The sequence below is a fragment of the Oreochromis aureus genome, linkage group 1 (genome assembly GCF_013358895.1).
Source record: "Oreochromis aureus strain Israel breed Guangdong linkage group 1, ZZ_aureus, whole genome shotgun sequence".
Lineage (NCBI taxonomy): Eukaryota > Metazoa > Chordata > Actinopteri > Cichliformes > Cichlidae > Oreochromis > Oreochromis aureus.
The window spans coordinates 13,490,800-13,618,604 of NC_052942.1; the positions used below are offsets into that span (position 1 = coordinate 13,490,800).

Consider the following 127,805-nt stretch of genomic DNA (forward strand, 5'->3'; position numbering starts at 1 on the left):
TTCCCAGGCGAATTATGACGTGGGGGATCGAGAGCTACTCGCTATCAAGCTGGCCTTAGAGGAGTGGCGTCACTGGTTGGAGGGGAGCGAGCACCCGGTACTGATCTGGATGGACCACAAGAACTTAGCATACCTTCAAGTGGCCAAATGCCTCAATGCCCGGCAAGCTAGGTGGGCTTTGTTTTTCACCTGTTTCAACCTCACTATCACCTACAGACCGGGCTCACGCAACACTAAACCAGACATCCTCTCATGGCAATTCTCACCAGTGGAGGATGCAGAGGAAAAGGACAAAACCATCCTTCCCGCCTCTGGTGTAGTGACCTGGAAGACTGAGAAATTAATCAGAGAAGCCCAACAGCAGGAACCTTACTCTTGTTTGGGCCCGGAGGGCTGGCAATATGTACCTACTGCGGTACATGGTAAGGTCATCCACTGGGCACACACTGCACAGTTTTCCTGCCATCCAGGTAAGAATCGCACTATAAAATTCCTACAACATCTGTTTTGGTGGCCTCCCTTGCCAAGGATGTCCAGGAGTATGTGGCTGACTGCCCTATTTGTGTTCAAAACAAGGGTCTGAGCTCTCCACCTTTGTGCCGTGGATTTCGTTACTGGACCTCCGTCATCCTCAGGAAATACCACCATCCTCACCATCATTGACCGCTTCTCCAAGGCAGCTCATTTTGTGGCGTTGGCTAAACTCCCGTCTGCCTTCGAGACTGCTGAACTCCTCACACAACATGTCTTCTGCTTGCATGACATACCGCAAAACATTGTCTTGGATCGGGGCCCCCAGTTCACCTCCCAGGTATGGAGGGAGTTTTGTTCTGAGCTGGGGGCCTGAGTCAGTTTGTCGTCTGGTTTTCACCCTCAGACTAATGGCCAAGCAGAGAGAGCTAACCAGGACCTGGAAAGCCATACTGTGATGCGTTGCCTCCTCCAACCAGTCCTCCTGGAGTGAGCAGTTAGCCTGGGTGGAGTATGCCCACAACGCTAGCACCTCAACAGTAGGAGTGACCCCCTCTGAGGCATTGCTGGGATACCAATTCCCGCACTTTTCCGTCACAGAGTGTGAGTTGGCGGTCACGTAAGTGCAACATCACATTCGTCACTGCTGGCGAGCATGGCAGGCTACTAGGGCAGCCTTGCTCAGGATGCAAAATAAAAGACTGGCTGCCCGTCATCGTGCTCCGGCCCCTGTCTACCGAGTCGGCCAACAGGTATGGCTCTTGTCTAAACACATTCCACTGAGGACAGAATCTAAAAAGCTTGCTCCAAGTTCATCGGTCGTTTTCCCATTCAAGCTGTTCTCAACCCTGTGACTGTTTGTTTGACCCTCTCTTGCAATATTCAAATTCACAATGTGTTTCACGTCTCTCAGGTGAAACAGTTTTGGAGCAGCCCGTTGTACGTACATCATGTTTCAATTCAATTCAGTTTATTTATATAGCGCCTAATCACAACAACAGTCATCTCAAGGCACTTTATATTGTAAGGTAGACCCTACAATAATACATACAGAAAAACCCAATAATCATATGACCCCCTATGAGCAAGCACTTTGGCGACAGTGAGAAGGAAAAACTCCCTTTTAACAGGAAGAAACCGCTGGCAGAACCAGGCTGATGGGTCTGTCTAGCACAGGCCCACCGCTGGAACGAGACAATTTAACTACACAGCAAAGCAAGACACGAGTAGGCAAAGTTCTTTATGTTTCTCATGCATGAGGGAGACCTGACCTCCGTCAGACTCTCATCTGCTCCTTCGTAACACTGCTCTTTACTGAGGTTACATGAATATGCATAAATTCATTAACATATGATGTTTCACATAGGTATACATGTGGACAAAGAATACCTTGTCTGTGTGTGTGTGTGTGTCTGTGTGTGTGTGTGTGTGTGTGTGTGTGTGTGTGTGTGTGTGTGTATGGGGTCAAGATGTGACCCCGTGAAGACTCCCCAAAGCTGGTGCCAGGAGTCTAGCGGTCCATCTGAACAAAGGCTCTTACACTCAAACAGATATACGTATGTTTGCTATACCATATATCAGCATGAGAAGATACGACCTCTCCTAGGAGGTGTGTGATCTATGCCAGAACACTCTGAAGCGAAGTGAACGCACTCCCCTCTTCATGCTATACAGAGTTGTTACAGACCACTAAGGATCAGACCTCTATCATTATGCAATCGATTATAAAACTCTAAGCACATATGAGTAAATATTTCTAAGCATAAATGACAATCCAATAATATAAACCTGACACAGGCTCAGGGAGGGGTGGTCATCTGCAGTGACCGGTTAGGCTGGGAGAATCATCGTACATCGTAAGAAATCAAAATTACAAAATAACTCAAAATGCTGTGTCACAGACAAAAAAGTGATCTGGACTTATTAATTCTTGAAAAACTGTAATATATTTAATGTTATTTACATGGTAAAACATGAAATCACCCACTTCTAACTGATACCCTTTAGAGGCAGTTCTATCCCATGTTTCACAGTAATTACACTTTTTTGTAGCCGTTTAGGCTCAGAGCCTCTTTTGGATCCTGTATCGTTGTTCTATCGAGATCTGGTTTTCTTGCTCAGGCCCATCAACAGGCACTGATGTAGGATCTGACATCCCAGCTGGGAATTAATGTCTATCTGGGAAAATCAACTCTTAAAGTATGTTTAATAATTGTTTGTTTATACCATACAGGTCTGCTGTTGAGGCTGAAACATTACATGCCTTATTTCACTTCAGCCACATGATGACAGCAAAAAAGCCCATACATAAATGCAAAGAGCTCAGCCATAGCTGTTCTGATGTCATTTTTCAGTTTAATGTAGTATCTTGGTCACATTTTTAATTTGTTTTCCATAAAATAAAATTATACTGGCACAAATTACATTACGGTAACTCTGTCCATCACAAGCTGTTTAATCTTGTCATGTGACCTGGCGTAGATAGAGATTGAAGTCCCCACCCATCCACATCACAGCTAAGAGACAGTAAAAGGTCTCAATATCCAGCCTTACGTGAGTAAAAATGATCAGAGTGCTAAAACAGAGCTTTTCTCTATTTCCAATTAGTGACAAATTTTTATTCATAAAAAAATATGTCAAAATATGTTTGATCAGTATATAAATGAGAAATGTAGTTTGAATAGTAGACATGACTGTTGTAATGTCTGAGTGTTTGAGGGTGTGTGTGCGTGTGTGTGTATGAGCACATGTGCCAGCTTCAGCCTTGGCAGTTTTGTGTGTTTCTGGAGAAATGCAGGAAGATAAGAACTGTGTCGCCATCCCATCATACAAATAATCCTAAATCAGAAAAATAGCATAAGTATTGCAATTGTTAAACACAGAACCATGGTTTATATGTGGTTTTGCTGATGGTTAACACAGTTGCACAATCAGGGGGAACCGCAGCCCAAACTGTGAACCTGTGAATAGATTTTGGAATTTTTGGCTTTTCATCTGCTCATTTTTGCCGTGTTAAATGGTTAATTCAGAAGGATTTGATTAACACCATATTTCTGAATGCTCAGCTGCTTTCCTGTAGGGTGATTTTCATCAACTCGGAACTCCGGGATAAGTGCTTTTTTAGATCTAGTTGTGTTTATTATGGCATTATTTTTATGAATACATATATATATATATTATTAGAAAGTGGGTCTGTTTGCCATACCTTTGTTACAGTGGTGGTGGAGATGCACACACACATGCACAGTGATGTTTTATGCCTTCTCCAGAACATAGTCTATACTCTGACCACAAGTTTGCATCATGGTGCTGATCCAGAATCCTTACCTTATTGTTTATTCCTAGTGCTATAATAATAAAGTAATAAGAACAAAAAAATAAAGTAATAAATTATTGGGAAGCACTAATGCAGCAAAGTGTTCGCAGGTTTCCTCTGTGGTGGCCATCTTGTTTTCCCTGCCTCGGTTGCAGCTCTTTTATAGGCCAGTCTGAATTGAGAAGGCGTGGCCTCAGAGTATTTAAAGCTGGCAGCTGCGTAACATAAATATAAATTTGTATAAAATGTATTTATGATTAGTCAGTTTGTTTGACTATCCACTCTGTGCAAGGCAGAAAGGCTATTAAATGTTTAAAGTGCAGAGATAGAATAACTTTACTGCTGTAAAATCAGCATTTTGTCATATTTGAAATATAAATCTAATATAATGTGTTTCTTCACGTATTTTCTTTTAAAATACAGTCTGTGTCTTTTTGCATAATATTATGTATATGATAATAATCCATAATTATGTGGATATACATATCAAATATCCGTTTTTAGTGAACTATACATCTACACAATCTTATTGTTTAGAATAAATCTGCAGCAAAAGTTGCCATGATGGTAACAGTGGTACCCAGGGTAAGTAGTAAGCCACCTTTGTACACCTGAATACCAATTTTAAACCTCAAGTCTCCTCATTAATCCTTAAATCCTATTTCACAGTAAAAGTCTGTCATATCAAAGCACATTCAACATAGACTTGAAATTTATTAAGGGGAAAATCGTGTGGATAGTGCTTTTCATCTGGCTTATTGTTCAGTACGTGAAATCTAAATAATCTGTTTGAGGTGTTTTGTAATTAGTAATTTTGTATCATAATATACACAGTCATTTAAGAACTTTCAAAGGACACACATGATTTTTTTTAAAGCAATGTTTTAATAAATTAAATTAAATTAAATTAAATTAAACTTTGGAGGTTTTAGCTCTTTATACATTAAAGTTACAGTAGGATAAAAATAATTATCAGGAAAAATGTCCTTCGTTTGTTAAATTAATCCCATCCGATACCACATGAGAAATATAAATATATAATTTTCTGTTGTAACCTTCAAACTGAATGGTATTGTAACAACACTCATTTTTCACTTTTTCACAAAACTAAAGCATCACTACTTCCACGTCTAATCCGGTCTTTAAGTCTGACGTCATTAGTTGTGTCTGGGCCCAAACTCCGCTGCAGATCCCAAAGTCAAACGATCACTGCGGCATCACTGAGAGTTGAAAAAGTGTCTAAATTCTTTCATCTCTAATAAAATGATCAGTGTGGCTGCTCTACCAGGTGTAACAATTAAGTTTAACATCCAGGCATCCATGAAAAAAAAGAATTTATGAAATTTAACGGAGTTAGAAGTTAGCAGGGAGTTAGCTCGCTGGTTTCCGTCTAAATATAATATACCATGTTCTTCTGACTGAGGGATTTCTGAAACAAACTGTCTGTTTCTAACTGTGCTGATGCTAGCATGACTAAAGGTAGCCAAGCAGCAGTAAATATGTGAAGCAAGGCAGAAGGATACACTCATAAAATGAACAGGATCATAAGAATATGAGACCACGAGCACTGCAAATGTAAAATGTGTTGACATAAAATGGCATGTTATTTGAAATCTATATGAAACAATGACACAACTATTTTTTTTCTATTTTTCCAATTTATTTTTTTCCCAATTGTCCAAATTAGTCTGTGATTGGCCTTAGTGTCCCAGAAATCATATTTATATACAACTAAATATGACTCAGCAAATATGTTTTAAATGGATGATTCCTCATCCATTTAAATATTTGCCGAGTCCTAAATTTGATGCCAGTGAGCTTATCAGCGGTTGATGTTAAAAAAAAGTCCCCAAATCCCCCATGAGCAAGCACTTGGCGACAGTGGAGAGGAAAAACTCCCTCTTAATAGGGAGAAACCTCTGACAGAACCGGGCTCAGGAAGGGGTGGCCTTCTGTCTCGACCGAGTGGGATTCAAATGTTCACTGACAATTTAGTTGTATATAAATATGATTTTTAGGACATGATGTTGAGACCAATTAGGTGAAAAGGCGACGCAGCCAGTTCCGCTTCTTCTTCTTTTTCTTACTTGGCGGTATCTCTGGCAGGCTCTTAACTTCAGTTTCGAGGTCAGCCACCTTGGCAGTAAGCATTTTCTGTTTTTCTTGCAGTCTTTGCAAAGATTCCTGTACAGACAATGCAGGCGAGTCCTCTTTTCCTATCTTCTTCTCTCCTCCAGTGCCTTTTTCTTTCAGAGGCTCAGATTTTTGCATTTCATTTGCATCGATGGAATTTTGTTCGTTTTGCTCCTTTGGGATTTTAAGGGAGGAAGCTTTGGCTTCTTCCAGCTCTCGCTCAAGAGTCTCTACCTTCGAATCATTGGAGCAGAGCTGGGATTTGAGGTCACTGATTTCTGTTTTGCGTGCCTCCTGCTCCTGCCTATGTTTAATGGCCTGTTCTTTGAGCTGATTTTGAGCTGCTAGGAGCTGTTTCTGGAGCATCTCTATCTGCTCTTGTTGAATCCTACATTGGACCTCAAATTCAGCCTCCTTAGAGGACTTCAGGCCTACAGAGTCAGTGTGTGAAGCCTCTTTGGTTTGAGTGGTAGACTCACACACTGCTCTGTGGCAGGGTGGCTGATTTGGTCCTGCAGGGTAAGCATCACCTCATCAAGTTTGACAATTGCTTCATTGTCATTTGTGAGAGCCTCTGTCTCTGTCTTATTGCTAGAAGCCTCCTCCAGCTGCTCTACGAGGTCTTTAATTGTTTCCTCATGATGTCTTTTGTTGTCATGCATTTGTGCATGAAGGTTGTTCACCTGAAACTGGTAATAAGAGGCCATCTTGTTAGCAGCTACCATTTTCCAATAAAGGGCGTTCTGATAGTTTTGGGAGACTTGCAGTTGCTGTCTGAGAGCAGCAATCTCGTGCCATGGATTAAAGTGGACTCTTTCCTGATGGGGTGTAAATGTGGGATTGGGCTGATGTTGCCAAGTCCCTCTGTTAGGCCCAGGGTTCTGTCCGCTGGGGTTATTCACATTTCCCTCTCTCTTCATCTTCATATCCTCCTTTGCTTCTGAAAGAGTGAGGGATTCAGGGTTTTGCCTTTCAGAAGATGCTTCAGTGTTTTCTGGTATTTCTGGCATTTCTTTATTACTCGGGTTTGTTCCATCAACCATGTTGTTTTGAGCTTCTAGAAGAGCCCGAGCATATGCCGAGTAATTGGTCTTCTTGGTTCCTCGGCCACTCTTTTCTCTTTTTGCTTTTTGGTTTTCTTTGGTTTCACAACCATTTCCTTTTGAGCTTGTGCCACAGAAGACTTTCCAGGATTTGGTCTTCCGGCGTTTTCAAGCTCATTTTTTGGTCTTTGCAAGATAGTTATTTTTGGTGTGACGACCATTTCTGTTTGAGCTTGTGCCACAGCAGACTTTCCAGGATTTGGTCTTTCAGCATTTTCAAGCTCATTTTTTGGTCTTTGCAAGATAGTTATTTTTGGTGTGACGACCATTTCTGTTTGAGCTTGTGCCACAGCAGACTTTCCAGGATTTGGTCTTCCGCGTTTTCAAGCTCATTTTTGGTCTTTGCAAGATAGTTATTTTTGGTGTGACGACCATTTCTGTTTGAGCTTGTGCCACAGCAGACTTTCCAGGATTTGGTCTTCCGGCGTTTTCAAGCTCATTTTTTGGTCTTTGCAAGATAGTTATTTTTGGTGTGACGACCATTTCTGTTTGAGCTTGTGCCACAGCAGACTTTCCAGGATTTGGTCTTCCGGCATTTTCAAGCTCATTTTTTGGTCTTTGCAAGATAGTTATTTTTGGTGTGACGACCATTTCTGTTTGAGCTTGTGCCACAGCAGACTTTCCAGGATTTGGTCTTCCGGCGTTTTCAAGCTCATTTTTGGTCTTTGCAAGATAGTTATTTTTGGTGTGACGACCATTTCTGTTTGAGCTTGTGCCACAGCAGACTTTCCAGGATTTGGTCTTCCGGCATTTTCAAGCTCATTTTTTGGTCTTTGCAAGATAGTTATTTTTGGTGTGACAACCATTTCTGTTTGAGCTTGTGCCACAGGAGACTTTCCAGGATTTGGTCTTTCAGCTTTTTCAAGCTCATTTTTTGGCCTTTGCAAGATAGTTATTTTTGGTGTGACGACCATTTTTGTTTTTGCTTCTGCCATTTTAGATGTTTCAGCGTTTGCGTCTGCGTTTCTCTGCGTCTGCCTTGTCTTTGTTTTAACAACCAGGTTGTTTTGTGTTTCTCCCATCTGAGATTAACTAAAGTTGGTTGAGTTTCACCCCTATTTAAGGGATTTGCCAGTAGAATGTGCACTGTGACATCACCACCTGTTTCTTTGAAGTGCTGTTCCTTTGAAGTTCCATGATTGGAACAATTCAAAATAAAATGCCCACAAACCTACTGTAAAGGAAAGGCTTTTATTTTGTAGCACCTACTGAAATAACACTGTAGAAACTACTGTACAGGAATTGCAGTAAAAATAAAACAAAAGAAAATATAAGTGTTAAAAAAACCTAACCAAAGTAGAAGACGACTGTTCAGTTGAAAAGTATTCGACATTTTAGAGATTCTCACGCATGAAAACTTCTTTCATAATTTAACTAGGACAGGTGGAAAACTTTTATATTTAGTGAAATATATTTATTAACACTATCCAATAAGAGTTACTGAATGTCTGTAGGCAGTGAGATCTTGGTGGTTGCCGAGGCGACAAAATGTCATCTATGTTTTGTTTTAAATTCATTTTCATTGCTAAATCTAAGAATTAACCGACTACAGAGAGAGACGTTAATAGAGGTTTATTAACTCTTACCATCATATCCACTGTGGAAAAATCTGTCATATTTAGCATAATATATTAGTCATTTGAACAATCCAAGTATGCAAAGTAAAATTCACAGGAGAGCTTATGAGACCACAAACACTGTTGAGGTCCAGTTCAGAGACACAGGTTTTTTGGAGGTGAAGCCTAGAGGCCAGCTGGCAGCTACAGATTTGCCTAGATTTTAGATTTACATCTGCTTTTTTTAAACATTATGAGTAAACTAATGCAGGTATGAGAATCAGGCATAGGCTGTGTTGAAAGGTGTCTATTAAAACTGTATTAAATGTATATGTATTACATTTTTAAAAATAAGAATACACATTTTATGCCACAAACCTGAGTTGTCATATACATCTGTGAGTTTTATGTGCACAACAGTATGCACATGTTGTCTGTGCATGTGCACGCATGAAGAATTTGACATTGCAGCATCTATGAAAGTGTTCATTGTGTAGAACTCACAACCCAAACCTCTACTAGAAAACTGTCTAAAAGACTAGTTTTAGTATTTAAACTATCGTTTGTAGTTTTTCTGAGCAAAATTCCCAACTGTTAAGATCTCATTGATATTTGTTGATGCTGTCTCCACTGAGTAAGCAGCAGCACCCTCTGATGTTTGTGTGCAGAAGTGGAAAAGGTTACAGCACCTGGTATTGCATAAACAGATTGTTTTGATTTTGTGCATGACTGATGATTATTTTACATTTTTGTATTTTTAATGATAACTTTATTAGGTTTTCAGTGTCCCTTATTGCAGAATAAAGGTCTCTTATGAAAGTTTGTTTGGGTTTTGGGGGTTTCATCTTTAGCTCCATTCTAAGAAAATGAGCAGCTTCAAGTCTTCTCAATGTAGGACACATACAGTATGTCATGCTGAAATATAGAGCACTTACAGTAGAACCCAGTACAAGCAAACTACAAACATTTGCATTCCCTGCGAAAATGCTGTGTTAACGCTGTACGGTTGAAACTGTCTGCTGAAAACAGCTGAAAAAGCTGAAAATAGCAGAAAATAGCTGAAGAAGCTGAAGTCAGTATCTGAAAAGTTGTTGAAATTGTAATACCTTTGCAGACGCATAACAACTTATCAAAAATGTAATAACTTTGTAGAAATGAAATTTCTAAGAAGAAACAAAATAACTTTGCAGAAACATAGTGACTTGGCAGAAATAGTACAACATAGCAGAAGTAATGTAATACAGCAGCATGTTAATATTTAGCACAAACATAACAACTTGGAAGAAATGGTGTAAGAGTATAACTTAATATAAAGTAGTATAATAGCATAACTTAGTAGAAATGCAACATAATAGCAGAAATACTATAATTTAGGAGAAAAGTAATAACTTAAGCAGAAATATTAGAAAAGCAAAATGGCCAGCTGAAAAAAAGCTGAACAAGGTAAAGTTCCCTCAGAACTACTTGTTGTTCAACTGTGAAAAATTGAACTGGTAAAAAGTTTTAAAAAGCAAGAAAGAACAGCCAGCAGATACACACAATTAGAAATATGGACACATGTGCACACACACTTATGCACCCAGACACACACATACACACACACACACACACACTGAGCGGCAGAGGTGGAAAGAGTACTCAAAATTTGTACTCAACTACAAGTACTGTTACATTGGTTAAATTGTACTCAATTACAAGTAAAAGTACTGGTGTTAAAAAAATACTTGAGTAAAAGTACAAAGTACTCTTCTCAAAAACTACTCAGAGTATTCATTACTTTTTAACCGATGGGTGTTTTATTGTGTTGTCAATAGCAAGTTTAAACTGACAGAGAGGGAGAGCGAGAGACAGATTTTGTGTTATAACCTTCACGTTAGGGACGCACAGTGTGAGCACTCAGGTCGCATCAGAGCATCGGGCCGTATAGTGTGAGACCCTGCATCGTGACCTACGAACCTCTAACCCCTGCGAGTCAGTTGTACAGTTTGAGCAGGAGCTGAATAACGTGACTGAAAAAATTGCACAGTGTATGCCCAGCTTAAGGGGTCACCTGGTCCAGCCCTAACTATATGCTTTAGCAAAAATGAAAGTTTTAAGACTAATCTTAAAAGTAGAGATAGTGTCTGTCTCCTGAATCCAAACTGGAAGCTGGTTCCACAGAAGAGGGGCCTAAAAACTGAAGGCTCTGCCTCCCATTCTACTTTTAAATACTCTAGGAACGACAAGTAAGCCTGCAGTGCGAGAGCAAAGTGCTCTAATGGGGTGATATGGTACTACAAGGTCATTAAGATAAGATGGGGCCTGATTATTTAAGACCTTGTATGTGAGGAGCAGGATTTTGAATTCAATTCTGGATTTAACAGGAAACCAATGAAGGGAAGCCAATACAGGAGAAATATGCTCTCTCTTTCTAGTCCCTGTCAGGACTCTTGCTGCAGCATTTTGGATAAACTGAAGGCTTTTCAGGGAGTTTTTAGGACATCCTGATAATACTGAATTACAGTAGTCCAGCCTTGAGGTAATAAATGCATGAATTAGTTTTTCAGCGTCACTCTGAGACAGAATATTTCTAATTTTAGAGATGTTGCACAAATGGAAGAAAGCAGTCTTACATATTTGTTTAATAAGTGCATTGAAGGACATGTCCTGGTCAAAAATGACTCCAAGGTTCCTCACAGCGTTACTGGAGGCCAAGGTAATGCCATCCAGAGTAAGAATCTGCTTAGATACCATATTTCTAAGATTTTTAGGGCCGAGTCCAATAACCTCAGTTTGATCTAAATTAGAAGCAGAAAATTAGAGGCCATCCAGGTCTTCATGTCTTTAAGACATTCCTGCAGTTTAACTAATTGGTGGGTGTTATGTGGCTGCATGGATAGATAAAGCTGGGTGTCATCTGCATTGCAGTGAAAATGCATGCTATGCCTTCTGATGATACTGCCTAAGGAAAGCATGTATAATGTAAACAGGATTCAAGATCATGCCTTGTGGTTTCTTTTTCACTAAATATGAGAAATATTATGAGATATTGCTCTTAAATATAACTAACTAAAGCTTTCAAATGTAGTTGTATTTGTCTCGGAGATGTACCAGAGTAGAACTTTAAAAAGTGATGTGAAATGGAAGTAATACTTGGCACTGTATTTGATTAAACTGAGTTAAAGTCAACCATCCAAATGTAATATATTTAATGTTGGCTCTATTTATATTGTAAAACATGAAATACCTACTTCTACGTTATACCCTCTATAGGCAGTTCTATCCTGTGTTTCACAGTAATTACAGTTTTGTAGCTGGCTAGGCTCGGAGCCTTTTGGATCCTGTATCATTCCTCTATCGAGATCTGCTTTTCTTGCTCAGGCCCATAGTGTTTGTCATCTGGCTTATTGTTCAGTACGTGAAATCTAAATAATCTGTTCGAGGTGTTTTGTAATTAGTAATTTTGTATCATAATATACACAGTCATTTAAGAACTTTCAAAGGACACACATGATTTTTTTAAAGCAATGTTTTAATAAATTATTAAATTAGTTTTAGTGTTCATGCCATGCTAGTTTGCCATGAACTCTAAAACTGTAGATACACGAGTACTGGGAGTTGCCCCAGTTGTCATGAATCCGTAGTGTCACGTACTTCACCACACTGATGTTAGATTGCTGTGAGACAAGAAAGATAAATAACAGTTAGTTGAATAAAACATCTGTGACGGTTAAAAGGGTGACAAGATGGTAAATTTAGAGATATTGTCATTACTACAAGAGGATATAGGGGATAATCTACAATTATTATTTTCTAAAAAGTTTGTGAAAAAAAGTGGATGTGCATGTGAACAATGGCACAGTGGACTCACAGCTATTTTAAATGTTTGAAGCGGCCCTCCCTTTGGGTCATATTGGAAGGTACCCAGATAAATGACTGGATCCTCAGTATGTCGATTTCCCTGAGACACAAAGAGATGCATATCAAGTTTTCCTATAACATACTGTATATGTATGCAAAAGGTCAATCATGTGGTACTGAGGAATCTGTGACTTACAAATACTGAAAACGTCCTGGGCGCACTTGACACGGTCAGATCTGGAGATAGCATCTGTGGTATGTGCCCCAGTGACACGTGGCTGATGGTGATGTATTGGGCCAGTTCAATTGAAACCTGTCCCTGGCTACCACCAAACGCCCAGCACTGACCCGGAAGCATTGGTGCCCGGCCCTAAAGAGGGGAAATAAAAGGAAAATAGAGTTGAGTAAAGGGCAAAGCGGTCGGACTGTTATATGATGAGATATTTGCTTTGTGGAATACGTGTCTTTACCTCAAGAAGGATTCTTGGGCTTATGCGTGGTCGCTGGTTGGGACAAATCAACGTGAAACCAAAGATTCGTAGCAACGGTTTGTCAGGGGGATAGCTTTCTGACGTCTTATCGTCAATGATTCTAGCTCCTATAGATAAAAAAACAGTGAGAAAGAAATTCCGAAACAACCACATATTTTTTTTGGACCTAACTGGCAGTTTGAGTTTCTGACTTACCGAGTGACTCCAGGGCAAAATTTGGCAACCTGTCTGCAACCGGAACTACAAAGTCGAATTTCTCTTTCAGACTGGCCAGTTCACTTTGAAGCTCCTCCAGTTGTTTCCAAGCCTCCTTGGAGCTTGTAGTGAATATCTATAATTGCAAAAATAATTTGTTTATGTTTAATGTAAACACCTTTACGATATTACTTTCTGTTCAGGATTGTTTTCCTTTTTTTGTTCTTATAAACTGCATAAGTGTGCCATACCTTTGTCATGATGACAGAGGGGATGCCGGTGAAAATTGCCAGACTGAAGACTAGACCTGGTGGATGAAGAGAAATCATGTGGTGAGATGTTAATTCAAAAGAAAATCACATATTGGTACTGGAGAGGATGCAATGGTTTGTGGAAAGGGATCATTTACCAAAAGAGAAGACCAGAAGGATGAGGAGAAATGTTTTTCTTTTTGTTGAGCCAAATCCAGGCTCCGCGTCACTTGTACAAATGTCATGTTCCAAGTCATGTTCCAAGTCAAGTTCCTCGCCGTTTCGGAAATGAAATCGACGCCTTTTGAAAACTCTGAATGAAATAAAACCAAATGAGAACAAAAGTATGTTTGAGAACTGCTGACTGTTTTATGAAAGCATACATGACATGGGTGTATACACATGTTTGACAGCAAAAAAAAATATGCATACAAACACCTACTGATGCAGTGTCTCCTTATAGGAGATGACTGGTTCGTTGGTACTATTATAATAGCCAGTAGATTGTAACCGACTGCTTTTTCTCAGCATAGCTGTGAAAGACAAATATGGGAAGGATTGTTTTTTAAATACAAATATAAAACATATATTCTGCAACAAAATCTTGCAGACCTTGTTGCCTTCTTTGGGAAATCATATTTTAAAGATTTGGTACTTACTTTCGCCAAATAATCAGAAAAATCAGTAAATAAACTCAGATAAACGGGAGTCGTTGCAGTGAATGCTGTCCTATCGAGACCTCTTGCTGCTAAATTAATCTTGCAGATTCGAATATTTGACGTCATACGAAATTTTTGCTCTTTCCACCTTATGACGTACACGTATTCCAAGCGCATGCGCACAGATGGTAAACAACGCTAACTGAAGGTACAGTATCTGAGTTGGGTTGAAATGCTCTTCAGATGTTCCAGCTTTAATCTTTCTTGTGTTGACGTGATTCGACACTACTTACCATTAAGCTGCGTACACACTGGAAGCTATTTGGTCCTCGTGCATCGCTACGCAGCTGCCAGCCGGTCCCATGCGGATGTCCGAGGCTCCGGTTGCCTAGGTGACCATTTGTTTACGAGCAGGTCAGAGGAAAAAAGTTGGAATAAATTGCGATGAGCTGTGAAATCAATCTAGTTTCTTCTTTTTTCCATGTTTGTCGGTAATGCAGAACCCTTATGAGGCAGATCTCTTTTGTTTGTGTCCATGATTTATACGTCACACATTTTTAAAGGCTCGTGGAGTCTGATAACAACTCCAACAACCAGGGTGCTAATTCCTCTCGCATTGCTCAACTGCAGCAATACAGTGGTTTGCATATTGTCATGGGGTGTGTGAATGGGGCTTAGGCGAATGAGAATTGACATCAGCCACAAAGAAATGCTTGCTCTTCCATGCATATGTTCTCTGAGATTGAGGGTTTTAGCACATGGCATAATGTGCAATTATGAGTCCCATTGGGATTTTACTCAGTCTCATCCACTTTACTGTTTGCAGCGTATGATATGCAGCAGACATGCTCATAAAATCCCACAGAGTAGTAGGACTTTAGACATAAAGTATGCTGTTCGTCTTTAGAATGAGAAAAAAAAATATTAAGACTCTGATGTTCAGGATTAATGAGCTTTAATTATTTTATGAGATATATATTATTCTATTTGGTTGAGTAAGCAACCTACATTGACAGAAAGATAAATTGTTCGAGCTATATGATTGTAATAAAGGAAAATAGCCGCTGGGTGGTGCAATTGTACCTTTTTCTCTCTATTCTCAAAGGCTGCTGATTCCCCCCTCTTTGGTTGGAATACTCAGATCTGTGGCTGCTGACATGCCTCAGTGTGAACCTGAAAATGTGTGTTTATTGAAACATATCCAAACGTGCACAGTATTTTTTCACACACATACTTTTGTGCTTGTGTCTTTCTTTCTTTGTTGCATCCCAAAAATGGCCAACCCTGAATTTAAATCTGAGTGTTGTTGCTGACCATGGGATAATCTATTATCTTCTTGTAAAAGGACAACGTATTACCAGGTGGATTATATACGCTAATCAGAGTGAATTCAGATCCTTCTATCTTTCCCCCAAATTGCGACACCCTCCCCCCTTACATTTTGATTTATGCAATGAGAAGAATATTCTAGTGAAACCCATCTTTTGCAGGTTTTTATGTTCTGTGTCATCTAGATGTGCCTCTTGTAAATATACATTATCTGCCTTCTCTTTTTTCGTGTTTGATAATATCTTGAAGCATTTCATAGGGTTGAGTATTCCACTGACATCGAAGGAGATAATTTTTATAATTTTTGTACCATATCTAGCAACAAGCAATAAGTCTGCTACATTGAGCCTGGAAAAGAGGCCTTAAAAACTAAAAGAAAGTAACTTTGTGATATGAACCAAAAACTCTTCTGGGGAACATATATTTGCAAAACAGTGGTTTCCAAAGTAAGGGTGTTTATGAACGGTGTCTTTAGCTTGCCAGATTAAATATCTGGCTTTGGGGGGGGAGGTCCCGTTTTGCAGAGGAAGGGCCCTCCATGGTGTTTTAGTCCATTGAAAACAATTGTTCATGCCATTAGGAAAAGAAAAGGTCCTCAGTTGTAAGGTTTTATTTACTCAAAAAGGAAGCAAAGAGAAAAATATTTTCACTTTTATATGGGATGCTCAAATGCAATCAGACATGTAGGAGGGGGAGGTAAATCAGGGTGGATAACAGTACCGTACCTTTTGTTTATAACTACTTTTTATTATTATTTTGGTTCTTACTGAGGAGATTTCCTTCTGTAAATCTTGACCGGGAGTCCTCGGTCCTTCAAATCTTTTGTTCCCTCCTCCCTCCTCGTAGAATACCCTGAGCCTGGCTGGGTACGGTGTCTGGAAGCGGATTTTCCTCTCCCTCAGTGCCCGCTGCACTTCTTTGTATTCTTTTCGTTTATTCAGCACAGCTGTGGGATAGTCAAGATCAAAAATATATTCAGATCATTCACCATTATGGCTTTCTTTATCCATGCTTTGTGTAGAATATTCTCTTTTGTTTTGTAGTGGTGAAATTTGATCACTATCGATCTGGGTGTCTCAGCAGAAGCAGACTTGGGGGCGAGTGCTCTGTGTGCCCTTTCAATGTGCAGCTCAATGGCCGGTGGAATGTCCGAGTTTTCTCTAAGGAGTTTAGCCCTGTCTAGCACTGTCTTGCATTAGGTGGAACCCAGGGCCAACCACACCAGCATATGTTCTCACAAGGGGTCTGAGGATCTCATCTCGGTACCTAATGGCAGTCAGGCTACCTCTGGCAAGCATATGTAGGGCTGTGCAGCACCCCAAAGAAATGCCACCCCACACCGTTACTGACCCACTGCCAAACCAGTTATGCTGAAGGATGTTGCAGGCAGCAGAATGTTCTCCACGGCATCTCCAGACTCTGTCACATGTGCTAAGTGTGAACCTGCTTTCTTCTGTGAAGAGCAAAGGGCGGTAGTGGTGAATGCCAAACGTCCTGCACGGTGTTGGGCTGTAAGCACAACCCCCACCTGTGGACCTCGGGCCCTCGTGCCACCCTCATGGAGTCTGTTTCTGACCGTTTGAGCAGACACATGCACATTTGTGGCCTGCTGGAGGTCATTTTGCAGGGCTCTGGCAGTGCATCTCCTGGTTCTCTTTGCACAAAGGCGGAAGTAGCGGTCCTGCTGCTGTGTTGTTGCCCTCCTACGGCTTCCTCCACGTCTCCTGATGTACTGGCCTGTCTCCTGGTAGCGCCTCTGGGCACTACACTGGCAGACACAGCAAACCTTTTTGCCACAGCTCGCATTGATGTGCCATCTTGGATGAGCTGCACTACCTGAGCCACTTGTGTGGGTTGTAGACTGGATGGTCAGGTAATAGTCATCAAATGCTAATAATCAAAATAATGTTTTGACACATAAAATTGTTTTTTTGTTTGTTTGTTTGTTTTTGTTTTTTTTAAAGAAGAGCAACAGCAACGTTCATAATAATGACAAGAATAAAAGAGTTTCTGTTATTTTCCACATTTTCCTTCACCAGACCAGACCACAGTACTGCAGGATTAACCTGAGTGTCCCAGTCCTGGACAGGTTTTTTAATAATGAGGACACTAGGCCTGATTTTCTCCTGAGCAGGGAGTCTCTGAAAGTGGTGCTGAACAGACTTAACCAGAATCGGACACATGGTTGGGGTGCCACAATTGAGGTCCTTGTTTCTTTTCTGGCTGGCAAGTGGAGCATCCTGCAGCGTAGTTTCTAGAGCGTTTGCAATACCTCGTTCCACTGTTCACTTTATCGTCCACAGGGTCACAGAGGAGGTGGTGGCTATTCGACATCAGGTCATCTACCTCCCTTTTTGAAAGCTGCTGGTGCAATTGACAGCTGCCATGTCCGCATCAAGCCTCCCAGCGGCCCTGATGGTTAGTACTATCGGAACAGGAAATTGTCCCCCTCCATACTCCTGTAGGGGCTTTTGTGACCATCAGGGCCGCTTCATCGATACACATGTGGGCTGGCCTGGGTCAGTGCATGACGCCAGGGTGCTCCACAACAGCCCACGGTACCAGCAGGCCATTTACCCTCCTCCAGTGCATTTCATCCTCACAGATGGAGGGTACCCATGTCTCCAACATCCACTCCCCCTCATCGCTCCCTACAAGAGGTCAGTTCAAGGTGTGGGAGCCCGGCGCTTCAACTCTCAATATTTCAGGGAACGCTTTATTATAGAGCGTGCTTTTTGAAATGATGAAGACGAGGTTTTGGGCCATTTTTCTTCAAGCGCTGGAGGTGCACCACACCTTTGTTCCTCATATAAGTCATTAGAATATAGTGCCATTGTTTTATGAATAATTATAATGACATAATGGGAACTTTAGTGTATGTACCTGTATAAACACCTTATTTAAAAAACAAAGCATCTGTTTCAGGTTATAACAGCAGGTGTGCAAGATGGCGCCGGTGTGTGTGGCTTGCCGTCTGTCACTGCCAGTGTTATGTTTGTTTGTTTTGATTTTATTGACTATTGTAATAAATGCCAACTCTCTCTTGGTGTATGATCGCCTAACCCTATTGGATCTCCGACCTTCTGCCAAAGGCTGGGCAAAGTGGAACCAAGCTGGACATAAAACTTTGCCCCCGCTAATATCGGAGATCCCGGCTCACCTGTGCCGTGTTCCAGATCCACCACTCCGGCATAAGTGCCGTCGCCGGGGTCGCCGGGCTGGCTTCCTGGTGAAGCTGAAAGCTTCTTTAAGGTATTCTCTTAAGCCCTTATCCAGAAAACAAGGAGCGGTGCCAAACCTCCATTTCTCTCGGCGATCGTTGGATCCTGTCTGTGCCTGGCTGGTACCTGTCCTCGGCCTGGATGGGACGTCCCAGTCCCGAAAACCCTGCTCTCCTCGTCCCCGCCGGCGTGGTGTGAATCTGCGGAACCTGCGGCCTCTGTGTCGGGCTTCTAGGACGGCTAGCCACAGGGATCCGCCGCTCACCGCCAGGATTGGCCTGGTAAATGCTAGGTCCCTAGTGAATAAAACGTTTATTCTGAAGGATTTTTTCTAAAACTATCATTGGTGCTCCTCACGCTCAGCAGGATTTACAGTTAAGCTCCTCTAAGGAGCCATAATGCCTTTTCACATTGTAAAGTCACACATACATACAAGTACAATAAGTTAACCTGAATATCTTTTTTTTATCTTCATTTTTTTAGTTGCTTCTACTTGGCTTGCTCTATCATCATAATTTCAGGATGTATTTTGCATCATATAACACGAGGCTGTTCAATTGGGCTAAAACCTCATCTTCACAGCTTTGACTGGCAGCTGCAGTCACGGAGAAACTTGCTTATCTCTGTTCGGGAATGGCAGATAGAGCGGGACTCCACTATTTACTCCACTGCCAGACCTAAAGAAGAGTTGGCAGTTTTGGCACGCGACGCTGAGAAGGCATTGGACCAGATCGAATGGCCCTATTTGTTTGAAATATTAGAAAGATTGAAATTGGGTTAAAAAATGTATTTCAATGGTGAAGTTGCTTTATGTCAATGCTCGCGTTCTTACCAACCAGATTCCATCACCATCCTTTGGCTTATATAGAGGGACAAAACAGGGATGCCCCCCTCTGCCTGTTGATATTTGCCTTGGCAATAGAGCCCCTTGCTGAAAGCATACGCAAAAAGATCCAACTATTTCTGGTTATAATACTGATACAACTAATAATAAAATCTCACTCAATGCAGATGATGTGTTATTATATATCACCCAACCGGGAAAGACTATTCCTGCCATAATAGACAAAATTAAGTGATTTGGGTCTTTCTCTGGATACAGGATCAATCTGAATAAAAGTGAACCAATACCCATACATGTGAGTAACCCATCATGGCTGCAAAACCTCCCATTCAGTATGGCTTATGAGAAGCTCACTTATCTGGGCATTCAGGTTACAAAAAGCTATTCCTCTCCATTCAAATCTAACTTTTCTCCCTTAATATCTGAGCTTCAGTCAAGTAAACAGTTCTGGAATACGCTTCCTAAATCACTCATTGGTAGAGTTAATCATATAAAGATGATCATTTTGCCTAAGTGGTTGTACTTATTTCAAAATCTCCCTGTGTTCCTTCCTAAAACATTTTTTCAAAACCTAAATTCACTCATCTTACCTTTTTTATGGGGCAATAAAACACATGGAATTGCTGGGAAACATCTTTGCAAGTCTAAAACAGAGGGAGGGTTAGCGCTTCCGAATTTCTTGTTCTATTACTGGGCTGTGCGTATAAAATTCATGACATACTGGTTAGCTGACAACGGCAACCCCCTCACATGGTTGCAACTGGAGCTGGAAGCTTGTCAGCCTTACTGTATAGGAGCTATACTGCTGTCTCCCCTGCCCATTGATAAGTCTATATATGACGGCAATTTGGTAATACATAGCACCACACGCATTCTTAAGCAGATCAAGCTACACTTTAATTTGAAGTCTCTATCCCCTATTACACCCATTGTAGGGAATCCATGTTTTAAAGCGTCTATTCTAGACAATACATTTAGACTTTGGAAACAGGTAGGACTTTGCACAATCAGTAATCTATACTGGGAGGGTGTCTTTGCCTCTTTCAAGCAGTTACAAGAGATATACAAGCTACCAGGGAGAGACTTTTTTAGATACCTGCAGATAAGAGACTATGTCAGGAAATACGTACGGGCTTTGAGAGTCTCAACATCTCCGGTCTCGACAAGTGTCTCCAACTTTCCCCTTGTAGTGAGAAATTTTTCTTCCGCACCTATCAGAATCTAATGTCAATAAGCCATGTGAGCTCATCCTTTATCAAATCTAAATGGGAAGAAGAATTAGGTATCACAATCACAGAGATCAATGGGAAGAAGGTTTGCAGAATATCCATAAATGCTCCTATAATGCAAGACACTGCTTGATTCAGTTTCAAACTTTACATGCTCTACACTTTTCAAGAGAAAGGTTCAATAAAATATACCCTGAGGTCTCTCCTATCTGTGAGAAATGCTCCCTAGCTGAAGATACGTTAAGCCCCAGTTTTGTTTTTTGTCCCAAGGCAAAAAAAATATTGGGCCGACATCTTTGATTTAATCTCTCAAATTCTTCATATGCAGTTGAACCCTGATCCACTAATAATTATTCTGGGCATATTTGATGATACTGTGGGAATGGAAAGTGCAAAGCCATGTTTTATATCCTATTGTTTTGTTATTGCAAAGAAACTTATTCTCACTCATTGGAAGAAGAGAGATGCACCCCCCTTAAAGCTCTGGCTTAATGAGCTGGAAAATACACTACATCTGGAGCGAATACCATATTCTTTTTGTGATAGACTCTTCTTTCAGTAAAATTTGGGCACCTCTCTCTACATTTCTTCAGCTATAACAAGCAGTTATAGTTTCTTGGCTTCTCGTTATGACAAGCTAGCTGGACAGCTGGGACTGGGGTTGTGGGCGTGTGGGAGGGTATTGTACCATGTTATCTAATGTTTTGTTATGCTATGTGATCTTAATGTACAAAAACAGAGCAACTATCTGATGCTGTAAATTCCATTATCATACAAACATGTGAATTGCTCAATAAATATATGTTGAAATAAAATACAAACAAACATAAAATAAGTAAGATAATTCACTATATACACGGAGTTTATCTGGACGTAGTGTTTTCAGTGTCATCCAAGTGACTCTAGAGGATGAAAACCTGTTGGAGTGTGTGCTAATGTCTATAGCAGGGGTGTCCAAACTACGGCCCGCGGTCCATTTTTAATTGGCCCGCACTTCAACTTTTGCTTGAGTGTATTGCACTTCTTAGTTTTAACACCAGGGCAAGCTACTGTTGATCAAGGCAGTTGCTCCACCAAAAAGGACAATCCTAGAAGAAATTTACCCCAAGTTACTGAACATGGCAGAACCAAAGAAGCGAAAGGTAGAAAGTGAGTGCAGAAAATTTCAGACACGGTGGGAGAGTGAATATTTCTTCAAAGAATTCAAGGGGAAGTGTCTGTTTTATCTGCACTGAAACTGTGGCAGTTATGAAAGAGTATAATGTACGACGTCATTATGAAACCAAACATCAGGTCTATGCATCCTACACTGGTGCTGAGCGAGAGCAGAAAGTAAAGTAAACAGTAGCTGTCCTGCAGGGTCAGCAACACTATTTTTTTTGTGCTCAAAAAGTCCAGGAAAAGGCTACAATAGCCAGCTATGAGGTGGCCCAACTCCTCGCAAGACGTGGAGTTACAGAGGAGCTGCTCGATCTTAAGAGTCTAAAAGGCACAACAACGGGTATGGATACTTTTGAAGCTGTGTCAGACTCAACTGACAAAATGGGACAAGCTGTGTGAAGATACAACAGACGGGGCTCCAGCTATGGCGGGTGCACACAAAGGAATGGTGTCTATGATGTGCGCTGAGGTGAAAGAGGCTGGAGGTGAGGCTGTTAAAATGCACCGTACTGTTCACCAAGAAGCCCTTTGTGCCAAGACAGTCAATCTTGGAGATGTAATGAACACTATTGTAAAAACTGTCAACATAATTCGAGCAAGAGGACTGTACCACAGAGAATTTCAGGCTTTCCTTTCGGACGTGGATGCCGAATATGGGGATCTACTCTACCACTCGGAGGCGCGCTGGCTAAGCCGCGGCGCCGTGCTGAAGCGTCTTTACTCCCTGAGATCAGAAATTGACCATTTTTGAAAGAGAAGGACCGACCTCTTCATGAGCTGAATGACCCTCTATGGTTGGCAGACCTTGCATTTTTAGTTGATCTTACTGATCATTTAACCACCCCGAACAAGAGCCTACAAGGGAAAGAGCAGCTTGTACCACAACTTTATGCGCACATGAAAGCATTTTGTGTGAAGGTCAATCTCTTTAAGACACAACTGCGCAACTTCAACGTTGTGCACTTCCCCACACTGTCCAAGATCAGAACTGCTTATCCACAGGCCAACCTTTCTGCTAAAAAATTGGAAATATGTGTCTGTGATTACATGTCTCGAAACAGAATTCAGACAGCGCTTCCAGGATTTTTCTGCCAGTTCTACAGGAGCTTGGAAAAGGAAAAGTGTCCTCTGATGAGACGCCACGTGAAAAAAATGATCAGTCTATTTGGCTCAGATTTGCTCCTTGGTCAAATGACATTTGTCCGGATTTTTGGCACAAGTGGTGTCAGATCATATGCTGAAAAACTAAATTCAGTGGTCGGGCTCAAGTCAGGCCCGAGGCCCTTTGCAGCATGTTCTCCTACTCGCTCGCTCTGCTGTCCTGTCTCCTCTTCACTGCACTAACTACTAAAGACCCAAAAATAATAATAAAGAAAAAACCTTTTCATAGTAGCTCAAAAACAAAAAAGAGGGAGGCGCCATCTACTGGCACTATTCTGCAATTGCACTTTGTAAGATAACTGCCTCTCTTATGTATCATGTGGCCTGAGAATGCCTCGGGATCATCTAGGAGGAGCTGAGAAGCAGTGATGGGGAGAAGGATGTGTGGGATATCCTGCTTAGTCTGCCTCCAGCACAACCAAACTGTGTGTAAGAGGGAGATGATGGATGTTTAGAAGTTATTATGTAGATGTTCAGATAAGATGTCCACTAAACCAGACTCCAGATGTTCGGATTAGCCATTTCTACTCTGGCACAGCAACAGCCAAAACATTTCTGTGATAATTTTGTCAGACCAGTCAGACCAGGAACAGGACCTGAATCAAAGAAGAGTCTATAATTAAACGGACATACGCAGAGTAGGTGTTGGTTTCGTCATAACCCGTGCCGTCCACATTTAGGGCGATTTGCTCTCCTTTACTACGACAGTAGTTTGGACTCACTGTGTCCATGGATATTTCCAGCTCCACCTGTATAAGGAGCCATACATAAATGATAAACAAATACAAAGACCAGATTCTGGCTTTGTCCAAACTTTCAGCTGCACATTTCAACATTTCTTAAAACTTATAATACAAAAAATATATCAATTAACTTGAGAATGTAGTGATATCCAATACTTTAATATTTTCTCCTGTTCACACATCTCCCCTGAAACTGAAACACATTTTCAACAAAACACAAAATACATCAACATCAGGTTTCTGGTTACACTTTGCTGCTTGGGTTTGATCTTAGCCGCCAAGTGTGTGACAATTTTATGACTGTCAAACTGTGTTATGTTTGGCATTTTTCACAGATTCAACGAAAGAAATGAGAAGAAATAAATATGTTAAATCAAAGATATAATTTAGAAGAGGTTCTTTCCTCGAGTTTGACACATTTTTATGCTTGAATGATTCCTAGGTGAATGTTAAGTGGTCAAAAAAGAAAAGAAATTTTCTGAACATGGTCAGGTAGAAGGACTGGACTCTGAAATGAGTGGAAAGGTAGCCAGTGTCCAAAGAAAAACTCTGAAAGAGCTTCAGAGAGCCAGGAGAGCTGTTGCTCAAGACGACTTGGAAAAACAATCCAACAAACTGGGACTCCTTGGAGACAAACTGTAAGAAGGAGTTTTGTAAAGTACTGTACATACTGAGTTTTTTCCAGATAATATTTTTGACCAAGCATGTGTTGGCATTCTGTCGATCTGATCTCATATTTACTAACTTTTACTACAAATAACCTTACGTGTTACAAATGTCCTCTGACAACAGGCTCATCTCTGTGCTTGTCCTGTCAGACCTCAGTGCACTATTCAATACTGCTGCAGTACGTCATTACATTTTTGTGAAGTCCTTATTTTACATTATAAAGTGCTTAGAGCCAACTGTTGTTGGGGTTTGGTGCTATATACTATATAAATGAACCTGAATTGAAGTAAAATATCAAGATTCAGTCTTTCCACAGTTTCAGATAAACTGTTTTGTGCAATCAATGACTTTGCACCAAACAAATAATATTCCATCCATCCTCTTCCACTTATCCAACTCATTTTCTCTGCTTTGTCTAACCTCTGCAGAGCCTCTGTCAAGAAAAACATATCTAAGCATAGAAGATGTAAGATATACACTTCATAACACGGCACTGGACAAACCTTGGCTCAGTTGATTTCCTCTGTGCAGTGCAAAAAAGCATCAGTCAGCAGGTCAGGGTGGTGAGATGAACTCGTGCCGTTTGTGACTCTGGTAGTTCTTCTGAGGAAACACCACCATCTCTCCACACCGTCACCATCCATGAGCACAAACTGCTGCTCTGCCAGCATGTAGAAAATCACATATCACACACACACAGGTGAAAAATATGACAGCTATGAAACATTATAGCTCAAGTTTGGATCATTTAGATCTAGAACAGATCAAACTGACTTTTCATTTCAGCAATCCAGTGAACAGACAGGCAATGATACCATACAGACTCTCAGAGTTACAAGAGAAAATTATGCTGTGATTGTGCATTTTAACTTAGTCAAAAAAAATACCTTTGTAATTGTTTAACTTAAAGAAATGATGCAAGTTAAGACGCAAATAAGATATTTAATAATCAAAGGTTGCTTTCAAATCTTACCTTGAATCATGAACTGCACTCGGTTTATCAGACTCTTCTAGGAGGCTACGCTGACATCCAATCACACAGCTTTAAAACCTCAACCTGAAACTGAATGTTTTGTAATTTCTATACAAAACTTAACACAAGTATGAAAAATTGGGTTTTTCATAGTTTTTTTCAAACCATGAAACTGTTTAAACGTGTCGTGACAAGGGTAGACACGCTGGGCTCTCCAAATCATGGACAAACAGTATCCCGCATTCTTTATTTTTAGTTCACAAACACTTCTTATACCGACTAACTACTCCTGAAACTTTGGAGGTTTTAGCTCTTTATACATTAAAGTTACAGTAGGATAAAAATAATTATCAGGAAAAATGTCCTTCGTTTGTTAAATTAATCCCATCCGATACCACATGAGAAATATAAATATATAATTTTCTGTTGTAACCTTCAAACTGAATGGTATTGTAACAACACTCATTTTTCACTTTTTCACAAAACTAAAGCATCACTACTTCCACGTCTAATCCGGTCTTTAAGTCTGACGTCATTAGTTGTGTCTGGGCCCAAACTCTGCTGCAGATCCCAAAGTCGAACGATCACTGCGGCATCACTGAGAGTTGAAAAAGTGTCTAAATTCTTTCATCTCTAATAAAATGATCAGTGTGGCTGCTCTACCAGGTGTAACAATTAAGTTTAACATCCAGGCATCCATGAAAAAAAAAGAATTTATGAAATTTAACGGAGTTAGAAGTTAGCAGGAGTTAGCTCGCTGGTTTCCGTCTAAATATAATATACCATGTTCTTCTGACTGAGGGATTTCTGAAACAAACTGTCTGTTTCTAACTGTGCTGATGCTAGCATGACTAAAGGTAGCCAAGCAGCAGTAAATATGTGAAGCAAGGCAGAAGGATACACTCATAAAATGAACAGGATCATAAGAATATGAGACCACGAGCACTGCAAATGTAAAATATGTTGACATAAAATGGCATGTTATTTGAAATCTATATGAAACAATGACACAACTATTTTTTTTTCTATTTTTCCAATTTATTTTTTTCCCAATTGTCCAAATTAGTCTGTGATTGGCCTTAGTGTCCCAGAAATCATATTTATATATTAACTAAATATGACTCAGCAAATATGTTTTAAATGGATGATTCCTCATCCATTTAAATATTTGCCGAGTCCTAAATTTGATGCCAGTGAGCTTATCAGCGGTTGATGTTAAAAAAAGTCCCCAAATCCCCCATGAGCAAGCACTTGGCGACAGTGGAGAGGAAAAACTCCCTCTTAATAGGGAGAAACCTCTGACAGAACCGGGCTCAGGAAGGGGTGGCCTTCTGTCTCGACCGAGTGGGATTCAAATGTTCACTGACAATTTAGTTGTATATAAATATGATTTTTAGGACATGATGTTGAGACCAATTAGGTGAAAAGGCGACGCAGCCAGTTCCGCTTCTTCTTCTTTTTCTTACTTGGCGGTATCTCTGGCAGGCTCTTAACTTCAGTTTCGAGGTCAGCCACCTTGGCAGTAAGCATTTTCTGTTTTTCTTGCAGTCTTTGCAAAGATTCCTGTACAGACAATGCAGGCGAGTCCTCTTTTCCTATCTTCTTCTCTCCTCCAGTGCCTTTTTCTTTCAGAGGCTCAGATTTTTGCATTTCATTTGCATCGATGGAATTTTGTTCGTTTTGCTCCTTTGGGATTTTAAGGGAGGAAGCTTTGGCTTCTTCCAGCTCTCGCTCAAGAGTCTCTACCTTCGAATCATTGGAGCAGAGCTGGGATTTGAGGTCACTGATTTCTGTTTTGCGTGCCTCCTGCTCCTGCCTATGTTTAATGGCCTGTTCTTTGAGCTGATTTTGAGCTGCTAGGAGCTGTTTCTGGAGCATCTCTATCTGCTCTTGTTGAATCCTACATTGGACCTCAAATTCAGCCTCCTTAGAGGACTTCAGGCCTACAGAGTCAGTGTGTGAAGCCTCTTTGGTTTGAGTGGTAGACTCCACACACTGCTCTGTGGCAGGGTGGCTGATTTGGTCCTGCAGGGTAAGCATCACCTCATCAAGTTTGACAAATGCTTCATTGTCATTTGTGAGAGCCTCTGTCTCTGTCTTATTGCTAGAAGCCTCCTCCAGCTGCTCTACGAGGTCTTTAATTGTTTCCTCATGATGTCTTTTGTTGTCATGCATTTGTGCATGAAGGTTGTTCACCTGAAACTGGTAATAAGAGGCCCTCTTGTTAGCAGCTACCATTTTCCAATAAAGGGCATTCTGATAGTTTTGGGAGACTTGCAGTTGCTGTCTGAGAGCAGCAATCTCGTGCCACGGATTAAAGTGGACTCTTTCCTGATAGGGTGTAAATGTGGGATTGGGCTGATGTTGCCAAGTCCCTCTGTTAGGCCCAGGGTTCTGTCCGCTGGGGTTATTCACATTTCCCTCTCTCTTCATCTTCATATCCTCCTTTGCTTCTGAAAGAGTGAGGGATTCAGGGTTTTGCCTTTCAGAAGATGCTTCAGTGTTTTCTGGTATTTCTGGCATTTCTTTATTACTCGGGTTTGTTCCATCAGCCATGTTGTTTTGAGCTTCTAGAAGAGCCCGAGCATATGCCCGAGTAATTGGTCTTCTTGGTTCCTCGGCCACTCTTTTCTCTTTTTGCTTTTTGGTTTTCTTTGGTTTCACAACCATTTCCTTTTGAGCTTGTGCCACAGAAGACTTTCCAGGATTTGGTCTTCCGGCGTTTTCAAGCTCATTTTTTGGTCTTTGCAAGATAGTTATTTTTGGTGTGACGACCATTTCTGTTTGAGCTTGTGCCACAGCAGACTTTCCAGGATTTGGTCTTCCGGCGTTTTCAAGCTCATTTTTTGGTCTTTGCAAGATAGTTATTTTTGGTGTGACGACCATTTCTGTTTGAGCTTGTGCCACAGCAGACTTTCCAGGATTTGGTCTTTCAGCTTTTTCAAGCTCATTTTTTGGTCTTTGCAAGATAGTTATTTTTGGTGTGACGACCATTTCTGTTTGAGCTTGTGCCACAGCAGACTTTCCAGGATTTGGTCTTCCGGCGTTTTCAAGCTCATTTTTTGGTCTTTGCAAGATAGTTATTTTTGGTGTGACGACCATTTCTGTTTGAGCTTGTGCCACAGGAGACTTTCCAGGATTTGGTCTTCTGGCTTCATCAAGCTCATTTTTTGGCCTTTGCAAGATAGTTATTTTTGGTGTGACGACCATTTTTGTTTTTGCTTCTGCCATTTTAGATGTTTCAGCGTTTGCGTCTGCGTTTCTCTGCGTCTGCCTTGTCTTTGTTTTAACAACCAGGTTGTTTTGTGTTTCTCCCATCTGAGATTAACTAAAGTTGGTTGAGTTTCACCCCTATTTAAGGGATTTGCCAGTAGAATGTGCACTGTGACATCACCACCTGTTTCTTTGAAGTGCTGTTCCTTTGAAGTTCCATGATTGGAACAATTCAAAATAAAATGCCCACAAACCTACTGTAAAGGAAAGGCTTTTATTTTGTAGCACCTACTGAAATAACACTGTAGAAACTACTGTACAGGAATTGCAGTAAAAAATAAAACAAAAGAAAATATAAGTGTTAAAAAAAACCTAACCAAAGCAGAAGACGACTGTTCAGTTGAAAAGTATTCGACATTTTAGAGATTCTCACGCATGAAAACTTCTTTCATAATTTAACTAGGACAGGTGGAAAACTTTTATATTTAGTGAAATATATTTATTAACACTATCCAATAAGAGTTACTGAATGTCTGTAGGCAGTGAGATCTTGGTGGTTGCCGAGGCGACAAAATGTCATCTATGTTTTGTTTTAAATTCATTTTCATTGCTAAATCTAAGAATTAACCGACTACAGAGAGAGATGTTAATAGAGGTTTATTAACTCTTACCATCATATCCACTGTGGAAAAATCTGTCATATTTAGCATAATATATTAGTCATTTGAACAATCCAAGTATGCAAAGTAAAATTCACAGGAGAGCTTATGAGACCACAAACACTGTTGAGGTCCAGTTCAGAGACACAGGTTTTTTGGAGGTGAAGCCTAGAGGACAGCTGGCAGCTACAGATTTGCCTAGATTTTAGATTTACATCTGCTTTTTTTAAACATTATGAGTAAACTAATGCAGGTATGAGAATCAGGCATAGGCTGTGTTGAAAGGTGTCTATTAAAACTGTATTAAATGTATATGTATTACATTTTTAAAAATAAGAATACACATTTTATGCCACAAACCTGAGTTGTCATATACATCTGTGAGTTTTATGTGCACAACAGTATGCACATGTTGTCTGTGCATGTGCACGCATGAAGAATTTGACATTGCAGCATCTATGAAAGTGTTCATTATGTAGAACTCACAACCCAAACCTCTACTAGAAAACTGTGTAAAAGACTAGTTTTAGTATTCAAAACTATCATTTGTAGTTTTTCTGAGCAAAATCCCCAACTGTTAAGATCTCATTGATATTTGTTGATGCTGTCTCCACTGAGTAAGCAGCAGCGCCCTCTGATGTTTGTGTGCAGAAGTAGAAAAGGTTACAGCATAAACAGATTGTTTTGATTTTGTGCATGACTGATGATTATTTTACATTTTTGTATTTTTAATGATATCTTTATTAGGTTTTCAGCGTCCCTTATTGCAGAATAAAGATCTCTTATGAAAGTTTGTTTGGGTTTTGGGGGTTTCATCTTTAGCTCCATTCTAAGAAAATGAGCCGCTTCAAGTCTTCTCAATGTAGGACACATACAGTATGTCATGCTGAAATATAGAGCACTTACAGTAGAACCCAGTACAAGCAAACTACAAACATTTGCATTCCCTGCGAAAATGCTGTGTTAACGCTGTACGGTTGAAACTGTCTGCTGAAAACAGCTGAAAAAGCTGAAAATAGCTGAAGAAGCTGAAGTCAGTATCTGAAAAGTTGTTGAAATTGTAATACCTTTGCAGACGCATAACAACTTATCAAAAATGTAATAACTTTGTAGAAATGAAATTTCTAAGAAGAAACAAAATAACTTTGCAGAAATACTAAAACAAAGGAGAACTTAGGAGAAATATAGTGACTTGGCAGAAATAGTACAACATAGCAGAAGTAATACAGCAGCATGTTAATATTTAGCACAAACATAACAACTTGGAAGAAATGGTGTAAGAGTATAACTTAATATAAAGTAGTATAATAGCATAACTTAGTAGAAATGCAACATAATAGCAGAAATACTATAATTTAGGAGAAAAGTAATAACTTAAGCAGAAATATTAGAGAAGCAAAATGGCCAGCTGATAAAAGCTGAAGCTTCTTCAAAACTACTTGTTGTTCAACTGTGAAAAATTGGCAGAAACATTGTTAGACTTCTTGCTTTTCTAATGTTTACAAATATGGACACACACACACACACACACACAGAAACACCAGTGACACATAACCCATGTCCAGAAAACAATGTGTACAAACATGGATGCAAACATAAACACAAACATACACACACACAAGGGCACACAGAGACACACAGAGCATGGAGTGTCCTGTGTGTTACTATGCCAGTCAGTCAGTCTGTAACAATCCAACAATGAGATGCTGCCCCCAAAAGAATAAAAATTTTCTCTTTCTCTCTCTCTCTCTCTCTCTCTCTCTCTCTCTCTCTCTCTCTCTCTCTCACACACACACACACAGAGCACAGGGGTTGTTAATGATATTGCCTGTATGTTTCTAGGTCAGTCAAACAGCCTTGACCTGCTCAGTTTTAATCCGCCAATCAGAGAGGCTGTGTACCTTTCCTACCGAAACTGCTGCAGCCCTTCCACACACACACAGAGACACGCAGAGACACAGACTTTCTGCAGTGTAATTCTGACATTGAGGATTCTCCTCAAACAAACAAATATTATCAGATTGCAGAAATACTATGATTTAGCAGAAATACTATATTTACAGCGTGGCAGCACATGTGTCCATATTTCTAGGATGAAGAGAAATCATGTGGTGAGATGTTAATTCAAAAGAAAATCACATATTGGTACTGGAGAGGATGCAATGGTTTGTGGAAAGGGATCATTTACCAAAAGAGAAGAGCAGAAGGATGAGGAGAAATGTTTTTCTTTTTGTTGAGCCAAATCCAGGCTCCACGTCACTTGTACAAATGTCATGTTCCAAGTCATGTTCCAAGTGAAGTTCCTCGCCGTTTCGGAAATGAAATCGACGCCTTTTGAAAACTCTGAATGAAATAAAACCAAATGAGAACAAAAGTATGTTTGAGAACTGCTGACTGTTTTATGAAAGCATACATGACATGGGTGTATACACATGTTTGACAGCAAAAAAAAATATGCATACAAACACTTACCGATGCAGTGTCTCCTTATAGGAGATGACTGGTTCGTTGGTACTATTATAATAGCCAGTAGACTGTAACCGACTGCTTTTTCTCAGCATAGCTGTGAAAGACAAATATGGGAAGGATTGTTTTTTTAAATACAAATATAAAACATATATTCTGCAACAAAATCTTACAAACCTTGTTGCCTTCTTTGGGAAATCATATTTTAAAGATTTGGTACTTACTTTCGCCAAATAATCAGAAAAATCAGTAAATAAACTCAGATAAACGGGAGTCGTTGCAGTGAATGCTGTCCTATCGAGACCTCTTGCTGCTAAGTTAATCTTGCAGATTCGAATAATGCAGAACCTTTATGAGGCAGATCTCTTTTGTGTCCATGATTTATACGTTACACATTTTTAAATGCTCGTGGAGTCTGATAACAACTCCAACAACCAGAGTGCTAATTCCTCTCACATTGCTCAACTGCAGCAATACAGTGGTTTGCATATTGTCATGGGGTGTGTGAATGAGAATTGATATCAGCCACAAAGAAATGCTTGCTCTTCTATGCATATGTTCTCTGAGACTGAGGGTTTTAGTTGCAATGTAAATGCAATTAGCAGTCTGGTATACTTGACATAATGTGCAAGTATGAGTCAAATTGGGATTTTACTCAGTCTTATCCACTTTACTGTTTGCAGCATATGATGTGCAGCAGACATGCTCATAAAATCCCACAGAGTAGGACTTTAGACATAAAGTATGCTGTTCGTCTTTAGGAGGAGAAAAAAGATTAAGACTCTGACTGTCAGGATTAATGAGCTTTAATTACTTTATGAGATATATAATATTCTATTTGGTTGAGTAAGCAACCTACATTGAGAGAAAGATAAATTGTTCGGTCTTTATTACATTAAAGGAAAATAGCCGCTGGTAGTGCAATTGTACCTTTTTCTCTTTATTCTCAAAGGCTGTCGATTTGGTTGGAATACTCAGATCTGTGGCTGCTGACATGCCTCAGTGTGAGTGCACTCTTAGCACTCTGTTTGTTAAGCACCATTTAATTATTTATATTTATTTTTTCCAACTTCCTTTTATTAAATCATACATTTCATAAGTCTGACATTCTCTGAGATTAGTGGCTCCAGTATGTTGCTCTTACCAACCAAACACAGCAAGGTCAGACTGTGAACAAGCTCTGAGTGAGGCCTGTTATCAGAATCACTGTTCCGTTTCTGATTCATTATACTGGTTAACTAAAACATATTTATTTTTATTTATTTTGTTTATTCAACATGTCAGTATTGAGCAACTAAGCATACCTAACTCTCATTAAAACCAAATATAAGTTATGCTAACTGGTACATATTCATGTTTAATATGTTGTGTTATATTTTGATTTGTTTTGTGAAAAATATGATTTATGAAATGCTGAGCGGGTCACTTCAAGTATGTGTCATATTTTTGTGACACTGTTGAGCGAATGTGATTAAATAATAATGATATCTTGATCAAAGTATGATATAAGCACAGTGTGCAGGGCTGCTCCATGCCAAATGGGGAAGGTGGTGACATATTATTAATTGTTATGTTCATATCAGGGTTTTAGCTGTTAATTTAATTATAATCTCAGCTGTGGGTTAATGTTTATCTGGGAAAATCTGTGAGAGGTTGAAAATGGATATACACTTAAACAATGTTTTGTTTTGTTTTTGTGTACCACACAGGTCTGCTGTTGAGACTGAAACATTACATGCCTTATTACACTTGTGCCACATGATGGCAGCAAAAACTCACCAGTTGCATAGTGAGCAGCAAGTGCCTGCTGAGCAAAGAGAAAAACTCACTAACAGTGTTTATTTACATGAACATTTCTTAGACAGCATTTTGATATGAAACAGTAGTGTTAAACATAGGTATTACTAACAACACTGTTAAAGGTTGGCTTGTGTTTAGTTTATACAACAAGAGAAACTAAAATTTAAAAAGAATTTAATTTTTGAAAAATACATTTCTTCTGCTCCTTTTAAAAAATCTATTTCCAGTGGATACACCAGGTGTTTGTGTGTATAAATGCCTTCTGTAGGCTGTGGCAGCGTTGTTTGCATGTTTCTTTTGTTATTTTCTCACTATATACTGTAACTTTTCAGTGGTTGCACGAGAGTGGCTGCCTCCTCCTGGTCCCAGCGCAGTACTGCAAGAGAAGGAGAATTATAAAATACTCCCCTGCTTTACCAGCCCAGCTTCTCCTGGTATTGCCCTCCACCCTGAACCCTCCAGCTTCAACTCTCACCATGCTGCTGAGCCACAGCCGCGGGTGATTTTCACATTTTACTTTTAATTAAAATCACAGATGTTTTAAAATTACTTTTCGAACTCTTGTCAAATGTCCGTGCTCTACTGGATGTCCTGAATACGATGGGTTTCCTTACTGCTCTGAAGATCTCCCTCAGAGACAGGAAACCAAATCACTAAACTCATTACAGTGTGCCTGTGTCAGGGTCTTTTAAAGGGTGAAATGGGTCATGCTTGAATTTTCGGTGTGATTTTAGAGGACAGGATGCCTCTGAAAAATATTTCTTTTAGTAAAGTCAGAATTGCACTGTAGATGCAAGGATAAGTGGCATGTAATATCTGCAATATGCACAGTATTCCATTGTTTTTTAGGTGCAGTGCAATGCAAAGCCTGGTGCCAACATTTCTGTGGTTTGAGTTTTAGTTAAAAAGAAAAAAAAAAGTTCTCCTTAGGTTTTGAAGATGTCTTGATTTTCAGGACTTTCCAGCACATTATAGATGAAAATGTAATAGCACAAAGAGACACAGAGAGAGAGGGAGAAATCAGATTTTAACGCAGCACTGCAGGGCATGTGTTGACAACTCCTTCAGTTATCTCAAGAACATCAGTAGTCACGGCTATGTTGCCTTTAGGGCTCAGGCTAGTACTTGTAACACTAGCACCCTGACAGGCCAACATAGTTTTCTCACCTCCACCTCGGTTTGATTGACAGTAGAGGGGTTATCGTCTCCTGTCAGTTCGATGGGTTGAAAATGATTTCTTCAGTTTCCAACATGTTACCCTTAGAGCTGCAGGGCTCTCTCAATTCCACCCTTTTATTTTTGTTTTTAACACCTTCCTTGAGACAAAGGGTGAGAGAAGAAAAATGGATGTTATACCTCTGACTGGCTCAAATGGAGGTCGGACAATGAGGCTTTGTGGCTTTAGATGGCTGCTGCAGTTCAGTAACATGCTTTGATATGAGGGATAATGTCTGTGAAAGAAAAGAAGAAAGGAAAAGAGATGAAAGAGTCACGTTTAATGTCTCCAGCAGTTTGGGGCTGTCTGATGCAGCCCTGCACTTTCTTGTGTTCAGGTTCAGTTTAGTCTTGCTCACAAATGAAGCCGTTACCACAGATTGCAGATGTCACGAATGCAGCCAGTTAGAGCATTAAACATAATAATTATACTGAGAAGGATGAAAGGCCTATGGGCAGGTCCATTATATTATTATTTTCAGTGTATAATTAATGAGTTCTTTAAATGCTTTTATTTAAAAGGTGAATGGGAAGACAAAGGGAAGAAAATGTAAAGAGAAAATCTCTATATTGGGATTTACTTCCATTTTTAAACTGCACAAAGTATAGAAATCTGAAAAGCTCTGGACAGGACTTTAAAGGAGACGTCATTAAGTCCACTCTTACTGCTTCCAAAGGAATAAAGAGGGTCAGTAAGCAGCTGGATCCTGCTAATCGAATGCACTTGATTAACTGATCATCATAATTTGTTTTCATTTTTATTTTTATATATGAATCATTAACAATGCCAAAGCTGAGAGGCAGAGAAAAGAGAAGGAAAAAAGGAGAAAAATAGGTGAATAGATAAGAATAAAAGGTCAAAGCACAAATAAAGTGGAACGGGTCATCAACTGCTGCATCTCTAACAAAACTCTAAAGTCAAACAGCACCTGAAAGGGGAAAAAAATAGATACACAAACAGGTGTGTGTGTGTGTAGGTGTGTGTGTGTAGGTGAGTGTGAGACAAACAATGAGGGTGGGAAACTGCAATAACGGCCCTTGGGGCCCAAAGGCTGACAGAGCAAAGTCCAGGAGGCCCAGGCAGTTCACGGCCCCCCAAAAGAGCTGAAGACCCGAGGACACATGTCCTGATCTACCACGGTTTACCATCGCATGCCTAGAGCCCCAAAAGACCAGAAGTAACAGGCAGCCGACTCTGCCAAAGGCCGGGCATCGGAGTACGAGCCGAGGGCAGGGCACCAACGTTCTTTTTCACATCTTGGGTGTAGCTGTAGGATGGGAATAACAGTGTGCTGTTTGGTCCAGCTCTACGGGCGAGACTCTAATGTACTGCATTAGATGAAGGGCTAAAATAATGTTCAACAATTAATGGCCGCAAGTAGAAGTCTGTGATTCAATTCAGACTACTTTAAAATGTCCCGATAAAGATAAACTGTATTTCCTTAACCTTTAATCTGTTTTCTCATCTTCCCTCATTTACCTTCCTGGTTATCCACTGCCTTGGTATCATAATATCCTGGACATGATAAATATTGATAAAGTAGCATGCAGACATGATCGTTTAGCTTCATTTAAATCCAACAATAACAACAAGAACAGCAGAGCTGCTAGTATGGCTGCAGAGCCATTGAATAGTAACAGCTCAATTTCTCGATGTGTATTAGAAGAATTTTATATTTAATAAATTTTATTCACATTTTGTTACATTTAGTAGTTTTTCAGAAATGAACAAACGTCTGAGGAGTAGATAAACTGCAGCCTTATGAACGTAACACTTACAAGCGTGTAGCAGCAGGCTCATTCTTCAAGCTAATTGCTGTCAGTTTTAAATGCTGTTTATGCAAATTCAAAAAAAACCAACAACTCCTGACAAAACTAGGTCAGCGTTAAACATGCCACTATGCATACTGAAATCTATCTGCATCTTCATTTTCACTCGCTTCTCACTATGTCACAGCATTTATATGTGCTTTTCGTTGTGCTTGCACAGCACATCAGGTCATCTGCTATGACCTAGACTCTCATGATGTTTTATGGTACAGGAGGAGAAAAAACGGGCACGGTCGGCTGTGCTTAAATGATGCCTTTCGGGTCCGTTTAGAAATGCCGAAACTGCACTGAAGTCACGCAAACACATTTGTACAGGATTTAAAATCAGCTCAATCGCTAACAAAGGCAAAACACAGTGTGCACAACAGAGAAATGAGACTTCCCCCAGCGAGACGAAACCTGAGCAGGGTCGGTCGGTTCTGAAATCTACCACACTGGCATCTACCAGAGCCAAAACCTCACTGTGGAAGTTTGGAAAGCAGAGTGGAGTGACAGCATTTCCTGCATCCATTTAGAATACCGCAATATGGAAAACATTTAAACCTCTTAAAGAAGAAAAGTCAAGTCGTGCAGTGATTGTTTTTTTATTTATTTTTGTGTGTGTGTGGGGGGGGGGGGGGGTGGCACTGGTATTTTGGTTAAATGCAAGTTTTGTAAGTGGAATCTTTCATCTGTGAACAATAACAAATTGAAAACAGGACTGGTTTTGATATTTGATGGTGTGGTCTCGAGGCAGAATTGGTCTTTGTAAAATGAATTGCTCTGAAATTTCTATAAAAGTAGTCAAACATCCTCTGTCTCTCTGGAAATGTGCTGTAGCTATCGTCCGGGTGGTGTGGCTCTACTCCAGCATAACCAGGCATGATATTTTCACTAACCACTATTGAACCACTATTTAACCACCATATGTTGTGTGCTTTTTCATTGTTTTCAGATACATGCCTTTCAAAAAGATGGAGGAAAGAAGCAAGCTAGCCCTGAACTATTTGTTATTTAATGTCTGACAGATTCATGCAACATGTAAGAGTAAGATATCATATGCATTCAGCTTTTATGAACACTAATAGTGTCATGGATTTGGGTTTTTTTTCCCCATTCTCTCTAGGTCTAGGCTGGGTTAAGCACATGTTGTTTCCTAGTGTTCCCCGTGTGGCTGTAGAGTGTCCCCACCGAGCTGCTCACCTTGCTACAACTGTACAACCAGCATAAAACAGACCAGTACCCCCAAGTATCCTTCCCAGACCGAGCAAGTAAGCAGTCACATATACTGTGTGCAACTCTCATGAATTAACCAAGGGTGACCAACCTCTCCTCTCCACTAGTGGCTCCAGTCCCTGTAACCCAAATTGTCCCCAATAATTTCCGTGCCTCAACTCAATAAACCTTTTGAATTTTGAACTGCTGGGTCCTGCTTTAGAGTCCACTTAGCTTTATTGCCACTTTGGCATTTGACAAATAGGTCTATAATTGGGTTGTGCATAGCTTGTAAAATGGAAAAATCCAATATTGGTTGTTTGCATTATAAGAAACAGCTGAAGAGAAACACTTAAACATGAAGAGAGAGGGGGGATGACATACAGTTGGCTAATGGGCCTCTAGTCAGATGAACAGGTGACAATGATGGCGGTTTTTTCCCTATATGCATTTTTTATGTCGTTCCATATTGAGTGTGAATGGCTTTTTTATTAACATTTGCTTCTACTTGTACAGCCAGGAGGAGTTCCAGGGTCTCAGGTGCTCATCAGGGGGATGCAGCTGTAACATCAGGCCAAGACTACTCTCCCTGCTATCAGAGCATTTTGTGGCACTTAGAGTAACATGCAGCCAGCTCAGGTAATGTCATCTTCTCCCGTCTGCTCTGCTTCTAGCCACCTGTAAAACACACGCACACACACGGAGATAGAGCACAGGAGATGTACGTCTGTGAATGACAGCAAAGTGCATTGAACACTCTGACACTGAGGTGGAAATGCTGCATATAGATTAGGTCAAATAAAAAAGTAAATAAACAAAATGTAGATAAAATGAGGACTAGTTAGTCATTTTCAACAGGAAGAGGAGGTGGGCTGCCCCTTGATGCCGGTAGGGCAAACACCATAATACTAAATGGGCAGCAAAGGTTAATGTCACCAATTAAGATCACTGAGAAGGCTAGAGTTTTTAAAAGTTTGAGTTCAGATGCTTAACATAAATTTTCACATCACACTCAGTGGCTGTGTTGGTGCAGAAAATCCTTAACTTCTTTACTTCTACACCTACAGGTACTGCCTCAGTCTGGATTAGACCTAATGAATGATAAATGAGTCTTGTAAAAATAAACAAGAATCTCCCCTTTCTGTGTTTTTCAGTACCTGGCAGTGGTTAATAAACCAACCTGTGGATCACAATCATTTTGGAGGGTAAAAAACGTCACTTTCTACGTTTTCCGATTGGTCAGAACTTTTTTCTGAGACACAGGTGAACTGATAAAAACCAAAAACCTGTTTGGGTGATCTAAGGGGTTAAACCCGAGTCGGAGTATCTCTTGGCTGTTGTTCAAAAGGCGAGCAGCTTCAGGCCGAACTGGTCGCGGCTCACAGCAGCTGAAAGAGAAGGCTGTCTCCACTCCCCCCAGTCTCCATATAATTACACTATGGCTGACAGACACGGTGCTTAAGGTAACAAAACAAAGACGAACTGGAAAATAAACAGCACCTCAGTCATTCATTGAAAGGGTGAGCCAGAGATGAGTGCACTGCGGAGTTTTGTATAGACAATAGTTTTACTGCGAGCTGGATGTGGTTTACAGTGAAAACAAAGACGTTTCCTTATATCCCCTAAAAGTGACAATTATTGCTCATTTTTATTTATTACTGATGTAAAACAAAGCTCCAACACAACTGTTGTTTTATTTCTAATAGCAAAAATGAGTCATGTTCCCTTCAGTTTGTAATTTGCTGACAGAGACGTCACACACTAAATTTAAGTGACATACGTGTGTGTCTGTTTTTGACTTTGAGACTGGGTATGTTCATTTGTCACGAATACAAGGAGTGTATGATACAAAGTATCAGGAAAAAAAACTAAGAAATGCGTCTTTAGTTTAAATTGTACTTAATAGCAAAAAACGGAAACAATAATTCCCTAATAGACTTTAATTAAACTGTGAGACAGTTTAATTAAACTGTGAGACAGTTTAATTAAAGGTGTAAAAAGCAGCCCAACAGTCCATCAGGGAAGTGCAATATGGGCAGCATGGTTGGAGAGTAAATTTGACCAGTATATTATTCACTCTCTAATATAAACCTCGAGCATTTTGGCTGGTGATCAGAAACAATTAAAAAAGAAAGCAGTGGTGCATATGGATGGACTATGGCTGCAGGTCTAATAAAACTAATGGAGCTTGAATTCCAGTAACACCTGTGCTCTAACTAAAGTGATCTTTTTCATTAGCCTTTGTTCAGTCATCCATCCATGTTCCTAACCAGCAAGCTAATTTAAGATTGTGGGGGTGGAGCCTATTCAGCTGTAGTAGGGTGAGAAGGAGGCTCCACCCACTATCATGCATGTTGTTGGACTGTGGGAGGAAGCCTGAGCACTGCAGTTAGCCAATAATAATTCAAAGACAATTTGAACCACTTAATAATGCTTTTGCCCAACCAATATATTATTCTCATCCATCTATCTATCTCTCTATCTCTATCTCTCTATCTCTCTCTCTATCTCTCTATCTCTCAGTATCTCTATGTGTTTTTAATTCCTTCTAAAAAGTCATAGTAACATATGGACAAAGACCACACAGACACATTTGTTTCACAGCAATGTGATATTGATGTTTATAGCAGAGGCTTCTTTTTATGGGTGAAGTAAATAACAATGTGAAGAATGAGTAAATGATCTCAGTGTAAGATCAGTTTGTACACATGCCACTCAAACAAAATAAGACATTTATATTTGCATCTTTTCACATTAAATTGCTGGATGGCCATAAAGGTGAGTCAGTGCCTCTGAGCTGCCGAGTGGTTGAGGCGTCTTTACGCAGCCCTGACCTTGATGTCAGCGGATGTTTACCTGAAGCTGAGATGTGTCTGAATCTGAGCACTTTCTAGTTGCCGCACCAACAACGCCGGATTATACGTGGCAAACAAACATAAGAAATCTGTCAGAACAGCTGTTTATTTCCTGGTGTAAAGTTAGTGAGAGGCTTGGGCCTGCGTGTCGTCATTCTTGTGGCTGCGAGGGTGAGAGTAATAAAGTCGGACGTTAAATCGGCTACAAAACAGCAAGGGGATGTCTGAGCTGTCTGCGGTTTCACACACAAGAGGGCTCTCTAACAGCTGAGGTATTGATCCAAGGGCCCACTCAATAGCAAAGTGACAAAACACTGTCAAGATGATGATGATGACGCGATGGAGAGTGAAGATTATGGATTCTGAGGTTTGAGCATTTTGCTCCGGTTATTTTTTTAGATTTTTGTACTCAGATCATTTGGAGCCGTTGCTTTTAAAAGTATATGACATACTTATGTAGATTTAACAATACTGATATTTTCAGTGGTGCTAGTACCAAATTTTATTTTTTTAACTATCATAACTATCATGATTACTAAAAAATGAATTTAAATTTTGATCGATTGCACCACAGGACAGTTTTCCATTTTCCTCAGTCCATGGTAGTCTATCACAGAGTGGTTCAAACCTCAACAGTGAAACTCAGCCTTACTGTGATGCTCTTTTTATGCCCATCATTGTTGCAAATGAAGCGATCATTAGCTGAATTTGTTGAAAATGTCAAAACTAGTGTTTTTTTTACTTGTCTAATATTTGTCTAGTCTAAGAACTAGTTTAATTTTTGGTTTCCTGACCCAACTTTGTATTTTTTTATATCTGGTATCAAATTCTAACAGAGCAGGAAAAACAGTGATATTTCTCAGTTTTAGTACTTAATATGATTTTTAAATATGTGTGCATGTAATCAAATATGTAATTAGATGCATTTCTAGTAGACGTGATTTGAAAATCCAACTTTCTTTGGGTAAAGTGTTGAATTAGACTGGGCCCTGTGACTGACTTATCTTCTACCAGTAGCTGATATGGTATATGAAATCAGCTTTAATTCCATTGCATTGCTGAATAACATTTTCCTGCTGCACTGGTCAAGGCGATATTGTAGCTTCCTGTGTAAGCTGGTAGTTCCCAGCCTCAGGATCAGACTCCTTTCAAAGCATCACATGATAAATTTGTGGGTGAGATGAATAATTTGATAACAAAGAAAGAAAAACCCCCCACAAACAACACACAATTGTGTTAATGTCTGCTATTTTTTCTGGAATATGTGTTTCATTTTCAGTGAAATGCTGGATTCTTTTGCATCATTGGATTTCAAACAGTGACCTACATAAAACCTGAAAAGCTGGGAGGAAAAGTCTGTTGGGTGTAGCAACCCACAGACATCTGATATGTTGCTTTTCTTTAAGGGTCAGAAGGTGAAAAGATCCGATTTTACAGTGTTGTCTGCAATCATTGGAGCCTAATAGGACCCGAAGCGCTTTAAAAACAACATCACACACTGAAATTGTTTAGCCCTTTCAACACTTTCTGTGCACATTTCTTCAGATTTTTGTCTGTGAAATTTAATCAACACAATACTGCATTTAAAGCAGCATATGTATGTATTTTCCATACAATATACAACATGGATGTTGTATATTGTACAACTCCATCTTTTAACTGATATTAGCAACAGTATTTGAGAGGGATTCAGCAGTGTGCAGGTAAACTGTGTATAGAGCAAAATGCCTTATAAAATGTATCTGAATTTTTAAACGATTAGATACAGACAGAACAAAGTTTTCCACCCACCCCCGTATCCATTATTTATTATTCCGATGTCCTGGCTAAACTGGAAGCCCTGACGCGACTGGGTGAATTTAGAAAATTTTGGACTTTTAAGTCTTACAGCTTGTCCTGCTGATAAGGACCACCCCCCATCCACAATACACCAAAGTAATTAAATTACAAATTTCTGTAATTTTATACATTTACTTCATACAGTTTAAAAAAAAGAAGTTCACTACAGCAGCATGTCTTTATCATGTAGAGAAACTAAGACAAGCCGTGGATTTTGCTCTTCTTTGTCTTTGTCCGGCTGACATAAATATCAAAGTGTGCTGCGATAGATTATAAGTTTGTGTTGTTAACCTTTTTGATTAATCTGCTGTTAAAATAGTTACCATTCAACATTACACCAGCAAAAACTGATACTGACTCACAGTTCAGAGCAACTGACTGCTGAGCTCTAACAAGCTGCAAGTATTGAATAACTCACAGCGATATCAGAGATATTAGAAGAAAGAAACATGACAGTTGAGCAAGATAGCAAGATCGCAGCAATCCCAACCCTGGTGCCAAAAGAAAAAAATAACACCTTTACAATAATCATACCAGGAAGCCTGTGAGCCCAATCATGCTGCTGCACTGGCACTGCACAGGTTAGTAGTTTTGATGATGAGCATTACTGCACTGGAGATGTAGGTGAGAGTAGGTATTATTTTTCTTGGATTAATTGCATCCACTGTGTCATTAAGTGAATTTAGCACGGCATTTGTTCGGTGCTCTGGCGAAGTAAGCAAGAGCATTGATCATGTTGGCAACATGAATGGAGTTGCACTCTGCACATGTACAAACTATAATAGACTGGAAAAAACAAAAGCTTTTAGAGCTCCAGCATGAGGGCAGCATGGTGGCATGGGCGTTAGCACTGTTGCCTCACAGCAGGAAAGCCCTGGGTTCAAATCTGGCTGTCTGTCTGGAGTTTATATGTTCTACCCATGTTTGTGTGGGTTTTCTCTAGGTAGTCTGGCTTCCTCCCACTTAGGGACTTAGGTCAATTGGTGAGAATTTGAGCCTGAGTAGCTGTCTATTGCTCTGTGATAGGCTGGTACTGCGTGTCCCGCCTCTTGCCCAATAGATAAGCAGAAGAGGATAACTGGATGGGTTTTGGAACAAAGTCAACAAATGTTTGAGCATCTTTTTAATCAGATTTCTCTGATGATTCTGCACCTGCATATTTTATGTCCTGGTGACCACCTTGGATCTCGCTTTAGGGCTTTAAAATAAATGCCCAAATAAGTGCCTGGAGATGTTAGCAACATAGCTGAAGAGTGGTGAGGCGAGCTTCTTCTTCTGTTTAAAACATGTTTTTTTGTGACCCTTAAAAAATGAAGCATTACCTACATGAGACTCAAAGCTAAAAGGTAGACGGTGTTTGCAGTTAAGGAGTTCAAACTTATAAGCATCCATTTGTCACTTATCTTGTTTGTAGCAAAAACAGAGAATGCCTTCCATTAATTACACATCCCTGATGTATTCATTAACATAATTATAACATGACAGTTCGTACAGGGATAATTATACTGTGAAGGGGTGGAGCTCAAGAGCCAGCGGCAGAATTAGCCCATTTTCCTTCAGTTCACAGTGAGGTCAGCAGCCACCGCAGCCCCGAAGTCAAGGGCCAGAAAAAATAAAAATACCGTCCTCCGCTGCTCGCTGTGCATGGGATCCTTTCATTGTCTTCATGACTCTGAATCGGGACAAAGGAAAACAATTAGAACAGGAGGCTGTGCCTGGCTGTTTGCAGATGGGAAAACCAAAAAAGAGGTGGAAGAGAAACATGGTAGGTTTCTGGACTAGTCCTGCCAGCAGCAACTCTCCCACCCCAACCCCTGCACTGAATCCTTCCATTGTATCCAAACCACAAATCCCACACTTTGCCTGGAAAAGCAGAGAGGAGCCTTGACTGAAATATACATCGGAATTTTTTTTAGGAGGGGGGTGTATGGGAATGCCCAAAACTTTCACAAAAGCCTTTATTCAGTTAAACAAATAAAAGTTTAAAACTAAGATACTGTTACTGTGTTTTTGTGCTAAGATATCTATTTCAAACTTCCAACACTGGAGAAGTTTTTAAGTGGTGCGGTGCTTCTTCTTGTCTTTTTTTGTCCTCAGGAGTGTGGCAACTTTGTAATCAACCCCTCTTTACTTTTCAGGCTAAAGTTAATTACAGGTTTCAGCAAGCAGCCTGAAGAGGTTCAGGGTCAAAACAAAAATGCCTGACTGCCTGAGCCGAGCGATGTCCCGCTGCTGCTTCTGCTTCTTCGACCGAAACTCGGGAAAGGTTATCGTTTTTTAACACCCTTCTGACGCATATGTTACTTTTTCATCTCACTTCTCCAGCTCTGACCTTTTCTCAGATATGAGTTTCCATAAATAATTATGTTGTTGGAAGTCTCAAACAGGATGCCGTTACGCTATAAACACAAAACTTTCGCCTACCAGAGTCAGTTGGGGCCTGAGTGCCCTGCTGTGGTTTGTTGTGTAATCTCTCAGTTATGCACTTTATTTTCTTACCACTGGCACTGTGACGCCTTTCACTGTTTTCCATTCCTGCTGGTGCTTTCAAAGCGAGAAGATAGCTGAAACTTGGATATGATTTACACAGTCTGAACGCATTTTTAAAGAGCATGTTGCATATGTGTAATGGGACTGTATGCACGCATGGAGACATAACAGAACAAGCATTTCAGTATGGTTACAATGAGCCGAGGTACATCGATCCACCAGCTTTTTACAGCATTTACCATCTCCTCAGCAAATAGAGTTGGTTCACATGTCTCTGCTTGATCTACAGCAGGGGTGTCGAACTCCAGGCCTCAAGGGCCGGTGTCCTGCAGGTTTTAGATGTGTCCTTGATCCAACACAGCTGATTCAAATGGCTAAATTACCTCCTCAACATGTCTTGAAGTTCTCCAGAGGCCTGGTAATGAACTGATCATTTGATTCAGGTGTGTTGGCCCAGGATGAGATCTAAAACCTGCAGGACACCGGCCCTCGAGGCCTGGAGTTCGACACCCCTGATCTACAGCAACTAGAGCCTAGAGTTACTTGAATAAAGGTATGGTGGATTTTCCATACTACCACAAAGCAACTGTATTTACATTGCTCTGCCAAAGTCTTGAACCACCGCTCATTTCTTTAAATTTTTAAAGGTAAATGGGCAATTTATTGAAACATTTGCCAACATAACTGGAAATACAGTGTATAAGTAACAAGCAGAGTTTAGATAATTCTAACAAGAATTCAATATTTGGTATGAATACATTTATTCAGGAATAGTTCTCCACGCTTTCTGAAGGACATTCAAAGCTCTTCTTTGGATGTTGCCTGCCTTTTGCCTGTCAAGATGATCCCACACTGCTTCAATAATGTTGAGGTCCGGGCTCTGGGGAGGCCAGTCCATGACTGATAGTGTTCCTCTGTGTGTTTTTCTATCCAGGTTTGCTTTTCTGCATTGGCAGTGCGTTTGGGGTCCCTCCATAATTCCATCAACTTTCAAAAGATCCCTAACACCACTGGCTGAAATGACAGAACCTCCACAGTGTTTTTCAGATGGCTGTAGACGCTCACTGTTGTACCTCTCTCCTGACCTCCTTTGGTTCATTTCATCATCAATATGTGCAATCTTTTCAGATTTGTATTCATTTGTATCTCTGAGGTCCTGTGTCAAGTTTTTGTTGGATTTTTCCCTGGTTGGACATGACAGCTACTGTTCATCTGCTGTTTTTTAGGCCACTTCTTCTTTTGTCCTCCACTTGTCCAGTTTCTGTAAGTTTTTAAGGACACACTGCACACCATGCTAAGATAAGTCAAGTTTTCAAGACATTTATAATCTGGACAAAATATAATATCTGCTGACAAATGAATGGAGATTTAAACCACTGCAGCTAAAAGATCAGACATACAGTACAAATCACCAATCATTGGAGTGGGTATGTATCTGTCTTGATGCATGCTCAATCATCCAGGTAAGGAAATCAAAAAGTTGATCTGGATGTAGCGTTTTCAGTGGGAGAAACGTTTCGTCACTCATCCAAGTGACTTCTTCAGTCTCAGCTGACTGCAGGTTTCCCCAATCTTATAAACAGTACATTTACAGAATGACTGAAACCAGCCCACTGGCGAACAACGTGCTGTGAGATCTGTTTCTTGATCATTAATATGCAAATTTTCATGACAACACTGATCAAAGACCATTGAATTGATCAGTGGTCTAGAATCAACTTTTTGGGAGTGTGAACTATCTGTTCTGCTCTGGTTAAAAACAAACAAACAAACAAAAAACAGACAAAATATCTGCAACTGTAAAATCTAATTAGTTCCCAGAACTTAAAAAAACTATGCAAAATCGTTGCCTCCAAAAAACTAAGTAAAACTTACATAAGCTTTACTTGGTAAGCTTATAAACTTATTAATAGTCCCCTTTTTCTTCACAGCAGACTTCTCTATTGTGTTTGTGCATACTTACATTATTAGTATGATTACATTTTATGTTATAGTTCAGCTTCCTCCATGAAAACGAGAAACTACAAACCTGGAATGTTTCTCCATTGTTAGCTTGCTGAATTTTTAGCATCGCTTGAAATGTATGCGGAAAGCAGACCTGTGGGTTTGAGGGCAAGACCTTTTAATGGGTTACTTACCATTGCGTGTTGATATGAAGACAGAAGCTGAAGTGAAAGTCTCTTAAATGTCCATTGTTTCTAATATTCAACAGGGGGTGGAGGACTTGATTGTATTGAAGTCTATGGAATAATGACCTCATGCCAAAGCAGGGTGTGCATTAGGTTGGGCTACCTTTTAGTTAACAGTTCACACCGTATGTGTGGCGTGTCCTCAGTATGAAGGTGAGGTCCACAGCTCCTTTATCAGACCTCGATTCAAAACACCAAGATGGTAATGGCAATGACTAACAAGTTCAGCTGGAAGCTTCAAGACAGAATTTTACTTTACCACTGGATGGTGTTTCAGCGCCTCTGTCCATCTTTTACGTAAAGTCTATTGCACTGAAGGAAGAGGCGTACTTGTTTGGTTGTTGAGTTCAAACATTAACAACCTTTCTCAGGAATGAGTTACTCACCTTTAATGGATCCTATTAATGACAATGTTATAAACCTGCATGTGCATACAAGTCAAGCAAGCCGAAGCTCAGGTACAAGCACTCAAGAACATGACGGAAACATTCACTTCATACAAAGACTTTATTGACAATTCATAAGAGTTTCATATTTATGTTTGCAAAACGACGCTGAGAATCTGTAATGCATATATAGAGGCAAAAGTGCATATTCTTGTTCCTTTTTATTTTGTTCATGTACACATTACACTATACATAAATAATTGCATTGTAAAAATGACTCAAGTATTTACAAGTATAATATATTTTATATAATATATAAATTTTATATTAAATCTAGGTAGATTACAATTAGGATACTGGATCAGGATGCTTCCTGTGAGTCTATGAGCGTGTGTGCGCGTGCTATCTGTGGTTATTGAGCAGCACCTCCAGCCAGCAGGGACAGGAAGTGATGAACTGTCTGGAGTAGCAGGGCCCCCATCCTTTTGCAAAACTGATGCGAACACTGTGGGGGTCCCAGGGCCCCTCCTGGCTCTCGGGCTTTACGCTGTGCTCTGCCATCCAGCTGGAGCACTCATAGTCGAACACCTTGAGAGAAAAGCCCGGCATCACCCTCTTCACGTTTAGCCCTCGAGCACTGGGCGGGTCCAGAGTGGGCGAGTGAACAAACACCGGGTGCTGGCTGCGATTGTACACCCAAACTCCATCCGGCTCGCGACTCAGAACGATGCCGAAACCGATTTTACTCCGTATCTGCTGCACACTGCTGCTGCTGCTCCCTCCGTGCCTGTGATGTCCGTGAAAACCTAACAAGCTGTGGCTGCCTGGGTCATCACGCCGGCTATGGTAGGCGTTGGCTTGGAGTTGGCTAAGACAGAGGCCAGTGCCCTGAGGTAGGTCATAGAAGATGCTGAGTGAGGGCTCGTAGGCTGGATAAAGGCGACCCACGCGTGTGCGCTGCTCCCAGTAAGCAACACTGCACCAGTGAGAGCGATGTCCGCCAGAGGTCACCGAGCCGAGGGAGGTACCAGTGTCTGAAGAGAAAAGGAAAGGAAGTGGATGAGGTAATGATCGCAGCAGTAAAGTGTATCTAATTTTTATATCAGTGTGACATGATATAAAAGACATTTTAACTGCTGAGCACAAGTACACAACATCAGAACATCGTAAATGCATCTTTATATTGCTATCCCTGAGATCTGTTCTGACTCATCAATAAAAGGAATAATGGGAAGTAGCTATCAGTCGATCTACTTCACTTTTTAAGTTGATGGTCGTCAATTTGTGTGAACCTTATGTGTCGAAATCTTGTTTAAGTACAACCTTTTCACTCAAAATATGTCAGACTAACTCAACTACAGCAGGTTTCACATGGCCACAGAAAACATGCCTGTTTTGAAAGCAGGAAATCATTTTCTAGGAAGTGGAGAAAGACTTTATTTTAGCACTGCTTGATGTGCTAAAATGCACCCACAGTTCATTAGATTGGAATTCTTCGGAAAATCTACATCGTAACTTACAATGCAACTTCCCGAGAACTGTTACCACACTTCGGGTCAATGCAGCCCACAATGGCTGAATGGCGTGGACGGTTACAGCTTACCTAAGTTACCACATCTCAGTACTATAGAACATTTATTCACTTTGACTCTGAGCTCTAGAGGAAGGACCGTGATGATAGAGGGGACCATCTGAAATTCCTGGTGCTTCAAGGTTTTTTATACGATTGAAAGATCAAAGACAGATGAATGCTGTTACTTTGTTTCCAGTTTGTCTTTTATGTAAAATTAGCATTCGCTAGATGCCCTAAATTTGTAACAATATCTAAAAACAATTTAAAAAATGACACATGGACATCAGTGTTGACCATGGTCTCCTTCCCTTGATAAATAATAAACAAAATGTCCCAATACTCGACGCTGTAAATGATTCACATCATTTTTATACCCATTCAGCTGCACGGACGCATGCTCTTCCCTTTAGTTAGTCGCCGTCTGCAGTATTTTGAAAAGGGGGTTAAAACTGTTAACTCCACTGACATCTCCTCACCGTCACCCTCTGCAAGCCTCCTTCAGGTCCTGAGTTAAAGAGGAGGTTTTAGAGTGGGGTGTCTGGGGTGGAAAGCATTCAGCTCTCTGTCAACCTAGCGCAAGCCCATGAACCCTTGACCCCCCAGCCCTCATGCTATCAGCTCACATTAACTCCCACACAGAGTGATGCCATTATTTTGCTCCAGAGACTCTATTGACACAGAAGATTTAAAGACCCATGTGCCCGTGGCCCCATTCCTTTCATATTCCAGCGAAAAACCCGTCGACTTCATTTACCAGGGGCCAAAATGGCGGCAGCCTTTCTCCCAATAGCGGGTTGCTTTAAAAGAAAAAAGTGAAACGAGGACCGAGATCTGAAGTTTTTTGTGTTTATGCCCCGGCCATTTTCATTTCAGGGGTTTCAGAGAAGAAGGGTTGGTAAATGTAGGAAGAGATGTGAGAGGTTGTACACGAGCACAAACACACACAGAAAATGATGAGACAGGGCCTCACACATGCCCACGTACGCACACAAATTGAGCCCTCTGATCCAAACAGTATGACTGTAACACACACACACATACACACACACAAAATTGCACTTCTCATCTGAGGCCCACGTGTGTCATTAGTGAATTCCAGGCTGGCAACTCCTGCGGACTGCAGTTTTTACAGCTCTCCAATAAGAGAGCGGGCTGCACGGCTAGCTAGGATCGCTCTCTTTCTCCCACTCTATCTCTTCGTGGCTCGCTCACGCGCACACAAACACAAACACACACTTTTACAAGCCATGCTCTTCCCTGTAATAAGGCAACGCAAACATGTCTGGGGAAACACAGGGAGACTTTATGAGCTCACGATCAACTTAATTCCCAAAGAAGACTTAAAACAAACTGGAACTTTTAAGGTTTTCTTTCAAAAGGCACGGCACACTTTAATTTCAATCATATGATGAATGATGGGGCAAATAATATGGCTTTAAAGGCTGGCTTTCTACATTTCAGACACCCTCAGTATTCAAAGCTGGATAGTATATTGGAAATAGAAACATAAGAGGCAGCAGCTAGAAGACATGAGCACTCATAAGAATTTAGATCTCCTCCTGCTCTCTTTATTTATGGTCTCATGCACGCCTGAAGTGTGCTTGTGGAGACTTTATTAAATTTAAGAATGACTGACCTGCTGTAAAGTTCAAAACACTAAATCAAAATTTCCACCAGCATTTTGACAGCGAGGCATGTTTAATGTTTCTGGCAGAGTCCTCTGTGTCATCACGCTCGGCCTGGCTATCATCCAAGTGAAGGTGTAACCAGCTTGTGTGAGAACGATGAAGGAGGGAGGGAGGAGGAGGAGGGCAACCGACTTCTTCAATGGAATTTTAAAAGAGGGGTTGAAGCTGGAGGTTATCAGCATGTTTATATTCAACTGGAGGAAGTCAAAAAGCCGTGTGTGTGTGTGTGTCTGTGGGACTTTGTTGGTGTGTATGCATGCCCGCATCTGTACGTGGGCTGGCAGCAATTACAAAGTCCTGCAAGCATTTAAGCCAACCTCCATTTAACAGCCCTGTTTACCAATTAGATAAGTAGCCTTTGTTATTTCATTTCAAAATCGCTGTCTCTTAGTGCCAATCTCACCGAGACGCCCACTGAACTTTAGGGGTTGAACAAAGGTGGGAATATACACGACAACAAGCTGCAACTTTACTGCACAAACAAAGTAAAAGGCAGTGGCAATCAAAGTTCAGAGGTCAGACAGTCAGTTTCCTGCCGGATGCTCACAGATTGTTAAACCTGGACTTCAAACGGGGACGCCAACACTCATCTTTTATCTTACATTTCCGCATCTCTCTCTTTTCCCTCCTGTAACAATGTTGGGAATATGATGTGAGGCCCCCCTTAGCAGACAAAATGATGCATAAAAGCTTAACTGGTTATGAACATATTTTGCATATGTGAAGCAAACATGCTAATAAGCTGGCTGTTTACATGTCTGTAGCTGTAAAGCTACTTTAACTTCCTCCAAACTTCCTGCTTTGTTTTCTCTGTTTGAACAGTGGAGGCTTCCTCCTCCAAACTGTAACCTGGAGAGAAAAGCTGTGCAGGACAAGATGGGAAGCAGAGGAGTTAAAAAGAGAGAGACAGAGGAAAAGAGAGACTGGGTAGACTGGGTGAAAGAGGGAGCGGGGGAACGAGAGGGAGCGAGAACCTGCCAAGCATAACCAGCATCCAAGGAAAAAATGAAGAGAGAGAAAGAGACTGTGAGAAAGAGAGGGAGGGAGGGAGACCCTCGTCTTTCATCCAGTGCCAAGGATTAGATTCCCCTCCAGTTATTAGACTCTTCCACTGTGCTGAAAGAAGTGGGTGGGTTGGGAAGGGGGTGGGCGGGGATGAGGAGGGAGTGTGAGGGGGACAGAGGGACGAGAAGGGAGGATAGAATTTAGCTACTGACCATCGTCGGTCGCCTTTAAAATGCTTTGTTTTGATTCAACTTCCTGCCAAAGATCCTAAAAGAGTAGAAATAAAATCAAATAAGTTGGGGGAAAAAAAACAGAGAAAAAGTGTGAGAGAGAGAGAGAGAGAGAGACACCCCTCCCTGCCTACAAATGGTAGATTCTATGTTGTTTGAGACAACTATCATTACAGGGAAAAAACTTCAATCCAGCAAGCCACATTTAAGCTGGCGTCTCGACTATCTCTACCATCAGCGGGCTGCCTTATCGCCAGACGTGGCCTTTACAGTCGAACACAGTGGGGCTCTTGCTCACACACACACACAAACACGCATTCCTGCACACACACACACTCATTCCTTCTCCTTCTTTTTTTTCCATTGTGAAGTGGATCTGTGTGATGGAGCGGTGTGTGACTGGCGATGTCTCATGTTTAACGGCACAGGAGACACAAACCTGGCCTCGCCAGCTGGAGACGTCCTTTGGACCAGCCCGACTGAGCTGAAGTAAAGTTACAGTGTGTCCCTGTAAAATTCCTAGGGAGAAGTGCTCGGAGGCGGTTTAGAAAGGAAGAGCGAAAGTAACGAGCTTCCTGCATTTCTGCTGCTACTTCAAAGTGCCAAACAACTCGAGCCAAGGAATGTCTCGGGTTTTGCATACAACTCGCATCCTGGACAACTCCACTGTCGTGTTTATGCCATCACCTCGGCCATAACAGAAAAAAAAAAAAAAAAAATGGAAACTCAAATTCTGGCGATATTTATTTAACACGATCCTCCAAATTCTCAGGCTGTAAATCCTACAATAAATGGCTCTTGTTTGTGATTCTTGAAGGGACTGAAAGGCTTTATGTCAGCAAAAACTTTAGATAGATTGATGTAATTTGTGAAAGTAAATGCTTGCACTGCAGTTGGCTTTGCAAAATGATCTCATCTGTGGTCAGTTTTTAGCTTTTTATTCCCATTGTGCTTCTCCTATACATGCAACTGTGCGTGCACCTACAGAGCCGCCAGAGATACATACGCAGGTATCATCACCACTAAAGACTTAGAGTCTTAAATCTGGCTTGCTTAAGACAATGCATAGTTTAAAGTGCACAAATGACTCAAAGAAAGATGATTAACGTCTGAACCGAGGCACGAAAAGCAGACGCAGGGCTGCTTCGGAGCTCGGTAGCTGACAACTCTCCCCTCCCAACACATTCCTGGACAGGCCCTCTTCCTCAACACTTCCTCCCCCCCACCCACCCTCCCCTCAGCCAGTCACAGGGGTCAAGTTGACAAGTCTCTCATTGAGCCTCACGTGGTCCGACTATATGGCCTTCACTCCTCACAACATAATTACACGCATTTATTGGTGGAATAGATCCATTTGTTCCACTATGAAGAAGGAGTTATGGAATTCCACTAAAATGTAATTTGGGAGAATTATCAGAATGTGAAACTCCAGCTCAGACGTGCACGCAGGAGTGTGGACCGAAAGCGAGGTGACACGAGGGCCTGCAGTCGTTTAGCGGAGGGCGACGCGTGCAAGAGCGCGTTTACTATTTCTCGTCATTCAGTCATCAAAATCAAATGATGACACTTAAATGGCATCAAAAGTGGTTTCCAAAGCGGGGTGAACAGGCGGCTACAAGTCCTGAAAATACCTACAAATATTAATTAACGTGCGTTTTAGCTCAGGGTTGCCTTTGGAGCTCACCGTGCTGGCGACAGTTTCTTACATTTCATAGAGTCAGAGCCTGTCAACATCTGCAAAGGATCTTTAGGTTCAGCAGCATGGCAGGATTCCATTAAAAGCCAAATTGCGAGTTGGCAAAAACTCTGAGGGAACAACGGAAAGCCACAGCCAGTCCTGTAATTTAAACCTTATTTTAAATTGTGATTGCCTGACAACATGGGCCGAAAGAGAGGAGAGCAAGACTACGAGAGCAAAAAGCAAGCAGAAGAACTGTGGAGAAGCAACAGCAGAGGTGGATCTTCAGTAAGGGCAGGAAGGGAGCAAGAGCAGAAGACATAATGAAAGAGAGGAGAAAAGGTTTTTGTGAACAATGAAACGACAACCTTTGATTAATCACCAGGATGGCTACAAATGAGTAACGTCTTCTTAATGTATGAACTTGGAAGCCTGCTGATTCACTTTGCTTCATTTAGAAATGTCTGCGAGATGCATCTGCACGCGGCGTTTAAACATATGCACAGACTACTGCCGCATCTATCATAATGAAAAAGAAAATCAAGAAAACACAACCCGCTCAAGCAATCTATTCTAGGCACAGGGACCTCAGATACTCACATACACTATAATTCATGTTGGCTGCTTTTGGGGGGCATCTTCGCCCTGACAGGCGACGTGACGTACGTGACGTGTCAAAACTAGAGCTTCGGACACCTCAGTGAGTACAGATTTTACAGCTTTTTGATGAAATTTGAGACAGAGCCAAAAATACTTTCAAAAAGTTGGAAAGTATTAAACCCCTCTATTGTTTTTCTATAGGGAAATAAAATAAGGGAACCTGGAGGGTTTGGTAAGTGTGGCTGACATGTCCTGGGTCTGCTATCAGAAAGGCAAATAAAGCCCATCTATACAAACCATTAACCCTTTTTATTTGACAGAAACAAACATACAATTACTCTCTGTCTCCCTGTCTCGACATGTTAAATTACTGGTTAATCAACATGAATATATATTTCATTTCACCTCTATGTTTTCAAATATCACTTATCCCTGTTTCTTTTTTTGTTGCTTTTTAACATTTGTTTGCTATCTTGGAAAATCAGAAATCTAACTTTACTCTTATTTGTTACTTTTCTTTCAGATGTTAATCTGCTCTGTGCTTTGGTCTAAGCCACAAAAGGTCAAAGTTATGGGAAGAGCACTGCAGAATTAAACTGCAAAATACAAAACCTTTCAAGTTTAATATTGGCGCTCCCCAACTGAGAGAAATGCCACATCCAGAACATGTCAGATCTTCCAGATATTCCCTTCAGTGCTGTATTTTCTCAGGGAGCAGGGCTGTAATAACATGGCATTCAGTCCAAAATGTGTTAAAAAAAAAAAAAAAAAAAAAAAAAAAAAAAAAGGTCACAAACACAATAAACTGAGCGAGTTGTGTGCTGCGTCCTTGCCCGCGCGGCTGCTTGTAGTGAAAAAGAGGCGCAGTGGAAAATATTTGAGGAAATGGCAAATGGTTAATGGGCCGGCACTTGATGTTGAATTCCATAGTCTAATGTGTCTCAGTCAGGCATAGGAGCAAGTGCTGTACGCGTGCCAGCAAACAGACTGGAGGTTCAGGTCACCGGGAGGACCCATTCAGGCGGCGGCAGAAGGATTCGCACCGGACACGGCAGAATGCAGGTGTTTATTTTGTGTCTTTGCACAATTTATCAAGCATCTGAAAGTGATGACGTTTTTTGTTTTTGTTTCTTTTAATCTAGGTATCTAATTTAATATTCTGCTTCTGAGAGTAAAGCCTTTACTTGAGAGCAGCATCGCTTTGGTGGGCAAATTCCCAAAAACCTTCCGAGCTAAACGTAACATGGGAGCACCGTCAAAACTCTTAAAACTGCCTGCTTCCAAACTTCCAAGAATGTCAGTTCCACTCCACGTTTCTTAAGTATTAACGGCGATATGTTCAAACATGTATCACATGTCACTCCCAAGAGTCAGACCCCCTCCTCCCCTTATCCCCCACCTACTCCTTTTACTCGGAGACCCCGCTCCCCCTCACCTTCCCAATTTCCCAACATTCCTGGGCCGTGCCACATCAGTCAAAGGGCCAATTCATGGGGTTAATGCTGCTGTGAGTGCAGACAGGGCTTTGAGACAGGATGTTTGGCTGATACCTTGCTCTGCTTAACCAAACAAGCCCCCAAAATATGATTACTGAGGGCAAAAAGGGACCAGTCCTCTTGTCTTACCTCATTTCATCCAGGGCATACTAATGTCCTCTAAGTATCATTGCCTTACTTGTTTCCACATGTTCAAAAGCCAGGGGCTAATGACAAGAAGATGAGCAAATGTTTGACATGCACAAGAATGTCATATGGTGAAAGATGGCAAAGACATCGCAAACTCTTGGCACTGTTTAGCTAAACTCTCAGTGCCGTCAAATGTACATGAATCCGCATATGGCACACTTGATAATGTGGTGAGTAACATACACAGCGCTCACTGAAATGCTAGTAAAACAAGGTTGTTATACTCATTACACACCAGAAGGACAAGAAAGCGGCTGAAACACAACATCTATGCCAAAAATATAAAATTTGTCCCGAGGCTGAATGTAAGTATTTACATTTTATGATACATTTTATGTTACGTGCTGCAAATGTGAGCAAGATGCATCTGCACGCAGTGTTTAAACATGCGCGTGAAGCGGCACGAAGTACACTAAAGAAAGAGTCGACAACAGTCAGCCTAAATAAAATTATAAGAATTGAGATAATCGCGAATTCAGTTAATTTCAATTCAATTGTATTTATATAGCACAAAATGACAACAACAGTCTCTTTAAGGTACGTCATATTGTAGGGTAAAGACTACAATAACACAGAGGAAAACCCAACAATCAAACAGTCTCCTCTGACCAAGCACTTGGCAACAGTGGGGAGGAAAAACTCCCTTTTAACAGGACAAAACGCAATCATTTGTATTTTAACTTACTAATAAAGGTTTTACAAAGAAGCTACACCTATAAAATCCTTACTTTTTTTGGGCTATGTGATGGTGTGATGACAGGGGACCACTTATGAATAATATGCTAACACTAAATGCTAGAGTTTATGTGCGAAAACGGCTCTTGAGTCAACATGGTTAGCGTTAGCATGTTGTTAGGCTGCGAGTTTTAACATGATGGCCAGAAAGTGTCTTGATGTCATCTGATTCGTGTTTGGATGGGAAGGTCACTTAGCTCTGGTTTTGTCCAGTAAATGGCACATCCTGACTGCTGATCGACGCCAGAGAAGCTACAATCAGCTCTCTACTCATTGCCTTTCTCAGTATTTAAAAAGCAGGTTTGCAAGTTGTTATTCGATGTATGGAAATCTGCAACTAGTGTTGGGATTATCATAGTTATACAATTATATCACACCATGAATTAAATTTAATCAGGTGCATTTACCTTTGGTGAGAAAAATGAAACTCTTTGTACAGCGTTACTAAATTAGAGTTTACAAAAGACTTACATGCAGTGCAGGAGTACATTTTATTTTTATTTTTAAACTAAAGCCAGACAACAAATGTGTTCCAACTAATTTGCAACACCATCAAGAGTAGGTCTTTGTTTCTAGATGTGCTACATTAGTTTGGGAGTATACGTTTAACTGCTTCCCCCCTCAGATAGATTTATTGTTTTCCAGTTTTACAAGAAAAGGATGGGTGCATTGTGAAATCAGCACTTTTAAACAAACCACAAACAGAACTCATTGCCCAGGGTTCTCACATACAACAGCAAAGATTACGACAATAATGTACAATCAGCCCTCCGTTATCGAGACCTTCCCAAAAAAATTTTTTTTAACTGCTACAGTAATTCAAATAAGCTGTATGTTTAAATTTTGATAGCTGTTTTTGATTGGCCACTCATCTTGCCTATGAAACCGATGAGCACTGCTCTAAGAAACCATGAATCTGTCCAGCCGACTATACCAAGGCAGGTAACCATCAGTTACCAAGTCTATTATTGTTAGAAATTAAACCATTTTTTTTCCTGAAATCAGAAAAGGCTCTAACATTTCTGTGCAGATGCTGTCAATACTAAATTCCTCAATATCAAATTTCAGAACACAGCTACAGCTTGTAGAAGCTAACCTGTACAGCTGACACAAATGTGCTAATGTAACCGGGTCATAAATTGCATATTGTTATAATTACATAAAATGTGTTCGAAACCCTAAAATGTTCCTGGAATACCTGACTTTTAGGACCTCCAAGCCTGTAGTTATCTTCATTATCAGTTAGAGCCCTTCCTTATCCTTTTCTTCTTCTTTAGTGCAACCCTATAAATTTGGGGTACCTCTTTGGGCTTTCCCATTTTCTTCGATTCCCCTGTGGGAGAGGTCAGTGTCATTTCTTTTCCAACACTAATTATATTTTTATCCACCCTGATGTTTCTGATTGTGTGTTTTTGGTTCATTATTGTCATAATTACGCTTGTCTTTACTAGATGCTGTGAATATGTGGTACGTGTGTGCGACGTATGTGTATAGGCAATGCTAATGCTAGCATGACCAGATAAGCCTTGCTAACTTGGAAGTTGTCGTGGGTTGAGCTAACTCTCATCCCGTTTATATTTGGTTATAGGAGCTGAAACGGGCAAGTTTTTGACTTGGAGGTCTTTCACTGTCAGACACAATCCAGGAACAGACCGGTTACACTAACACCTTAACTTTTAATGTCAGCTCAGGCTAATAAGACCTCTTTGTTTTTTAGTTTGACCCATTGGCTATGCTAAGTGGAAGGCATTTATTAGTCTCATCCACATTAGGACCAAATTTCATTACGCTTCCAAACTGACAGCCACAACCGTGAAAAAGCAAATTTCATTCCAAGCTCAGAGAGAAAAACTTACAGTCAGAAGAATCAGAGGAAAAGCCAGCACACACCTTCAAGTACAGTACACAGCAGGCCTGTTCAGTTATACATCAATGTTAAAGGTACGAAGAGGAAAAATCCCCTCCAACAAATCGCGTGATTGGTGAAAGCGTGTGTGTGTGTGTTTGCCCTGATAGAACCCCTATGCGAGTACTTTGAGACGATCTTATCACCGAGTCAGACAGAAATTCCTCCCTGTCTCTCTCCCTGTCATACACATACACACACAACACACACACAACACAACACAAGCAGCTGAACGGCACATTTTGTTGGAGTCACAGGGGGACGATCCCAGCAGATATAAGTCTACTAAACCTCCAGCAGAAACACTCTTTTTCAAAGCAGAGCTGTTTGCTGTGGTTTAAAGGAAACGTTAACTGATTGAATGATAAAAGAGGCCAGGGCAAAGGTATGTATGGACCACACCCTGCTGTTGCGCTTTTTTTTTTTTTTTTTTTAAAGCTGTGAGTACACAGCTGGTTTTTAAAGGAATGAAAAAAGATGCTGAAGTGCCAAAGCACATGTCCAACGCTTGTTTTTGTCCTAAAGAAAACACTGCAAGCTTTAGATGATATGCCAAAGGATTACCTGCACAATAAAAGAGATTCATTTACACTCTTGAAAGATCTTACCAACATCAAGGGGTTTTTTCGGGGGGAGGTTGTGACAGCTACGCTCATTCTGATACATGTTTAAGTAGGCTTCGCGTTCAGCTCACTTCCTGTTATTCACCCAGCTTGTAGCTCAAAACAGGAGTCCTCTAACCTGTCAGAGTTAACAACAAAAGCTACATGCAGATTTCTTGGCTGCCTCTGTTTACCCAAGTCTCACTCCTACTCATGCCTCTTGGCCTCCGCTCTGGTTCTCGGCTCCAGAGTGCTGGGGTGGGGGGCAGGGGATCAGAGACCACACACACACACACAAACTGACTTGACTATACACTCAACACACCACATGCTGTAAGGAAGCTGATACACTTCCATTCATATAGACAGGCAAACAATTGATGGTTCCCCCTCACTCATTAATCAGAAAGTCAAAAACCTGACATTCGATGGACTTCTGACCGAGTGTGGATGATTTGGGACACAGTCTGCTAAAATAAGAACACTTTCACAAATCAGGTAAATTGTTTGACCTCAGAAAGTGTGCAGTCATTCATAAACAACTGTGGATGACTTCTCCAAAACTATCCAAAAAGCAATCTTACACATTCATGATGATGTTCAACAGAAATCTGATTTGTAGGGTGAATGCAGGTGGACAGTTTATATTAAATTAAAGCATCTTCTTGCTCGCATTTCAGCTCAAACTCTTCTGAGAGGGGTGACGTGTGCTTTGGGAGGACTGCCGACCTCAGTATTGCTAAAAAAGCTGGCTAAGGCTCTGCCCCTGGAAAACGCGCATAACAACTCAATAAATTGCTTCTGCTTCCAACATCAACTTTAACTAAAGGTCTCCAGTTAACTTCTGGGCACAACAAACCCCCCTCACCCCTCTCCAAAAAAAAAGTCTCAGTGACTCCTCATAAAGGTCAACGATACCATGGCTACACTACGCAGACTTCATAGGTTGCCCATTCACCTTTCAACACCGTCCACAAGCGAGCTCGGGGAGGCTTGATCGAGTAGGTTTGTGGGTTTCTTCTAACACTGCGAGGACCTCTCCACCCGACCCCAGCACGTAAACAAATAAAACTCCAGTTTCATCATCTAGAGGGGGCTGTTTCCTGTCCAAAGCAGCCCTGAGCCCCTTCTCCCCCTTTACCGCATACACACACGCGTCCGCGCACACACACAGAGCTCTACATCGCCGCCTCATCAGAGCCGCTCGGCTCCCCCGCCCCCAAAGTGCCAGCCTCTTTCCACTGCTCAATTGCAGAGAGGAATGAAGGGATTTGAGGGAAGAAAGAGGGAAAGAGGGGGATGGGTGGTTAGAGAGGCAAAAGGGGATTGAGAGTATGCACAGGGATCTTATTGCAGCTTCGTCGCAGTGAAATATTTTGCTGTGCAGAAAGCATAGACGGGGGAAAGAGAGACAGAAAGCCTACACTGCTGTGGCATCTAGATAGCGAGACCCCAGACCCCCACCGAGCCCTCCGTGCCTCTCTGACAATAGAAGCTTTATGCAGCGGAGTTTTCTGTTGCCTTTGCGGCCTTTGAAAACAGGGGAAAAGCACAACATAACACCACCAGCAAATATAATTTGGGTTTTATGTAAACATTCAGACGGGATGCCTGTCTCAAAAACTTTTTCCCCATTTGTGCTTCCAACTTAATTGTGAGAACTTTTCCTTTCTTCAGAATCAGCTTTCTTCGCCATGCACTGCAGGAAAAGCAAAAAAAGCCAGCAGTTATTATGCAAGTTACTCACCTGTGTAGTCTCTTGGCATATTGAGAGGCGGATTGGAGAAGAGGGGTGGCGCAGTTTCAGTGTAAGACAGAGATGAGTCTGGGAAATGTAAGAAAAAGCACAGGCATACAGTAGAAGTGTGAGATCCGGGTTATTTTTTCCCCAACTATGATTTTGGTAATCAAGCACTCCTTGAATCCTTTATCAAACAATAAAAATATTCTCAAGCTTCGCTGATTTTTAGACTGTCTAGACTTCTTTGACAGTGCACAAAATGATTAATCAATCCGTTAATCTGAAAGCATAATTGTCAGATCAATGAAACAGGGGACTGTTTTATCATAACACACCACCATCATGTGTCTCCTTCAGCACAAGCGTCTTATATCAAATAAAGTCAGTATTTTCAGATGAAAGACATAATAAACTCCTTCCTACTTTGTTTTGTGGTGGCCATTTTTTTTCTCCAAACTCACCCAGTGGCTTGTGTTCGTCTGAACGGGACAGAGAGTATGGAGGTGGAGGCGATTCTGTAGGAACAGCCAAAAAACATGAGGTTAAAATAAAGGCTCAATGAGGACTGCCACGCACAGTATGCACGGTTAGTTCATTACTGTTTTATTAATTATATCGTAAACATGCATCAAGTCCACGAGGTTTTATTAGATGTACAATTATGCGAGGAGGCACACAAGAATGAAACATGTCGAACTCTGTCTCTCAGTTCAAAATTGAAGACATTTTGCTTCACCCCCCCCCCCCAAAAAAAAACTAGAGCCTACACTCACATAACAAGTATTTTCTCCTCAGGGAAGTCTTTAAACATACCTGCTGTTATAGCAAATGGTAACACATGCAAGACCTGAATGCAGCACTGCAGTTAAACTTTACACTGTGTTATTTTTCATGGGAAAATATGTTCATAAGCCTGTGTGTGTCTGTAATTTCACTTTGTATCGACATACCTTCTACCCTAGATCAAGGAAATAACTTAAAGCGTGGGGAATATTTGCACAGCTCATATCTGGCATTCCTTTGGAGCTTTTTAAATAAATATGCTTAATCAACACAAGTCACATCCCATCAGACCCCCAGTTAAGTATTTCACCCCAGACAATGTATTTGCTTCTTTATCTGATGCACTCTGTTCTTAAAAGTCTTTGCTTCGTTTTTTACCCCCAGTTACTTCTTCTTTATGTTTCAGTTCTTTCACACAAGCTCTCATTATGACTTTTGTGTTAAAGCGGCTCTAAAAGCTCCATAATTCTGCTGCTGCTGGAATAAATCCTTTACTCCAAAGTGGACACAAGTTTGTGGCTGCGGCCCCTTTAAGAGCAGAGCCAGTAATTGCCGGAGTCCTCAGTCAGTCAGATACCCAGCGAGTCAGTCTGGCGCCAGCGCTATGCAAACTGTATATTATCGGCACTCCTTAACCTAAATAACAAGAGGAGGACCTCCTTGTCAGAGGAAAAAGAGCCTAAGTGCAATTTGAGTGCGACCTCCATTTGGATGATGTGGAAAGCGCCAGAGTTTTTGCGAAAATTGAAATAAGCGTGTAACGTGATTGGAATGTGCAGAAGGACCAAAGTAATGGTTGACCAAAGTTTAAAAAAAAAAAAGAGTTATGAATAGATCATAAACCTGTAAGACAGACGATAAAACACAAGAAGAAAAAACAGACTCGCACTGTCAGCTGGAAGTGCAGCCAGTTAGACGCCTGCAAATGCATGATGAGTTCATCTGTAATAACTGCAGGAAAAGAAATGCTTGACACTTTAACAATACTGACTTTCTTCTTCAGCTGCAGGCCTCAGGCGAGCGATACATATTTGTTGGAATTTCCCATTAATATTGTGCTATTCGTTATAATGTAGTGATACAGGTCATCAATCTTTATGTAGCATAAAGCATAAATTAAATACACTTTTTTTTTTTTTTTTTTTTTAAATTTGTATGAGACTAACTTTCTGCAAGGCCTACCAGCTTGGAGGAGATTCTGGGGGGGAGAGCAGGGGCCCTCGTGAAGGTGTGTGTGATGGTTTCAGATAACTGAATGTCGAGGTTGGATATATTGGTGGATATTTCGGTGTTTAAGGCATTTATAATGGTCTCTTCTGAGGGATGATGTCTGATTAATGAGTTTGATCGATGTTCTCTGATTCCACAACCCCTCCCCTCCGGTGTCAGGGTCCTTACCTGGCCCACATAAGCGGCTGTAGTGATGAGGATTGCAGCACACCTTTGCGCTGTCCACCGCACCGAAGCTCTGGCAGTGGCACAGCGGTTTGAGTCGCGCTGAGAGCGGCAGGTCGCCCCAGCGGAACAGCTTACAAAGGAGATAGTGTGGAGAGATGTGATGAGCACCGAGCCGCAGCTCAGTATTCGGCACCATAACGCACTCGCCGGGTATCCCTCCTTTGGTCTCCACAGCCTTCACTAAGGCGTCCAGAGATCTCTCCTTGAGTCTCTTCAAAAAAGCGTGAGCGGTGCTCGCAAGGTCCTCCTCCAGCACCCCACGCCTCGGTGCGCACTGACAGGGGCCAGCTCCGTCTTTTCTCGCGGCCCAGTAAGAGCTCCGAGGTCTGAAATCCCATTCCCCAAATAAACAACACGTCACCGTCCTGCTGTCGCCCTCCTGTCCTCGCCGAGAGCCTCTGTGCTCCGGGACGCACATGGCACCCCGGTCATCGTCGGGCTGTTCCTCGTCCTCTCTCTCCGCGCCTTCTGTCAGGTCTCCAGCCTCCCCCGTGAGTCCCGGAGCCGTGTCGGTGTGTGTCATCGACCGCTGCTCGTGTCTGTGGAGCTTTCCCGAGTGTCTGCCCCACTCACCGTTCCGCTCTCCTTCACCTCGTCTGCTTCCATCCCGCCCGTCGCTCTCTGTGACCACACGGCTTCTCCAGAGTCGCCGTACAAGACCTGGGCGTCTCGACTTGAACATACGACAACCTAAACAGTTTCGGATGAGTCCCGTCGGTCCCGTCCGCTTCTCGGGAGATGCCACATCGATTTACACTCGACGCACAAGACCGTGAGTTTGTGCACGGTGCGCACAGCGTGCGCAGCCGGTGGTCACCGTTTCCAGGCTTCCTCGCAGCATTAGAAGGTAATGATCAATCACGCATCGCGTTAAACATCACCGAACATCTGATGAGGGAGAAGGCTACATGCAGTCACTGCTCAGTGACCTGCTGTCGCCAACTCAATTAAGCCACAACTTTCGCCTGCCCTCTCACAAAGCCGTTAACTCCTCGACACTCTGAAGGTCCCACACACAATTCACAGAACATAGTCAGACCGCCCAAAGGGCCAGGATCAGCTTACATGAACAGAAAGACCATCACAATCAGAAACTCAGAACTTTTCCAGACTTTCCAGACTCGAGCCTCTTCGATCCCTTCGTGGTTCCTTGGCTTCGAAAAATAAATCCTTGCAACACTGAAATCTCGATTTCTGTCGCTGTGTGGGATGCAGGAACTCCGCGTCAGTGTCCCGGGATAAAGCGGAGATGATCGGACACTCCGGTGCCAAACTCCAGGACGGAATCCGTGCTGAGAAGTTGTTTTAAAGAGAGCTGGAATTACTCCACTCTCCACTCCCCTGCAGGAACTTTTAGGACGCACACACACAAACACACGCGTTCACACGTGCACACACGCTCCCGCAAACACACACGGACACACGCTTCAGTCAAGTCAGACGGAATAAAACCTGGATTATCCAATGGTAACTTTTCAAAATAAAACCTACAGCAGTTAAAACGAGAAAGTTTTTGGGGGGATCCAAAAGCGTTTATCCACACTGTAGAGTGAGAAAGGCCAAATCCACTGCCACGAATAAGGTTTAAAAAGCGTGTCGTAGGTAGACAGAATTTACTGTAAACTTCCTGAAAGTAACTTAGGAGTTTTTTTCTTTCTTGTTTTCATTAAAGAATGCCATTATTCATTTAATAGTATTATTTTTGATTGTTTGCTCTTGTGTGGACACATTTCTGACATATATGTGCACAAATATTTGTGTCCTTTTATATTTATATGTATATTTACATTTATATTTGTATCTCCACCTATATCTCTATACTTATCTTAATATTTATCTGTTAATATCTCTGTCTCTACACTTCCTTTTATAGGAGTGCTTGACGTTTGTTGTATATATGCTCAACTCAATTTCCCTCTGGGATTAAAAGTCTCTCTGACTCTGATTCTAAAAGATACAATTTTCCGGAACTTTTACACTTTTATTTTGAAACCAAAATCACAGCGCCTTGGTTTTCGTTTGGTGTTGACTCTCTCTCTCTCTCTCTCTCTCTCTCTCTCCCTCTCTCTCTCTCGGGGCCCCAGAGGAAAGCTCTGGAGCCATTGGTTGATTCCCGCCATCATGTGCCAGTCTAGACACTTTGGCGGCTGGGAGCCGCAATGATTGTTGCGCAAACACGGTTTCAAGTTTCTTAACTCTTAAAGACGCAACATCCTGCTCTCCTCTGCTCAATCCTGAGCAGAGACCAAGCAAGAGAAATAGGGTTAACAAGAGTAAGCATTAGTTAATATTAATACATTATTAGTAACATATAGATGACTGTGTGTTTGTATTTATTTATTCATTTCCTCGTTTAGGTGTGGTACAACATAATTACTGAGGTAATGTGACACTGAATGTACTCTGAATTGTTTTACAGGGGATACTGATACAGCAGGTTCTCCATTAATCACACAGTTCAGTTCCTAGCTCCTCTCCTTCACATGTTGAAGTGTCCTTGAAGAAGACACTGAACCCCACATTGCTTTTGATGGTCAGGATAAACGCCTGGAGTGTAAGCAAGGGGCTAGGGCATCCCAGTGGCATAACACTAGTCCACTGCTGGTCTCTGTGCCTCCTAACTGGTATTTTAACAACTCCTTACAATGTGGTGGGGGGAAGTCCACACCTCATAACAGAAGCATTAACCCTGTCTATTCATGGCTTGTCCAGTTATGTGTGCTAGTCCAACATCAGTGCCTACTGTCTATATGAGAGGAAGTGAGAGTCAAGTTGCAATGGCAGCAGGAGAGAGTTGACAAAGAAGAGGATGCAGCGTCTGTGAGTGGCTACAGCGAGGTTTACTGGGCATCTGTTCAAAATGTGTCCCCCTGTGTAAGTCAATCACAAGCAAATATGCAAAAAGGGAAGAAGGAAGTGATTTGGAAGCGCTTTGTCCTGAGTTTAATGTTTTACAGGTCACTGGAGTCACAGCAGCCATGGAAAACAACAGCCATAAATTATTATTATTATTATCTAAATTTATCACAGACTCCAACAAACCAGTAGAAAAAATTTAAAAAATTCAGACGAGCGTTGCTACAGCCACTGAGTTAAACACATGAATGAATGTAAAATGTATTCCTAGAAATGCTCAGAAGGCTTTAATAAAACATCACAGGAAGCAGAAAAACCTTGGGGTCAGGTTTTTTCGTGTTTTGCATACTAGAAGACAAAAAGCTGTAATGGAAATCCCAAATGAACCCAAACAGTGCTGAACGATCCAAAATATCGATAGCATCGATATTTCTGATATTAATATCAGACTGATACTAGCGCAATAGGAGCGATATTTTTGTTTCTATCTTCTAAGTTCACTGTATAGCTTACTGAATTCTTTAATAAATTCTATATCTATATATATCTATCTATATATATGTGTGTGTGTGTGTGTGTGTGTGTGTGTGTGTGTGGGGGTATGTATATGTATATATATATACCTCAAATATGCCTGATGTTTAAACCTTGTTGTGTTGATATATGTGTCTATTTTATTTATAGCCTACAGCACATTTAAACAACAGAAGCCGACCCCAAAGTAGTGCTTTTTTTTGGAGTTATATTAATATTGTCATGTTATCACAACAAAGCTCAATTAAAATACCCGACTCAGTAGATGTGATACTGAACCTGCAAGGAAAAAAATTAGAAGACAAAAGGTCACTGGAAGAAGATGGCTTTTATATGATTAATCTATTTTATTCAGTTGATGAAGAGTATTAATTACATACAAATCTCTTTTTTTCCTTTATTATTATGCATTTGATCTTTTTTTATCAAGCAGTTTTCTTGTTTTATTATTATTGTTATTCTTACTGCTTTGTGCAAACTGATCCTCCAAAAGAATATGTGTCAGTACCACCGTCATCATTTTTGGCAAAAGTGCACCGGTGTGTGTGTGTGTGTGTGTTGGCGATGATTTGTGTTGAGAGCGTGGGAAGAGGAGGGTGGTGGTGTGTTAAGGTTGGTGGGAGAGCAGACAGGGTGTCCGGCACCAAACCACCTCCCAAAATAAACGCCGTCCTTGCGTCTCTGTGTCTGTCCAGCGGCAGACCCGCGGGCTCCCTCAGCTCCAGCGGCAGCAGAGTGGAGTCTGGGGCCAGGCGGCCTGTCACAGGAACAACATGTCATCAGCTTCATCGCTCCCCTAATGGCTCTACTCTAGACCAGAGACATGGCAGACAGTATGTTGCCCCACCAAGGCGGCAGTTTACTCTGCGCACACACACACACACACTGTGGCTGTCCACTCCCAGCCATTTACAGGCTAGCAGTGGAGAGACTAGGAGGCCCCCTTATAAAAACAGTCAGGGGTGCTGGAGATAATGTCGAGCCAGACCTCTGGACTCAGGCCAGGCTGCCCTCTTAATCAGATGCCCATAGGAAACTCTGCATATGTAAACACTGCCAAGGGTTAGCAACACGGCCAGCGTTTACAGCGTTTACCTGCCTGACTCTGATCCTGACTTCAAGAAACATTTCCGCATTTAAAAAGATGATTTGCTTTCGTGCAAAGATTTAAATGAATACCACTCTGCTGCACGCGCTGTTGGACATGATTTCACGCCCACGTTATGTGGGAGGAAAAGTAGTGATGGGAATGAGGCCCACTTCATGTCATTTGATGACTCGAGTTGTCTGCCGTCGCTCTGCTGGCGCCGCTGTTTCTTACTCAATACCGGAGGCTTAAGTAGTCTTAGCAAATTCACACTTACAAAAATGAAATGACTTGGAGGGTGGTTTCAATTTTTAAGGGCCAAGAGAGTCTGTGGCAAAGTGGAGGTATCACTAACTCTGGATTTCAAGTCTCATGTGCATCACCATTACTGCATCATAGCAGCTGCTGTTTGTGATGCTGTCCTATTAAAGCAATTAAGATTATTTTACAGAATCGGTACATCCAATGATTTCAGAGATTTTAGCTAGCTAAAGCTCCAGTCACAAAGGCGACTCAGCGACGTAAAGGTGGTGTACAATCCGTGTGACCTCCAGGAACCATTAAAACAGCGAAATTCACATTTTCATTTGATTGGCGTATTTCCTTATTGACCTGTGGTTGCCAGGGTTCGCCAACCAGTCTCTAGGCCTGTGTGACTGGGGTTTAATGTTGGGATTATACTTCCTGACATGTGATAACTGGCACCACCATGGATATGCAGTCAGCGCTGTTGTGTTTTTATTCCAGTCTGCTTGGAATACTGTAGTGTTTTACAGTTGATTCGATGGGAAGACATGGACATCCATAAAAGCCTTGCATTTCACCGTGTTAAATCTATGAAATTGATTGTGGTGCTATTGGGAACACAGTTCTTTCTTTTGATCTTCTGCCTTCAAACATCTTGATTTTTGGCACCAGCAGTAAACCTATGCAGACTCAGAGTGGAGCCCCTCAGTGGAGGATTAAGGTTTACTGTCCGGAGAACTGGCTGCCCTTATTTCCTAGACATTGTTGTCAAAAGTAGCATTACATCAAAAGTAAAAGTAGGAACTTGCACACTTTAGGCAGATTTCATTGAAATGCATACCTGTTATTTTAGCTTCGCATTTAGTAATTGGGTTTTTTTTGTTTGTTTCGTTTTGACCTTTTGTTTTTACTTCAGTTTAGTTTCAGGTATTTTCCAGAGTGGGCGTGCGTGTTGACTCACAGTCTACAGTCACCCTGTAGAGTCTCAATAAAAATACCCATCAAAGCTTCATCGAGGAAGCTGTAATAGCATTTAAAAAAAAAAAAAAACTAACTAATTAACAAATACTGAAATTGAGATTTACTTAATTGTTATCTTTTTAAATTTTATGTAGTTTTCCAAGTTAATCAAATCAGCAAGTTTCACTTCTTTTTTTCAAAAGTCAAAAAAGTTAACTAAAACATTTAAAAAAAAAAAATTTTTTTAAGTTTTACTTTTTAGTTTAGTTTTAACTATAACAACTTTGGTGTATACTGTGTTGAAGGAAGACGTCACTTAACTGCTAGTACTTACTAGACTTATCTACACTGTACGTCCTAATAACAGCTTGCACAAAAAACTACTGATTTGACCTGTTAACTTGAACAGAGGATTTTACACAAGACATCCAGGGTTGTTTGCTGTTGGTTGATGATATGACAAGTTCGGATTGGGAAAATTTGGGATTTCATGTCTCTTTTTCACAACACGCTCAGTGTGTAAAAATTGCATAAAAGCACAGAACCGTATTTTAAATAAGCTCAAGCATTTTTGTTGTTGTTGTTGTTAAAGCGTACTGGTGTTCATTTAGCTTAAAAGCTAGCATGGCTCCATAAAAAGTAAAATCAGCCTATTAAAAACTCACTAATGAACAATTTAATGTTTTCTTTTTCGCGCTAAAGAAGAAAATTAATTAATTAATTAATTAATTATGGAGAAGGGCAAAGCGAGCTCCACCCCCAACCCCTCTTTCAAAAAAAAGGCAATTGTAGGGACCTTTTTATTTAGCAGCGTGAACATATTTTTTCTAACTGACTAACACTGAACATTTGAACATCCCAAACCCTGAAAACACAAAAATCGTGTGTGTGTGTGTGTGTGTGTGTGTGTGTGTTATCACTATGTCAGTTAAATAAACAGAGCATTTCTCTGCTCAGCACACACTCATCCCCATGTGCTAGACTCCTGGCACCAGGGAGGATCATAATCAAACCTCATCCTAAACTCACACAGTTCAGCTCAAACACTACAGCCATCCCTTTGAAACTAAACCCAGTTACCCCTTCCATGCATTTCCATGCACCTTTTTATGCCTTTCTTTCTTTTTTCAGCAGCCACATATTTATTTTTCTTTCTCTGTCCTCGCTGGTCTGACTCTCAGGCTCACCACTGGGGCTGGACGAGCTGCCGACTGCACTAGTTAGCTCATTAATCACTCGTCTCCACTCCCCCTCCATTCTGAGAAACAGAGTCCCTAATTAATGGAAAGCACTTTATGACAGAACACAGGAGTTTCCTGGAAATTAACCATTAATCTAGACTTCCATTATATGTCTAATAGCATGAGGTGGGCGGGGAGGGATCGGTATGAAATGGTGGAAAATGGCGATCAGTATCACAATGCTAGCTTCATAAAAAGTGTGCAAAACCTCAAACAGCCAAACAAAACAAAACAAGAAACACAAAAATACTCCATCACCAGCTGTATGGTCAAAGAAACAATTCATAGGATTTGTCATCTGTAATCTTTGTGATTTTTTGGGCATAATTTTAACTTAGTAAACCAGGATTACATGAAACATGAAGTCTTAAGAGTCTGAGCTCTCACCGAACATTGCAATGACACGCTAAGACCATCAGGATTTTTTAAATTTTATCTCTGGATCAATCTCACTGGAAACTGTCCAGCATAAATTACACTTGATTTAATATCCTATTACACTTAAAGTGCACAATATCCTTCCTTATCATCCAGTTAAGTATGTATTTCCTCAGAACCCGTGTTGCATATCATGCTCTTCTTTGTTTCTTTCCTTGATGCGTATCTTTACTTTGATTTCTAATCCATGCAGAAAAAGCCAAACATTACGTTGTAACCTTGAGAATGCATGAAAGTGCATATGTTTTCCCAAACAGGGTTTGCGCTGACACAGACCTTTCCCTGCCATCTTCTGAATCAGCAACCTCTCTTTAGTTGTGTAAACATATGCAAAATTAAAACCATCACAAACAAAATCGAGCATGACATTCTCCTTAACCTATTATGTAAGCACCAAAATGATGAGCCTGAATCTGGTCCTGGGGTTTAGTGAGGCCAAAGGTTGTAGGATATGATATTTGTACATTTGTTTACTTTCACAGTATTGTCGTTTGTTTAGACTTGCATTGGGGAGAATAGTATCTAAGAAAACGTGGAAGGAAACTGAATGAAAACAAAGGAAAAGGAAGGGAACCCAGTGTGATGGAGACTGTCTCTTACTGATCCTGGTTCAGTGCGAGGCGTTCAGACAGTGGCGCCACTGCCACAGCTAATCCATGATCACTCACAGAGGGCTGTGTATTTATTTATTTCTGAGAAACAACCAAACAAAATAATAAATGGGGCTTGGAGAACTTCTGTGTTGTTATCGTGACTTAAAATCAGCCAGTGATCCTCGCTGAGGTCATGTTGTTCAAGTACTTGAAAACATCTATTTACAAGGTCACATCACTGGATCAAAGGCTGCAGGGTGCTTTTTTATAAATTTATCAGAGAAACTATAGAGAGAAGCAACAGAAAGTTAAAAGAGAGGCAGGGAGCGATGGAGAGTAGATGCAACAGAGATCAACATCCAGATTCTAATCATCGTGACTTTTGGCTGGTGCCTTAGAAAAGGTCCACCAGGCTGGCAGCAAATCAAACAAATCAAACAATTTAATAAATAATAATAAACATAGACTGTAAATTGAAGATGGGCATGAAACGTCACTCTCTAGGTTGTCCCAACTTTAACATCATGGCTGTCCCTGATCCCTTAGCATTTAAAAAAATCATTTACCTCTGTTAAAATGACACAACATTATCTCATATTTCATGATTTTTCCTAAAATTAGCTTATTAATTAAATAGTGAATTGTGGTGTGTATTCATGATAAAAAGGAAAAACAAATCAGAGATCGGGTCAAAGATTTGATGTTGAGAGCACAGGGGCAGAAACGGGAGTGTGTCACTGAATGCATGGAGAACTGTCTGACTGTTCTGAGCAGCAGAGGAACCGTAGCTGAACTTAGCAGGCAATCAAAGTGTGGCGAATTCATCTGAGTATAAACACTGAAACCCAAAGCAGAACAACCAGACTGGTCAGGTTTCAGGCCTGAGCAGAGCTGAGGAAGTGACGCTGTATACTGAGGCGGAGCATCGTGAACCTGAAGCTGTGGCTGCAGGTCCGGTGATCTCAGGCAGATATGGACGAGATGATAAACTTTGACTTTTACAGTAATTAATGTATTTAAATTGTGTTTCCTACGTTTTTGTCGCCAGTGAAGTCAATTTTAAAGTGTAGTTTTTATGCATCTTTATTTTAGCACAACTTTATTTTCACTTTCCATAAAGTTCTTCTTATGTAATAATTATAATTAAACAAGTAAATTATTTAGATGTGTTAGCTACTGTGTTATTTGTTATACCCTTATTAGTTTATTAACTTTACCACCGGTAATAAAATGATCTACATAATTTATAAAACTAATAAAATCCCCCCAAATAATTCTTAAATTCTTGCTTTGAGAAATCTTACTGAAAATGATACAAATTAGATGAAAATTAGCAATGTAACTTCTTACATACAAAATCACATCTTTGCCATTACTGATGTTGTTGCAGGACAGGGTCAAAATGACCCCTACTGGCAGTTCTAGTGTTAAAATTGTGGATCCACAGATTTAATGGCACAGACACAGACACGTGCTAAAAATACTGCTCATTTGAGCAAATGAGGTCACCAAAATCAGAGCATACTTCTAAGCTGCTAGTATAATAATTAGTGCTGTCAGCGTAAATCTCGTTAAAATGACGTTAATGCCATAACCGCATAGCGAGTTAACGCGGATCGCCCTGTGCGTGGAGCTGCATGGCGCTAACGCGTTGATGCAAGATTAACAAGACTAATACTGAGAGCACTAGTAATAATAGTATGCCATTTAATTACTCTTTAAATTGTATTAAAATGCCTAAAAATGCACTGCATTAGCAATAGGTAAAGCTTATACTTCCTGAGATGAAGCCTAGCGGTAAGCTAGTAGCTACAGCTACATGTCATGCCACCCACTAGCCATGCTAATAATAATGCAAACTATAGGGCTTAATATTTAAATTCTAAGAAGAAGAAGAAACACTGTAGCATTTTTATAAAAGGGAAATTGTTGAGAGTCTCTGTGGAGACCAGGCGTGATGTCACGGTAGCTATGCCCGTCTTCTATATACAGTCTATAGTTGCTGCTAATTTTGTTTTGTTTTGTTTGTTTTTAGCCACAGATGATTAGATGATCTGTCTGGAGATTTCTGATGCATCTACTATCAATCTCTATCTGCCTCTTTTATCACTTTTCTGTTGTCTGCTTATATAGACATAGACAAGGTGCTTAGGCATTTTAATACAGGAGTCTATGGACACTCCCTTTTGGAGACAGACTCAAGAAATTAAAATCTTTGGCACTTTTGCTTTGGCATCATTTTGTAGCCGGGAGGCTACTGCTAGGTTGTAAATCTTTATAAACAAAGGTGATCACAGTAAAGCAAACTGTGAATTAGCATATTTTTTCAAAAAAGGCTAAAAAATGCAATGAAACTCACTCACTCACTCTTTTGTATGGTTATATAATTAGATTGTACACATTACAGTACATTATTTTCAAAATGTTTAAATTGCTTTTTATATTTGTGCTGTTTTATTATCCGCTTGTCAAGCTACGAGGACATTTGCTAGAGCACACATCCAGGTAATACACGGTGTCACAAAACATAATTTGGCAAGCATTTTTTTTAACAGCATGTACAAGTTTTGACAAACTCTGCGTGTAGTTTATTGTACGGTGAATTATTTATGATCAATTTAGCTCCAGAGGAGAACATTCATCACAATCTTGACATTTCTGCTATTATGCTGATTTGTAGGCCTATCCTCGCATAACCTCCGATACATGTAGGTACAAATGAAGCACTTCATGTGAATGATGTTTTACTAAATCAAAAATAACATGAGGCCAATTTCACAGTGTCTGACAGTGAAGTATTTTATCAGGAGATGGCAGTTTCATGGGGTTGCTAAGGCCAGCGAGTGCAAAATACAACCTTAATGCCTTCATGTTCATTACCTTAGCAGTGACACGTGGTTGACCTGAGATCAATGGCTAAAACAAACTTTGAGGTTCTCAGGATGCTTCAGTCGTGATCTCTGAGTTGAAATCCAGAGTTTCTCTTTGCTACTCTTAAGCTCGAGCTCGTCTTTGGAGCAGTTTGCATTTATTATCTGGTCTTCAAGCATAAAGATGAACCTGACATATGGCGCACACACACACACTATAAGTATGACCTTAATTATACAGGCTGTAATTCCCCCCTTGCTCTAAAGCATTCATTGTGTGCCATGTGTGATAATTAAAATACACTATAAACTGATGTTATTAAAAAGCATGACACATTCCTCAGTATTTTACCTTCAGGCTCTGTTTATTATTTTTTTTTATTATTTTTGACCTGCGTCCAAGTATCATCAGACCATCAAACAAAAATATTGCAAAAAGCAGGCTACTGTTTTATTGCACTCAATGAATTCCTTGTTAGTCTGGCACCTGCTTTGCCCACAGTACAGCTCAACTGCCAATAATTTGGTTGGTTGATGATAGCAGCAGGTGTAGCCCCGAGCTATTAGATGAGGTTCAAATTTCAGCCACGCCGTGTTTCAGAGCAATAGAAGGCTTGATAAAGAGGTTTTTTCATATCTAGTAAAAAATAAAAACAAAAACAAAACAAAATCAGGAATTTCCAGGACTTGTAAAAAGACTTTGAAATGTATTTGGTACGTCTGTGGGTTAGTCCAACGTCACATTTTCTGGCCTTATTTTGAAATGCTTTGAAATATGAGAAAACATCTACTGAGCGGCAGCTCCCTGGACAAAAATGCTGATGTCAGAGGTGAGCGGGAAACAAGCAGTACTTCGAGATGACTGGAAGTTAACAGTAACTTAAATAACCAACTGTTACAACTAATGTACGCAGAAGACCATCTCTGACGCCCAACATGTCGAACCTCGAAGCAGATGGGCTACAGCAGCAGAAGACCACACCTGCAACTCCCATCAGCTAAGAACAGGAAACTGAGGCTATAGTTCACAGTCAGAATTTGGTGAAAGCAACATAAAAGCATAGATCCATCCTGCCTTGTATCAACAGTTCGGGCTGCGGGTGTTGTAATGGTGTGGGGGATATGTTCTTAGAACACTCTGGGCCCCCTAGTACCAACTGAGCACCGTTTAAATACCACAGTCTATCTGAGTAGTGTTGTTGACCATGTCCATCCTTTTTGAGACCCATCTTCTGCTGGATAACGCTCCATGTCACAAAGCTCAGATCATCTCAAACTGGTTTCATGAACATGACAGTAAGTCAGCTGTACTCAAATGACCTCCAAGTCACCTGATCTCAACCCAACAGAGAGTTTGTGGTTGAACAGGAGATTCACAACTCCTGACAAATCTGCAGCAACTCCCTTATTTCATCTTGATGCCATCATGCTTACATATAATGTTTCCAGCAACTTGTTGAATCTGTTTCATTATCATTAAATAATTAAAGAAGTCTTGAAAACAAAGAGGCGATCCACAACTAGCAAGATGTACCTCATAAACAGTGAGTGTATGTTAGAGCATTTTTCAGAAAGAGCTCATGTTTAAATAAAGAGCATCACTGAGTCCTACTGCATGTTGTGAGTTCTTGAATAACTTTAGTTTTAGCTGTGGCACTTTATGTCATGGTTTTATCCGTTTTCTGTCAGGTGACAAACAAGCTGGCAGGGAAATCAGAGGGGGGGTCATCTCTGATGGGACTCTAATGCTCAAGAACACAGAGTTGTGTTTCTCTTTAGAGGACAAGGACACCTTTCTTAGCTGTAAATAAAACTTCTTGGCATAAACCAAAACGAAGTCACTACCATGATACGTGTTTTTGTGTGTGTGTGTAACAGTGTCTGAGACAGATGTATGGCCCCGCAACATGAGCATTACAAGCACACAAACAAACCGACACACCCACGCAGAGTCAAATGCAGGAGGAATTCTCGACGGCCTTGTAAGGCCACGGCGGGAGATGTTAACGCTGCCTCGCCGGTGACATCTTTATGCTCAAAGAAGATTCTTAATAGGAAAAGAAATCGCAGCGATCGTAATCTAAGTGAAAAATTAGCGCCATAAACCTCGAGCCGTCCGCAGTGTGTGGCTCGGTTTAGTCAAAACAAGACTGAGGCTGAGACGAGATGATGAACTTGAAGAGGAGGACTACACCCACAGCTCTGCCAAACACACCGAGAGCTCTGATTCTGTTTACACAGCGGAGGCTGAATGCTCAAGGAAACACACTCAACATTGCGTGTAATTGCTTATGTAAGTGATTCTCTCGTTTGACTTCAAAGAAGACGAGAGCCGCAGTTCAAGGGTCAAAGGCTCGACTGCTGCCCAAATGCTCCCAATTTCCTGTTTCGTCTAGCGGCGTGAGCCCAAAGGGAACCAAAATGTGATGGCCACCTTCTGCTCAAGGCAAGGAGTCAAGAAGCTCCACTTGTGTCTGCTCATCCTTCTGTTAATCTCATGATTGTTGTTGAGCTCGTGGTTTTTTCCTTTCCTTTCTTTTCTTTTTTTTAGAAATTTAACTCTCCCAGTTTATGATGGGTTTAAGCCTTTTAAAGGTTATACCATACAAAGTTACACAAGAAGCCTATGGAATGCAGCTTTGACTCCCTTATTTCATCTTGTCAGGATAAACCCTGTTTTACTGCCACGGTAAACAACATCCTCGCTCTCCCACTCTTCCCCCCCCCTTCCATCTTAAATCAGCAGCTGCGATAGGGATGTTCACATGCAGCACTGTGCTTTTTTCCATACTGTTGCACTTTACAGTAAAAAGCGAGACGACTTCATGTTATAGAGAAAAGGGGAAAGTTTGAGCCTGCATAAAAAGACGTTTTCCTGTCGCAGGTTTCTCGCTGAACTCGCTGCACGGTTAGAACGAACACCAAATTTCGGTACATCTTATTATAGAAAGCACAACAGTCAGAAAACACAAAGTACACATGCAAGCCCCTTTGGGGGGATGGGGTTATGTGCGTGTGAGTGGCCCCGGCACTAAATTACACTGCAACATGCTCCCTCTCAAAGCCCACATCTGGGATTGGCCTTGACAACTGGATGCTGTGCTGCTCTAATTTTGGTTACTTTTGTTTATAACCCTATAATAGAGACAGTACAGGACCACAGGGTTGGGATTAAGGAGGACAGGACACAGGCAAAGTAAAAGCAGTTATTTTAAAAAAGCCTGTGGGGACACTGACTTTTTAGGAAAAGCATGAAGTTATAAAAAAATAAAGCTGGTTAAATTCAGTTTTGGGGGGGTTTTGTTTTGTTTGTAGATGCTTTTCTCTTCTGTTTCCTTATAAAAGGATTCACACCATCACAGCAGTTCCCCATCAAACCCGAGGACTGCAGGTCGTAGCTTGTTGCGTTGGGTAAGCGTGAACGGAACAACAATGCCAATCTGTAATTACACTGGAAGCAGATCAGGGCTTTGCCAGCCCACTTGCTCTCTTTGGAGTTTCAACATAATCACTAAATTCACTTTACTAGCAACGGTTAGATGGTGCAGAGCAGGCTTTTAAATAAACAGCATCTCATTTCTCATTTCCTCGGTCGTCCAGCTTTGGTGACAGTGTGGAAACTGTGACCTGAGTTATGTGTTCTTAGGACAGGCGTAACACCCAGTGTGATCTTCTGCTGCTGTAGCCTGTGTGCATCCAGGTTCAGTGTTCACTGTTCGGAGGTGCTCTTCTGCATACCTTGGTTTTAATGAGTGACTATCTGAGTTCAGCTCAGCTCAAAGCCGTCTGGTCGTTCTCCTCTGACCTCCAACATCAAGGCATTTTCACCCAGAGAACTGCTGCTTACTGGATATTTTCTCTTTTTCCAAATATTCCCTATAAACTCTACAGATGGTTGTGTGGGAAAAGTCTAGTAGATAAAATCATCCCTGTTGCCTGTTCTGATGTTTGATTTGAACTTTAGGAGGTCCTCTTGACCACGTGTTGAGCTGTTGCCATGTGATTGGCTGATGAGATATATTCATTTACAAGCAGTTGAACCCAATTAACCTAATGAATTCACTGGTGAGTGGATGTGAGCTGAGAACAAGCTTAAAAACACACTGTATTATAGTTAGTTTAGCTTTAAAATAAATGGATGTCATGTGGATAATAGGACTGTTAGCTGTTTTATATAAGAGTTTCTGTAAACTATTTTTCTCCTTTGCCATTTAACAAAATGAATTTGTTAATTTAATAATCCTTATTATAACCGACCATTACAATTACTCGTGTTTTTCTTTGTCTAAACTAGGCCATGGATATTTGATTGCAAATGTCCTATGTGGATCATTTGGCTTCAACTTTTGCCAAACATTATATTTTTCTTCTTCTTGGATCTATTTTAAAATCTGACATTTCTCTGAGAGTTACATTTTAAACCCATGAAACATTTGAGAGAGTCTGTCAGGTTTATTTTCACCAAAACCAAAACCAAATTTTAGTCTCGTAAGGAAACTGATAATCATCTCTCAGTCCTTTAGTCGCGTGTTTAAGCCAAACATTACATTTGTAAATAAATAAAATTTTAAACTCGAGACACTGAAGGAAGATTTCTATTGTTTATTGCAAAACTGTTTCAATTTTCTTATTAAAACTCACTGGCATTCAGGTGATTTGACGATAACAATAACTCATAAACATCTCTTGATTCTCCGATGAATGCTCACAGTTTTTGAAAAATAAAAAACCGTGCGCCACAGTAAAAGTGGCACTGACAGATTCAAAAAAAATTTGGACTCATCTTCTTGCTGTGTAACTGAAAACTGACTCACTAACTCAAACCTGCATGGGACAGCGCGGCAGCATTGTGCAACAGCAAAACCCCTAATCTCTGCCTGGGGACAAATTACATTTGGGCTGTAATATTATCTAAATAAGGAATAATTTGTTTCATAACTTCGGGAGGAAACTCAATCACAAGAAAGCAAACACGGAAAACGAGATTCCACAAGATCAGATCTGGATTGAGTTTAATTTAATAACTAAATTTCTTCCTGAATAACTTATGAATTCCTCGCCATCTTCTAGATTAGATTCTGCGTATAAAAATACTGCTCCGCCTGCTCTGCAGCATCAGAATCGTTTCATCTGCCTGCGCTCTTGTCTTCTCTGCTTCTTCTCGTTCACCTCCTCGGGCGCCGACGGGCTTTCTGCCATAAACCAGGGGCCCAGGAAGTTTACCCACAGCAAGTAGAGGGCACGGGCCGGGGCCTGGCACACACACAGAGGACAAACTCAAATTATGATGTGTGTGGAAAGCAAAATGAAAAGAAGTCGGGTAGACGGGACTACAAAACCTCTTACCAGCAGCCAGAGATACCAGAAGTAAGAGGAGATGGTGCTGAGCACTTGCACTATGGCTGTGAGCAGGATCACGTCCTTCAGGTGCCTAAAACCAGAATTAATCATCACTGAAAAAGAACATGTGACCACAGCAAAGGACACAGAGCCCTCATCAGGCCGCCTGGACCTTTGCACACGTGCCACGGTTCAGGTGGTTTCCAGCAAATGTTTCACCTTGGGCTCCTCGAGGCGTTACAGTAAAGCCACACATTCAGTCTCATCTTGGAGTCTCGACATGGAGTACAACCACATGAATGTCTTTTGAGTTTTTTTAAAGTACAAGCGTGTTACTGGCAACACTCCTGACCTCAGGCGCCACCTTCAGGCCTGCACACTGGACTCTTCCTATGTTTTCATCCACAATGAGGTTCCTCCTCACAAAAAAGTCAGGTCAGGCAGACACAGAGGTTGATGTCCATGCAATTTAGAGGTCCATCACCACTAAAGATTCTCTATGGAGACAGCGTTGTACGGCACAGCAGCCAAATCTAAATCTGGTGCAGCCTTTGCTTGAAATTGAACTACTTTTATAAAGCGCTCAAAAAGACGAAGGAGCACTTTTTAATCAGACTATAGCATCAAGTCAGTTAAAGTTGTGGGATATTGATCTGGTCAGGATGTTAATCAGTTTCAACTGCTTTGGTCTTTATGAAATTATCAACAGGTGCACTAGAGGGGCGACAATGAGACTCCTTTCATTTTTTAGAGCAGTATTTTAATCGTGTCATTTTATTTTTTCAAAGACGAAAATGCTGTGAGAGCTCACGCATATTGTTAAGTGGAAAAACACCGAAAATTCTGTTTAGTTTCCACAATGCACAAGTAGGACAGATATACCACCGCACTTCAACAAAAGCTGGAAATGCCTCACACACCTCACTGGACGGTGTGAGACATCTTGGAGAGACGACTTACTCTGCCATTCCCTGCTCCATGTTTAGGTCTATCCCTCCGTCCAGGAGACTTCCGTCATCAGCAAATGCCGGCTTGGCCATGGCTGCCATGGAGCGGTAACTCCCGACGTACACCGCCAACGCGAACACGAGCAGCAACTGCCAGAAGAGTTGTAGAAGAGAAGCCAGAAACATTCAATCCTATTTGCGGACATTCACAGTTTAAATTATGGTCTTTAAATAAACTCACCCATGTCCAAAATGTGGACGAACTGTAGAAAACCAACAAATTTACAGCAATGTATATCACCTGCAGAGGAGCACAAGAGACCTGTGATCACTATTTCAAACAAATGATGAATTCAAAATTTTTTAAAAAAAATTAATATTAATTTAAAAACACCCAAATCCTACAGTCAGGACTTAAACTGATATTAGATTTGAGTGTCCCAAATAGTCAAAGCCTCAGAAAATGAAGTGTGAACACACTTTGATCCCCTGCGAATCAATTTCTCACCCTGGAGACCCTGTAAAGGCCTGAAAACATGACTGAAAACATCCAAAAACAACACAGAGCCTCTCACATTCGCTCCGAGGATGACTCTCGTGTAGAACTTCAGAGTGGCTTCATTCTCCTCGTAGATCTGCTTCTTTCCCTTCGTGCCAACTTTACCTTTGGGCTGATGGGCAAAACACAGAGGGCAATGACAGCGTTACCATACATATCCAAGCATATTAATTAAGGCAGGCGCAAAAGCTTTCAGATACTTCTTTCTTACCGTATAGTGTTTGAACTCAACTCATCTAAAGCACCAATGTGTGTACGTCTTCACAGAGTTATTAGATCTACAACTAGGTAGGAAACAATATCTTAAAATGAGCAGGTGATCTTAGCGAAGACGTCACCTCTGGACTCGAGCTTCTCTCCAGTGATGATAAGACAGTAACACAGTGGTTGTTCCACTGGCCCCACTTACACTTGGACATAAAGCATATGGACTACACTTCTTTTTACCCCAAATCACGTAAACACTTTAAAGCACATTTTCAAGCTTTTCCAACCAGACAGAGGAGCCTTCCAGCCAAATCTCGCAAGTTTTCTAACACGTCTGGTTAAGAAATGGCATAAAAAACGCCGTTTAATTATTCAAAAGGGCGCCTTTACTCCTCGCAAATGGGCAATAGAAAATCGTTCGGTGCTTTTGCAATCCCCAAAATGCGCCGGCATGATGTCGAGGCAGCATGGGTATGGGCAACCTTTTTTTGCGGATGCCATGATGCTGCCCCCACCACGATGCCGCCCTGGGCAACTGCCCATGTCGCCCATATCTAAAACCGCTACTGGTTGTACGGTTTACAAATGCATGAGCATACACCCAGAACGTTAATTCACTTCTTCAGTCCATTAAATAAGATGTTACTGTGATATAAAAACAACAAAATTGAGTTTAAAAAGTGCGTCCTACAGAAGGAACACAGATTAAAGCTTCCACTCACATGAAACCTTTTCACTGTTTTTGCAACTGATGATATTTGACATGCTGCACATTAACCAAATATCAGTGTAGGGTTACAGTATCCGCAACGAATGAAGTGTGAAGGTTTTAGGAGATAAATGTAAACGCATTAGTCAAGATCAATTTTGTCTTCAATGTAAAATATTATTTTAATGCACATTTTTATGTGATTACATTAAAAGTTTGCCTTTTACGGGCCAAATTTAAAAGATGTTTAAATACCTTGTTCTTCAGCTGCTCCCACATCATCTGCCTCCATCTCATCCTATCCCTAGCATCCTCCTTTATCACACCAACCCTCCGTGCGTCCTCCTTCACTACATCCATGAATCTTCTCTGTGCTCCTTTCCTCCTGCCCGGCAGCTCCATCTTCAACATCCTTTATTAAATATATCCACTATCCCTCCTCTATACATGTCCGAACCATCTCAGCCTTGCTTCTCTAACTTTGTCTCCAAACTGCTCAACCTGTGCTGTCCCTCTGATGTACTCATTTCTAATCTTGCCCATCCTGGTCACTCCCAATGAAACTCTTAGCATCTCCATCTCAGACACCTCTACCTGCTGTCTTTTTCTCAGTGTCAGCAGGTCTCACTATCATCTTCTAGACGCTCCCTTTTAAGCTTGCTGCTATTCTTCAGCCACAGATCACCCCTGACACTCATCTCCACCTGCTCCACTCTCTTCTTCACCTCTCTCCGTTGCTTTGGATGACTGACTCCAGGTATTTAAACTCATCTACCTTCAGTATCTGTCTGATACAGGGCAGTGCGTCAGCAAGAAGGTCCTGCGTTCAAACCTCTTGGCTGGCTGGTGCCTGTCTGTATAAAACGCTTCTCCCATACTGCCGATACCAATACTTTTAACCTGTACAGGCAGCTTATGTAGGGGAGAGCAGTGTGTCAGGATTTATGACATGAATCATCATCAATTTGCATATTCTGAACACATTTTAATGACCACCAAATCACTGTGATTTTTACTTAGTAAAATGAGTTGACACAACAAAATACACCTACAGCTTTTCATGTATTTTGAAACCTGTTTTTTGGGGACCTGGAGTGTAAATGTGCCTTTCTTTAAAGCACTTTGGGTCAGCTTGGGTGGTATAAATGTGGCTATGAGGTGTAAATAAAATAAAACAGACATGGGAGTCAAAACGAAAAGGTTCAGACATTTTTTCATAGTGTATGCTTGAGGTATTTCTCTTTAATTTCCCACCATAATTACGATAATAATTTAACACAGCTGAACTTAATCGGATAGAAACAAAGTATCCGCGCTAGTATCCAATACCGGCGTTGGTATCGATACTCCCGATATCTGGATCGATCCCTTCCACCTCTACTGCATAGCAGCACGCGTGAACGGAGCCGGGTGGGAGAGATTAAACGTGAGGAAGCGACAGAAATCAGATTCTTGTGTTTATTTTGTTTTCACACCATCGCAGGACAAACCGCAGGCTTCTGAGGCTCTCTGCAGCTGAGTCGGTGCATCAGCTGCGGTATAGTATTGAGGAAATGTGGAAGTGAATTAGTCAGCTCTGCCGCATGTGTGTGTGCCTCACCGCCATTCGCTCTCCGGACCGGTGCTGCTTCTGCTCTCCTCCGCTGCCGTCTTCTTGGACATCGACCTCCGAGCCGCCGCTGCCGCTCTGCTCGTTACTGCATTAAACTCGTCTCCGTGCCGTCCAGCCTCTTGAAACACATCAGCACTCACGGCTTGTGCGGGGAATGGCAACACTTCCGGCGCACGAGTATGCCGTCATCAGCTCCATTTCCGTCTCCTGCGTCTTTGCGTAATCGTTGTGTAGCTTGTTTTTGTTTTTTCAGGAGTGCGCAGCAGCTGCTCAGTAAACTACTGCCATCTTTACCTCAGCGTCACAGTTAGTTCGGATTTTGTGCCCAGACAATGGCTGGCGACAACGAGGAAACCGCCCTGAAAGAAGCCAGGAGACGCGAGCGTCAGGTAACTTTGGAGAATGCAGACTCGGACATCGGGTTTTGCGGCTGGCTGCTGGTCGGCCTCTCCCTCCTCCTCGTGCTGTTCACCCTGCCCTTATCTATCTGGATGTGCATCAAGATCGTGAAGGAGTACGAGAGGGCTATTATCTTCCGCCTGGGGCGCATTTTGCGCGGTGGAGCCAAAGGACCGGGTTTGTTCTTCATCGTGCCGTGCACCGACAGCTTCATTAACGTGGACATGCGCACCATCACCTTCGACATCCCACCTCAAGAGGTTCTGACCAAAGACTCGGTGACAGTGAGCGTCGATGGCGTGGTCTACTATCGCGTCCAGAATGCTACCCTGGCTGTGGCCAACATCACTAACGCGGATGCAGCCACGCGCCTGCTGGCCCAGACCACCCTGAGGAACGTGCTGGGCACCAAGAACCTGGCCGAGATCCTGTCCGACCGCGAGGAGATCGCGCACAGCATGCAGTCCTCACTGGATGACGCCACGGATGACTGGGGAATCAAGGTGGAGAGGGTGGAGATCAAAGATGTGAAGCTGCCCCTCCAGCTCCAGAGAGCCATGGCGGCTGAGGCAGAGGCGAGCCGCGAGGCCCGAGCCAAGGTGATCGCCGCCGAGGGGGAGATGAACGCGTCGCGGGCGCTCAAGGAGGCCTCCCTGGTGATTGCAGAGTCTCCGTCCGCCCTGCAGCTGCGCTACCTGCAGACCCTCAACACCATCGCTGCCGAGAAGAACTCCACCATCATTTTCCCGCTGCCGCTGGAGATGATGCAGGGCTTCATCAAACACTGAGGAGGCTACAATCCACACACTAACACAACACGCATCACCTGACACATTACACAGTCCCTCCCTCTGTTAGGCATTCCTCTGTAACCTTCAGGTAACCGAGTGGGCTCATTTTCAAGGTTTCCTATTAATAAGCCACGAATTACTAATTATTAGTGTGACACAGCTGATAGAAAGTTGTGTGGGCTTATTTATAACACTGCTGACGTGGGTTTTATTGTGAATTTCCATTTGTGGTGTTTTGCAGTGAACCATGGCAAACACACCTACAGCAGCTCGATTTACTGCTGTAGAAGCCATGAGGCAAAGCCTAAGCCAAGCCCCTTTTTTACATAGCAGGGATTGAAACCCATAATTAATTATATTAGGGCATTTTACAAGATATGTCATAGATTAAAAAAATAAACTGGGATGAACACAAATAGAGTCATTATGAAAAAAAGCAGTCATAAATGGCTCCACTCTGTCATTTACATAGCTCTGTGGCTGTAGAATTAAACCACTAGTGCTAAGATGATGCTTGGTGAGTTGCTCCCTGTGGTTTATAATACACCGAACTGAGACGGTGGCATTTTTATTTCCTTGTTTCATCTGAACCCAGCCCGCCGCGTTTAACCAGCAGCAGCACTCGCACATAGATCAGGAAATAATAACTGTATTTTCTTTTAGCAAAGCAAGTTTGCTCACTTTACTTTGCTCTGTTTAGCTGACCAGCCTCAGCTCTCCATCAGCTCTTGGCCATTCAGCATGCTCGCTCAGTCAGTCCAGAGCCAGAGGTGCCAGACGCCCAGCAAAATCTCCAGCGGCTGGCTCGGCGTGCCTGCCAACAGCTGACCACTGACTGAATTCATATATTGTGTATGAGCCCTAAACCAAATCAGTGAGAGTGCAGTTTAACTCTTATCTTGTTACATTTTTGTTACAAATGTAGAAATTGTGAGTTTAAGTGCCTGATAGATATGTGGTCTACAGCCACACACACACACACACACACACACACACACACACACACACACACACACACACACACACACACACCCTGGTCTTTATATTTCTCAGCACTGTTACAGCTGCCAGCATCTCAGTGCTGCAGTTATTTAAAGTGTTTTCATTATATAAGTATTCTGACTGTACTGCCAGTTACTATTGCCAAAACCTTACTGAATGTGTTTTTAGACTAATTTAAGTGTAAAACTCAGACTAACCTTAGACCTGACATCATCGTTGTTACCTTAAAACACTTATGCCAGTGTGTACAGTAGTTGGACTTTAGTCTCTCCCGCTCGTTGTATGTGATTGTGAGGATGAAGGACAAAAAGCTGACATGTTTGTGTGAAATGTTGAATTTGGGCTCCGAACCTTGAATGAACCCGTTAATATTGTTAATGTAATGTATTCCTGCCGATGTTTAACTTTATCCACTGACCATGAAGAAGCAGGGAGGCGTGTTAGAATAAGCTGGTCAGAAAGCGAGGATCAGCCAGAGTTACCAAGTAATTATACAGGAACACACACACACACACACACACACACCTTTTCTCTAGTTGCCAGTATACTACTACGTTATAAACTGGAACAAGTCGATGGTAGCTGAACTTGTGTGTTTACTCTAAACTCCCTAATGATCCACAGCATGTAACGGGTGGACAAACGGTTCAAACACCCACAGATTTATCTGACACAATCAGAAGGTGGGCCTGAGCAGCCACACCTCAGTACATGGCTGTCAGTTGTTTCTTTTATTTTGTTCACCCCGTCAACCTGTGTGGCTTCATTGTCTGCTTAGGTGAAGCAGAGGCTGTAAATCTTACAACCAAAGGCCTTAACGTACTGACATGTATTCATTTTACAGTCCAGTATCACTCTATGCACTTCTATACAAAGTTGTCTAAAGAAGTTACTTTGCCTATTTTATTTTTTTTAATGATATTTTATCACTTGCACTCTTTGTGGCTGTAACAAAAGCCAAATATACTAGCCTTTGTATTAATCTGTATTAATCTGTAGTAGGGCAGCACGGTGGCACGGTGGTTAGCACTGTTGCCGCACAGCAAGAAGGTCCTGAGTTCAATTCCAACATCAGGCCGGGGTCTTTCTGTGTGGAGTTTGCATGTTCTCCCCATGTTTGCGTGGGTTCTCTCCGGGTACTCCGGCTTCCTCCCACCGTCCAAAGACATGCAACTTGTGGGGATAGGTTAATTGGATAAACCAAATTGCCACTAGGTGTGAATGTGCGAGCGAATGTGAGTGTGAATGGTTGTCTGTCCTTGTGTGTTGGCCCTGCGACAGACTGGCGACCTGTCCAGGGTGTACCCCGCCTCTCGCCCCATGACAGCTGGGATAGGCTCCAGCGCCCCCCGCGACCCTGAAAAGGAGAAGCGGAAGCGAATGGATGGATGGATGGATGGATGGATAATCTGTAGTATATCTGCAGTTTGCCTGTGTTTCCCTCTTTTTAACATTTCAAGAACAGAGTTTCTAAATGTAGCTTGCATTGTTTAGTCTGTCTGTGATCAAGCAGTGTCTTATATATAGAGCCCTGTGAAGTTTATTATAGTTTTGCTGTGGCCTCACGAAGGGCTCGGTTTTTTGGGACAAACAGGTTTAAGTTACCTGTCGCTGCAGGATACAAAGGCTGTGACATTATACTACAGTAACTTTTATCTCTGTTTTTGCTGTTACAGTGAAAGAGGAGTATCAGATGCTGTGGAGCTTATGTTAAGTCAAAACATGTATGTTGAAGTTGGATTCAGGATTATTGTTGGTGTTTGCTTTGCTGTTGTTGGTAGCTAACATAATTTTTGGTAGTTCGTTGATAAATGTATATGATTTTTGTCTTGAGATATGTGTATGACAGATAAAGGTGACAAATAAAGATCTGACTGAAAAGCAAGTCTCATCATTTGGCAGCTGTCTTCAAACACAGTAGGGTACTAAACTGGACAATTATTATAAACAACTGTATAAATTAGCTTTAATTTAAATGATCATCGGGACAAAAAAACCTTTTTTTGATTTTTTTTTTTTTTTTTTTAAATGAAAAAAACATCACATTCACTCACCAGCCACTTTATTAGATACATTTCACCAGCACTGGGTTGGACCCTCTTACTTTCAGAGCTGCTTTAATTCTTCATGGCACAGATTCAACAAGGTGCTGGAAACATTCCTCTGAGATTCTGGTTCATGTTGATGTGATAGTGTCACACAGATTTGTTCATCCATTCAGACTCCTTTCCACTCTTCTGTTGTTCAGTTAGTGAGTCCATGTGAATTACAGCCTTTGTTCCCTGTGGCACTCGGTGTGGTCTTCTGCTGCTGTAGCACATCTCCTTCAAGGTTCGACATGTTGTGTGTCCAAAGATGCTCTTCTGCATACCTTGGCTATAACAAGTGGCTACATTTTTGTCCGGAGAACTGCTGCTCATTGGATAATTTCTCTTTTTCAGGCCATTCTTTGTCAATGCCATTAGATCAGCAGTTTCTGAAATACTCTGACCAGCCCCTCCAGCACCAATAGTCATGCCATGTTCACTCACTTAATTCATCTTTTTTCATCACACTGATACTCAGTTTGAATTTCAGCAGGTTGTCTTTACCTTTGCTGGCCTATGTTTAGGTCATTAGATGTTACATTAATGAGCAGTTGAACAGATCTTATACCAATAAAGTGGCAAGTGAGTGTCAAATTTGCTAAAAAAACAAAACAAAAACAAAAAAACACGACTTTAAAAGTTGGATGACCTTTCGCCCAAATGTTTTATTTTTCTCTTTGGAAGTTTTTCTTCCACCAGCCTAGCTGTTCCTGAATTCTCCAACTAATTTGGATTCTTAGAGTGCCAAACCTCCTTCCTGTAGTTGAAAAGTGAGCTGCGAACCATGGACATGGGGTTCCATCTGCTGGCCAATTTTTAGAAGTCGCACTAAATAAATAAATAAATGAATAAATACATTTAAAGCAGAAACGATGTTTACAATAGTTTTGCTGTTCAAATATTGTATTTGGTTTTTATGGGGTAAGGATATAATTTCTTTTATAGGGTAATATGATTTTTTCTCTAGAATTTAATGTCATAGTATAATATCAGTGCTGTCAGGGTCTCCTGCATGGGTTGGGAGATGTTGTCCAACAGAAATGACAGCTTAGCCACCATTCTCCTGTCACTCAGCACCTCCAATGGGTAAAGAAGAGCATCCTAGAACAGAGCTGCCCCTCCGGATCAGCCTGTTCAGTCTCTTCCTGTCCCCAGCAGAGATGCTGCCACCCCAGCGGACCACACAGTAAAAGATGGCTGAGGCCACCATAGTCATAGAAGGTCTTCAGGAGTGGGCCCTTCACTCCAAAAGGCCTAAGCCTCCGCAGCAGGTACAGCCTGCTCTGCCCTTTCTTGTAGAAGGCATCTGAATTATGAGTCCGGACAGTTTATTGTTCAACGCCAAGGTACCTGTAGCTATCCACAGCCTCAATGTCCATACCTTGAATGTTGTTTAGTGATTACAGTGGAGGATGTTTGTGCCTGCAGAAGTCTACCACCAGCTCCTTGGTTTTTTTAGTGTTGATCTGGAGTTGGTTCTGCTGGCACCAGTCCACAAAGTCTTGGGCCAGTTCTCTGTATTCCCTGTCGTCCCCATCAGTGATGAAGCCGACTTTTGCAGAGTCATCAGAGAACTTCTGAACCCACTGGGTTGAGTTGTGGGAGAAGTCTGCAGTGTAGATGGTGAAGAGGAACGGAGCCAAAACCGTTCCCTGTGGGGCCCCCGTACTGCAGACGACCCTGTCTGACACACAGCTCTGAGTTCTCATGTACTGTGGTCGGTCGGTGAGGTAGTCCAGTATTCATGATGTGAGGTGATGGTCCACTCCTGTGTTCTCCAGCTTGTCCTTCAGAACTGTGGGGAAAATGTTGTTGAAGGCACTGGAGAAATCAAAGAACATGATTCTCACAGTGTTCCCAGCGGTCTCCAGCTGAGAGACGGAACGATGTGGGAGGTGAGTCGTAGCATCATCCACCCCAATGCCACGTTGGTAGGAAAACTGAAGTGAGTCCAGTGATGAGCTCACCAGAGGCCGAAGCTGAGCTAGGACCAGCCGCTCCAGGGTTTTCATCAGGTGGGATGTCAGAGCCACCGGCCTGTAGCTGTTCAGGTCCTTCGGACGTAGAATCTCAAGGACTCTACTGGTACAACACAAAAGGGTCTTCCAGAGCTGTGGAACTCTGCCCAGCCTCAGGCTCAGGTTGAAGATGCGCTCCATCACCCCACACAGTTGGTCTGTTTCTCCCTAATGTTTAGCAGTTAGCAGCACAACCACAGTTTAAAATTTTTAACAAGAAATAGCTTTGATCTATTAAAAGTAATAGAAAACAAATTCAACCACAGTGATTATAAGATATTCAAAGTGGGATTTTGTATATATATATTTTAGCATAGGTTTTATTATTAAGCAGGGTTTAGAGTTCATTATTATTAGAGTTCATTATTATTATTATCATCATTATTATTAGTATTATTAGTATTATTATTGTTGTTATTATTATTATTATTATTATTATTATTATTATTATTAATAATAATAATAATAATAATAATAATAATAATAATAATGTTGTTATTAGTGGTAGCAGTAGAGGTTGAGATTGTGGTAGCAGCATTAAAATCATTATTAGAGAAGCATTATTACTATAAAATAGTAAAGAGTAAAAATTCGCTTTTTTCCTCATTTGTTTTAAGCTACGCCACTTTTTGTCCCTTCACGGCCCTCGTAGCCTGCTCAGTCTAAATAACAATACTGTGGCAGCGGCGGCTCGTCTCTCAGACTCTTTAGTTGGAACTTACTGGAGTCGTCGCCTTGCGCCGATGTTAACCTAATATTTGTACCTCACTCATGAAGTGACACTACACGCTACACGATGGAGTATCTGTTCCAGGTGAAAATCGGCGCTCTGATCGGGTTGTTGCTCCTAACTCTTCTTTTTGGATTTATCCCCGCTCGGATCAAATGGTTCAGAGAGACAGATGGGACAGGTTGGTACACACTAATATGAAAAAGGAATGGCATAAGCAGCTGCTAATAGCAGCAGTATCTGTATTTGAGAGGATAAAATATGTGACTGCTATGATCTGATTTTCAAATACCGAGATCTCACCAATCTCAGCTCAAAAAGGCGGAAAGGGGGAACAAATTAATAATGTTACTTGTTCTCTGTTAGTTGTGTCTCGATGACACCAATGCCGAGCTAAACAGGAGAAGTGGCTCATTCCTGTCAGGTGTTCCCACCTCTTTTGGGATTTGCTGCCATTTACAGATAAAGGCGCAAACCTTAATTTGCAAGAAATTTAAACGAAGTTTAGTGTAGCTTCAGAAAAGCCCAGTTACAGGAGCTCAACGGTTTCACCATTGTAGCTTCCAGTGGATCACATGATCACATATCACCTCGCTGATAATGTTTTAAGTGCTGCAGCTGATTTTATTAGCCGGGTCCTGGAAACTGAACATGCGCAGCATAAGTGTTGAAAAACAGGGTGGGTCTCACACGTGGAGGGCAAGATAATGCTGTAGATATATTGATGTCTACATTTTGACTGTTTATTATTTCTAAAATCACAGCAGTCATTTATGTCAGTCTAAAGGGTTAATCTGTACAATCAAGTGAACCATCCTCTGACTTCTGGCTTCAGTCACCTGATAGCTGCGAAAAGCCTGAAGGTTAAAACTCTGTCACATTTCTAGAACACAAAAATGAAAATATGAATTTGAAAAAAATGTGTTATAGAGGTGGGTGAAGTTCGGCTTTCTTACAAGGAAGTGAAAGTATCATTTCTGGCTTACATTGCTGCTGTAGTACTCTTTGAGTCATCTTTGCTCATGAGCATTGAGAGTCATGTGTCACATGATGTTCCAACAATTCAAAGGGTGGAGGGAAATCCCGTGATTTAAAGTTGGACATGTACCATTAATCTTTCAGATTTAGGTTTAGGTTTTCTACTGAATGATCAAATGAAGCTGAAGACTAGTAGTGATTTAACAAGAGCCTGACCACTCCTGGGTTCAAAAATGATGACATCATTGTCAGTGTTCTTTATTTGTAAACAGTATGTTTCAGTGACAGGTCATAGTTTATTAGCTTCCCAGCAATACATTTCGCATACTAGTCAGTAGCATGACCCCCTACACTTTTTCTCTGTTATGTTCTAATAAAAGAAATCAACATATAAGCCAGTCCAGCTATATTACTCATAGGGGAATAATACTGACTGCCATCTGGCCAGGCCTCTGTTGTGAAAGAAATTTGATTTCCATTGGGTTTCCTGGTTATAGAAGGCTAAATAAACCAATAAAAAATCCATTATGCAGGTCAAGGTTTTACTGCTGTGTTTGAGTTTGTGCTGAAACATAAAGCATGTTTTGTCTTCCTGTTTGCAGGTATTCATCACACGTTTCTCAGTTTGATCAGCTGCTTCGCTGGTGGGGTTTTCCTGGCAGCATGTCTGCTCGACATCATTCCGGATTATCTGTCAGACATTGGCACAGTGCTGGATGCTCAGGAGGTGGAGGTATCTCGGAATAATGATTTAGATGAACTCATAAAGGAAACAATATAATATAAGATAATATATCATATATTTACAATGCATTGATCTGTCAGCGTTCCCAATTAATATTAATTTTTTGCATGAACAACCTCAGATTTTCAGATTGTCACCTATCCAAAGTATTTGTGGTCCAAAATTCAAACATATTTGCTCCACAGTGATGTGAAACCATAAGAGTGAAATGGTGTTTGTTATAGCTCAAAATGCTATTACTCCTATTAATGCTGATATTTTCTATTTCATCAATTTTCATCTTCTACAGTAGATATCCTGTCTACTATTTCCTGCCTGTGTTAAACATCTATTCACTAATTCTTGATTTTACCACATTGTCTCTGCTAACAGTTGAATCTCTGTATCTGGTCTTAAAAAGACCCCCTTTCCCCTTCCAGAGTTCATCATAGCTGCCGGCTTCTTCACTGTCCTCATACTGGAGAAGATTGTCCAGAGCTTCCGGGAGATGAGAGGGGCTCGTGAAGAGAGGGCGCCCCTTTTACATGACCATGGGCACGGCCACGGGCTAGCCACAGCCCGTGATCTGGAGAGCAGCGGCCACCACGTTCATGTAGACTTACAGGCTCACTCCTCCTTTCGTTCCTTCATGCTCTTCCTGTCTCTCTCACTCCATTCAGTTTTTGAGGGTCTTGCTATTGGCCTGCAAAGCACTGACTCGAAGGTAAGACAGAGCAAATCACCCGACGTTAACTGATCGCTCGCTCTTTTTTTAAAATTTTCTTAATCCACACAAACTTTTAAAGGATCGTAATGGCACTTCTCTCTTGCTACGTATCACACCCTTGTCAGCATTTATTTGGGAAAGTACCGCTCAGGTGAAGCTGGAGTCATATTCGCAGAACAAGTTTCAGTTCAGAGCTTCAGAAAACTTTGGCAGCAAAATGAGTCGGATTTATTTCTTCTGATCGAATGACAGCACAAGCTTCTTTCATTCACATGAAAATGTGATGTGTGTGTTCAGCTGTACTTTACAACTGAGAACAATAAAATGTCGGCTTTTAATTTGGAAACTCCTAATTACATAAAATGTATCTGTACTGTACAAAAGTCTTGAGCAACCCCCAGTTTCTTTATATTTTGCTCTGGTCTAGAGCAATAGGTCTCCAAGCTTTCTAAAGCTTTTTCTGTTTCTTTGGACATCGGCTGCTTTTTCACCCATTTTCAGTCCAGTCCCTGTACCTGACCAGTTTCAGTAGAATGGGTTTTTTTTGTTTGTTAAACCACTTAACACTGACATATGAATCATTCAAACATAAACTTATCAAAGAACCAATTTTACTTGTATCTTCAGGCATTTTGTTACCAGCAGTCTGTTTGTTGATTTGTTGCCAAAGATAACACAGTTTGACTGACATTATATCGTTTTTTACACCAACAAGGTGATTTCTGAAGAGCATTTCTCAGCATGCTGTCTCCTTTGTCCTTAAAAAAACAACAAAACAAAGCAAACAAAAAGCACACAACCAAAAGAGTAACATTGGTTATACCACATATTGATGTTCAAGCTCCTTACAATTGTATAAATATGTTGTATTGGCGTGTATGTTTGGAAGTTTCAGTAAGTCCCCGGGATGGCTTAAGACTTTTGCACAATACTCTACAAATATTGGGAATGGGAATTGATTAGAATATATCGATTCAGTTCCTCATTGATTCTCACTGGGTTGTTATTGGCTCCATTAGGAGTCACCACCATTGCTAAGCCGTAAAAAGGAAATTACATTCACACAAATCTGTTGCATGCTGTGGGTCAAATGTTTGTGCATGTTCGTTGAGGTATTTCCCCTCTTTCCTCTGTTGGAGTCGTGACTCAAAGTCATTATTACACATACCACACAGAACACTTTTCTTAAAAGTAATGGACTAAATTACTCAATTACTCCCAGGAAAAAATAATTCGTTGTACTACTCGCTAAATTAATTTCATATTACTCTGTAAAATAGCTGAAACACTTATCGGAGCCCATTACAGCAGCTGTCATAAATAAGTGTTTTATAAAACAGCTTAAGATTTTTCTGGCAGCTGGTGAATTTGTTAGAACTAAACACATAATAATTAAAAAAATGTCACAGAATAGATTCATGTATTAAATGATGACATAATTCCTGATAGCATTAAACTTCTAGAATTTAGCCCCAGCCGTAATACACCTAGTCATCTACATGCTGTTGTTTGTTTCATTGTAAATTACAGCTTTATAACACAAAGTAAAATAAAAACATCTAAAATGTCTTTATTTTTTCCAGGTACTGGAGATCTGCATCGCTATTCTTGTTCATAAGAGCATCATCGTGTTCAGCCTGTCTGTGAAGCTGGTCCAGAGCACAGTTCACCCACTGTGGGTTACCGCTTACATCGTAGTGTTTGCCTTGATGTCTCCTTTAGGCATCGCCATCGGCATCGGTGTGATGGAGGCTCAGCTGACAGCCGGACCTCTGATCCAGGCCGTGCTGGAGGGGCTCGCTGCAGGCACGTTTGTTTACATCACTTTCCTGGAGATTCTCCCGCATGAGCTGAATTCCCCCGGGAATCAGCTCCTTAAGGTGATGTTCATCCTGATCGGCTTCACCATCATGGCAGGTTTGACATTTTTGGGTTGAAACTGACATTTCGTCACTTTCGGCTGACGTTGCTGTCAGGATATCCCTTGCATGTGTTGTGCAGCTCCCACAGATTCACTTCACTTTGTTAGACAGAGACAAACTTAAAGGAAGACGTAGCTTTGCTGCCACAGGGTTACACCTATTCCTGAAGTTGTTCATTTCAAAGGAGCGTGACAACATTTGGCATTTTATTGCTTTCCTTTACGTTTTAACTTTTACAGTATTGCATATTGAAACACAGAGGACCAAGACATTAGGAATCAATGCCAACAAATGCTATGAAATACATCACATAGTATTAAAAATAATTGTAAGCAAACGTGTTTCTAAAATGTGACACATCCTAATATTTCTGTTTTAATTTGCATCTGTATTTAACTTTGTGGTAATTCACCAATGTTTTTATTTTAATGTACTTTAATGTTCAAGAGTGCTTCCATATAGTTACATATTTGTGTTTTATTTTCCCTTTGTCCTTTCAAACTTTTTAACCCACCCCCCAACTAAGTAATATCTTGCCATTTATTTATTACATATTTTTAAAAGTGTTTTATGCATTTATGCTTAAACATGAATTTTCAAGGGAGAATTGGTACTGGGGGTTGTTGTGTAAGAGGGAAAATAAAACATAACAATAAATAAATATAAATATTAAAAAAATTAATGATAAGTTCATAATAAAACGGAAATATCACTGGTAAAAATTAAATCAAAAAACATTATTACTACAGAGGTAAATAAATACAGATGCAAATTAAATTAAATCAGTCAAAAGTTTGTCCAAACTTGTGACTGGATTGTGTTTCTGTCACATTTTATGAATGATATACATTTGTTTATATATATACTTTATTTGTATATCGGTTTTTGATTTGGGCAGTTTTGGTCCTCCATAAAGATGAACTACTGACTGCTGTGCTGCATTTGTTGAATTCATCGCTGATGTTGTTTTGAAATGCATGCAGAACGAACTTTCAGGATATGCACATCACCACTGAAACAAAGGGGCAGTCTTATAAATATGACCTCTTTTAATTCATTCAATCACTATGTATCGGTGCCTCCAGAGCTTTAATATTTATAAATCGCAAGGTCAGCGGAGAAGTTTGACAGTTACTTCTTTCCGAAATGCACTGATTGTTTCTTTACTTTTGTTTCACGCATGTTGTTCTTTACAGTTGGCTCAGTTGGGTAGTTGGACTTTGTAAACTGGTTTTTCACTGACCCGGTCTTATTTACTAAATGTTGTTTTTCCAGTGATTTTATTAAGTTCTTACATATTGTTCTTAATACTATCTTGCTTTTATTTCTTATTACTGAAAATATGATGCATCACTACTATTTTAAAAAGGGTTGCAGGTCTAGTATAAAGTACCATATTTCAGCCTGCTTACACTCCAAGTACTGACTGTGTTTTTATATTTAAGCAGTGAAGTATCTCTTGTGTAATCTTCTGACTCCACATACGTGCAAAAAGCAGGAAGTATAAATTTGATTGGCATGAAAAGGACACTGTCATCAAAAAAAGTGTTAATGACATGACATGTCACATGCCTCCCCTTTTTTATTTTTATTTTTTAATGTCACCTTTGGTTAGCCCAGTGGTTCCCAAACTTTTTTTGCCAGGCCACTTTTTTTTCTTCTTTTCAAGAAAAATGTTCGCGCGCCCCCCCCCCCAACCTACCCCCCCCGCACGCGCACAAACACATCCTCCAAACACACACATATTTTGTTTACAAACTCCATTGCGGTTTATTTCACACCTCAAACATTTAGTAAACAATTAAGCAAATACAAGTAAACGGCAATAAATTACAGGTAGTAATAAAATAAACTACTAACTCTTTTACGCTGCGTCCACACCTACACGGGTATTTTTGAAAACGCAGCTGTTTCTATGCGTTTGGGCTTTTCGTCAACACGTAAACTGCGTTGCGATTCACCGAAAACGGAGATTATTTAAAACTCCTTTTTTGCGTTTACGTGTGGACGAGGATTACAGAGTTCGTCACGCAACGACAAAGGTATGTGCCTCTTTTCACGTCACGCTGTGCGCCACGTTATTGTTTACATGAGATGAAATGCAGAATGGCAGATAGAGACAAAATACTGTTAATCTGACTATCTGCAGGTTTTACACGCTTACATATACACACGCAGTTACTGTCCCTCCATTTAGAAAGGCAGAGGCGTCACGGTGTAATTATTTTACATATAGTTGTTTTTCTCCTGTGTAATAATATTCAACATTGTTATCAATACATTTTTAAAAAAATGCCTCTCTGTGCAAAATGGGTTTAAACACATAAACAGCTGTGGGATCCTGTTTGTCCGTGATTTGAACCGGGGGAACAAATTACGGCAGGATCAGCCTGATATTATTTGTATCCCACTGTAACTTTACTGCATATAGAGCTAACATGTCCAAGATGTCAGGAGTAGTTAGTCATTACAAGAAGTGTTTGTGAACTAAAAATCAAGAATGTGGGATCCTGTTTGTCCGTGATTTGGAGAGCCCAGCGCGTGCTCCCGACGCAGGGAAACTAATTTTGCAGGGGAGACCTACCTCGGCACTTGTGCAGGTGAAGCCAAAGGGAAGATATGCTTCACCATATTTTCCTGTCTTTGGCTTGGAAGGAAGTTGGTTTGGAAACATATTTGGCGATGCTTCATCTCCTGCTTTGCGTTTATGTGGGAGCCCCGTCAAAAACCTGTCCAGTGTCCAAGCGCTCTTTTTTTTTTTTTTTTTTCTTTTCATACCGCGCCCCCCTGCAATGGCTCTGTGCCCCCCCCCCCTAGGGGGCGGGCCCCACACTTTGGGAACCTCGGGGTTAGCCAAAGAAATAAAAGCCACTCCTTTTCTTTAGCACAACATCACCCAGTTTGCACTCTAACATATAAAAATCATTTGAAAACCTTGACTGTCTTTTTATAAGCAAACTACATGTATATTTTGTGCCTTATGGTCATTCTTCTCATGAGAAACACGACTGTTTTTTCTTAACCTTTTCAAAGTAAAAAGGAACTTAAAAAAATGAGTGCAAGTGCTGGTTCTTTCTTTGTTGTTGTTGTTGTTGTTTACAACGGAGCTGTCTCATCGTCTCATCGTCTGCTTTCACTCACACATGATCTCACGCATGAACCCCAAATGTCATCATTCTCTGACTTCAAACCAAAAACTGCAAAATAAATAAGGCAAATTTAAAGTAATGGAACTAACACACATACAGAGATTCCTTCATTTTTGAGTGGGATGTGAAAAGAGGAAGAATTTTTAAAAGAGGAAGACCACAGAGAGGGTTCATGATTGCAGGGTTGTGGTATAACTACGGGCAAATGATGTCCTGTGGTGACCTCTAAAGGGAGCAGGTGAAAGAAAAACGAGTCCGATGTGAATATTTAACTTAACAAATTGGGTTTTTAAAAATTTTGCGTGGTGTATTTGGGGGGTGGGGGTTTGCATTTGGCAGCAGATTACTGGAACCACTTGGTGGGAGTGTTGATGTTCTGTCTAATAGCCTCATCCAAAATGGACAGCATACCAAACAGACAGAAATAAGAGACTTAAATTTAAGTTTTTAGGAATACCATTTAGTGATTACATGTAGGTACACCAAGGCAACATTTCAAGAAGGTATTTTAACATTTGAAAACACTCTGGTCACCTCACTTAATTTTCTTTTTAAGTAGTAATTTAGTGTGGAACAACCAGGGTCTAAATAATAAAAACAGTGATATCAAAGTTGTATGCTGGCTGACTGGAGATCTTGAAATAATAATTTTACTTTTAGCATTTAATTTTTAGTACATCATCTTTGTTTCCTTAGATCTTTAATACACTGTAGATTTTGCCCTAATAATTCCCAAGCATCCACTTAGTTTAGTGTAAGTCCCCTTTGTGCCCCCAAATGTTGGCAGTGCCTCTACTACTTGCAGTGTCGTGTGGTGCACTGTCAGGGAGTGACAGCTATGTTATGAGGGGAACCTTGCACTGTAAAAAGATGCACAGTATAATTCGCACTTCAGAGGTCATTAGACTGCACTGAACAGCTCGAAATTCTTCTTTATTAGGTTTGTGGTCACAGAGTCCTGCTTGTTGGCTTGCAGGGTGACATAACTGACAGGAATTCCTTCACATCTTTGAACTTTACTGTATCCCAGAGACAAGAACAAAAAAACCCCATAGCCACATCTGATGCGATACACGGAGGAGTGGTTAACCCCTGACTGCCTCTGTAAGGAAATGAGAGCTTATTCAGAAAAAAAAAAGGAAATCACTAATGAGAGCCTGTGATAGACGAACAATGACACAGTAAGCCTGCCAGTTCTGGATGACAGAGGCCTCAGTGTGTGGAGGAAAGACCCGGTAGAGCATCAAGCTTTAGTGTGGGGTGGACGGTTTACCCATACCTCATTAACCTCCTTACAGTAATGCCATTGAATACTCCCATTTTGTCTCGCCGACATATTGCAGATTACATCCTAAGTACCTAAAATGCTCTACTTTTGCTGCGATGGCACAACTTGGTCTTAGGAAGCACAATGTCACAAACCACGTGAAAAACATTATTTGGTTTTTTTATAATTGCACAGAAATATTTTTTTTTTGAATGCACACCACATTTCAAAGATTGTTGCCATTTAAAAAAAAATGAAAAATGTCATATGACTCATCTAGCCATTAAAGATACAGTCAATCATTGTTTCAACCTTATGTGATTAAAGAAATGAATGTTTTACTAAAAGATAATGATCGATTTGTGTGTATTTACGTCTTCCAACAAACTGATGCGTTCACATAAACTTGGTAATAATCCATTAAAAATGCATAAGAGCAGGCCAGTTATTGGAAACCACTATGTTGCCCGCCATCTTGAATACAGTGGCCGAGATGGACATCTTAGTTCTGCCTACAGCATAGAAGTGCGACCATCCCCACTCTGGACAGCTGACAACAAGCCAGCTAAAAAACAAGCACATAAGCTAACATTACGCCAGCTATGTTTGCCTTGAGTGTCCTAAGAACCTTTGACTCTGATACTGAACGAGCAGGGAGAGCTCAGAAAGCTCACTTTTAAGGAAACTGATCTTGATCTTCAACAAAATTCAACGCAGTTGAATTCAAGGAGTTCCCTCCTTGTCCGTACTCAGCCTCTCCACCAGGATTCATTACATTCTGTTCGGTAGGTTTTATGTCATCTGTCTTAAAGACAAAACAAGGAAAGAGAAAAAGAATGGGGAATAGAAACTAATGGCTGGCAGTCTTAAAAAGCTTAAACTAAAGAAAAACAAAAAACCTTAAAACAGACACACATCTTCATTAATACACATAAACATGTATACATATACATGTAAAGACTGCATTCTCTCCTGCTTACACTTATGATCAATTAATAAATCACCTAGTTAGACTAATTACATTTTAACCAATTCAACATCTATTTTAATGAGTTACCGCATTGGCATTTCATAAGTAGCACACAAAAAGAATGTTTTGACCAGACAATGGCACTTAGATAAAATATTAGGGGGTGCTCATGAACTCACAAATCATACTAGAGGGAACATAACAAATTTCATATCAAACATATGTCACAGTAACTACAAATGTTTAGTAGTATTAAGGTCACTCACGGTCAGCTAGAATGAACAACCAATAAAAGAAACTCTAAAAGAAATAAAGCAAAACATGGATTCTCACTTCCTGCAATTAGTGAGAGGGACTAAAAGAGAGGCCAGTTTGTCTGATATTGTGCAGTCATGGATAAGTAATCCATAATGTGGGACCCAAAACAAATGATCCCCTCTGAGGAGGATTTCAAAGAATGTGCATAAAGGAATAGCTAATGGTCCTCTCGCTCATATGACATTCCCACCTTTCATGTCACATGTGCTGGGTTAACAGTACATGTGACATGAAAGGTGGGATTTCTCCTACATCAGTGATAGTAAAATGCATATTTCATGAGAATGTGGAAATAAGCGCTAATAAGAACTGTTATGGACGGTTTGGTCCAGGGTACGGTGGTCCTAAGGTGCAAAACAAAAAACACACCACTTTGTTTAATTTTCTCAATGAAAGGGTTTCCTTTATTCTTATTTTGAAGGCAGCACAGTGGTCACCTCACTGCAAGAAGTTCCTAAGCTTGATTCCTTAAGCCAGACCAGGCTCCCCACAGCGCTGACTTGGATCAGCAGAAGAAAACGGATGTTTGGCTCTTTTGTGTATTTGTATCTACATCAAGAGCAAAAAAAAAAAAAAAAAGCTGAGCCATATACCTGTTCAATAAATTTTTTTTCATACAATTAAAAAAAATTAAATTATTTCTCTTTTTAATTCAATTTTAAAAAAAATTTCTTGCATGTTTCATTTTGGCACCATAAGACTCCATCCCAGCTCACGCTTTGCATTGCAGTTTGCATCATCTAGATTAGCCACCTGTTGTAATCCACTGTGTCATTTTAATCCTACTTTGAGTGACGTTTTTTTTTTCCCAGTAACTCCTCCCCTCGTGGTCCTCTCTGTCCCTGCTGTCTCCTCTGCCACTCTGTAGGTCTCTGATCCTGTCTGCTCGAGGTAAGGCTGCTCAGCTCTAAATCAGTCGATAGACAGATAAACACAGATAAATAATATGTGAGCACTTTGAGGATATATGTATCATATTTAGTGTAGTAACTAAAAATCACATTTAAAAGAAAATATTTTGGATGTCAATTGACAGAAACCTTGTTTTTACTTTAATTAATACGTCTTTCTTAGTTTAAATGAAGGGTTTATGCATTTGTGTTAAGCTTCTTCTATTGTTTGCTGCACTGCAATTAGGTTTGAATTTTGCACTCTAAAGAGCCTAACACACTCACTGAAGAGGAACTTCAGCACCTGTGTCATGATTCTTGGTTAAAGAGCTTTAACTCAATTATAACAATTATTTGGCTTTACACAGAATACAGAATTTAAACTATTTAAGCAAGTTGTTTATATATATATATTTTTTTTAAAAACCCTTTTCAATTTAAAAAAATGCTTTCAGTCAAGCTGCTTAATGAGCAATACAATACATTAAAGACCCACCTCTTCATTTTGAATGCTATTGCTTCCTCCTGGTGATGTTGTATTTGTGTAGTTCTCAGATTATGTCATACATCATTAACTGAAAGAGAGTCTGCATGGTTTCTTTTCGGTGTAATGTGGTCACGTTCTGTTTGTGCCAAATCTTCTTCCTCCACAGTTTTAGCGTCGCTGCTGTGAGACGCTGCAACCATGGCTACTGTAAGTTCAATTTCTCTGCAACAGTCCAGAGTGCTTCAGTCTCACTTTATCTCTGTTTACAGCAGTTAGGTCAGTTTCTGGCCTCAGTTCAGTGGTTCAGTGTGGGCTAAAAGCATTAGAGGGCTTTGAGGTCTAACTGTCAGCACATGATGCTGCTTAGTATTGTTATTGTGCCAGTAAATGCTGGCTCCGGGATGGGTCCTTAAGCTGTTTTTAAGAAATGGAAGTCCTTTAGAAGTCCTTTCTGCAATCATGTGAAACAGATTAACCAGACGTTCGCTGGCATGCATCGTTTGGAGTCCGGAGGTCCTTGGACCCATTTTTTGCACAATACATGCATACTTTTGTTTTTATTTGAAAACTACTAAAGCCTGAAACGATGAAGTAAAACACAAACAATAAAGAAGGATTTTAACATGGATTTTTTGTCATGCAGACTGGTACTTTTCGCATGGTGTCAGAGGAGGAGCAAGCAATGAGGTCAAAGCTGGAGCATTTGACAGTGAAGGATCATGGGCCTGTGTTTGGGCTGTGCCACAAACTGCCTGGCCACACTGTGCAAAAGGTAAAGTAAGCATAGTTTTTAATGGCAGCAAATACACATGACTCATACATATGCTCCTAGAATGGCTCAGGGTTCATGTTGATGTTACCCTTCCAGGCGAAGGATGAGCTTAATGAGACAGATGAGAGACGGGCGTCATCACTGAAGGACCTGCGGGCCTTGATGAAAGAGAAGGCGGCCGATGGAGACGACCTGGCCAAGCTGATCCTGGAGCGCTTTGGGGACAAACCCGACTCTGTGTTCCTGCGCTTCCTCAGAGCTCGCAAGTTTGACGTCGACAGGGCCCACGAGCTCATGAAAGGTGATTTCCAACCTACTAAATACAACTTTATGAGAAGCACTTTATTTCATTGAGTAGAGAGTTTTTGCTTGCATCATTTTGGCACCCATGCGCTTCAGTAATTGATGGTGAGGCCTCTTTTGTGCTCCTCGTATGCATGAACCCCAGGCCATCGCTGAGGCAGGGGGGCATGTGTTCATTAATTGGGAGCTTTGAGATTCCTCTGAGTGAGCTGACAAAGCTGTTCTTTGTGTGTCCAAATGGGACGGCAGGTTTGCTTCACTTGTAAGTCCGCCACGTTCTGCTGAGAACTTCTGCTGCTCTGGGAGTGGAGTGAGATTAAAAAGAGCAGTTCGACAATAGTGAGGACACCATATGACTTGCCCTGCACACATAAAAATCTCGATCTTTTTTCAATCCTCCAAATGATCAGAATGTTGTTTCCTAATGGGTCCAAATGATGCCCATTTATTATTCCAATAATATAATAATGTAATATGCCATTAAACCTTGAGCTGATCTTAAACCTAGTAACCTTAACTCAAGCATCGGCATAATTCTGGAACCAGAAATTCTGAATCTTGGTGCTGCTGTTGTTGGAATACTCCATCCCCACAAAAACAGAAAAAACACACATGCAAATTCATCAATATATAAAAGTTGTTCCGTGTGAGACTGGAATCCATGCACATCCAGATGGACTGTCTTTCTCTCTCTCTCTCTCCCGCTCTCTCTCTCTCATAAACACATTTACTGTGGGTTAATTGGTGCCTTGCTTGTAGATGGACTGGAGCCCCACTGAGACAGGACTATCATTGTGTGGGTGCATCAGCAACCTGCAGTGCTATGTACACTGTGGGGTTGTGAGTTATAATTATCCAGTGAGAGAATTCAATTCAATTCAATTCAGTTTTATTTATATAGCACCATCACCTCAAGGCACTTTATATTGTAAGGTAAAGACCCTACAAACCCAACAATCCAATAATCCCCTTTGAGCAAGCACTTGGTGACAGTGGGAAGGAAAAACTCCCTTTTAACAGGATAAAACCTCCGCCAGGACCAGGCACAGGGATGAGCAGCCATCTACCACGACTGATTGGTGGTGATGGGAGGAAAACGGGATAGATGCGCTGTGAAAGAGAGACAGAGACGAATAATAACTAATGAGAATGCAGCTGATCTGTTGGTTGTGGTTCTCCAGGTTATGTGCGCTTCAGGAAGGAGTATCCTGAGCTTTTTGAGAACCTGACCCCCGAGGCAGTCCGCAGCACAGTCGAAGCGGGATACCCAGTGGTTCTGCCCAGCAGAGACAAGTACGGCCGCGTGGTCCTGCTCTTTAACATCGACAGCTGGGACCTGGAGGAGATCACCTTCGATGAGGTACCCGTAAAGCTGCCCCGCACAGCTGCAGCTCACTCATCCAAGGGTACTCTGTGAAATATATATCCTTTTGCGTTTAACAGGTTTTGAGGGCATACTGCGTGATCCTGGAGAAGCTGCTCGAGAATGACGAGACCCAGATCAATGGATTTGTGCTGATTGAGAACTTCAAAGGCTTCACAATGCAGCATGCCTCAGGAATTAAGCCGGCTGAGCTCAAGAAGATGGTGGACATGCTGCAGGTTAGGGCTGGGCGATATGGCCTAAAATCCATATCGCAGTATAATTTGAAGCATGTGCCGTAACGATATATATCGCGATATATTCTCTTCTTCTGTATACCGTATTTTCCGCACTATAAGGCACATTTAAAATCCTTTAATTTTCTCAGAAATCGACAGTGCACCTTATAATCCGGTGCACCTTATGTATGCATTCTGGTTATGCTCACTGACCTCAAACCGATTTTATGTGGTACACGGCACTCAAAAGTCAAAATGTTTTAGTACAACTTTGGTAAGATACGAAGCCGCACAGCTTGATGGATTGTCAGAGCATTACAGCTACAGTAGTCAGGAGCCTCGTGGAGTAATCTGGGTCCAAAACTTCATCCTTTCTTAGGTCCCAAAGTTAAACAAACACTGCGGCACACTGAGAGTTAAAAAACGGTCTAAATTCTTTTATCTTTAATAAAATTAAAGTTGCTGCTTTACCAGGTGTTTAAGTTTAACATCCAGGCATCCATGAAAACAGACTTTATTAAATTTAATGGAGTTAGAAGTTAGCAGGAAGTTAGCTCGCTAGTTTCCACCTAAACATGATATAGCATGTTCTGACTGAGAGATTTCTGAAAAAATTAAGACGTACCAGTCTGCTATCACTTCCAACATAAATGAAGACAGAAAATTAAACAGCAGTGACTTTTTTAGGGTTGCTGAAGTTGGACTAGCTGATGATGTGCTACGTAATCGCTAGCGACACAGCTATGTTAGCATAACATAAACACAGTGAAGCTGGAGGATGAATGCTAACTTTTTTTTCCACTGGATAAAAGTTAACGCGAGGGCAGTGTTGCCAACTTAGCGACTTTGTCGCTATATTTAGCGAGTTTTCAGACCCCCTTAGCGACTTTTTTTCTAAAAAGCGACTAGCGACAAATCTGGCGACTTTTTCTGGTATTATTGGAGACTCATTTAAGACGAATTTTTGACGTGAAAGCGCGTATCGCTCTTACTCTCAACGAGCAGCGGTGCTGCCGTGGGCACCTCACTCGTGCCAAAGCGCTTACGGGCAGAGGATAGTCCTCCCCCAGCTGCTATCAGGGCAGCTGGGGCATAACTGCAAATGAATCGCGCATGAGCGAAGCCGCTGCTCCCGCACTGACTGTAACGCAGTCAGTTCTTTTACCGTTATGTTGTTTTGTGGATCACACGGTTTAAAACTACTTATAAACACACACACAAAGTAACTCCACCAGAGTGCCTATTTCGGGTCACTTTTGCCGGTACAAGCCCGGATAAAGGAGCAGGGTTGGAATTGTGACAGTAAAAAAACAACAATTGCTAAAAGAAATGTAATTTGTAGTTCTAAATGCATTTAGGACGTTTTTAACTCACTTTATGTCTCTTCCACAATGTTATTTTTCTCTACTACAACATAGGTTACAATTACATTAGCATGACCAATTATGTAAATTAGGCCATGACGTTATTTAGCGACTTGTAGTGACTTTTAGGACAGCCAATAGCGATTTTTCTTACTGAGGAGTTAGGGACAAATGCAATCGCATGGCAGGATGCTGTAAACCAGGGGTGTCGAACTCCAGGCCTCGAGGGCCGGTGTCCTGCAAGTTTTAGATCTCACCCTGGATCAGTACACCTGAAACAAATGATTAGCTCATTACCAGGCCTCTGGAGAACTTCAAGACATGTTGAGGAGGTAATTTAGCCATTTAAATCAGCTGTGATGGATCAAGGACGCATCTAAAACCTGCAGGACACCGGCCCTCGAGGATGGAGTTCGACACCTGTGCTGTAAACGGACCAAACTTCAGTCAGGAGAACAACTGAGATAATCAGATGGGAATAGAGCAGCTGCGAGAGAATTCAACATTAATGAATCAATGGTACGGAAGTGGAGGAAGCGCAGTTTTGGACTTTCCTCATATTCCAAAAGGTGATTCGTCTCTTCACTATTACTGTCGCCCGGCATAATTTGCAGATGATATTGCTTGCAGCCGCTGCAATGCTTTTGACCAAAACAGGCGCAGCTTGATGACACCGTCAAAATGCGCTATCGTGGTAGAGCGGTCTAGTAATTGTAAATGGCCTGCATTTGTATAGCGCTTTACTTAGTCCCTAAGGACCCCAAAGCACTTTACACTACATTCAGTCATTCACACACTGGTGATGACAAGCTACATTGTAGCCACAGCTGCCCTGGGGCGCACTGACAGAAGCGAGGCTGCCGGACACTGGCGCCACCGGGCCCTCTGACCACCACCAGCAGGCAAACATGGGGTTAGTATCTTGCCCAAGGATATTTGGCATGCAGCCAGGAGGCAGCCTGGGATCGAACCACCGACCTTCTGATTAGTGGCTGACCTGCTCTGCCACCTGAGCTACAGCCACCCCAGCCACAGTCAAAATCTCTACCTTTGGGCAAATTCATATAGTTTCTACCGTATACCGTTTATACCGCCCACCACTACTGCAGGCCCAAACAGCCTCAGAATGAAAGCTGATGTGGAGCCTCAAACTATTTTATTTTCCTCGTGTTTTTTTTCTGCAGGACTCGTTCCCAGCCCGTTTCAAAGCAGTTCACGTTATTCACCAGCCTTGGTACTTCACCACTACCTACAACGTGGTTAAACCCTTCATGAAGAGCAAGCTGCTGGAGAGGGTAAAGATAAGGGACACAGACAGCTGATAGCAGCTATATTTTTTTGGGTTTTAAATCTAAGCTACACCTTTAAATGCTGATTCTAACTTCCCTCAGGTCTCTGTTCATGGTGATGAACTGGACAACTACCTCAAAGAATTCGATGCAGACATCCTGCCTTCAGACTTTGATGGAAAAGCACCGGTGGCCGACTACCAGGCCATCGCCACCAAGCTTTTTGGCTCTGAAGACACCGCTCTCTGAAGAAACAATCCTCCCATTTCAAATCCAAGAGTAGAGCCTTTTACCTGAAGTGCTTTTTGTGTGATCAGATCAGATGTGTGGTCTGTATTAAGGCTAGATTTTTACTTTTTTTTTTTTTAAATTCAGGCAGTACATAGACATATGTAGGGTTAGAAGCAGGGGATGGTTTGTGTTATATAAATGGAAAAGGGTAAAGGATGTTGTTTAGATATAAAAGCGAGAATAACTGATAGTAATCACTTGTTACTTTACACTGACATGTACTGACAATCTTCTCATGTATGACATGTATGAGTGGAGGAAGAATGACAGAGCTGGTCAAGATCACAGCCAGACTGATTTGTGTTTGGTGTGCTTTGCCTCATAGATCAGTCCGCTGTACACAGAACAACCTTTTGCTTACGACCCCGTGATACAGATTCAGTGTAGCAAAGTCTCAAAGGGTGAATGTGGGATTGATATCCAGAGGGAAAACTAATAAGGGATGAGGCTACATTACATTATTGTTTTAGAATAAACGGCCTCCTGATGCAGTGCCTTAAATAGAAACAGTTGCTTGCCTCAGTGGCCTTGCTTCAACATATCATGTGAGGCGTGAAACCCAGACGCCTGATGTACCAAGAAGATGCATTCTGGAGGTTGCACTGGATTGAAAAATGTCAAATAAAATCTTTTTTGTGCATCTTTTTTTTTTTTATTATTAATTACCATTTTTATCATTTGTTCTATATTTTAACCAGCTAAACCCACTCTAGGGTTAAATGGTTAAACCAGGGTTAATTAATGAGTATATTTAAAGTGATGGAGGTTTAAATTAGAGACTGAATGATGTGCGATTTGTTTTAAAGGCCGATAACCAGTCTTGATATTTGGTGATTTAAAAATCTGTTATTCTGATGTAGTGGCTGATATTTTTTTTTTCTTTCAGACATATGAACCATAAACAGATTTCCCACACGTTTTTTGTATTGTTTTTTGTTTGTTTAATACTCTGCCCAGGGCTGGGCATTTTCAGCTCAGGCTGAAAAAATCAGCTCGGGCATTTTGACTAGAGATCAGCACTCCAGGAATTACAGGAAAAGCCAAAAAGCCTTTGAATGAAAACAAACGCTGTCGTGACAGTGATGTACACTGTCTTGATGGTATATATGTATGATTTCTATACATTTTACATCAGATGACCACTTTGGTTGTAAGATTCAGATAATTATTTATCAAAAGCTAGACATTTTAAATGAGAATAAGAAAGAACAGTATTTCTTTGTTTGTGCCCCCCTTTCCCTGTTAATGCCCTACCTGGCCCCCTGGCAAAACTTTAACCCGCCCCTGCACAGCTGTCAGCATGTGTATAAAATGATCCTGGTGTTATTTGTCTCTCAGAAACAGTTCATAACTTCTCTTCAACTCATTCATGTCACCTAAAAGGCAAACCTGTTTCTCCATCACCTGTTCAGCTCTGATGATTCAGTAAGGACATCTCCTGGTTTCATCTTCATGTTTCCCTCTCACCAGATATCCAAACCGATATCATGACCAGCAGCTTGTACGGCTGTGGCTCCAGCAAACATCAGCTGATACTAGAAAGTAATATTAAATAAATTCTAACAACAACTTAAACGTGCTGATCATTGATCAGTTTCATGATTGAAGTAGCAACAGGAGAGGGAGGGGGAGAGAGTGGGAGAAGAACAGGCAGCTGTGCAGCGTAGCTGGATGGCCAGTCCAGCTGTCAAGTCAAGTTTATTTATATAGCGCATTTAAAAGACATCAAGCGTCAGCCAAAGTGCTGAACAGAGAGATAATATCAAATAAAAAAGAATTAAAATAGATAAGAAACATTGTAAGACATCCGTATATATATATACACACACACACACACAGCAGACCCTTATATACACTTGTTTGTAGAAATATGTATGTGCATGCACATATGCACATACATATACGAAAGTGTACACATTCACACGCAAGCACACATACGTGAACATAAAATACGTGTGTTAATAGGGTTTCTAGAAGTAAACGCTCGCCTGGAAGGGGCTGGAAGCTATTTTAGATAAACCTGGTCCGTAAGACGTAGTACGCGTTGAAAAGGTATTGTTGTTGTTTTATTTTTGTTGGTGGAATAAGTTGATTTTACAGCACAATAAGGAGGCTGAACTGTTCCACTATTTTGTTTCTGTTTTGTATTTCAAGCTCCTTTTGTTCTGTGTCCCTGTGCCTGCCCTGGTCCCACGTCTTTATGTTCCCTCCCTGTCGCCATGTCTTGTGTTAAGTTCATGTCTGTGCAAACCTGTTGTATTTCCTGTTTTATTCTTAAGGTCTCCGTCTCATGTGAGTGTTCTCAGCTTTACGTCTGTGTCTCGTCGGCCCTGACTTCTCCCTCCTGTCTCCCAACCCATGATTACTCCTGTGTGTGTATTTAAGCCCTGTGTGTTCTCCTGCCTGTTGCTGATTTGTCTGTGATGTCTTCCCAGAGTCTCCGCTGTGGTCCTACCTGTGTTCCTTTGCATGTCACTCTGTGAGTTTTGGTTTTAATTTCATGTATTTAGGTTTTCCCAGTTTAGTTATTTCTTAGTTCCTGTCCTCACCATCTCCACCTTGAATAAAGCTCCACATCAGCCCCTCTGATGGTGACAGGGGTAGGAGGAGAAGCATGCTTCCTGAAGTCCATGATCAGTTCCTTTGTCTTTGTGATGTTAAGCTCTAGATGGTTTAACTCACACCACTCAACAAAGCTGTCCACCACACTCCTGCACTCCTCCTGTCCATCCCTGATACAGCCCACAATGGCAGAGTCATCAGAGAATTTCTGCAGATGACATCACTGAGACTTGTACCTGAAGTCAGATGTGTAGAGGGTGAAGAGGAAGGGTAATAGGACAGTCACCTGCGGCGCCCCTGTTATCCGAGCGGCAGCTCTTCAGCCGAACATGCTGTGGTCGACTTGTTAAATAGTCAGTGATCCAAGCAACCAGTGGGGCATCCACCTGCATTTTCCTGCTCAGCATAGAGAGAGTACCTGTAGTCTGACTCTCCACGTCTAAATGGGACTTGAATAGGTTACATTGTGCAACACCAAATAAAATGCTTGCAATGTGTAACCCATGTGAAATACAGGGCTGCAAAATCCCTTTTGTTATTTAAGGCTATAGCCTGTTATTATCACAAGGGGTGCTGTGATGCAGTCTTGTGTTCTGACGACCTTGCGTCTAGTGCGCAGGAAGTATTACCTGTCTCTTCCTGTGAGATCTTCCTCTGATGGCGATCAAGCACGTGTCGGAGCGCATGGAAAAAGTATCTTGGTATGCAATGCTGCAACCCGGTTAATGAGACCAGATTGTTTTATGTATAGATGCTAATAAGCTACTGTTTTATTAGGCCCCGAACTCTGACCACCAAGGGAATAACGTCTGTCAAGTTATTTGTGTTGGAAAATCCCGGTGAGTCACGTGCTTTTGTTAGCTACCTGTTAAGTTAGATAATGTATTTCACTAGCCGATTCAGCTCAGAAACCTTTGAACAAAAACCAGTCGGGAGCTATGAGAATCTGGTGTGTTGTTTTGCTTCTCTTGTTGTTCTTTACAGTGTGTTTATAAGTGTTGAATGCTTTGAGCTAACGATGTTTTATTGGCGATGCTAGCTGCTAATAGCTGTTAGCCACCCCACCGCCCGAAGCCATATTCCGATCGGGGAGGTATTCAGATAGAAGCACTAGCTCTGTATATATTAGAATGGTTATGTCTTAACAGATATGAGCATATTACAAGTTTAATAGTATTTGCATTGTGAATTAAGTCACATTTGCTTGTAAGCCTTAAGGATCAATGTCACTTTGATTGCTATGTCTGTTTATATTACTGTTTAAGCTGCTGATGTTCTTTATTGTGATATAATTTTGATAAAATAGTTGATACCGGTACAAACAAGTTACTGTAACCCTTGTAACTTGGTCAAGCTAAAGGAATTGCCATTTGTTATTAATACATTTGGAAAAGAAGTTAATGAGCTCATGTTTAAAAACACAAGATGGGAAAGAAATTCATTGTTCTGCACTGTTTGTGTAGATTGGTTTTTTTGAACTACCAGAAAGGATTCTGGAGAACCACTGACGGCGAGAACAGCCCAAACGAGATCCTGGATGATCGTGAAATGGTGTGGCCAGCCATGCGATCGGATTGTGGATCTTGCCTGAGAAACTGATTCAAGCAACCCTGGATTTCAGATAAGCCCTATGCACTACTTTTCCTACCCGGATAATAGGGTCTGCACACTGACAATTCCCCTACAGTACACCTGTTTGGGTTTCAACGACTTTAAAGGACAATTCAGACTGGACAATTCAAACTTCACAAGAGGAACACTTTAATCTGTTCATTCATTCAAAAGAGCTCTGATACGATTTAGTATAAGTCTTCCATTTAAGTGTCTTTATTTTGTTTTATTTTGTTCTGTTTTACATTTATTCGCCTTCAAAATGCACTATTAGTGTGCAATTTGGTTTATTGTGTTGTATATGTTTACAAATGGTACTGAGGCAAATAAGGTCCCAGTTATTCACTTCCAAGCCAACTCCTTTTGTGAGTCTCCAAAACAAAACCTCCTTCTGAACCTAGAAAGATGTCTAGGGTCTCTATTTGAGGTGAAAGTGTACTGGTCCTGAGTAGAGGCGCTACAAATGCTTTAGTGAGTGTTTTTCATGGTTGGAGGCGAAATGGGGTTTGTGACGATATTTGAGCGTTTAATGCTATAAACACACAGACTTCCCTCCCTCTGGCATATGGATGGCTCCCAGGGACGCTTTGCATGTAAATATTCATAGTGTGATGGGATGGGCGATTAATTATTAAGTAAAGCATAGAACTGTAGTACTTGAATTTGTTTTTTATTTTCTGCACCGAGCAGAACATTCATTGGATTTTGGCTGGGGGGGTTTCCAGGTTTGTTTAGGCACCCGGCCCTTTGCGAGCTGCTCCCGCACGTGCTCTGTAACCTCCCGCCGGTCAGCTTCGCCCGGCGGGGGCTGTAACCTCTATACCTGGAAGTACTCTTGGTGTCTGATTGTACTCTCCAGCCGGTAGAGCCGGGGAGCAGCTCGCCTAATTGCTTTATTGCCGTTTTCTTTTCTTTCCATGTTTCTTCTTCATTCAAAACGATCCGAGCAGAACATTGAAAGAGCTCAATTTAAAAGTGTGTGTGAAATAAAGGGAAAAAGGGGCTGGAAGCTATTTTAGATAAACCTGGTCCGTAAGACGTAATGCTGCGTTGAAAAGGTATTGTTGTTGTTTTATTTTTGTTGGTGGAATAAGTTGATTTTACAGCACAATAAGGAGGCTGAACTGTTCCACTATTTTGTTTCTGTTTTGTATTTCAAGCTCCTTTTGTTCTGTGTCCCTGTGCCTGCCCTGGTCCCACGTCTTTATGTTCCCTCCTGTCGCCATGTCTTGTGTTAAGTTCATGTCTGTGCAAACCTGTTGTATTTCCTGTTTTATTCTTAAGGTCTCCGTCTCATGTGAGTGTTCTCAGCTTTACGTCTGTGTCTCGTCGGCCCTGACTTCTCCCTCCTGTCTCCCAACCCATGATTACTCCTGTGTGTGTATTTAAGCCCTGTGTGTTCTCCTGCCTGTTGCTGATTTGTCTGTGATGTCTTCCCAGAGTCTCCGCTGTGGTCCTACCTGTGTTCCTTTGCATGTCACTCTGTGAGTTTTGGTTTTAATTTCATGTATTTAGGTTTTCCCAGTTTAGTTATTTCTTAGTTCCTGTCCTCACCATCTCCACCTTGAATAAAGCTCCACATCAGCCCCTCTGATGGTGACAGGGGTAGGAGGAGAAGCATGCTTCCTGAAGTCCATGATCAGTTCCTTTGTCTTTGTGATGTTAAGCTCTAGATGGTTTAACTCACACCACTCAACAAAGCTGTCCACCACACTCCTGCACTCCTCCTGTCCATCCCTGATACAGCCCACAATGGCAGAGTCATCAGAGAATTTCTGCAGATGACATCACTGAGACTTGTACCTGAAGTCAGATGTGTAGAGGGTGAAGAGGAAGGGTAATAGGACAGTCACCTGCGGCGCCCCTGTTATCCGAGCGGCAGCTCTTCAGCCGAACATGCTGTGGTCGACTTGTTAAATAGTCAGTGATCCAAGCAACCAGTGGGGCATCCACCTGCATTTTCCTGCTCAGCAGAGAGAGTACCTGTAGTCTGACTCTCCACGTCTAAATGGGACTTGAATAGGTTACATTGTGCAACACCAAATAAAATGCTTGCAATGTGTAACCCATGTGAAATACAGGGCTGCAAAATCCCTTTTTGTTATTTAAGGCTATAGCCTGTTATTATCACAAGGGGGTGCTGTGATGCAGTCTTGTGTTCTGACGACCTTGCGTCTAGTGCGCGGGAAGTATTACCTGTCTCTTCCTGTGAGATCTTCCTCTGATGGCGGTCAAGCACGTGTCGGAGCGCATGGAAAAAGTATCTTGGTATGCAATGCTGCAACCCGGTTAATGAGACCAGATTGTTTTATGTATAGATGCTAATAAGCTACTGTTTTATTAGGCCCCGAACTCTGACCACCAAGGGAATAACGTCTGTCAAGTTATTTGTGTTGGAAAATCCCGTGAGTCACGTGCTTTTGTTAGCTACCTGTTAAGTTAGATAATGTATTTCACTAGCCGATTCAGCTCAGAAACCTTTGAACAAAAACCAGTCGGGAGCTATGAGAATCTGGTGTGTTGTTTTGCTTCTCTTGTTGTTCTTTACAGTGTGTTTATAAGTGTTGAATGCTTTGAGCTAACGATGTTTTATTGGCGATGCTAGCTGCTAATAGCTGTTAGCCACCCCACCGCCCAAGCCATATATTCGATCGGGAGGTATTCAGATAGAAGCACTAGCTCTGTATATATTAGAATGGTTATGTCTTAACAGATATGAGCATATTACAAGTTTAATAGTATTTGCATTGTGAATTAAGTCACATTTGCTTGTAAGCCTTAAGGATCAATGTCACTTTGATTGCTATGTCTGTTTATATTACTGTTTAAGCTGCTGATGTTCTTTATTGTGATATAATTTTGATAAAATAGTTGATACCGGTACAAACAAGTTACTGTAACCCTTGTAACTTGGTCAAGCTAAAGGAATTGCCATTTGTTATTAATACATTTGGAAAAGAAGTTAATGAGCTCATGTTTAAAAACACAAGATGGGAAAGAAATTCATTGTTCTGCACTGTTTGTGTAGATTGGTTTTTTGAACTACCAGAAAGGATTCTGGAGAACCACTGACGGCGAGAACAGCCCAAACGAGATCCTGGATGATCGTGAAATGGTGTGGCCAGCCATGCGATCGGATTGTGGATCTTGCCTGAGAAACTGATTCAAGCAACCCTGGATTTCAGATAAGCCCTATGCACTACTTTTCCTACCCGGATAATAGGGTCTGCACACTGACAATTCCCCTACAGTACACCTGTTTGGGTTTCAACGACTTTAAAGGACAATTCAGACTGGACAATTCAAACTTCACAAGAGGAACACTTTAATCTGTTCATTCATTCAAAAGAGCTCTGATACGATTTAGTATAAGTCTTCCATTTAAGTGTCTTTATTTTGTTTTATTTTGTTCTGTTTTACATTTATTCGCCTTCAAAATGCACTATTAGTGTGCAATTTGGTTTATTGTGTTGTATATGTTTACAAATGGTACTGAGGCAAATAAGGTCCCAGTTATTCACTTCCAAGCCAACTCCTTTTGTGAGTCTCCAAAACAAAACCTCCTTCTGAACCTAGAAAGATGTCTAGGGTCTCTATTTGAGGTGAAAGTGTACTGGTCCTGAGTAGAGGCGCTACAAATGCTTTAGTGAGTGTTTTTCATGGTTGGAGGCGAAATGGGGTTTGTGACGATATTTGAGCGTTTAATGCTATAAACACACAGACTTCCCTCCCTCTGGCATATGGATGGCTCCCAGGGACGCTTTGCATGTAAATATTCATAGTGTGATGGGATGGGCGATTAATTATTAAGTAAAGCATAGAACTGTAGTACTTGAATTTGTTTTTATTTTCTGCACCGAGCAGAACATTCATTGGATTTTGGCTGGGGGTTTCCAGGTTTGTTTAGGCACCGGCCCTTTGCGTAGCTGCTCCCCGACGTGCTCTGTAACCTCCCCGCCGGTCAGCTTTCGCCCGGCGGGGCTGTAACCTCTATACCTGGAAGTACTCTTGGTGTCTGATTGTACTCTCCAGCCGGTAGAGCCGGGGAGCAGCTCGCCTAATTGCTTTATTGCCGTTTTCTTTTCTTTCCATGTTTCTTCTTCATTCAAAACGATCCGAGCAGAACATTGAAAGAGCTCAATTTAAAAGTGTGTGTGAAATAAAGGGAAAAAGGGGCTGGAAGCTATTTTAGATAAACCTGGTCCGTAAGACGTAATGCTGCGTTGAAAAGGTATTGTTGTTGTTTTATTTTTGTTGGTGGAATAAGTTGATTTTACAGCACAATAAGGAGGCTGAACTGTTCCACTATTTTGTTTCTGTTTTGTATTTCAAGCTCCTTTTGTTCTGTGTCCCTGTGCCTGCCCTGGTCCCACGTCTTTATGTTCCCTCCTGTCGCCATGTCTTGTGTTAAGTTCATGTCTGTGCAAACCTGTTGTATTTCCTGTTTTATTCTTAAGGTCTCCGTCTCATGTGAGTGTTCTCAGCTTTACGTCTGTGTCTCGTCGGCCCTGACTTCTCCCTCCTGTCTCCCAACCCATGATTACTCCTGTGTGTGTATTTAAGCCCTGTGTGTTCTCCTGCCTGTTGCTGATTTGTCTGTGATGTCTTCCCAGAGTCTCCGCTGTGGTCCTACCTGTGTTCCTTTGCATGTCACTCTGTGAGTTTTGGTTTTAATTTCATGTATTTAGGTTTTCCCAGTTTAGTTATTTCTTAGTTCCTGTCCTCACCATCTCCACCTTGAATAAAGCTCCACATCAGCCCCTCTGATGGTGACAGGGGTAGGAGGAGAAGCATGCTTCCTGAAGTCCATGATCAGTTCCTTTGTCTTTGTGATGTTAAGCTCTAGATGGTTTAACTCACACCACTCAACAAAGCTGTCCACCACACTCCTGCACTCCTCCTGTCCATCCCTGATACAGCCCACAATGGCAGAGTCATCAGAGAATTTCTGCAGATGACATCACTGAGACTTGTACCTGAAGTCAGATGTGTAGAGGGTGAAGAGGAAGGGTAATAGGACAGTCACCTGCGGCGCCCCTGTTATCCGAGCGGCAGCTCTTCAGCCGAACATGCTGTGGTCGACTTGTTAAATAGTCAGTGATCCAAGCAACCAGTGGGGCATCCACCTGCATTTTCCTGCTCAGCATAGAGAGAGTACCTGTAGTCTGACTCTCCACGTCTAAATGGGACTTGAATAGGTTACATTGTGCAACACCAAATAAAATGCTTGCAATGTGTAACCCATGTGAAATACAGGGCTGCAAAATCCCTTTTTGTTATTTAAGGCTATAGCCTGTTATTATCACAAGGGGGTGCTGTGATGCAGTCTTGTGTTCTGACGACCTTGCGTCTAGTGCGCGGGAAGTATTACCTGTCTCTTCCTGTGAGATCTTCCCTCTGATGGCGATCAAGTACGTGTCGGAGCGCATGGAAAAAGTATCTTGGTATGCAATGCTGCAACCCGGTTAATGAGACCAGATTGTTTTATGTATAGATGCTAATAAGCTACTGTTTTATTAGGCCCCGAACTCTGACCACCAAGGGAATAACGTCTGTCAAGTTATTTGTGTTGGAAAATCCCGGTGAGTCACGTGCTTTTGTTAGCTACCTGTTAAGTTAGATAATGTATTTCACTAGCCGATTCAGCTCAGAAACCTTTGAACAAAAACCAGTCGGGAGCTATGAGAATCTGGTGTGTTGTTTTGCTTCTCTTGTTGTTCTTTACAGTGTGTTTATAAGTGTTGAATGCTTTGAGCTAACGATGTTTTATTGGCGATGCTAGCTGCTAATAGCTGTTAGCCACCCCACCGCCCCGAAGCCATATATTCGATCGGGAGGTATTCAGATAGAAGCACTAGCTCTGTATATATTAGAATGGTTATGTCTTAACAGATATGAGCATATTACAAGTTTAATAGTATTTGCATTGTGAATTAAGTCACATTTGCTTGTAAGCCTTAAGGATCAATGTCACTTTGATTGCTATGTCTGTTTATATTACTGTTTAAGCTGCTGATGTTCTTTATTGTGATATAATTTTGATAAAATAGTTGATACCGGTACAAACAAGTTACTGTAACCCTTGTAACTTGGTCAAGCTAAAGGAATTGCCATTTGTTATTAATACATTTGGAAAAGAAGTTAATGAGCTCATGTTTAAAAACACAAGATGGGAAAGAAATTCATTGTTCTGCACTGTTTGTGTAGATTGGTTTTTTTTGAACTACCAGAAAGGATTCTGGAGAACCACTGACGGCGAGAACAGCCCAAACGAGATCCTGGATGATCGTGAAATGGTGTGGCCAGCCATGCGATCGGATTGTGGATCTTGCCTGAGAAACTGATTCAAGCAACCCTGGATTTCAGATAAGCCCTATGCACTACTTTTCCTACCGGATAATAGGGTCTGCACACTGACAATTCCCCTACAGTACACCTGTTTGGGTTTCAACGACTTTAAAGGACAATTCAGACTGGACAATTCAAACTTCACAAGAGGAACACTTTAATCTGTTCATTCATTCAAAAGAGCTCTGATACGATTTAGTATAAGTCTTCCATTTAAGTGTCTTTATTTTGTTTTATTTTGTTCTGTTTTACATTTATTCGCCTTCAAAATGCACTATTAGTGTGCAATTTGGTTTATTGTGTTGTATATGTTTACAAATGGTACTGAGGCAAATAAGGTCCCAGTTATTCACTTCCAAGCCAACTCCTTTTGTGAGTCTCCAAAACAAAACCTCCTTCTGAACCTAGAAAGATGTCTAGGGTCTCTATTTGAGGTGAAAGTGTACTGGTCCTGAGTAGAGGCGCTACAAATGCTTTAGTGAGTGTTTTTCATGGTTGGAGGCGAAATGGGGTTTGTGACGATATTTGAGCGTTTAATGCTATAAACACACAGACTTCCCTCCCTCTGGCATATGGATGGCTCCCAGGGACGCTTTGCATGTAAATATTCATAGTGTGATGGGATGGGCGATTAATTATTAAGTAAAGCATAGAACTGTAGTACTTGAATTTGTTTTTTATTTTCTGCACCGAGCAGAACATTCATTGGATTTTGGCTGGGGGGGTTTCCAGGTTTGTTTAGGCACCCGGCCCTTTGCGAGCTGCTCCCGCACGTGCTCTGTAACCTCCCGCCGGTCAGCTTCGCCGGGCGGGGCTGTAAACTCTATACCTGGAAGTACTCTTGGTGTCTGATTGTACTCTCCAGCCGGTAGAGCCGGGGAGCAGCTCGCCTAATTGCTTTATCACCTTTTTGGTTTCTTTCCATGTTTCTTCTTCATTCAAAACGATCCGAGCAGAACATTGAAAGAGCTCAATTTAAAAGTGTGTGTGAAATAAAGGGAAAAAGGGGCTGGAAGCTATTTTAGATAAACCTGGTCCGTAAGACGTAGTACGCGTTGAAAAGGTATTGTTGTTGTTTTATTTTTGTTGGTGGAATAAGTTGATTTTACAGCACAATAAGGAGGCTGAACTGTTCCACTATTTTGTTTCTGTTTTGTATTTCAAGCTCCTTTTGTTCTGTGTCCCTGTGCCTGCCCTGGTCCCACGTCTTTATGTTCCCTCCCTGTCGCCATGTCTTGTGTTAAGTTCATGTCTGTGCAAACCTGTTGTATTTCCTGTTTTATCTTAAGGTCTCCGTCTCATGTGAGTGTTCTCAGCTTTACGTCTGTGTCTCGTCGGCCCTGACTTCTCCCTCCTGTCTCCCAACCCATGATTACTATACTACTATACTACTTTTACTGCCTTACTTTCAGTTAATGTATTTTGTTTTGCATTATGCACATTTTATATGCCATTAGGTCATTTATTGTAACAATTCTCAAGTAGGAACTATTGTGCTACATGTTGGTTCCACTGGTGCACCTGAGGGAGATGCACACCCATGTTGATGTGAGCATGGCAAATCGAAGCGAGAGAAGCTAATTTAAGTCAGAGTAGTTCGTCTCTTAAAGTATCTGTAAAGCGCTCATTTCTGCCTCAAGGCATGGGTCAGCCAGCGAGGTATGTTTATATGTCATATAGATCATTTTATGTCTTTATTTCACTCGTCTTACTATTTCATTGAATTGTATGTTATGTTTTAGTTCAACGGTGGCGTAGTTGTGATTAAGATGAAGCTGTAACAACCCCAAGACCTTACAACGAACATTAAAGACAACTTCATGCCATCAGTAAAAGGACTCTTTATTGACGTTAAGAAGAGGTAGAAGTGATAGTCGAACTCGGACCTGCATGATTCCCGGCCCCCTGGTGGTGACATCGTGCCAATGCACCAAGGATCAAGCTGCTGTAAATGTTAATGGACACACAGGTTCACAGTTGCTTCTTCATAAAGACGTCCAGAAGCCAGACATTAAAGTTCATGTTTGGAAAGATGACACAAGGAGGGAGAAACAATAAGGAACTGTGTTAAGCCTGACAACAACAGCATCACAAGTTAGCAAGAAGGGAATTAATGCACCCAAGTTCACAATTCATTACTCAAGTCAAGTTAAAAGGAGATTTTGCATCAACAAATAAGTGCATTACAAGAAAAACAAAATGTCAGACACAAATGAGACAGAAATTGAAGTCCCCAGTGCAGAACAAGCTGCAAGGCAAGTGGATGAAAACTCTTTAGAGCAAACAGTGCAAATAGAGCAACGTAGAATTGAAAGGCCTCGCATGCTCACAGAAAAAGGAGAAGAATTCCATAAAGAAAAGTTACAAGGGCTGCAACGTCGCTTTGACAGTATTTATGACAGATGGAAAGCATTAATCAAAGTGGCAAAAAAATCTGTTATAAAAGGAGATCCAGCTGACATTCTTGAAGGTCACATGAATGTTGTACAAAGAGAAGCAGCCGAGCTTAATGATATTTATGATGAATACAGAGCAATGGATGGACCACCTCATGATATGCGTTCCAAGCTAGACAAATGCACATCAGTGACTACAGTAGTTTTGCAAAAGATCAAATGTCACATTAAAGGAGAAACTCAAGAGGAGATTGTATGGCCTGATGCAGGCTCTATATTTACATCCTCTAGCTCTGTTAGTGTCTCAGTTCATAGTCCATTTAAAGCCAATACAGTTCTCTCTAATGGTTCCTCCTCCAAAAGACAAGAAGCTGCAGCAGAGTATGAAGCCACAAAGGCTGTGCTTCAGATAATGACAGAACAAGAGAAGTACAGAGAAAGAATGCAAATGCTTGAAGAAGAAGACAAACGCATATCCGCAGAGCAAGAAGCTGCTGCAATGTCACAACGTCTTCTAGAGGAAAGGGAGGAAACTGAGCGCAAGTTACAAAGAGAAAAGGAGAAAGCGGCCGTGATAAAGAGACAACATGAGGAAAGTGCTGCAAGGAGAAAGTCAGTTGAGGACTTAAGAAGAGAAATTGAAAGATTGGAAAATCTGAAAGGACTCAAAGCAGCACAGGCAAAACTACAAGTTTATGAGGAAGACTACGTTTCAGTAAAGCAAGAAAGAGTCGCTCTAAACCCTGCAAAATTACAGGTAACAGAGTCCAAGAATACTGCTAATCAACCCTTACAACCACGAAGAGAGTTAAATGTCACTTATGAGAGCACAGGTGAGCTTGTAAAGGTTTTGGCAGAAGCGATGTCAGCTAATAGACTGCCTATTCCAGAGCCCTCGGTATTTAGTGGGGACCCACTTAAGTTTAAGCATTGGAAGGCATCCTTTCAGACTCTAATAGAGAGAAAGAACATTCCCACTGCCGAAAAGATATTTTTTCTACAGAAGTATGTTGGTGGCTGTGTTAAGGAAGCCTTAGATGGCTATTTTCTGATTGGCTCTGAAGACTCATATGAGGCAGCATGGAATATGCTCAATGAACGTTATGGAGAGCCTTTTGTCATTGCTAAGGCCTTTAGAGACAAGTTACACACCTGGCCAAAGGTCACAGGAAAGGATAGTGCAGAGCTAAGAAAGTTTGTGGACTTTTTACAAAGCTGCCAATCTGCAATGACTAATAATGAGAATCTGAACATTCTCAATGATGGCATTGAGAATCAAAGACTTGCTGCTAAACTACCAGATTGGTTAAGAAACAGGTGGAACCGAAAGGCTACAGAGTACCAGCTGGAGCACAAAAGATTCCCATGTTTCAGTTACTTTGTAACATTCCTGTCAATGGAGGCAAGTATCGCATGTAATCCCATTACATCATACCAAGCCATAAGACAAAGTGACTTTGACCAACCAAAGACAAAACCTCAACCTACACCATTTCCTAAGAGACAAGATACAGTGAAAATCTTCACAACTAACTCTACTGAAAGAAGCATGGTCTCTTGTTTTTTTTGTAAAAGAGCAGGACACGGCTTACACAAGTGTCGTAAGTTCACTGAGAAACCTGTCGCTGAGAGAGTCAAATTCATTCAAGGTGAAAAATTATGTTTTGGCTGTTTAAATAGTGGCCATCTCTCCAAGAACTGCAGCAACAAGATGACATGCAACACATGCTCAAAACGGCATCCTACATGCCTGCATGAAGAAAGACAAAAGCAAGAGACAAAGAAAGAACCGCCTAAAGAGCAACAAGTAAGTGAACTGAAGGAAACCCAGCAGCAGGTAACACAGTCACAAGACACAGTCAATGAGACCACATCTAACAGAGTGACTCATGAAAGTAAAAACACACAGACATCTGCAATAGTCCCAGTCTACGTATCCACACAAAATGAGCCAAGTAAAGAAGTACTGATCTACGCTCTGCTGGACACACAGAGTGATTCTTCATTTATTCTTAATGAAGTAGCAAATAATTTGGACACAACCAAAACTCAAGTTAAGCTCAATCTATACTATGTCATCCAAGAAAACCACTGTACCCTGCACAAAACTTGAAGCTCTGCAAATAAGAGGACTGTTTTCCAAGAAGAAACTCACTGTACCAGTTGTTTACACACGGGACTTTATACCCGCTAATCGTAGTCATATTCCTACTCCAGACACTGCAAGGGCATGGCCACATTTGGAGCATCTCACTGAACATATTGCCCCCCCTTTGGACTGTGAAATAGGACTCCTGTTAGGGTACAACTGCACACAAGCCTTAATGCCCAGAGAGGTCGTATGTGGTGAAGAAAACCAGCCGTACGCTCAGAGAACAGATTTGGGTTGGAGCATCATCAGCTACTGTGATTCATGTGACACGGGTAATGATGTAATTGGAGTAAGTCACCGCATCATTGTAAAACAGGTTATACCAGAGACTGAGCCACCCACAAAACTAAAGAATAAGGTTCATTACATCTGCAAGACGAAGGTAAAGGAAGTAACATTTCCAGATGTAATCAAAGCACTTGAATCAGACTTTACAGAGAGAGCAGTGGAAGAGACAAGCATTTCGCAAGAAGATGTCCGCTTTATTACAAAGCTACAAGAAGGAATAAAGCAAAAGCTAGATGGACACTATGAAATGCCACTGCCTTTCAAAAGCGACAGGCCAGATCTTCCCAATAACATGCCAAGTGCAATGCAATGTTTAAGTAGTCTCGAACGCAGATTCAAAAGGGACCAAAGGTACTGCACAGACTATGCAAATTTTATGGCGAACATGATAGCATGTGGTGATGCAGAGAAAGTGCCGGAGAAAGAACTCTGTAATACCCCTGTTTGGTATATCCCCACCATGGGGTATACCACCTCAGAAGCCTGGCAAGATACGTGTAGTCTTTGACTGCTCTGCACAATATCAAGACACTTCGCTGAACATGCACCTGCTTACAGGGCCTGACCTCACAAACACTTTGGTGGGAGTGCTCTGTAGGTTCAGGAAGGGCTCTGTTGCTGTAATGTATGATGTGGAACGCATGTTTCACCAGTTCCATGTAACACCTCAAGACCAGGACTACTTACGCTTCCTGTGGTGGGAGCATGGTGACCTAAGCGTTCCACCCTCAGTCTTTCGAATGAAGGTTCATCTCTTTGGCGCTGCTTCTTCTCCTGGCTGTGCCAACTTTGGGTTAAAACATCTAGCCACGCAAGGTGAGGGAAAGTTCACTCCAAACACTGTAAGGTTCATTCAAAGGAACTTTTATGTAGATGATGGACTTGTTAGTGTTATGTCAGAAGCAGAAGCCATAAAACTAGTCAAAGAGGCAAGAGAACTGTGTAGCACAGGTAAACTAAGGTTACACAAGTTCGTATCAAACAGTGAAAATGTGATAAAGTCATTGCCGAGAGAAGAGTGTGCCGAAAGTATTAAGGATTTAGATCTGGCGCTTGGAGAGCCATTAATGGAAAGGGCACTTGGTGTCCAGTGGTGCATTTCTGCTGATGAGTTTCAGTTCAGAATAACTGTAAAAGACCACCCAATGACAAGAAGAGGAATCCTGCGCACAATAGCATCAGTGTATGACCCACTGGGATTTGTGGCACCGTTCATCCTAAGAGGAAAGCAAATCCTGCAACAGCTATGTCAAGAGAAGGTTGGATGGGACGAGCCACTCTCAGATGAGCTCCGCACACAGTGGGAATCCTGGCTCCTAGATCTTCAAAACCTGTCAAAGGTGAAAGTTCAAAGACATGTCTTACCTGCAAACACAGACATTGCACAGTGTGAATTACACCATTTTTCAGACGCTAGTGTGACAGGCTACGGAGAGTGTAGTTATTTAAGAACAGTAACATCAAAGGGTGACGTTCATTGTGCCCTAGTCATGGGAAAGGCACGTGTAGCCCCAACCAAGGTCACTACTGTCCCTAGACTTGAATTAACAGCTGCAGTTGTTGCAGCAAGAACAAGTGCAATGTTAAGAAATGAACTGGAGATAAGTGATCTTGAAGAACACTTCTGGACAGATTCCAAGGTAGTGTTGGGATACGTGAATAATGATGCAAAGAGATTTCACGTGTTTGTGGCAAATAGGATTCAGAGGATACGGTCACTCACAGACCCACGACAGTGGCATCATGTACCATCTGAAAGTAATCCCGCAGACCATGCATCAAGAGGACTCAGTGTCCAACAGCTACTCAACTCTAACTGGTTTAAAGGTCCAGAGTTTTTGTGGCAAAGCGAGCTACCCACTGAAAATGACAAGTTTACTGAAGTCAAGCCCAACGATCCAGAACTAAAAACAGTACATGTGTTCAACACCAAAGTAGAAGAAAGGAGAACAATACTAGAGCGTCTCACCAAATTCTCAGACTGGAGAAGAGCGGTTAAAGCTATTGCTCGTCTACAGAAATTTGTGAAGGATTTTAAAGGACTCACCCAAACAAAAGGTGAAAAGACAAGTGTTGAGGACAGACAAAAGGCGGAACTGTTCATAATAAAACTTGCACAAGAAAACACATTCAGCAAAGAAATCAAGGACTTAACTAGAGGAAAGGACATTCAACTGAAGGATAAGACACACAAGCTGTACAGCCTAAGTCCATTTGTTGATGAACAGAGAGTGCTCAGGGTGGGAGGACGTTTAACAAGAGCAACTCTGCACCCATATATCAAACATCCTGCCATTATTCCCAAATCAAGTCATGTGTCGTCTTTACTTATTAAACACTACCACGAAAAGGTGCAGCATCAAGGAAGAGGAATAACTGTCAACGAGCTGCGCTCCAATGGACTATGGATCACAGGATGCAGCAATGCAGTTGCTTCTCACATCTACAAGTGCACAACCTGCAGAAAGTACAGGAGACATACTCAAGATCAACGGATGTCCGATCTACCAGAGGATAGAATGGAAACAACACCCCCATTCTCCTACTGTGGAATCGACTGTTTTGGACCTTTTTATGTAAAAGAAGGTAGAAAAGAACTTAAAAGGTATGGTCTTCTTTTCACATGTATGTGTTCTAGGGCAATACATATTGAAATGCTGGATGACCTTACCACTGATGCCTTTATGAATGCATTACGTTGTTTTATTTCTATTCGTGGACATGTAAGACAAATCAGGTGTGACCAAGGTACTAATTTTGTCGGTGCTAAGGGAGAGTTTGTGAATGCACTAAAGGATTTTGACAAAGAACAGTTGAAACAATACGGATGTGAGTTTGTTTTGAACACCCCCTCTTCAAGTCACATGGGAGGTGTTTGGGAGAGGCAAATTAGAACTATTAGAAGTGTTTTAACTTCTATTCTGGATCACACTTCTAAGAGACTTGACAGTTCCTCACTCAGAACATTTCTTTATGAAGTCATGGCTATTGTGAATAGCAGGCCATTAACAGTAGAGAACCTAAATGATCCAAATTTAGAACCTCTTACACCGAATCATATTCTCATGATGAAGTCCAGTGTTATTCTACCTCCTCCTGGTGAATTTGTGAGCCAGGACCTGTACCTAAGAAAGAGATGGCGCCAAGTTCAGTTTTTGGCCAATGAATTCTGGACAAGGTGGAAAAAGGAATACCTTCTCAATCTTCAACAGAGACAAATCTGGCAAAGAGATAAAAGGAATGCAAAGGTGAATGACATTGTTATTCTCCAAGAGGACAATTCTCCAAGGAACAAGTGGAAATTGGCAAGAGTAACAGAGGTATATCCAAGTGCAGATAGAAGAATAAGAAAGGTTAAGCTTTTGCTCAGTGATTCAACCTTGGATAAGGATGGGAAAAGGACTGTTAAACCAGTGTACCTTGATAGGCCAGTACACAAAACTGTGTTATTGCTAGAAGCAGAATAAATGCTAAAATGTAAACATGTTCCTATTATAATGTGTTCAAGTAGAAATCACAATAGTTTGTGATTTGGTGGGAGTTTTACTGCCTTACTTTCAGTTAATGTATTTTGTTTTGCATTATGCACATTTTATATGCCATTAGGTCATTTATTGTAACAATTCTCAAGTAGGAACTATTGTGCTACATGTTGGTTCCACTGGTGCACCTGAGGGAGATGCACACCCATGTTGATGTGAGCATGGCAAATCGAAGCGAGAGAAGCTAATTTAAGTCAGAGAAGTTCGTCTCTTAAAGTATCTGTAAAGCGCTCATTTCTGCCTCAAGGCATGGGTCAGCCAGCGAGGTATGTTTATATGTCATATAGATCATTTTATGTCTTTATTTCACTCGTCTTACTATTTCATCGAATTGTATGTTATGTTTTAGTTCGACGGTGGCGTAGTTGTGATTAAGATGAAGCTGTAACAACCCCAAGACCTTACAACGAACATTAAAGACAACTTCATGCCATCAGTAAAAGGACTCTTTATTGACGTTAAGAAGAGGTAGAAGTGATAGTGACGATATTTGAGCGTTTAATGCTATAAACACACAGACTTCCCTCCCTCTGGCATATGGATGGCTCCCAGGGACGCTTTGCATGTAAATATTCATAGTGTGATGGGATGGGCGATTAATTATTAAGTAAAGCATAGAACTGTAGTAATTGAATTTGTTTTTTATTTTCTGCACCGAGCAGAACATTCATTGGATTTTGGCTGGGGGGGTTTCCAACTTTGTCTTGGCACTCGGCCCTTTGCGAGCTGCTCCTGCACGTGCTCTGTAACCTCCCGCCGGTCAGCTTCGCCCGGCGGGGGCTGTAACCTCTATACCTGGAAGTACTCTTGGTGTATGATTGTACTCTCCAGCCGGTAGAGCCGGGGAGCAGCTCGCCTAATTGCTTTATCACCTTTTTGGTTTCTTTCCATGTTTCTTCTTCATTCAAAACGATCCGAGCAGAACATTGAAAGAGCTCAATTTAAAAGTGTGTGTGAAATAAAGGGAAAAAGGGGCTGGAAGCTATTTTAGATAAACCTGGTCCGTAAGACGTAGTACGCGTTGAAAAGGTATTGTTGTTGTTTTATTTTTGTTGGTGGAATAAGTTGATTTTACAGCACAATAAGGAGGCTGAACTGTTCCACTATTTTGTTTGCTGTTGGCCACCCAAGTACTGGTGAAAAGAGAGAAACAGGTCGTGTTTCATCTCGTAAAGATGACACCGCTTTCAAGAATAGCTTGAAAGTAGAAGGCCGTGTCAACTACCTCTCTCGATTCTCGTGCCAGAGAAGGTGCCGCAGTTGTGTAGTTGTAAAGTATTAAAATTAAAAGGATTAAAAGGATTAAAATGGGTAATGAAGCTTCAAAACTCACTGCTGACGAGCAGTGGTTAGGGAAAAAATGTCCAGGTGCCGGACAAATTAGTGCATGTAGATGGAGAAATCCAAAGAAAACCTAAATGTCCCACGTGGGAGGGAAAATGCATTGACTAAATTATAAGTA

General features: G+C 41.3%; 6 protein-coding genes and 2 long non-coding RNA genes across 9 annotated transcripts; 4 read left to right on the forward strand and 4 right to left on the reverse strand.

The window, feature by feature from the left end:
• Positions 1 to 12,112: 12,112 nt before the first annotated feature.
• On the reverse strand, positions 12,113 to 14,093 carry LOC116323970 (SUN domain-containing protein 2-like). The gene is made up of 9 exons (XM_031744477.2): positions 14,016 to 14,093; positions 13,799 to 13,889; positions 13,515 to 13,669; positions 13,357 to 13,412; positions 13,106 to 13,241; positions 12,890 to 13,017; positions 12,616 to 12,789; positions 12,430 to 12,519; positions 12,113 to 12,235 (listed from the first exon to the last, which is right to left on the reverse strand). Exons 2-9 carry the CDS (start codon positions 13,885 to 13,887, stop codon positions 12,113 to 12,115), a joined length of 951 nt encoding a protein of 316 aa, XP_031600337.2. The 5' UTR covers positions 13,888 to 13,889; positions 14,016 to 14,093.
• A 33,495-nt stretch (positions 14,094 to 47,588) lies between these two features.
• Positions 47,589 to 64,523, reverse strand: LOC116324013 (mothers against decapentaplegic homolog 6-like). The gene is made up of 4 exons (XM_031744541.2): positions 63,106 to 64,523; positions 61,386 to 61,439; positions 60,931 to 61,008; positions 47,589 to 48,515 (listed from the first exon to the last, which is right to left on the reverse strand). Exons 1-4 carry the CDS (start codon positions 63,845 to 63,847, stop codon positions 47,884 to 47,886), a joined length of 1,506 nt encoding a protein of 501 aa, XP_031600401.1. The 5' UTR covers positions 63,848 to 64,523; the 3' UTR covers positions 47,589 to 47,883.
• A 14,054-nt stretch (positions 64,524 to 78,577) lies between these two features.
• tmem208 (transmembrane protein 208) lies at positions 78,578 to 83,516 on the reverse strand. Its single transcript, XM_031744465.2, has 6 exons — positions 83,353 to 83,516; positions 80,853 to 80,948; positions 80,519 to 80,578; positions 80,291 to 80,427; positions 79,337 to 79,421; positions 78,578 to 79,243 (listed from the first exon to the last, which is right to left on the reverse strand). Exons 1-6 carry the CDS (start codon positions 83,356 to 83,358, stop codon positions 79,106 to 79,108), a joined length of 522 nt encoding a protein of 173 aa, XP_031600325.1. The 5' UTR covers positions 83,359 to 83,516; the 3' UTR covers positions 78,578 to 79,105.
• A 35-nt stretch (positions 83,517 to 83,551) lies between these two features.
• LOC116323957 (stomatin-like) lies at positions 83,552 to 86,681 on the forward strand. The gene has a single exon (XM_031744464.2). It carries the CDS (start codon positions 83,697 to 83,699, stop codon positions 84,549 to 84,551), a length of 855 nt encoding a protein of 284 aa, XP_031600324.1. The 5' UTR covers positions 83,552 to 83,696; the 3' UTR covers positions 84,552 to 86,681.
• A 3,645-nt stretch (positions 86,682 to 90,326) lies between these two features.
• slc39a1 (solute carrier family 39 member 1) lies at positions 90,327 to 96,422 on the forward strand. The gene is made up of 4 exons (XM_031744534.2): positions 90,327 to 90,572; positions 91,972 to 92,102; positions 92,515 to 92,817; positions 94,404 to 96,422. The coding sequence occupies exons 1-4, from the start codon at positions 90,458 to 90,460 to the stop codon at positions 94,755 to 94,757; spliced, it is 903 nt and encodes a 300-aa protein (XP_031600394.1). The 5' UTR covers positions 90,327 to 90,457; the 3' UTR covers positions 94,758 to 96,422.
• Positions 96,423 to 100,967: 4,545 nt separating this feature from the next.
• On the reverse strand, positions 100,968 to 101,962 carry LOC120437680. Its single transcript, XR_005611340.1, has 3 exons — positions 101,833 to 101,962; positions 101,233 to 101,353; positions 100,968 to 100,995 (listed from the first exon to the last, which is right to left on the reverse strand). It is a non-coding gene; the product is annotated as an uncharacterized LOC120437680 (long non-coding RNA).
• LOC116324014 (retinaldehyde-binding protein 1-like) lies at positions 101,248 to 108,359 on the forward strand. The gene is made up of 8 exons (XM_031744542.2): positions 101,248 to 101,337; positions 101,990 to 102,030; positions 102,467 to 102,595; positions 102,692 to 102,896; positions 104,080 to 104,258; positions 104,342 to 104,500; positions 107,049 to 107,159; positions 107,256 to 108,359. The coding sequence occupies exons 2-8, from the start codon at positions 102,022 to 102,024 to the stop codon at positions 107,400 to 107,402; spliced, it is 939 nt and encodes a 312-aa protein (XP_031600402.1). The 5' UTR covers positions 101,248 to 101,337; positions 101,990 to 102,021; the 3' UTR covers positions 107,403 to 108,359.
• Positions 108,360 to 110,658: 2,299 nt separating this feature from the next.
• LOC120437685 lies at positions 110,659 to 112,270 on the forward strand. 2 transcript variants are annotated; one of them, XR_005611344.1, is made up of 3 exons: positions 110,659 to 110,707; positions 110,784 to 110,845; positions 111,470 to 112,270. It is a non-coding gene; the product is annotated as an uncharacterized LOC120437685 (long non-coding RNA). The 2 variants fall into 2 exon arrangements; XR_005611341.1 differs by having other exon boundaries at positions 110,683 to 110,845.
• Positions 112,271 to 127,805: the final 15,535 nt, after the last annotated feature.

Excerpts from the sequence above, each read along its gene's own strand:
- LOC116323970 (XM_031744477.2), bottom strand. The coding sequence starts at position 13,887 with ATGCTGAGAAAAAGCAGTCGGTTACAATCTACTGGCTATTATAATAGT. Across the intron at positions 13,018-13,105 it reads TTTTGCCCTGGAGTCACTCG|GAGCTAGAATCATTGACGAT; the intron begins GTAAGTCAGAAA and ends TTTTATCTATAG. Across the intron at positions 12,236-12,429 it reads TTCAAACATTTAAAATAGCT|CAATCTAACATCAGTGTGGT; the intron begins GTGAGTCCACTG and ends CTTGTCTCACAG.
- LOC116324013 (XM_031744541.2), bottom strand. The coding sequence starts at position 63,847 with ATGTTCAAGTCGAGACGCCCAGGTCTTGTACGGCGACTCTGGAGAAGC. Across the intron at positions 61,009-61,385 it reads AGACGAACACAAGCCACTGG|ACTCATCTCTGTCTTACACT; the intron begins GTGAGTTTGGAG and ends TACATTTCCCAG. Across the intron at positions 48,516-60,930 it reads TATGCCAAGAGACTACACAG|ACACTGGTACCTCCCTCGGC; the intron begins GTGAGTAACTTG and ends TTTTCTCTTCAG.
- tmem208 (XM_031744465.2), bottom strand. Across the intron at positions 80,579-80,852 it reads GAGTCATCCTCGGAGCGAAT|GTGATATACATTGCTGTAAA; the intron begins GTGAGAGGCTCT and ends GCTCCTCTGCAG. Across the intron at positions 79,244-79,336 it reads TCTGGTATCTCTGGCTGCTG|GCCCCGGCCCGTGCCCTCTA; the intron begins GTAAGAGGTTTT and ends TGTGTGTGCCAG.
- LOC116323957 (XM_031744464.2), top strand. The coding sequence starts at position 83,697 with ATGGCTGGCGACAACGAGGAAACCGCCCTGAAAGAAGCCAGGAGACGC.
- slc39a1 (XM_031744534.2), top strand. The coding sequence starts at position 90,458 with ATGGAGTATCTGTTCCAGGTGAAAATCGGCGCTCTGATCGGGTTGTTG. Across the intron at positions 90,573-91,971 it reads CAGAGAGACAGATGGGACAG|GTATTCATCACACGTTTCTC; the intron begins GTTGGTACACAC and ends TCCTGTTTGCAG. Across the intron at positions 92,103-92,514 it reads TGGATGCTCAGGAGGTGGAG|ACCCCCTTTCCCCTTCCAGA; the intron begins GTATCTCGGAAT and ends GGTCTTAAAAAG.
- LOC116324014 (XM_031744542.2), top strand. Across the intron at positions 102,897-104,079 it reads GGCCCACGAGCTCATGAAAG|GTTATGTGCGCTTCAGGAAG; the intron begins GTGATTTCCAAC and ends GTGGTTCTCCAG. Across the intron at positions 104,259-104,341 it reads AGGAGATCACCTTCGATGAG|GTTTTGAGGGCATACTGCGT; the intron begins GTACCCGTAAAG and ends TGCGTTTAACAG.